Source organism: Haliotis rubra, unplaced genomic scaffold (assembly GCF_003918875.1).
Source record: "Haliotis rubra isolate DU_JTF1 unplaced genomic scaffold, ASM391887v1 Scf915, whole genome shotgun sequence".
Lineage (NCBI taxonomy): Eukaryota > Metazoa > Mollusca > Gastropoda > Lepetellida > Haliotidae > Haliotis > Haliotis rubra.
Window position 1 is genome coordinate 214,039 of NW_025767652.1, and position 109,686 is coordinate 323,724.

Genomic DNA, 109,686 nt, shown 5'->3' on the forward strand with positions numbered 1-109,686 from the left:
CACCAGCACACAGTCAGACGCCTGGACCGCTCAGCCACCGTGGCTTCCACAAAAATGGAAGTCGGACAACTGGTAGTTTAGACTGCGTGACTTTGTGTACCCCTCTGATAAGTGTTAATTGGCATTCTAATAACGAAATACACAATGCCATTTCAGAAAGTGGTCAAATGTAACATATGTTTTATCTGGGATTACACTTTCTCAGTAAAGTACAGATTCTAGTACTTTTTTGAGGCTGATGAGGTTAACTACCCCATTGTTTTTCACAGATGAGGAGAAGCTAGTCACCATTAAGGTGGGTCATGTTCACAGATGAGGAGAAGCTAGTCACTATTATAAGGTGAATCATGTTCACAGATGAGGAGAAGCTAGTCACTATTAAGGTGAGTCATGTTCACAGATGAGGAGAAGCTAGTCACTATTAAGGTGAGTCATTAAGGTGAGTCAGGTGAGTCATGTTCACAGATGAGGAGAAGCTAGTCACTATTATAAGGTGAATCATGTTCACAGATGAGGAGAAGCTAGTCACTATTAAGGTGGGTCATGTTCACAGATGAGGAGAAGCTAGTCACCATTAAGGTGGGTCATGTTCACAGATGAGAAGCCAGTCACTATTAAGGTAAGTATTGTTCACAGATGAGGAGAAGCTAGTCACTATTAAGGTGAGTATTGTTCACAGATGAGGAGAAGCTAGTCACCATTAAGGTGGGTCATGTTCACAGATGAGGAGAAGCTAGTCACCATTAAGGTGGGTCATGTTCACAGATGAGGAGAAGCCAGTCACTATTAAGGTGAGTATTGTTCACAGATGAGGAGAAGCTAGTCACCATTAAGGTGGGTCATGTTCACAGATGAGGAGAAGCTAGTCACCATTAAGGTGGGTCATGTTCACAGATGTGGAGAAATGGGCAACAGAGCACAGTGCTAGACAGTAGTAAGTTGATACACGTAAGTTCTTCAGCTCAGCTGGAAGTGTTGATGTTCCAGGCTATTCAGACGCTGGCCACAATGTGTGAGTGCTGCGGAGACTTCCTCAGACAACGAACCATGAAGGATGTCGTGCCCAAACTGGTTTCTTTCCTCACCACCCAGGAGAAGATCAGGTATATTGACAGTATGTTGGCAATATAATGACAATCTGTTGACAATATATTGTCAATATACAGAGATGCCAACCTCTACGATTTTATCGTAGTAGCTACAAATTTTAGCCTCAAACTACACCAATACGATTGCACTAGAAGTTCTACAAAATTTGAAGAAAATTCATTAAAATTTGGATATATTGGCAAAAAACATATATTTTCGACGATTAAAAAGAGACAACAAGATGAAACGTAATGCTGATAATTTGGAATTCTGCTGTTAGAGGTATGTGAAATTAAAGCTTCACTCTTGATTAGTGTCATATTATCTTTCTCAGAATCCATCATGATTTTAAGCATTTACTTGACTACTAATTGTATGGTCAAACTACTAAGTTTGATCCTTGAAAGTACTACATGTATTTGCAACACTTTGGGGCTGGCATCCCTGAGTATGTGGATGGAATGTTGACTGTAGATGGACTGTATATAGATCTTGATACTGTATTGACAGTATGTTGACAATGTATTAACAATAATTGTACAGTATGCTGGTATTAAGTGAACAGTGGGCTCACAATTTGTGGACAATGCAACATTTGGACACTAAACAGTGATGATGATCACTAATACAATGTCAGTGTGTTGACAATATTAAGTCAACAAGTCAAGTCAAAGTCAAGAAAAGGTCTGACTATAACTAGGTGCTGGGTTGATGGCTAGCATATGCTGGCAACATGAAACAGTAGTTTCAACCTGAACTGGATGTTTCTGCATGCTTTCTTCTGTTTGTGTGTGTGTGTCTGCCTGTCTGTCTGTCTGTCTGTCTGTCTGTCCGTCTGTGTCTGTCTGTCTGTCCGTCCGTCCGTCTGTGTCTGTCTGTCCGTCCGTCCATCCGTGTCTGTCTGTCTGTCTGTCTGTGTCTGTATGTCTGTCTGTCCGTCTGTGTCTGTCTGTCTGTCTGTCTGTGTATGTCTGTCTGTCTGTCTGTGTCTGTCTGTCTGTCTGTCTGTCTGCCTGTGTATGTCTGTCTGTCTGTGTCTGTCTGTCTGTCTGTCTGTCTGTGTCTGTCTGTCTGTCTGTCTGTGTATGCCTGTATGTCTGTCTGTCTGTCTGTCTGTATGTCTGTCTGTCCGTCTGTGTATGTCTGTCTGTCTGTCTGTCTGTCTGTCTGTCTGTGTGTGTCTATTAATTATCCACTGTGTATGATGTATGTATCATGTATGTATCGTCTGTGTCCATTAATTATATGCTGTCACTCATCTTTTTGGGCTTATTCCATAAACTGAAATACAAACTAGGAAATTCCCGCTACCAGACTACCGTTTCCTTATTGTCTGGGTGTGACGTGTGTTTTGTCTTTGCACTGAGTTATATCACTGATCATTGTCTGTGGTTTCTTCATGCTCAAAGACGTTATGCTTGTTGACTTATTATTTGTAAGGATTGACTTATTGTTTCGATATTTGTTTGGTTACGCTGAGAGTACAATGTACCCATTTTCACGATTATAGCCTCCATTAACGCATAACATTCAACATCAGTTCTTAAACAATTCTTGTCAAAGATGGAATATTGCCTAATGAAGTTGGTATTGAGTATCACATCTTTACTGTGTTAGCGTTGACTGTGTAATCATACACCATGTTATATAGTGTGACTTCCCACAGAAACACCCTCCTGGTTACACTGAGAACACCGTGACATATAGTGTGACTGCCCACAGAAACACCCTCCTGGTTACACTGAGAACACCATGACATATAGTGTAACTACCCATAGAAACACCCTCCTGGTTACACTGAGAACACCGTCACATATAGTGTGACTGCCCACAGAAACACCCTCCTGGTTACACTGAGAACACCATGACATATAGTGTGACTGCCCACAGAAACACCCTCCTGGTTACACTGAGAACACCGTGACATATAGCGTGACTGCCCACAGAAACACCCCCCTGGTTACAGTGAGAACACCATGACATATAGTGTGACTGCCCACAGAAACACCCTCCTGGTTACACTGAGAACACCATGACATATAGTGTGACTGCCCACAGAAACACCCTCCTGGTTACACTGAGAACACTGTCACATATAGTGTGACTGCCCACAGAAACACCCTCCTGGTTACAGTGAGAACACCATGACATATAGTGTGACTACCCACAGAAACACCCTCCTGGTTACACTGAGAACACCATGACATATAGTGTAACTACCCATAGAAACACCCTCCTGGTTACACTGAGAACACCGTCACATATAGTGTGACTGCCCACAGAAACACCCTCCTGGTTACAGTGAGAACACCGTCACATATTGTGTGACTGCCCACAGAAACACCCTCCTGGTTACAGTGAGAACACCATGACATATAGTGTGACTACCCACAGAAACACCCTCCTGGTTACACTGAGAACACCGTGACATATAGTGTGACTGCCCACAGAAACACCCTCCTGGTTACACTGAGAACACCGTGACATATAGTGTGACTGCCCACAGAAACACCCTCCTGGTTACACTGAGAACACCATGACATATAGTGTGACTGCCCACAGAAACACCCTCCTTGTTACACTGAGAACACCGTGACATATAGTGTGACTGCCCACAGAAACACCCTCCTGGTTACACTGAGAACACCATGACATATAGTGTGACTGCCCACAGAAACACCCTCCTGGTTACACTGAGAACACCGTGACATATAGTGTAACTGCCCACAGAAACACCTTCCTGGTTACAGTGAGAACACCATGACATATAGTGTGACTGCCCACAGAAACACCCTCCTGGTTACGCTGAGATCATTTAGCAACAATAAACTGAGAAATAATGCATTGCATTGATGTATGGATCTTTAAAGTAGTTCCTGCTAGGTGGCCTCATTTGCATATTTATCAGATGATGATGCCAAGTTTATTGGACTGGTTTATTGCCCTGTTTACAAGATCCATTATATGACAGCTAATATACACAATACTGTAGTAGCCACACATGATTTAGGCGCTCAGATTACCGGCTGTCAAAGCTGGACATAAAAGATTCATGTGATGTTCATTTAATACACAGTTTCTCTCAATAACCTCATCATTGGTTCATATAATAATATTTATTATGAAAACGTTTCTCCCATTTTGTAGAAATGAGGACATTAGTGTCTCTTGTATTAATTGTGTTAACATGTTTATCAGGGCTGCCACCTGAGCCCGTGGCTTTAAATCATCAAGTTTTTAATGTACTTAGACTCGGCCTTACTTTCTTAGCTCAGCCAATAGATAAATCAGTCAATAATAATGGCTGATGACAGACTGCTATATTGATAGCGTGTTCCTCAGGGGGGATGTCATGGAGGGATGCAGACTGCCAAAACAGCAGATCTGTCTGTATTCCATATTGTCTGGAGCAGTGGATCTGTCTGTATTCCATATTGTCTGGAGCAGTAGATCTGTCTGTATTCCATATTGTCTGGAGCAGTAGATTTGTCTGTATTCCATATTGTCTGGAGCAGTAGATCTGTCTGTATTCCATATTGTCTGGAACAGTGGATCTGTCTGTATTCCATATTTCTGGAGCAGTAGATCTGTCTGTATTCCATATTGTCTGGAGCAGTAGATCTGTCTGTATTCTATATTGTCTGGAGCAGTAGATTTGTCTGTATTCCATATTGTCTGGAGCAGTGGATCTGTCTGTATTCCATATTGTCTGGAGCAGTGGATCTGTCTGTATTCCATATTGTCTGGAACAGTGGATCTGTCTGTATTCTGTATTGTCTGGAGCAGTAGATCTGTCTGTATTCCATATTGTCTGGAGCAGTGGATCTGTCTGTATTCCATATTGTCTGGAGCAGTGGATCTGTCTGTATTCCATATTGTCTGGAGCAGTAGATCTGTCTGTATTCCATATTGTCTGGAGCAGTAGATTTGTCTGTATTCCATATTGTCTGGAGCAGTAGATCTGTCTGTATTCTGTATTGTCTGGAGCAGTGGATCTGTCTGTGTTCCATATTGTCTGGAGCAGTGGATCTGTCTGTATTCCATATTGTCTGGAGCAGTGGATCTGTCTGTATTCTGTATTGTCTGGAGCAGTAGATCTGTCTGTATTCTGTATTGTCTGGAGCAGTAGATCTGTCTGTATTCCATATTGTCTGGAACAATGGATCTGTCTGTATTCTATATTGTCTGGAGCAGTAGATCTGTCTGTATTCTATATTGTCTGGAGCAGTAGATCTGTCTGTATTCCATATTGTCTGGAACAATGGATCTGTCTGTATTCTATATTGTCTGGAGCAGTGGATCTGTCTGTATTCCATATTGTCTGGAGCAATAGATCTGTCTGTATTCCATATTGTCTGGAGCAGTAGATCTGTCTGTATTCTGTATTGTCTGGAACAGTAGATCTGTCTGTATTCTATATTGTCTGGAGCAGTGGATCTGTCTGTATTCCATATTGTCTGGAACAGTGGATCTGTCTGTATTCTGTATTGTCTGGAGCAGTGGATCTGTCTGTATTCCATATTGTCTGGAACAGTGGATCTGTCTGTATTCTGTATTGTCTGGAGCAGTAGATTTGTCTGCATTCCATATTGTCTGGAGCAGTAGATCTGTCTGTATTCCATATTGTCTGGAACAGTGGATCTGTCTGTATTCTGTATTGTCTCGAGCAGTAGATTTGTCTGTATTCCATATTGTCTGGAGCAGTGGATCTGTCTGTAGCAGTGGATCTGTCTGTAGAGTCTGTCTGAACATTCTGTATTCTGTATTGTCTGGAACAGTGGATCTGTCTGTATTCTGTATTGTCTGGAGCAGTGGATCTGTCTGTATTCTGTATTGTCTGGAACAGTGGATCTGTCTGTATTCTGTATTGTCTGGAACAGTGGATCTGTCTGTATTCTGTATTGTCTGGAACAGTGGATCTGTCTGTATTCTGTATTGTCTGGAACAGTGGATCTGTCTGTATTCTGTATTGTCTGGAACAGTGGATCTGTCTGTATTCTGTATTGTCTGGAGCAGTGGATCTGTCTGTATTCTGTATTGTCTGGAGCAGTGGATCTGTATTGTCTGGAGCAGTCTATCTGTCTGTATTCTGTATTGTCTGGAACAGTGGATCTGTCTGTATTCTGTATTGTCTGGAGCAGTGGATCTGTCTGTATTCTGTATTGTCTGGAGCAGTGGATCTGTCTGTATTCTATATTGTCTGGAGCAGTGGATCTGTCTGTATTCTGTATTGTCTGGAGCAGTGGATCTGTCTGTATTCTGTATTGTCTGGAGCAGTATATCTGTCTGTATTCTGTATTGTCTGGAGCAGTATATCTGTCTGTATTCTGTATTGTCTGGAGCAGTGGATCTGTCTGTATTCCATATTGTCTGGAACAGTGGATCTGTCTGTATTCTATATTGTCTGGAGCAGTGGATCTGTCTGTATTCTGTATTGTCTGGAGCAGTGGATCTGTCTGTATTCTGTAGTTGTCTGTCTGTATTGTCTGGAGCAGTATATTTGTCTGTATTCTGTATTGTCTGGAGCAGTATATCTGTCTGTATTCTGTATTGTCTGGAGCAGTAGATCTGTCTGTATTCCATATTGTCTGGAGCAGTAGATCTGTCTGTATTCCATATTGTCTGGAACAGTAGATCTGTCTGTATTCCATATTGTCTGGAGCAGTATATCTGTCTGTATTCCATATTATCTGGAACAGTGGATCTGTCTGTATTCCATATTGTCTGGAGCAGTGGATCCATCTGTATTCTACATTGTCTGGAACAATGGATCTGTCTGTATTCCATATTGTCTTGAGCAGTAGATCTGTCTGTATTCCATATTGTCTGGAACAGTGGATCTGTCTGTATTCCATATTGTCTGGAGCAGTAGATCTGTCTGTATTCTATATTGTCTGGAACAGTATATCTGTCTGTATTCTATATTGTCTGGAGCAGTAGATCTGTCTGTATTCTACATTGTCTGGAACAGTGGATCTGTCTGTATTCCATATTGTCTGGAGCAGTAGATCTGTCTGTATTCTATATTGTCTGGAGCAGTGGATCTGTCTGTATTCCATATTGTCTGGAGCAGTAGGTCTTTCTGTATTCTACATTGTCTGGAGCAGTAGATCTGTCTGTATTCTATATTGTCTGGAGCAGTATATCTGTCTGTATTATATTTTGTCTGGAGCAGTGGATCTGTCTGTATTATATTTTGTCTGGAGCAGTGGATCTGTCTGTATTTTATATTGTCTGGAGCAGTAGGTCTTTCTGTATTCTATATTGTCTGGAGCAGTGGATCTGTTTGTATTCTATATTGTCTGGAGCAGTAGATCTGTCTGTATTCTATATTGTCTGGAGCAGTGGATCTATCTGTATTTTATTTTGTCTGGAGCAGTAGATCTGTCTGTATTCTATATTGTCTGGAGCAGTAGATCTGTCTGTATTCTATATTGTCTGGAGCAGTGGACCTGTCTGTATTCCATATTGTTTGGAGCAGTAGGTCTTTCTGTATTCTACATTGTCTCGAGCAGTAGATCTGTCTGTATTCTATATTGTCTGGAGCAGTAGGTCTTTTTGTATTCTATATTGTCTGGAACAGTGGATCTGTCTGTATTCTATATTGTCTGGATAGTAGATCTGTCTGTATTCTATGTTCTCTGTATGGCATCACAACACAGTTATTATATGTAGCTCTGTTCTCTTAATGACATCACAATACAGTTATTATATGTAGCTCTGTTGTCTGTATGGCATCACAATACAGTTATTATATGTAGCTCTGTTGTCTGTATGGCATCTCGATACAGTTATATTATGTAGCTCTGTTGTCTGTATGGTATCACAATACAGTTATTATATGTAGCTCTGTTCTCTTAATGACATCACAATACAGTTATTATATGAGGCTCTGTTGTCTGTATGGCATCACAATACAGTTATATTATGTAGCTCTGTTGTCTGTATGGCATCTCAATACAGTTATTATATGTAGCTCTGTTGTCTGTATGGCATCTCAATACAGTTGTTATATGTAGCTCTGTTGTCTGTATGGCATCACAATACAGTTATTATATGTAGCTCTGTTGTCTGTATGGCATCACATACAGTTATTATATGTAGCTCTGTTGTCTGTATGGCATCACAATACAGTTATTATATGTAGCTCTGTTGTCTGTATGGCATCACAATACAGTTATATTATGTAGCTCTGTTGTCTGTATGGCATCACAATACAGTTATTATATGTAGCTCTGTTGTCTGTATGGCATCACAATACAGTTATTATATGTAGCTCTGTTGTCTGTATGGCATCACAATACAGTTATTATATGTAGCTCTGTTGTCTGTATGGCATCACAATACAGTTATTATATGTAGCTCTGTTGTCTGTATGGCATCTCAATACAGTTATTATATGTAGCTCTGTTGTCTGTATGGCATCACAATACAGTTATTATATGTAGCTCTGTTGTCTGTATGGCATCACAATACAGTTATATTATGTAGCTCTGTTGTCTGTATGGCATCACAATACAGTTATTATATGTAGCTCTGTTGTCTGTATGGCATCACAATACAGTTATTATATGTAGCTCTGTTGTCTGTATGGCATCACAATACAGTTATTATATGTAGCTCTGTTGTCTGTATGGCATCACAATACAGTTATTATATGTAGCTCTGTTGTCTGTATGGCATCTCAATACAGTTATTATATGAAGCTCTGTTGTCTGTGTGGCATCACAATACAGTTATTATATGTAGCTCTGTTGTCTGTATGGCATCACAATACAGTTATTATATGTAGCTCTGTTGTCTGTATGGCATCTCAATACAGTTATTATATGTAGCTCTGTTGTCTGTATGGCATCACAATACAGTTATTATATGTAGCTCTGTTGTCTGTATGGCATCACAATACAGTTATTATATGTAGCTCTGTTGTCTGTATGGCATCACAATACAGTTAATGTCCCCCGCCGCAACGCGGAACGGGGGACTATGTATTCAGCGGCGTCTCCGTCCGTCCGTCCGTACGTACGTACGTCCCGATTCTTGTTAACGCGATATCTCATGAACTGTTACACCCAATGTCTTCAAATTTGGTGACAGCCTACATTGGGGGATTATGCAGACACCAGTCGATTTGGGTGACCTTGACATTATTATCAAGGTCACCACGACTCTGACCACTTTTCAAACTGTTGTTAACGTGATATCTCATGCACTGTTGTACCCAGTGTCTTCAAATTTGGTGACAGCCTACATTGGGGGATTACGCAGACACCAGTTGATTTTGGGTGTCCTTGACCTTTTTTTCAAGGTCACCACGACACTTTTCACACTTTATAAACTCTTCTTAACACGGCATCTCATCGACTGTTGTACCCAATGACTTCAAATTTGGTGACAGCCTACATTGGGGGATTACGCAGACACCAGTTGATTTTGGGTGTCCTTGACCTTATTTTCAAGGTCACCACGACACTTTTCACGCTTTCAACTTTTGTTTACGCGATATCTCATGCACTGTTGTACCCATTGTCATCAAATTTGGTGACAGTTTACATTGGGGTATTACACAGACACCAGTTTATTTGGGTGACCTTGACCTTATCTTCAAGGTCACCATGATACTTTGACCGCTTTTTAAAGGCGATATCTCATAAAACATTGCACCCAATGTTTTCAAGTATGTTGACAGCCTACATGGGGTGATTATGCAGACACCAGTCATTTCAGGCATCTTGTATGTGACCCAAAAATAAAAAGGAGTAAATATAGATATTCCATTCTTTAGCGGCGGGGGACATTGCCACATCAGTGGCAAACACTTGTTATATGTAGCTCTGTTGTCTGTATGGCATCACAATACAGTTATTATATGTAGCTCTGTTGTCTGTATGGCATCTCAATACAGTTATTATATGTAGCTCTGTTGTCTGTATGGCATCTCAATACAGTTATTATATGTAGCTCTGTTGTCTGTATGGCATCACAATACAGTTATTATATGTAGCTCTGTTGTCTGTATGGCATCACAATACAGTTATTATATGTAGCTCTGTTGTCTGTATGGCATCTCAATACAGTTATTATATGTAGCTCTGTTGTCTGTATGGCATCACAATACAGTTATTATATGTAGCTCTGTTGTCTGTATGGCATCACAATACAGTTATTATATGTAGCTCTGTTGTCTGTATGGCATCACAATACAGTTATTATATGTAGCTCTGTTGTCTGTATGGCATCACAATACAGTTATTATATGTAGCTCTGTTGTCTGTATGGCATCACAATACAGTTATTATATTTAGTTCTGTTGTCTGTATGGCATCACAATACAGTTATTATATGTAGTTCTGTTGTCTGTATGGCATCACAATACAGTTATTATATGTAGCTCTGTTGTCTGTGTGGCATCACAATACAGTTATTATGTAGCTCTGTTGTCTGTATGGCATCACAATACAGTTATTATATGTAGCTCTGTTGTCTGTATGGCATCACAATACAGTTATTATATGTAGCTCTGTTGTCTGTATGGCATCACAATACAGTTATTATGTAGCTCTGTTCTCTTAATGACATCACAATACAGTTATTATATGTAGCTCTGTTGTCTGTATGGCATCACAATGCAGTTATATGTAGCTCTGTTCTCTTAATGACATCACAATACAGTTATTATATGTAGCTCTGTTCTCTTAATGACATCACAGTACTGTTGCTTCCTCAGTTAACAATAAGATGGTTGTATATAGTTGCAGTTCAGCCCAGGCATACCAGTACACAGTGTCTTACAAGCTGCAGCTGGCCTGCCTGACACACCTGGGACCCATCTGTCAGGAGGTAGGTGATCATGTCTGACACACCTGGGACCCATCCCATCTGTCAGGAGGTAGGTGATCCTGTCTGACACACCTTGGACCTACCTGCCAGGAGGTAGGTGATCCTGTCTGACACATCTGGACTTATCTGTCAGGAGGTAGGTGATCATGTCTGACACACCTGGACCTATCCGTCAGGAGGTAGGTGATCCTGTCTGACACACCTGGGACCCATCAGTCAGGAGGTAGGTGATTGTGTCTGACACACCTGGGACATATCTGTCAGGAGGTAGGTGATCCTGTCTGGCACACCTGGGACTCATCTGTCAGGAGGTAGGTGATCCTGTCTGACACACCTGGGACCCATCTGTCAGGAGGTAGGTGATCCTGTCTGACGCACCTGGGACCCATCTGTCAGGAGGTAGGTGATCCTGTCTAACACACCTGGGGCCCATCTGTCAGGAGGTGGAGGTGGTAGGTGTTCCTCTGACTGTTCTTGGTCTTACAGTATGACATATACTTTAATACTTTAATAGTGTTTGAAATATGGTTTATAATGTGGAATAGATGGACTCATATTTTGCAGAATATGGTTTAATAATGTGTGATATTATTTTTTGCAGGTGGAGTCCCATGGTCTGGATCCTGTTGTAAGAGGTTGTCTTCCCTACCTGAGTTTACACCAGCCCAAACCTCTACAGCAGGTGAGTCAGTCAGATCCCAGAGTGAGTTTGTTATATCTCTAGGTGAGGTGATTAGATCCAGTGGTGAGTCTGTGGTATCTCTAGGTGAGGTGATTAGATCCAGTGGTGAGTCTGTTGTACCTCTAGGTGAGGTGATTAGGTCCAGTGGTGAGTCTGTTGTACCTCTAGGTGAGGTGATTAGATCCAGTGGTGAGTCTGTTGTACCTCTAGGTGAGGTGATTAGATCCAGTGGTGAGTCTGTTGTACCTCTAGGTGAGGTGATTAGATCCAATGGTGAGCATTTCTGGTGTCCCCGCCGCGATATTGCTGGAATATTGCTAAAAGCAGCGTCAAACCAAAATCACTCTCTCACTCCAGTGTTGAGTCTGTTCTGTCACCAGGTGAGGTGATTAGATCCAATGGTGAGTCTGTTGTACCTTTAGGGGAGGTGATTAGAGCCAATGGTGAGTTTGTTGTACCTCTATGTGAGGTGATTAGATGCAGTGGTGAGTCTGTGGTATCTCCAAGTGAGATGATTAGATCCAATGGTGAGTCTGTGGTATCTCTAGGTGAGGTGATTAGATCCAATGGTGAGCATTTCTGGTGTCCCCTCGCCGTGATATTGCTGAAATATTGCTAAAAGCAGCGTAAAACTAGAATCGATAACTAGCTCCAATGTGAGTCTGTTGTATCTCCAGGTGAGGTGATTAGATCCAATGGTGTGTTTGTTGTACCTCTAGGTGAGGTGATTAGACACAGCGGTGAGTCTGTGGTATCTCCAAGTGAGGTGATTAGGTCCAATGGTGTGTTTGTTGTACCTCTAGGTGAGGTGATTAGACACAGCGGTGAGTCTGTGGTATCTCTTGGTGAGGTGATTAGATCCAGTGGTGAGTCTGTTGTATCTCCAGGTAAGGTGATTAGATCCAATGGTGAGCATTTCTGGTGTCCCCCGCTGTAACATTGCTTGAATATGGCTAAAAGCGGCATAAAACTAAAATCACTCACTCCAGTGTTGAGTCTGTTGTACCTCTAGGTGAGGTGATTAGATCCAATGGTGAGTGTGTGGTATCTCCAGGTGAGGTGATACGATGCAGTGGTGAGTCTGTTGTACCTCTAGGTGAGGTGATTAGATCAAGTGGTGAATCTGTTGTACCTCAAGGTGAGGTGACTAGATCCAATGGTGAGTGTGTGGTATCTCCAGGTGAGGTGATTAGATCAAGTGGTGAGTCTGTTGTATCTCCAGGTGAGGTCATTCGATCCAGTGGTGAGTGTGTGGTATCTCCAGGTGAGGTGATTAGGTCCAATGGTGAGTGTGTGGTACCTCCAGGTGAGGTGATTAGATAAAGTGGTGAGTCTGTTGTATCTCCAGGTGAGGTGATTAAATCAAGTATTGAGTGTGTGGTATCTCCAGGTGAGGTGATTAGATCAAGTGGTGAGTCTGTTGTATCTCCAGGTGAGGTGATTAAATCAAGTGGTGAGTCTGTTATATCTCCTGGTGAGGTGATTAAATCAAGTGGTGAGTGTGTGGTATCTCCAGGTGAGGTGATTGGATCAAGTGGTGAGTCTGTTGTATCTCCAGGTGAGGTGATTAAATCAAGTATTGAGTGTGTGGTATCTCCAGGTGAGGTGATTAGATCAAGTGGTGAGTCTGTTGTATCTCCAGGTGAGGTGATTAAATCAAGTGGTGAGTCTGTTATATCTCCAGGTGAGGTGATTAAATCAAGTGGTGAGTGTGTGGTATCTCCAGGTGAGGTGATTAAATCAAGTATTGAGTGTGTGGTATCTCCAGGTGAGGTGATTAGATCAAGTGGTGAGTCTGTTGTATCTCCAGGTGAGGTGATTAAATCAAGTGATGAGTGTGTGGTATCTCCAGGTGAGGTGATTAGATCAAGTGGTGAGTCTGTTGTATCTCCAGGTGAGGTGATCCAATACAATGGTGAGTGTGTGGTATCTCCAGGTGAGGTGATTAGGTCTGATGGTGAGTGTATGGTATCTCCAGGTGAAGTGATTAGATCAAGTGGTGAGTCTGTTGTACCTCAAGGTGAGGTGATTAGATCCGATGGTGAGTGTATGGTATCTCCAGGTGAGGTGATTAGATCAAGTGGTGAGTCTGTTGTATCTCCAGGTGAGGTGATCCAATACAATGGTGAGTGTGTGGTATCTCCAGGTGAGGTGATTAGATCCGATGGTGAGTGTATGGTATCTCCAGGTGAGGTGATTAAATCGAGTGGTGAGTCTGTTGTATCTCCAGGTGAGGGGATTAGATCAAGTGGTGAGTGTGTGGTATCTCCAGGTGAGGTGATTAAATCAAGTGGTGAGTCTGTTGTATCTCCAGGTGAGGTGATTAGATCAAGTGGTGAGTCTGTTGTATCTCCAGGTGAAGTGATTAAATCAAGTGGTGAGTGGACATGAAACACCTGAGATATCCTGACAATGATACTTTGTCGCTTCCTGAATTTGTTTCATCTGAAAAGCACTGGACACAAATTCTCAGAACTGGAACTGAACATGATGGCTATTTTTGTGTGCATAGAAATAATTTATTAGAGCATACATGATGAGACTGAGTCCAGTTTCCACCTAGGTGTGAAGTGAGTATACAAACTAGACTCACTCACTCACTCACTCACTGGTTTGCCATAGTGTTTCTAGGTTTGTCAGGACCATACCCACTCACTCACTCACTCTCACGTTCTTGTGGGCTTCAACAAGGTCGACCTGCATCACTGCCAGCTTTTCTCCCACGTTAAGCTGACAAGTCATGACATTACTGGGCTACTGTTCCAAGTGGCAGATACCCTTAAACATGTCCTTGCCTTATCAATATCCTGGTATGTTTGCATCACCATATAAGATAAATGAGAAGTGAGTGCTTCTATTTCAGGCAAGCTTAACATGTTTTAAACATCTCATATCCCTGGAGCCAGATGTCATATGGCTACGACTCAGTGACCTTTACACACCAGATGACCTTTCACCTCCGGGGTCAGAATTTAGGCACATCAAGGTCAGTTCCCAAAAGTGTTGTCCTCGTGTTATGTGTTTTCGCACACTTAAGAACATCCCTCATCTTGATTATCACATGAACAATTGTAATTCTTGTCACTAACTTATAAAAGTGACCTTGTACTAAACACATGCCATCATTTAGGAGTTTACAATGTCTGTGGGAAGCAACAGCCCTCATTACAACCAGAGGGAGAACTAATATCTGAAAACCTATAATGTTCGAAAACCTATGATGTACGAAAACCTATGATGTCCGAAAACCTATGTCAAGCATGAATGACAATGGTACAAGAATCTGTATCGAAACGTCGCACTCACGAATAAAAAGAAGTTGTTATCCATAAAGTTTGTTCTATATTGTACTTCCCAACTTCCAAAATGCCACTCAAAGAAGTGTTATGTGTAGTTTGTAGTGCAGGTAGCAGTCCTTAGCAGTACTTTGTCATATAGAGTCCTTGAGGCATTTAGAATTGATACACATAAAGAATTTATGGATGTCAACTTATTTATTTTCAGGGACATTTTCATCAGGTGACAGAGGAGTATGAATATACATCCATAAACTTCTCGCCTTTAAGTCGTTTGTCAGTCAAGTAATGCCAACCTACGCTTGTGATAGCCTCAGTGTATTTCCCGTTACTTCACATGTTGTATTAACACATGTTTCAGTTCCTGGCCCGGTCTGGGGAGCGGAATGAGTACTCGGACAACGTCATCTTGCTGCTTCCTCTCACGTCCTGTGTACAAACTGCAATAAAGTCTTGACATTTGTAAACTACTCTATTATTTCCTCTTCCAACAAACTGCCAGGAGATGTGTGGTCTCTGATGTTCATACAAGTGATATAATGATATGAGGCTCATGGTACAATACTGTGTTGCCATGTCTCATAACTCTTAATAACTGTCCAAGTTCATGCAGATTCTCTAGTATTTCCTTGTTGTCCCTAAATAGCAGAATCTGCACAGTGACCCTAGCTTATATGTTCCTCCACTACAATAACCTATCTTTGTTCTCTGAAATTATAAAACAGGTGATTAAGGGCTGATTCACTATACATGTATAATGTAGAATATGGACTTATGAAATATCAGGATACAAATAGCATTGCTCTCTTATTATTATTATTGGGCTACGTCTCGTATGACCTCCTGTCCTTACACCGCTCTTCCATACATCAGTACACAACTCCAAAAGTGTTCAGTGTTTCTATATACAACTGTGTATACACACTAAGCAAGAGATCACGTGGAACCTTTTGCAATTCATGAATTTTTAAAAGTTTTGCCTAACCATACAATGTACAAGGTGACAGACTTTCACTGGAAATTTTATTGAGACTTGGCTAAATAATGCTCTCAGAATTCCGTTCAAATGAGTTTTTGACATTCAGCATTCTTTACACCTCCATGCAACATGTATTTTGTTTGTGTGACATTTCTAACAACTTTGGAATTACAAGGCTGACAGAAATATGATCTTATCTGGGAGGGGCGGTTGGTTTGGCTGGTGGTTAACATAAAGGAAGCAAAAACTTCATGTCAGTTGACACACATCACCACATCACCACATCATCAGAACTGGCGTCTTACCAGGGTCACTTCATGGACTATATCTGTTTGTCAGTATACGACATTGCGACATCTCAAACGCTAACAATAATACCGTTAGACTGTTTGCTGATGACGGGTACGGGGAGTTACAGGGATTGCATCTGATTGTGTGACCTCCTTGATGCTAGTCTGAGTGAAGATGTCACTAACTGATTTGGGCACACACATGCCTATCGAAATAAACTTGTTCAAAACAAAATTCATTTTCTTCAGTCACAAACATTGAACAGAGATGTTTCAACAGCATAGGCATCTTGGTTTATACCATTAACATGGTACTACATGGACTCAACAATTTTACGAAAACAGCCCCCTTCTGCAATGAGGTTGTGGTATGATATACCATTTCAGGTCAGAACACAACATTATAAAACGATTATGTATCCAAACCAACCAAAAGCCCCAACGAACTTCTCCCTTTGCCACATATAGTATGACCAGAAATTATTGAGAATTTTAGGAATATGTTTAATTGGATTTCTAGTATAAACAACCTTGACCAGCTATCAAGTGCTTGGTTTCATTCAAGAGAGACAACTCCGTTAATCCTTTTTCATTAGTTTGTGGAAGGTTATCCCCCTTTGTTTACTTGCTAGCAGACGACATTTTCAGTGAACCTCAGTATGGATGATTTAGGGAAGAGGAAGTTGATTTTAGAGTATTATAACAAGGACATCAGATCAGCTAAAGTGATTTCAAGTAGAACAGGCATCCCTTTGTCCACTGTTTATCGTGTTTTGAAAAATATTGCAAATGGATATGGCATTGACTGTCGGTGACAGGAGGAGGCTTGGTATTCTTGTTTCTAAAAACAAACGAAGGAGTTTAGAAAACTTAAGGCATATCTGTGTTAGGGGCAACGCCCTCTGTGTATTTGAAGGGAGTATGAACAGTGAGCGGTACACAGATATTCTCGAGGGACAATTACTTCCATCTGCTCACGTGTTCTATGGAAATGTTTGGATTTTCCAGCAGGACAACGACCCAAAACATCGTTCAAAGCATTCACAGGCCTGGTTACGGCCAAAATATGACATTATTAGATTAGCCAAGCTATAGCCCTGACCTAAATCCAATAGAAAATGTTTGGGGACTTATGAAGGAAAGTGTCAATAAGAAAAATCTGACAAATATTGCTGAAATGAAAGAAGAGGTGGTCCGATATTGGGACAACATGGACCACGACTTTCTAACTTCTTTGATCAGTAGTATGCCCGCCGCATTGAAACCTGCATTGCTGCCCATGGTGACTTGACAAAATACTAACTGTTCACCTGTCTTTGAATCTGGAGTTATGTTCTGCTAATATTCACATTTATTACTTGAGTAATGAGTGAAATTTAAAAAAAAATACAATCTTTAAATTCTCAATAATTTCTGGTTGTACTGTATATATTATCATATTGCACGTACTAAGCTGAGACAAAATGGGAGTCAGTTAAATAGTGATTTATGTAGACCATGAATTAAAGCCAATGTTTGCATGTTTGTGTAGAGGTAAATGAAAATGTGTAATACTAGTATGTGTTTCTTTGTGACGAAAAGTTTCTCCATATCTGTTCTGGAGGCAGAGTACTAATGTCCCAATGTCGTTAACCAGCGTATATATACATTAGCGTTAGTCACGCACCACCCACATTCTGTGACAAGTACGACAGGCTAGCTTCATGTTGGCGTATATTCGTTGAAAACCACACTCCGCGTATTAAAATGATAACCGTAACATAGCTTACTCTGATCAAAACAATAACAACACTGAAATTGAAATTTGATAACGATGCACATGCAGTCGTCGAGAAATACAAAAACGTGAATATGAACAATACCGGAAAATATGGTCACCATGACTTCGCCAACAATTCGTCACACAGTCTCGGATGATGATTGTTGTGATTGTATGAGCCACCACTGCCGACCACACCAGTACCTGGTGCAGCCACCCCTCGCTGTGGGCAGCGCCCAGTCTCTCATATTGGCAATCAAGCGTGGAATCTCAGCACCGGAATCCTGTACTAGTCCTCATGCAGTGACTGCGTCCTTGCAGATTGTCAACAGGAGGCTACGTGCTTCCTCACACTCCGACTAGTAACAGGTTAATGTTTAGTGAGCACCGATGTAGTTACCCATGTATATATATTACAGGAAATATGTATAATCAGTAAATATGCATAATTAAATAACGGAAATTTCAGTAATTATGTTTAATGTCTGATTCACTCAGGAATTATGTATATTTACTGAAATTTTCAGTAATAATACATAATTCCTGATATTTAAGAAACAAAATTATACATATTTACTGAAATAATTTGAATTACTGAAATACTGATATTACTTTTAAAGTTAGTCAGTAGCAAGTGCCACAAGGCAAAGACTCAGTGTAGTTCTAGGTGTCACTCAATACTCCCATGTTCAAATAAAAATTCTTGAAAATCAATGTCTGTACCTTGTTCCTAAAAATGAAGACATATCTATGAAAACTAGACTGACTTTAAGAGCCATAACCGGTTTGTCAAACATCTCTGTATAAGGCGATCGGAGTGAGTCTGTCTGACTCCTCTTGCTGTTCATCCAACGTGGTCGGCAGCCTCTGACGTCGATGCTCCCTGTCATGTCCCATCACTTCGTTATGTCTATAGTCACTGCTCTTGCATTATATTACCTTTGAATGTGCATTGCCACTCTATTCTTACATTCATAAGACACGTTTCTATTGATTTGTGATCTTAGTTCACTTCAGACTGCAGTTGTTTATTCCATAGCATGTCTTGTTTGTTGGCTTCACGTCTTAGTTTCTCTATGCTCTGCTTTCAGCTGGTTCACCCTTTAGTTTCAACATGGGGATCAACATGGAACAACCCGCATCAACGATACGTGCACGGTGAGCACGGGTGTTGTCGAGAAAGACAGTGTCGACCCCCGCAAACCGGACTGCAAAGGGTGTCAGTGTGTCATCTGGCTAGTGCTGTTCAGCCATTCCCCATGCATCGTCAAATCTGTTCTCAGATCTGTAGTATTCTCAGTGCTGATGTCAGCAATGTATATTATTTTCCTTGTCACAGCTGATACACATCAATATTTCACTAAAGGTTGCATGATATCGCAATATCCAATGAATGAATTCTTCCAAATTCAGGAATTATTTTTGGTTGAAAAGGAATCCTCATATGAAACCACCATTTCGATTTTATTTGTGTTAAAAATACAACCAACCGATGCCAATAATCGTATGTAATACCGTCTGTATACATTGTAACTTCATTGTTTCTGTTTCGTCTCATGTGAATATTAACAACTCTATACAGTTAGCAGGCAAATGTGTCGTGCAGATTTTGCAACTTTACCGACAGTTCTATCTAAATTATGTCCAAAAAAATACAAGCCCTGGCTTATGTCCCTTGCAATATGACGTCACTAATGCCCAGCAATAAACGAATGACGTCATTAGACCTTTTAGACGCATTTCACGTGGTACAGGTATTGGTGTGTGGTTCATGTGTCTCGATGTTTTAACCCTCGTGGTGCGTGGCCGTCAGCTGGCTTAAATCTAATGTGCTGCTCATATATACTGAAAGGCAAAAGAAATGTAATATTGGAAATGACATTTAAGTATCAACGGAAAATTTAAACCTACTTTTTTAAAATAATACGCCACTGAAATGCAGTACCGACTTTCATCAGAGAAGATAACCCCTCTCAATTGTCCCCCACGACAGTTTTGCCGCTGATGTGTCCACTTGGATACGTTCCCGGCGGTGACGTTGGGTGAATATGGGTCTCCTGGCAGGACATCGACAAAACAGGTTCCTGGCTTGGAGACGTCGCCGAATGGTAGGTCACTGACTGGTCGCTGGTGGTTTCCTATGGTCACCCAAGCTGTTTCTCTGGCCCTTGCGAATAGGTCTTGCACGTGTTGATGGACGATGTGACGGTCGTGGCGACGTGTTGTTACACGGGGTTGACCACTACGTGGACGCTCATCAGTGCTGCTGGTGGCGTTGTATCGCACTCTAACACGTTCTATCATTCGTACGCTGCAACTGAAGTCATTAGCAATGACTCGAGCATGTTGACCAGCGTGCAGACGTCCAATAGCTTGTTGTGGTTGATCTCTCGTTAACCTAGTCATAGCTGCTGTGTTCAGAAAACAAGTGAACGATTGCCATTCAAGCCGGCAATTTATGCCTGAATGCATTTATGATGCACGTGCATCTCGATTTCAATGTTGTGTTTGTGGGAACTTTTCCCTCTCCAAAAAACAAAACATTTCTAACTTCAATCTCAAACAATACTTTATTGGGCAATGCAGGCTATACGACCACGATTCATGTTTCCTCAAACTTGACTTCTGGTGTATATTTAAAAAAATAGGTTCAAATACTCCATTGATACTCAAATGTCATTTCTAATATTACGACGTTTCTTTTGCCTGTCAGTATATATATCTACCTAGCCATCGTTGAATCGTAAAATATATGTCCCTCTTCTTCAGTCCTCACTTTGATATATCAAAAAATATCCAAATAAATCACGAATATATATGCACTTCACAGTTTTGAATGCTGTGTTAAATTCCCTCTTCTGTGAAAACTACATGCATCGTAAATCTTGCTATTTTGAACATAATACAAACTCCCTATTCACGGCATTTGTTAGTGTATGGTTTGAAATCTAAATGTCGAATATTTACTCCGAGAACTGAATTTCAAAAAGCACCTGTGACCGGGTGTAAAAACCTTGGAGCTCTTTGTGTGCAGACTCTTTCAGTGTTGTCACAACCCCCAGTGTACAGTTCCAGTGTATGAAATAAGGCCCCCGTCCGACCGCCCGAGACGGGCTAGATTTCTGCCACGGCCTAATTTTACAGCTAGCCAGTCCGACTGCCTACCTACTCTTTAAGAAGGACTGGATAAATCTCTTCTGGGCTGGTAAGTTTTTGAAGTTACCAGCCCAGATGTCTGGCTGGAGTTTTGGCTTATTTCATACACTGACAGTACACAACCCTGTGTACTTGAAAGAACCCACGAATCCGTTGGTATATGACCAGATGGTGGCCATATGAATACATGCAAACACCTAGTTGCGGGTACAGCAACGTGCAGTAAACTTGGACAAAGTACTGTGACTATGTGTCCCAGTCCACCCAACTGGGAATGGGTACTTCGTAAGGATGGGAAAGCCACGCTAACTCGGTGCGCCTAGTGGCTGCAAGAGTTGTATGATCCCCAGGGAGTTGAGATTGGTAATACGACCTGCCGTTGAGATTGACATCCAGTGATCGAGGGAAAACCAAAGCGCCATTGAGCTTTGTATGTATGTAAATGTATGTATGTATGTATGTATGTATGTATGTATGTATGTATGTATGTATGTATGTATGTATGTATGTATGTATGTATGTATGTATGTATGTATGTATGTATGTATGTATGTATGTAAATGTATGTATGTATGTATGTATGTATGTATGTATGTATGTATGTATGTATGTATGTATGTATGTATGTATGTATGGATGGATGGATGGATGGATGGATGGATGGATGGATGGATGGATGGATGTATGTATGTATGTATGTATGTATGCATACATGTATGTTAATGATCACAGGTATTGCTTTTCATCAAATCACGAAGGATTATTCTGAAACGCTCTCAGTGACCCTAGAATCGCTAAGGATGTTTTGGAAAATGCAAAAGCACGAACGCCGAGGCCAACTTTCCGCCATATCGGTGTGTTTATAAGCTCACGCTACACGTACGTGTACCGGTCATGTCACGTCCATGACATCAGGTATAATTCAAACTCAGCTTCCATTACATGAGGCCCTGAATTCCTCATACATTTTACAATAAACTGACAATGGTCTTTGTCATCAATACCAAGCGCTTCGGTGAAATCAACGAAATACATCATTTATGAGATCGAACACCGTTCTCGGTAGAACTGCACTTGTGTGAAATGTAAACAGAACAAAGCACACACAGACCTGGCACTGATTATCATTTTCTCATATTGAACAAGGCTCACACTTCTTGTGGCCATTTCTAAATTTTAGAATGAAGAACTAAAAGATATAACAATCAGATTGTCCTAGAGAGGTATAACAATTAGATTGTCATATGGAGGTTGTATAACAATTAGATTGTCATATAGAGGTATAACAATTAGATTGTCAGAGGTATATAGATTGTCATGTATAACAATTAGATTGTCATGCAGAGGTATAACAATTAGATTGTCATATAGATGTATAACAATTAGATTGTCATGCAGAGGTATAACAATTAGATTGTCATACAGAGGTATAACAATTAGATTGTCATACAGAGGTATAACAATTAGATTGTCATATAACAATAAGAGAGGTATAACAATTAGATTGATTGTCATACAGAGGTATAATAACAATAGATTGTCATTGTAACAATAGATTGTCATACAGAGGTATAACAATTAGATTGTCATACAAAGGTATAACAATTAGATTGTCATATAGAGGTATAACAATTAGATTGTCATATAGAGGTATAACAATTAGATTGTCATATGGAGGTATAACAATTAGATTGTCATATGGAGGTATAACAATTAGATTGTCATATAGAGGTATAACAATTAGATTGTCATATAGAGGTTTATTGGCGAAAATACACATGGTCAGTCTATCCTGCTGCTTACGTTATCATTAATAATGCAGCTTTCGTATTTCCCCACACGATTAATTTCACTATTAGTATCTTCTCCTTTGGGACTAGACGAGAGACCAGACTAAATTATGATTACACAATGCCATTTAGAAAGTGGTCAAATATAACATATGTTATATTTGGGATTACACTTTCTTAGTAAAGTACAGATTCTAGTACTTTTGTTGGGTGGAGTCCCATCCGGGATTCGAACCCACACCCTCAGTGTCAGTCCAGTGGAAGTCGCGGTAGCTGACCTTTACTAAGAAAGCGTAATGATGATAAAACATATAATTAGTTGGCACACCATAATCCAATGGAGGTAACTCACACCTGTTGCGTTCGGAAAAATACTCTTCATAATGGCGTAACACTTCAACACATACATAGAGCGTTCTATTTTCAATGTGAGAAAGATGAGTGCATATTTTCAAACACTACTATTAACCATTTCTTAAATTCCGTTTTGTTTCAGTGACGTGGAACCTCCCCAGATAATGTATTTACATATACATGCAACATGTATTAGACGTCACTCACTCATGCAAAAGAGGTGGGACACTCAAGTAGGAAGTAATAAACTGTATGAATTGAAGCCAACAATTGGTTATACCTACTTGGGTTGTCAGTCAAGACGTGATGAGGTAATTTTACGACGATGTCGTATTGGCCACAGTCGGTTTACACACACGACTATCTGGTGAAAACGGATGGGGATGGACCCCCCAACCCCCTACCGTTCGGCACTGTATGGAGGGCTGGTTGATGGTGTATATTGCTTCATTAGGATTCATATGGTAAATGTATATAGAGAATACTACACGAGGTCTCATTACATACGAATTATACGAAACGAGTGTCCTTCCTATGGTATCTGACCGAGCGAAACGCTCGGTCAGATATCATAGGAAGGTCACGAGTTTCGTATAATTCGTATGTAATGAGACCGAGTGTGGTATTTTATTTATTACCCACGTCTTACATGCATTAAATTGACAAAATAGCGTATTTTTGTTAATATTTTTGTTTCAAACCGAAACCGGTTTCATAAAGAGTTGCGGAAGTGTTTTGTACTGTAGTACAATATTTGCATGACGTCACTGTAATGACGTCACTGCCTTGGTAACCGACGTCACGATGCATGTCAGTTGTCATCGCCTCGTACAGCCTCCTACAGTAAACTACTCCGTAGCACCTCGTTTCTTGGTTTCCAGTTGCTTCATTCGGCTAACATCACTGGTGGAAACATTGCGTTTACGTTTTTCGACGGGTATAATGTCTCAGTTCGACTCACAATTAAACAGCGACACGGCAACGTTCGCGATGTTTACATTCCCACAATGCATTTAAGTTGTAGAATGAATGAATTCACGTGTATGTTATGAATGAACAAGTAGTTCCGTCACAACGTGACCTAACTGAGAGGTCATCGGTTATCCAATCAAATCGTTAGAATCTCAGGTCAAGTCGTTACGACACAGGTCAACGCGATACGACACACGTGTGACGTACGAGATTAGTGTGCAACTACCCATACGTTGACCACGTGGGTAATAAAGCTTAGTACAGAACATGTATCAAAACACATAATCCACTTTATTGCTACGAATCGTCATTCTTCCCAAGCAAACCTGGATCAGACAAGGGAAACATCTCTCGCCATTTCTTGTTTACAGTAAAACAAGGAAGTATAAAGGTATTAATTTCGATTACTAAAGCAAAATCGATTTGATACTTTGCCTGCAGTTTATTGTATTTGTTGTATGCAAATGGCGGTGTCATATTCAGTAAAGACCCCGTAGACGGACGACAATCACTTGACAGTTTTCATGGATATTGTTCACGATGGAAATTAAATGTAAACTTGTCCAAAATTAAAATAATACTCTCTGAAAGCCGGCCTGCTAAAAGCATCAATCTATTATACACGCTGATATCCTGCAAACAAACTATGGCCATTGTTGATAATTTCTTCTGCTGTGGGAAATAGTTGCATAGAAAGGAAATATTTGTAGAACCCATCCAAATTTACACAGAAAATGCAGCAAAAGCTTTGTTCTCATTATTAATGAATCACGCAATATTTATTTGCCTTTGGATATTTTAATATCCGCATTATATGACACTCCGATTGATTGATTGCTCCGATGCTGATGTACTGTTCTGAAATCTGGGCATTTGAAAGCATTAAACTAATTGAAAAAGTTCACTGAAAACTTCTGAACGGCAGCATGTCTTTGAATGCAGCTTCAAACTACCTATATGATTAATGGAGAACTCTGAATTGAACACATCTGTATGAGAATGTACAAATATGCTATTCTGTTCATCTGCCATCCTAGAAAAACTATCATGGACAACATTTGTTGTTAAATAATTATTAGTTGTGCACTCGGTGGAATATTTAACAACACGTTCATGTGTTCTTCATGATGGGTAGCTATAAAAGAAATATTGGAGACCATTTATTCATTTACTGAGTTTTTATTTGTCAGTTGGTTGTTCAATACCGCAGTACTTGGCAATATTCCAGCAAAATGGTGGCGGTCTGTTAATAATCGAGTCTGGACCAGACAATCCAGTGCTCAACAGCATGAGCATCGATCTACCAATTTGGAATACAATAACATGTGTCAACCAAGTCAGCGAGCCTGACCACCCGATGCCGTTAGTCGCCTCTTACGACAAGCATGGGTTACTGAAGGTCAATTCTAACCCTGATTATCATGGGTCTTAAAAGACCTGACAAACTAAAGTGAAAATTCATCAATACCATCTTTAGAACTGTTGAAGCCGATATGTAACGTATGTTAGATTCCTGTTACTTCAATTCCGTCACATCTCCATATCTATGTACAATATTCATTTGATCTTGACCTTATTACTATATAATTATATTGATAGAATACTGCTATGTTAATATAATACTGTTTTTCCAATCTGCTACCACTGGTAGTATTTGTTTGAGAATATACTGAAGGTATGAAGCTACTAAATACCTTCTTATATCAGGGTTGATATTAATGAACGCCGAAATGTGTGATTACGATGTACATCGCATGTTATGCTAAACAGTGTACGTACATATGACTTGAATGTGTTCAAACTAGTCCAATACCAACTGTATATTTGTATATTTGTATATTTGTATGCATATTTGTATGTATATTTGTATGCGTTTGCATTTGTATATTTGTATACTTGCCCCTGCCGGGCATTTCATGTTACACCATTCTCACTTTCTGTTGAATGCTTGGTTCCGACACGGTCTGTGTTACACCATTCTCACTTTCTGTTGAATGCTTGGTTCCGACACGGTCTATGTTACACCGTTCTCACTTTCTGTTGAATGCTTGGTTCCGACACGGTCTATGTTACACCGTTCTCACTTTCTGTTGAATGTTTGGTTCCGACACGGTCTATGTTACACCGTTCTCACTTTCTGTTGAATGTTTGGTTCCGACACGGTCTGTGTTACACCGTTCTCACTTTCTGTTGAATGTTTGGTTCCGACACGGTCTGTGTTACACCGTTATCAGTTTCTGTTGAATGCTTGGTTCCGACATGGTCTGTGTTACACCATTCTCACTTTCTGTTGAATGCTTGGTTCCGACACGGTCTATGTTACACCGTTATCAGTTTCTGTTGAATACTTGGTTCCGACATGGTCTGTGTTACACCGTTCTCACTTTCTGTTGAATGCTTGGTTCCGACACGGTCTATGTTACACCGTTATCAGTTTCTGTTGAATACTTGGTTCCGACACGGTCTGTGTTACACCATTCTCACTTTCTGTTGAATGCTTGGTTCGACACGGTCTATGTTACACCGTTATCAGTTTCTGTTGAATGTTTGGTTCCGACACGGTCTGTGTTACACCGTTCTCACTTTCTGTTGAATGTTTGGTTCCGACACGGTCTATGTTACACCGTTATCAGTTTCTGTTGAATGCTTGGTTCCGACACGGTCTATGTTACACCGTTCTCACTTTCTGTTGAATGCTTGGTTCCGACACGGTCTGTGTTACACCGTTCTCACTTTCTGTTGAATGCTTGGTTCCGACACGGTCTATGTTACACCGTTATCAGTTTCTGTTGAATGCTTGGTTCCGACACGGTCTGTGTTACACCGTTCTCACTTTCTGTTGAATGCTTGGTTCCGACACGGTCTATGTTACACCGTTATCAGTTTCTGTTGAATGCTTGGTTCCGACACGGTCTGTGTTACACTGTTCTCACTTTCTGTTGAATGCTTGGTTCCGACACGGTCTATGTTACACCGTTATCAGTTTCTGTTGAATGCTTGGTTCCGACACGGTCTGTGTTACACCGTTCTCACTTTCTGTTGAATGTTTGGTTCCGACACGGTCTGTGTTACACCGTTCTCACTTTCTGTTGAATGTTTGGTTCCGACACGGTCTGTGTTACACCGTTATCACTTTCTGTTGAATGCTTGGTTCCGACACGGTCTATGTTACACCGTTATCAGTTTCTGTTGAATGTTTGGTTCCGACACGGTCTATGTTACACCGTTCTCACTTTCTGTTGAATGTTTGGTTCCGACACGGTCTATGTTACACCGTTCTCACTTTCTGTTGAATGTTTGGTTCCGACACGGTCTATGTTACACCGTTATCAGTTTCTGTTGAATGTTTGGTTCCGACACGGTCTGTGTTACACCATTCTCACTTTCTGTTGAATGCTTGGTTCCGACACGGTCTATGTTACACCGTTATCAGTTTCTGTTGAATGCTTGGTTCCGACACGGTCTGTGTTACACTGTTCTCACTTTCTGTTGAATGCTTGGTTCCGACACGGTCTATGTTACACCGTTATCAGTTTCTGTTGAATGCTTGGTTCCGACACGGTCTGTGTTACACCATTCTCACTTTCTGTTGAATGCTTGGTTCCGACACGGTCTATGTTACACCGTTATCAGTTTCTGTTGAATGCTTGGTTCCGACACGGTCTGTGTTACACCATTCTCACTTTCTGTTGAATGCTTGGTTCCGACACGGTCTGTGTTACACCGTTCTCACTTTCTGTTGAATGCAAGGTTCCGACACGGTCTATGTTACACCGTTCTCACTTTCTGTTGAATGCTTGGTTCCGACACGGTCTGTGTTACACCGTTCTCACTTTCTGTTGAATGTTTGGTTCCGACACGGTCTATGTTACACCGTTCTCACTTTCTGTTGAATGTTTGGTTCCGACACGGTCTGTGTTAAGCCTTTATAAATGAATGATGTGTTTAGTGACAATGCTGATGGCCCCTGGACTATAACTACACAGGGTATCATCATGGATGTACATACAGGTACTCGGGGTGTACATACAGGTATTCGGGGTGTACATACAGGTACTCGGGGTGTACATACAGGTAACATACAGGTACTCGGGGTGTACATACAGGTACTCGGGGTGTACATACAGGTACTCGGAATGTACATACAGGTACTCGGTAACATTTTAGGAACTTCTCAGGTTCATAGCATGCTCTATGCCCATCGACATTGTTGTCGTTACTTCCTTGCTACTTGACATCAGCAAAATAAATTCATGTAAACTTTGATATAACCTGTATCAATGAACTGCTTTCTGAGATCAGCATACAGCGAAAGTCTTGGTAAAAATGATGTTCATTTACTTCAGCGTTTTAAGCACAAAACTGACAAATGTTCTCTTAAGATCTCCATATACCTTCCTGTCTCGATAAACAGTTCGGTGAGCCACATAAGAATCTGTCAAGTGCACTTTGAAAAGATTTGAAAGCTACATGAAGTACGTATTGATCTCATCCGAAACTGTATTTAATACGGGACTATGGTGGCAGTTTACTAGGCAGTAATAGAGCAATGCCGAGTTTGAATGTGGATATATCTCAAGGCCTGAGTTAAAGCATGTGAGAATCGATCTGATTTCCCCATGCCCTGTCCGTACATTACTACATCCACATGAATATACCTGACGATCTGCTGCCTACTCCCCGTATGTCCGCCCTTTAGGACCACAAAGTCATTTAATCCTGTATTTCATCGCTTTCATCTTGGCAAACATAGTTGATGGGTATCATCCATATTCTCCGTAGACCATTCAATTCTCTATGAAGGTTATACTATAAGAGAAAAACCCAATATTGGTTGCGATGGTTGAGCCAGAGCTCAAATATTATTCTGAAGCATGCGTATCACTTCGACTTCAGGAAGGTCGAAATGGGAAAACAATGCTTAGCTTATGATGTTAAGAACTTGCGATATAGGTATGGTTTTAGAGAGCGTGGCTCCTTCAAAGGATGGGCTCTGTCAATATATTTTTATGACCGATTTGTAAAATGCTGTGAAGATATTGATTAAAAGATATGGAAGGATAACATCAGCTTTATATTTAGGCTTTTGTGGACAAGTTAAAATAGAGTTTAATGTGGAAGATAACATGTCTGTATAACATGGGATGTATTTCCAAGCACATCTATCACATTCTGTTCCAAAGTTGGAAACTTTGCACCTTTGTATAATACACAGAGAAAATATATGGAGACCCAAGATACTACGTTCCAGACCAAATTCGAGAGTATATTACTTTCAGCTGACCGTTGATGGCCTGTGTCGGCCACTGTGACCCTTGATGGCGGCTAAGACAAGGTCTTCATACTACTCATACTACAGTGAATACAACAGGGAGACAAACACAGTACATGTTCTTCAAAAGTCCCAAGGAATGACAAGTCTTGATGGATGATCAACTTCTTTATTGTGCAACAGCGACGTTTCGGTATCGATACTGATATAGATATTCGGTATAGATACTGATATACTAGTAGATATTCGGTATAGATACTTATATACTAGTAGATATTCGGTATAGATACAGATATACTAGTAGATACTCGGTATAGATACTGATATACTAGTAGATACTCGGTATAGATTCTTATATACTAGTAGATATTCGGTATAGATATTTATATACTAGTAGATATTCGGTATAGATACTTATATACTAGTAGATATTCGGTATCGATACTTATATACTAGTAGATATTCGGTATAAATACTTATATACTAGTAGATATTCGGTATCGATACTTATATACTAGTAGATATTCGGTATAGATACTTATATACTAGTAGATATTCGGTATAAATACTTATGTACTAGTAGATATTCGGTATAGATACCGACATAGATATTCGGTATAGATACTTATATACTAGTATATATTCGGTATAGATACTTATATATTAGTAGATATTCGGTATAGATACTGATATAGATATTCGGTATAGATACTTATATACTAGTAGATATTCGGTATAGATACTTATATACTAGTTTAGATATTCGGTATAGATACTTATATACTAGTAGATATTCGGTATAGATACTTATATACAAGTAGATATTCGGTATAGATACTGATATAGATATTCGAGATAGAAACTTATATACTAATAGATATTAGGTATAGATACTTATATGCTAGTAGATATTCGGTATAGATGCTTTTATACTAGTAGATATTCGGTATAGATACTTATATAGATATTCGGTATAGATACTTATATACTAGTAGATATTCGGTATAGATACTTATATACTAGTAGATTATCGGTATAGATACGGTATATACTAGATATTCTATAGATACTCGGTAGATAGATACTGATAGATACTGATATATTAGTAGATACTCGATATAGATTCTTATATACTAGTAGATATTCGGTATAGATATTTATATACTAGTAGATATTCGGTATAGATACTTATATACTAGTAGATATTCGGTATCGATACTTATATACTAGTAGATATTCGGTATAAATACTTATATACTAGTAGATATTCGGTATAGATACTTATATACTAGTAGATATTCGGTATAGATACTTATATACTAGTAGATATTCGGTATAAATACTTATGTACTAGTAGATATTCGATATAGATACTGACATAGATATTCGGTATAGATACTTATATACTAGTAGATATTCGGTATAGATACTTATATACTAGTAGATATTCGGTATAGATACTGATATAGATATTCGGTATAGATACTGATATACTAGTAGATATTCGGTATAGATATTTATATACTAGTTTAGATATTCGGTATAGATACTTATATACTAGTAGATATTCGGTATAGATACAGTAGATATTTATATTATGATATTCTAGTAGATAGATACTGATATAGATATTCGATATAGAAACTTATATACTAATAGATATTAGGTATAGATACTTATATGCTAGTAGATATTCGGTATAGATGCTTTTATACTAGTAGATATTCGGTATAGATACTTATATAGATATTCGGTATAGATACTTATATACTAGTAGATATTCGGTATAGATACTTATATACTAGTAGATTATCGGTATAGATACAGATATACTAGTAAATACTCGGTATAGATACTGATATATTAGTAGATACTCGATATAGATTCTTATATACTAGTAGATATTCGGTATAGATACTTATATACTAGTAGATATTCGGAATAGATACTTATATACTAGTAGCTATTCGGTATCGATACTTATATACTAGTAGATATTCGGTATAAATACTTATATACTAGTAGCTATTCGGTATCGATACTTATATACTAGTAGATATTCGGTATAGATACTTACATAGATATTCGGTATAGATACTTATATACTAGTAGATATTCGGTATAAATACTTATGTACTAGTAGATATTCGGTATAGATACCGACATAGATATTCGGTATAGATACTTATATACTAGTATATATTCGGTATAGATACTTATATACTAGTAGATATTAGGTATAGATACTGACATAGATATTCGGTATAGATACTGACATAGATATTCGGTATAGATACTGATATAGATATTCGGTATAGATACTTATATACTAGTAGATATTCGGTATAGATACTTATATACTAGTATAGATATTCGGTATAGATACTTATATACTAGTAGATATTCGGTATAGATACTTATATACTAGTAGATATTCGGTATAGATACTGATATAGATATTCGATATAGAAACTTATATACTAGTAGATATTAGGTATAGATACTTATATGCTAGTAGATATTCGGTATAGATGCTTTTATACTAGTAGATATTCGGTATAGATACTTATATAGATATTCGGTATAGATACTTATATACTAGTAGATATTCGGTATAGATACTTATATAGATATTCGGTACAGATACTGATATCAGGCATCAACTTCTAGAATGCCTCTAAAACAGTACATATCGTCCACAATCTTTTGCTCTACACAGTAACCCTTGTCCTACACAGTAAGCACTTGTCCTACACAGTAACCCTTGTCCTACTCAATAACCCTTGTCCTACACAATAACCCTTGTCCTACACAGTAACCCTTGTCCTACGCAATAACCCTTGTCCTACACAGTCACCCTTGTCCTACACAATAACCCTTGTCCTACACAGTAACCCTTGTCCTACACAATAACCCTTGTCCTACACAGTAGCCCTTTTCCTACACAGTAACCCTTGTCCTACACAGTAACCCTTGTCCTACATAATTGCCATTGTCATACTCTACCCTATGGCAGTGCGGTGCAGTTTACAACAGTTTAGTGGAATAAATATGCATTATTAAAGAACCCGTTACTCTGGCGGAAAGGAGAACAAATTTATATGAATTTCATTGGCCAAATTGCTATATGAGTGTAAGAGAGTCTCCGAGTTGCCATGGCAATTTAGACAACACGATATCACCCTAATCAATCTGTCAGCTTGAGTCCACTGTCACGCGTGGAACAGTTTACCTGACAGTGTGAGCAGGGACGAGCACCGCTGACAGTGTCTTCACTGACAACAGCGGCAACATCTGACGGCCGGCACATGCACACACTGGCTGCCAGGAACTGACTAAGCTGTCATTGACGTTAGATCACAGAAAACTCCTTGAGTGCAGGTGCTTGTGCATCCAAATATTGGTACCACTTTACACCGTTCCTCGGATATACATGTGCTTCTGGACTTGAAGACGTCGTTGGACACGTCTTTCCACCATGAGAGTACATGTTGGATTTCCTACCTCCATATAAATCTCGTAGGCTGGTAAGTAGCCAACTTTTCACTAAGTTGTTACTGATGTAAGTGATGCTGTAGACGTCTCACAGACATCGGAACACCTGTCAACGTCTGTCACTCCGGGGATTACACAACTGGAGGCAGTATCACCTGGATGTTGTTTGACTATAACTCACTTTTTGATACGTGATAACGTGGAGATTACACATAATATGTTACGTCATAGGGATGATATCACAGAGAATAAAACTCTATCATATTCCGCTATAACGTTTACATCATTGAGAACATAACACGTTCTATGTTACACAACAGTGTAAATATCTGTCTGTATGACTGACGTCAAAGTATATCTAAGTATCCATACTACAGAAAATTTATTATCTTTCACCCGGATTTTTTCAACTTGTTTCTTCATCCCCGAAGGCGATGATATATATTTTCCCCAGTATTGTTCGAAAGGTTCCTGTGTCTGTAAACAAAGAATTCTTAGCTCAAGGCCCACTTGCACAAATATGTTTCAGCACTTTCCCCATGTTGCACCAACACCTGGCGTCATACTACATTGTTCGCTGTAAGGGACAAATTCATCGTTTCTCCCCATTTAGTGTACAGTGACGATTGGGAGAGGTCGCTGAATTGTTTTCGAAATCAACTGTAGATTAACCTTCTGTTTTTTCAGACAGACAGACATACTGACAGAGAGATGAATAATGATTTATTTTAATCTCAAATTCTCAAATCTGCCGCCGACACATCTCGGTACCGCCCGTATCTCCTCATATTGGGTTTCTCGTGCTAAGTGGTTTGGACAATCATATTAACGCATGGGTCCCCCACCCCAACCCCCTCCGGCGACTAACACTCGTTATGGGTATTAATGCCAGCAACAGTGTCTGGGCGCGGGGGACACACGGGGTTGATGGAGGTGGAGAACTGTAGTACACAAATTTACGGGGAGATGTAATGGATATTGTTGTTTAACCCCCACGAGAACTGCTGGGCTACAGTATACATGCAGTGGACACCACGCGGTATAGTCGTAAAGCAAGGGTAAACAATGCGGTATTGTCGTAAAGCAAGGGTAAACAATGCGGTATTGTCGTAATACAAGGGTAAACAATGCGGTATTGTCGTAATACAAGGGTAAACAATGCGGTATTGTCGTAATGCAAGGGTAAACAATGTGTTATTGTCGTTAAACAAGGGTAAACAATGTGGTATTGTCGTAATGCAAGCGTAAACAATGCGGTATTGTCGTAATGCAAGCGTAAACAATGCGGTATTGTCGTAATGCAAGGGTAAACAATGTGTTATTGTCGTAATGCAAGCGTAAACAATGCGGTATTGTCGTAATGCAAGCGTAAACAATGCGGTATTGTCGTAATGCAAGGGTAAACAATGTGTTATTGTCGTTAAACAAGGGTAAACAATGTGGTATTGTCGTAATGCAAGGGTAAACAATTCGGTATTAAGCAGGGGGTTGTTTTACGGGGAATATTCTGCCTTGAGCAGGGGGTTGTTTTACGGGGAATATTCTGCCTTGAGCAGGGAGTTGTTTTACGGAGAATATTCTGCCTTGAGCAGGGAGTTGTTTTACGGGGAATATTTTGCCTTGAGCAAGGGGATGTTTTACGGGAATTTTCTGCCTTGAGCAGGTGGTTGTTTTACGGGGAATAGTTTATTTCAACGATGTTTGATGGTGGCAGTGAATCGTCAGTCATATAGCATTCGAATTCATTTGGCATTCCTTTCCCCCATGTCATCGCAACGTTAGCAATATTGGTGACACAAAGTGGCCAGGACACCACTACTGATTCTGTCACCTATATTGATGCTGACACCCTCGTTGTCTAGGTTACATAATCCAAAACACCCCCGCCACTGATTCTGTCACCTATATTGATGCTGACACCCTCGTTGTCTTGGTGACATAATCCAAAACACCCCCACCACTGATTCTGTCGCCTATATTGATGCTGACACCCTCGTTGTCTAGTTGTCAGCATCCAAGGACGCCACTGGACTTTACTTTCTGGCTGTCAGCTACCAATAATATTGTCCAAACTATAGACAAAGCTACCGTGGGTAGATAGTTGGTTAAGACAACGTCTGTTATGATATGATGTTGGCTGGTTGTTATTTAATTCCAGTTTATTTCTGTTTTATAACTTAGATTAGCTCCTTTCCTTTGGGAATTCCTGAGCAATTTCAGTTTACTGATTTTCAATACACCAATTTATTCATCCTCAGTTGACACCTTTGTGAAAATAATCAAACCAGCGGTAATGTCTCCTTTATTTATTGACTCTGTGCAGTGATCAATAAGAAACTGCTATTTTCAAACGCAAATTAAATGAATATGTAAATAGTGTCATACATTTCAAATGAAATATATATCAATCTTTTCAATCACATATATAACATCTGAAATGGCTTTTCGGTGAAATATAGCATGTGGCAATAAGTTGTATTCTATGTCGTGAAAACAATGCATGAAAAGAAATGATAGAGCAGTAGCTTGAGCACGATATGACTTGGAGTCCACGTAAGACTTGCCCAACACAGGTTAACGGATGTAACCTGAAACCCAAGACAATGAGACATCTGACAATCCTTCCTGCTTCACACAATGCCGGGGTAAACACGGACCAAAGACAGGGAGACAACTCTTATCTAACTCTCCATGGTAGTACAGGAACACGATGGTAAAGGGTGGTATAACAAGACGATGGTGAAGGGTGGTATAACAAGACGATGGTAAAGGGTGGTATAACAAGACGATGGTAAAGGGTGGTATAACAAGACGATGGTAAAGGGTGGTATAACAAGACGATGGTAAAGGGTGGTATAACAAGATGATGGTAAAGGGTGGTATAAAAGATGATGGTAAAGGGTGGTATAACAAGATGATGGTAAAGGGTGGTATAACAAGATTATGGTAAAAGGTGGTATAACAAGATGATGGTAAAGGGTGGTATAACAAGACGATGGTAAAGGGTGGTATAGCAAGATGATGGTAAAGGGTGGTATAACAAGACGATGGTAAAGGGTGGTATAACAAGATGATGGTAAAGGGTGGTATAAAAAGATGATGGTAAAGGGTGGTATAACAAGATGATGGTAAAGGGTGGTATAGCAAGATTATGGTAAAAGGTGGTATAACAAGATGATGGTAAAGGGTGGTATAACAAGACGATGGTAACAAATGATGGTGGTATAACAAGATGATGGTAAAGGGTGGTAGATGGTAAAGGGGTATAACAAATGATGATGGTAAAGGGTGGTAAAGGGTGGTATAACAAGACGATGGTAAAGGGTGGTATAACAAGATGATGGTAAAAGGGTGGTATAACAAGACGATAACAAGTAAAGGGTGGTATAACAAGATGATGGTAAAGGGTGGTATAACAAGATGATGGTAAAGGGTGGTATAACAAGATGATGGTGGTAAAGGTGGTATAACTTGTATATAAGATGATGGTGAGTTAAGGGTGGTATAACAACAAGGTGGGTATAACAAGATGATGGTAAAGGGTGGTATAAAGGGTGGTATAACAAGATGATGGTGGTAAAAGGGTGGTATAACAAGATGATGGTATAAAAGGGTGGTATAACAAGATGATGGTAAAGGGTGGTATAACAAGATGATGGTAAAAGGGTGGTATAACAAGATGATGGTAAAGGGTGGTATAACAAGATGATGGTAAAAAAGGTGGTATAACAAGACAAGACGATGGTAAAGGGTGGTATAACAAGACGATGGTAAAGGGTGGTATAACAAGATGATGGTAAAGGGTGGTATAACAAGATGATGGTAAAGGGTGGTATAACAAGATGATGGTAAAGGGTGGTATAGCAAGATGATGGTAAAAGGTGGTATAACAAGACGATGGTAAAGGGTGGTATAACAAAACGATGGTAAAGGGTGGTATAACAAGATGATGGTAAAGGGTGGTATAACAAGATGATGGTAAAGGGTGGTATAGCAAGATGATGGTAAAAGGTGGTATAACAAGATGATGGTAAAGGGTGGTATAGCAAGATGATGGTAAAGGGTGGTATAACAAGATGATGGTAAAGGGTGGTATAACAAGACGATGGTAAAGGGTGGTATAACAAGACGATGGTAAAGGGTTGTATAACATGACGATGGTAAAGGAAGGTATAATAAGACGATGGTAAAGGTGGTATAACAAGACGATGGTAAAGGGTGGTATAACAAGATGATGGTAAAGGGTGGTATAACAAGATTATGGTAAAGGGTGGTATAGCAAGATGATGGTAAAAGGTGGTATAACAAGATGATGGTAAAGGGTGGTATAACAAACCGATGGTAAAGGGTGGTATAACAAGATGATGGTAAAGGGTGGTATAACAAGATGATGGTAAAGGGTGGTATAGCAAGATGATGGTAAAAGGTGGTATAACAAGATGATGGTAAAGGGTGGTATAACAAGATGATGGTAAAGGGTGGTATAACAAGATGATGGTAAAGGGTGGTATAACAAGACGATGGTAAAGGGTGGTATAACAAGATGATGGTAAAGGGTGGTATAACAAGATGATGGTAAAGGGTGGTATAACAAGACGATGGTAAAGGGTGGTATAACAAGATGATGGTAAAGGGTGGTATAACAAGACGATGGTAAAGGGTGGTATAACAAGACGATGGTAAAGGGTTGTATAACATGACGATGGTAAAGGAAGGTATAATAAGACGATGGTAAAGGTGGTATACACAAGATGATGGTAAAGGGTGGCATAACAAGATGATGGTAAAGGTTGGTATAACAAGATGATGGTAAAGGGTGGTATAACAAGACGATGGTAAAGGGTGGTATAACAAAATGATGGTAAAGGGTGGTATAACAAGACGATGGTAAAGGGTGGTATAACAAGACGATGGTAAAGGGTTGTATAACATGACGATGGTAAAGGAAGGTATAATAAGACGATGGTAAAGGTGGTATACACAAGACGATGGTAAAGGGTGGTATAACATGACGATGGTAAAGGGTGGTATAACAAGACGACGGTAAAGGGTGGTATAACAAAGTGATGGTAAAGGGTGGTATAGCAGGATGATGGTAAAGGGTGGTATAACAAGATGTTGGTAAAGGGTGGTATAGCAAGATGATGGTAAAGGGTGGTATAACAAGATGATGGTGATGGGTGGTATAGCAAGACGATGGTGAAGGGTGGTATAGCGATTATAGGCCAGGAATAAATGTGTCATCATACTTATGAAAGATGAAACTTTGTCTGATAATTATCATTAATGTACGTTGTGATAAGAAACACAATTTTGTATCAAATTACCTTTTCGTTAATAAGATAAAAACATTTTAGTAACTAGTTTTTGTTACATTAATCACCATGACAGCAATTGAAGTTTTAGAGCTGTGTATAGTGGCCTGAGTTGCGAGACGAGACATCCCGATACCAGTTAAATGAGGCGAGACGATATTTCATGAAAGCATTGGCAAGGAACCTGCGAAACGATTATCATCACGCCACAATGGTGGCGATACGCGACCTATCCCGATACAATTTCTAAAAACACAACAGATATAGATAAAATAACTGAAACATAATTTGTTACACGGCAGAACATTTGTCCCATTCACACACACTTAAAAAGTTGTTGATCTGATACATGTTCAGCATTTAATGCTTAAGAAAGTGCAGTCAAACATTCAGTATACCTTTATCTAATATGGATATATTTGAAACTGAAGCTTCCCTTAGGAAGGTGTGGGTTTTTGTCTACACCAATGCTTTCACAAACAATTCAGTGTAATTTATATCAGAATTCAGAATCACTGAAAAACTCTTAAGTCTGCTTTCTAGCTTTTATCTTATCTTTGTTCTCTTTCTTAACAAAGCTAAGACATCGTTCATAGTTGTTAATATATGGTGTTATTTGTCATAAAACTAAAACATATTTCAATTACTAGAAGACAAGTATTCTACAGTTCACAGAGTTTGAAAACTTTTTCACTCTTTCACGTATTTACCAATTCCTATCAGGTTCAAGTTGCTTTTAAAATTCAGAAGAATTTCAAAGAGACTCCCTTCCTATTCCTAATGCAATGTTCCTTACAACTTTCAACTGAGCACAATTTGAAAGAATAAACCCTTAAACAGTGCGAACCTACAAATACTGGATACAGAAATATAACGCTTTCTTCAAAGATGTCAGAATAATTGTCATAGAAATACAATTGAATGGATATCACAAAATCAGAATAAGATCATAGGAAAACAGTCAAATCTTCTTTGAGTATTGAATGTGAATTAATACATATTTACAAAGAGGACATTGTTTGCTTGGTCAAATCTAAAAAAATCACATGGAATTTCTCTAAAAAGTTCAGATCAAAAACAATCAAATTAAACCTTAACTTTGTTGGCTAATTATGTTCACACTGTTTTAAGTATTATCTCAAAATAAAAGAACGTCAACATGACATCTGAGAGTCACCTAACTTAAGACTTTCTTCACAAAGACAAGTTTGTCAACATGAGCAGCTTTCAGAGCTCTTTGTGCAGTCACAATGTCCCCAGATGTGGAGAAGACTTTCTGATGGAACCGAGGTCCCTGGGATGCACAAGTATTTCCTGGGAATATTTGACACATTTGGACAGTAGATATTATTTTCCCTCCACCAACGCATTCAGGAGAATTTCAAAGATTGGATCTGTTAAGCTTTTTAATGTTCTTTTCAGGTTTCTTTGTAAATTATGTAAGTAGTATCAGGGGCGCGTTGAGCGGGGTGCGAAAAGCCAGATGCACGTGCGTTTACGGGTTCTCAACAAATTTTTGAACTGGCGAGATGACACGTACCCCAGCTGCACAGGTATAAGTACAAAGAAGTCATTCATATAAGTTTTTCGTGCGCAAAAATCGTAACGAGTGCGCGAAAGTGCGACAAAGGATTTCCACCATTGCGGCCTATGGAGGTGCTGCATAGCGTTCATGTCGGTGAACGCTATGTATCTTAGCTAGTATACGACCAGATGGTGGCCACATAAATACATGCAAACACCTAGTTGCGGGTACAGCAACGTGCAGTAAACTTGGACAAAGTTCTGTGACTATGTGTCCCAGTCCATCCAGCTGTGAATGGGGTACCTCGTAAGGATGGGAAAGCCAGATAAACTTGGTGCGGCTAAATAGCTGCAAGAGTTGTATGATCCACAGGGAGTTGAGATTGAAAAAAACCCGATGTGCTGTTGAGATTGACATCCTATGATTGAGGGAAAAAGAAATCGCGTTTGAGCAGCTGAGCTGAGCTAGTTATTGTTTGAGATACAAATATCATATAATAATATATCGTCTCTTGTCGCGATACATCGATGCATCATGGACCCTCTCGATAAAAATATCCTGATATATTGGCTAAATGTGATTTGTATCGATGCACCCGTACCGATCACTGCTGGCACAATTTAACCATCAGATTTCGGGAACAGTATTTGAACCGGTCATCCAACATGGCCGTCCCCGTTCGACAATGTGTTTGTGTCGTTTTACATTTTGATGAGAATTTGTGAATGTCTGGCCATGTGGATCCGGATGATGTAGAGAGGCAAATAGCAAGTGAATTCGAAAACAATATAGTTCTGAATATTATTGGCGACATCATCAGTTCACTGATACAATCTCAATACCAGACCTAAGATGAAATGATGGTGATTCCCTGCCAACTGATTACTTATTTCCAGTTTCCATCTCACAGTCTCCTGAAACCAAAAGCTAACTTTTAGGTCCGAAACAAGTGCACTTCTACCCTTGAAGAGTTCGGTACGTTTTGGATTAACACAAACTGTTCCAGATAAAAGTACTCGCAAGTAGGCTACTGACAAACTGCCAGGAACAGCTAGAGAAGATAACGGACATTAATTTGTAGGAAATAGTTCAGCTATAGCCATATTGGTTATAGCAGGGAGAACAGAAGACGTAGATGACCCCTGGTTATAGTGAGCCCTGGTTCCGTCAGTCTACCACATGTCTGTATTAGGCTGAGGAAGCACATGCTGACCCTGTTATATGACATAGTAAGAGGTTTACTGGGTTGACGTCATCGCCTATCTTAAGTTCCAGTTTGAAGGGAACTTGATCTTAATTGAAGAGATATCCAAAGGTGTATTTTTGTTCGTCACTCTGTGAATGTCACTGCTTTATGGGACAGTGTTTAACTGTACAAATTAACACATACTGAGGTCTGAAGCAAAACCACCGCAACGGTTCGGGGAAACTTGGCCTCCAGCAATACATGCTCGTCATATGAGGCGGCTGTTAGGATCCGGTGGTCGGTTCACTTGGTTGCTATACGTCCTTGTATCTCATTTCTGATATCATTGCTCTTGGTGTATATTCACTGGATTGTCTGACCCAGCACTGGTCGGCTAGGAGCTATATAAGTGCCTGGTTGGGACAACTTAGGCACTCAGGCACACACACCCTGGCTTATATAAACCATGTTTTGGATGTTAAGAATCACACGCTGCCAGATGCTGACGACATGGTCCCTGATGGTGCGTGTTGATGGTTACCTAGGGCAAAGGACTGGATATAAACTTCCCCTTTACGTCACAAGGCATGTTGATTTATTCAGGTAAAGGGTTTATGATGAAACCCTTCATATGTCATGTCACTGGTGACAATTGGACATGCTCGGTATTTTGGTTGAGGCCTATCCGGGATTCGAAAGACCGTGTTTAATCTGCATTGAGGGAAACTAAGCTCAACTGATTACACGTAGGGTATTTACGACCACACGCACTGGGAAGGAAGTTCTCCCATGACGTCATAGGCACATATAAATTCGACCATAAACGCCAATCTTTAGTAGAACAATGAGGGTACCCCAGTGATTATTCTGGCATATAGTTCTTGTGCGGCATGTTGAAGCACTTTGCAACCTTTTAAGATTCAATCAGCCTCCTTACCTGTAACAAATTATGAGGCAAACACACAAGTGCAAGGAGACGGTTAGTGTCTATTTACAATAGCATCCCTACACACTGGTGTAGGCAGATCGATCACAGCCGGAGGGCTAGAGCACAATGACTGCAAGTCGTATGTATCACGACACTTAGTGTACTCCAGAGGAACCTTCGGGAGTCTGCTTGAGAATTGTGCAAATGTCTCTCGGAGAGGTTTCGAGGTCCCCGTTTCATCAAATCCCTCCGTACTTATTCAGAACTTCGAACATAAACATTTAACTGAACACTCTGTGTGTGTGTGTGTGTGTGTGTGACCTCACCACCTGATGAAGGAGCAAGCATACACACCGAAACGTCGTGTTATTCACAATAGAGAAGTTGACATCCATAACTCTTGCTTTTCTTATGCATTCCTTTCCTAAATGCCCTTCAAAGATCTAACACATTACAATAGCAAATACAAGGATTTATATCATTCGCGTCAATGTTGTGATTGTTTCATACACGATACACAGGAATAAATCACTACCCAGATGATATACTGTCATCCTCCTTTATAAACATGCATTCTTAATCAATCATGAGTCCTTTCCCGATTTTCTATATTGTTACACAACGTCCATTCCCACATGGTTCTGTAATCAGCCTGGAATCAACAGATGTACCTGTATTAGTAGACTAAGGCTTAGTCTCTGAATATATATAATTTTTATAGTAACAAACAAGCCCATTTATATTGTAAAGGAGCCCTAGGGAGACCAGAGATTCAGACCTGAGGAAATCTAGACTTGCTTTATTTAGGGCTTTAGCACTGCAGAAAGGGCTTGGCAGTAGGGAAATTAATGTGATTCAGGGACTGTGAGACAGACTACTGTATTAGCTGTACAACTCAGCGCTCAACCCACAAGACACCATGATCCATCACGCAGACATCAAATTATTCATAACATGTCGGCCTGTGCATATTTGATTCCGATTCACGTTTCTCAGTCTTTCACAAAACACAGCCATTAATCAATGTTTCATTTCCTCAGTATCAGCAGCTATCTGAACGGAGGTGGGAGTGCTTTCAATCATATGCAAATGACGTAATCCTTCATTGCACGATTGGCTAGGGTAATCCTGAGTAACAGAAGGTACACCTTCCGATGTGATATAACGTCTATTGTGAAGTGTTCTCTCTCTCTCTCTCTCTCTCTCTCTCTCACATGTCTCTCTCTACACACAAATGTACCATCATTAGATGTACACTCTCTCACATAATAATGTGTACCATCATTAGGTGTACACTCTGTCACACACAAATGTGTACCATCATTAGGTGTACACTCTCTCAAACACAAATGTGTACCATCATTAGGTGTACACTCTCTCACACACAAATGTGTACCATCATTAGGTGTATCATTAGGTGTACCATCATTAGGTGTACACTCTCTCAAACACAAATGTGTACCATCAACACACACAAATGTGTACCATCATTAGGTGTACACTCTCTCACACACAAATGTGTACCATCATTAGGTGTACACTCTCTCAAACACAAATGTGTACCATCATTAGGTGTACACTCTCTCACACTCTCGTACCATCATTAGGTGTACACTCTCACACACAAATGTGTACCATCATTAGGTGTACACTCTCTCACACACAAATGTGTACCATCATTAGGTGTACACTCTCTCACACACAAATGTGTACCATCATTAGGTGTACACTCTCTCACACACAAATGTGTACCATCATTAGGTGTACACTCTCTCACACACAAATGTGTACCATCATTAGGTGTACTCTCTCACACAAATGTGTACCATCATTAGGTGTACACTCTCTCAAACACACAAATGTGTACCATCATTAGGTGTACACTCTCTCTCACACACAAATGTGTACCATCATTAGGTGTACACTCTCTCACACACAAATGTGTACCATCATTAGGTGTACACAAATGTGTCTCTCACACACAAATGTGTACCATCATTAGGTGTACACTCTCTCACACACAAATGTGTACCATCATTAGGTGTACACTCTCTCACACAAATGTGTACCATCATTAGGTGTACACTCTCTCACACACAAATGTGTACCATCATTAGGTGTACACTCTCTCACACACAAATGTGTACCATCATTAGGTGTACACTCTCTCACACACAAATGTGTACCATCATTAGGTGTACACTCTCTCTCACACACAAATGTGTAATGTGTACCATCATTAGGTGTACACTCTCACACACAAATGTGTACCATCATTAGGTGTACACTCTCTCACACACAAATGTGTACCATCATTAGGTGTACACTCTCTCACACACACAATGTGTGTACCATCATTAGGTGTACTCTCTCACCATCAATGTGTACCATCATTAGGTGTACACTCTCTCACACACAAATGTGTACCATCATTAGGTGTACACTCTCTCACACACAAATGTGTACCATCATTAGGTGTACACTCTCTCACACACAAATGTGTACCATCATTAGGTGTACACTCTCACACACAAATGTGTACCATCATTAGGTGTACACTCTCTCACACACAAATGTGTACCATCATTAGGTGTACACTCTCTCACACACAAATGTGTACCATCATTAGGTGTACACTCTCTCACACACAAATGTGTACCATCATTAGGTGTACACTCTCTCACACACAAATGTGTACATTAGGTCATTAGGTGTACCATCATTAGGTGTACACTCTCTCACACACAAATGTGTACCATCATTAGGTGTACACTCTCTCACACACAAATGTGTTCCATGATTAGGTGTACACTCTCTCACACACAAATGTGTACCATGATTAGGTGTAAACTCTCTCTATGGAGAGGTCTATGGACCTCCAATCTTGTTTTTCTCCACTGTCGCTCAGCTATTCGGCGTTGCTGTTTAGCTTTGAGAACATTTTCACAATACCAGGGAGACGATTTATGTTGGTTCCGTTTCTTCACAACAACAGGAGCGTGTTTGTTGAAAAGATTAGAAAGGGTTTCGTTATATGATTGAGTAAGATCCTCTAGCTCATCGGGAGGCGTTTGGACAAGTGAAGAGTTCATCAAGTCTTCTCTAAATAGTTCTGAATTTATATTTTTCAGATTCCGACATTTCACCTCAACTCGTTGAGGCGGTTGGCTAGTCAGAGACATTCTGAAGACAATAAAGAAATGGTCAGACATTTGTCTGTCTTCTACCATCACTTCAGTTACGACATCACAAGGACTTCTTGACGCTACCCAGTCAATAGTATGTCCATTTCTATGAGTAGGGACATTCACATGTTGAACTAGATTATGGCTATCAAGCAGCTTGAGATACCTCTTCACCTCAGGATTGTCACTGTTCTCATGATGAACATTAAAATCACCTAGAATGAGAAGATTCTTCTGTAAGTTTTTATCCAGAAGTAGGGCTAAGTCCTGATGATATGCCTCAAAAGCACCTTGTATTAAATACGAAACATATGTATATCTGTTTAATCTAGCAAGACTAATTTGGGCTACGTCTTACAGACACTAAAATGTATTTGTCAGAAAACCTGCCATACGATGTATCTTCTTTAGGTTTGTCATAAATACTCTCCAAAATATCTAAAGTCCGCGTCAAAGTATAACTAGTCTCGATTATCGGAGGAAACATATTCCATTTGGGGTAAAAGGAAGAAAATATATTATATGAACTGAGATGAGACCAGCTGTTTGGGAAAAGGTCATTCTCGTACGGGTAGTACCGGACACTCGATGTAAAGGATGAAACACGACTCCGAGGTTTGGGTAGCAAATGTAAACCAGCGGAGGAGGGGTTTTCCCAACTCCAAGGGTTTACATTTGCTACCTAAACCGAGGAGGAGTGTTTTATCCAACTTATGCAAGTGCTCTAGGAATCCGTGGGAACATGTCTGTATCTGTACGTAAGAAACAGTCTAGTCTCACAGAATCCTACAATGAGAAAGACCGTTGTAGTTGACAGCCGTCCTTCCTTTTATACTCATTACACTCTATAATTATGGCCTAACGGAAGAGCTATGACTCGTGTATAATCTGATAAACATGATGATCATTTCAAATTGCAATACATAATAATTCCATTAAAATAAATGAAAAACGAAACAAAATGAATGTCAATTCATTAATTTATATATGTTATTGTCTGTACAAGAGAACACAGCTTACAATAACATTAAATGTCATGGTACGATAACTATTACCAAAACGCAATAAGCAAGAGTATGAGTGAGTGAGCGAGCTGGCACGATGTAAACCTCTCTCAGAATTATCAAGCCCTATAACGTCGAGGGGTATTTTTCTAATTATACTCCCCTCCTAGAACGGCCAAGGTATGATTTAAAATTCTAACTTCAACCCTTTTATGACGGATATTCTATAAAATTGAATTCCATTCCAATCGCGGCGGGGGACCCACTTATATCAGGATGTGTCAGTATAATGCAGGTGTGTTCCAGTTATGTCAGGATGCGTCAGTTTAATGCAGGTGTGTTCCAGTTATGTCAGGATGTGTCAGTATAATTTAGGAGTGATGCAGACCTAGACAATATTCAAGCTTCGTCTCAACACAGACCAGCGGGTGGTAGATGCCAGACTGCTACCCGCCATGTTATCGTCGTATGAGAGTCCCACTGGGCCATCATTATCCACCATAATGAATAATAATAATCGCCTAATGAGACACACCGCTTGAGCACCGACGTACACCAGTCATAGAGAGATGGAAATAAGCCTTATGCCGAATGAGGAAGGTCTTGTTCCACGCATATCAACAGGAATATCATTATGAATATTGATTCTCATCTCAATTATTTACAAATGGCAATCGGTCTGATAGAGACAGGCTCTTCTTTCCTCCTGATGTCCTTCTGAAGTTATTAATATAATCAGTTACACGTGATTAACACAATATAATCAGTTACACGTGATTAACACAATATAAAGACAACCTGGTTCCCGGGGTCTGCTGCGCTACGCTTCGACACTGGTCCCGGCAATGAAAAAAGTCTAACCACCCGTTCTCCGATTTTTCTAAAGTAATTACATGGTGTGTCGCTAAGTAGTGACGAACGCTATTGGCTGCCATTCGGTAGTCATTGCCGGGGTCAGTGTTGAACATTCCAGTATGCTAAAGTATGGTTGCCTGTTTGGACCAATTTAAACCAATACATGTATTCAGCTTAATAATGCTCGTGTATACACAATCTACTCATTTACAACAGTCAGTTTAATGTTATCCTATCCTTGGGATACAGACGTATTGTTTTGTGGAATGCATGAAAATTGAATACCAGGCAATGTACCACAGTCAGTTTGGTATAATCCAACCAATCGAAAGCAGTCGTACTTGTTCTAGGAGCATACACCAGTGTTTAATACAAGGGAATACACAACACGTATTTGTATGGACAATGTTAGTCATGTGACCTAAGATGAACCACAACGTTGTAATGGGTGTCAAGATGTCGTGACGATGACGTTCAAAGCAAGAACACGATCGACAGACAGAAAGACAGACAGACAATTTATTTAAGTTCTAAACACCTGTAGTGTATGAACAAATTAAGAATTAAATCATATTTATACTTGAATACAAAGGTGAACAAGATTACACAGTGCCTTTCAGAAAGTGTCCAAAACTCAACACTTTGGGATTCGAACCTTCACTGACAGAGTGAGGCAGGTAATCCACCCAAACAGGGTTGACTTTGTACTGTGAGTGTAATATGTTCCAATGTTTAGCTTACTTCGTTTTAATAGTGGGCTTGTTATGGTAATGCAGATATTTACATTAAACAAAATCTGTGGAGGTCAATATACCAACCACGTTCAAGACTGAACACGTCGGTCGACAGCTCCACGTTTCCACTGATATACACCATTCACGTATGAGACAAGCAGTACACAACACAATACAATAGAGATGTATGTCAGACGTATTTGAGATTTGTGTAATATGTGTGTGAGATGTATGTGAGATGTGTGTGAGATGTATGTGAGATGTGTGTGAGATGTATGTGAGATGTGTGTAATATGTGTGTGAGATGTGTGTGAGATGTGTGTGATATGTATGTGAGATGTGTGTGAGATGTATGTGAGAGGTGTGTGAGATGTATGTGAAATGTATGTGAGATGTATGTCAGATGTATGTGAGGTATGTGAGATGTGTGTGAGATGTGTGTGAGATATGTGTGAGTGTGTGTCAGACGTATTTGAGATGTGTGCGAGGTGTATGTGAGATTATGTTTGTTGTATGTGAGATGTGTGTGAGGTGTATGTGAGATGTGTGTGAGATGTGTGTCAGACATATTTGAGACATATATGTTAGATTTATGTGATATGTATGTGAGATGTGTGTGAGATGTGTGTAAGTTGTATGTGAGATGTATGTGAGATGTGTGTAAGATGTATGTGAGATGTATGTGAGATATGTGTGAGATATGTGTGAGATGTGTGACAGGTGTATGTGAGATGTGTGTGAGATATGTGTCAGGTGTATTTGAGATGTATGTGATATGTGTGTCAGACGTATTTGAGACGTGAGAGAGATGTATGTGAGATGTGTGTAAGTTGTATGTGAGATGTATGCGAGATGTGTGTAAGAAGTATGTGAGATGTGTCAGAGATCTAGATGTATGTGAGATGTGTGTAAGATGTGTGACAGGTGTATGTGAGATGTATGTGAGATGTGTGACAGGTGTATGTGAGATGTATGTGAGAGTGTGACAGGTGTATGTGAGATGTGTGTCAGATGTGTGACAGGTGTATGTGAGATGTATGTGAGATGTGTGACAGGTGTATGTGAGATGTATGTGAGAGTGTGACAGGTGTATGTGAGATGTGTGTGAGATGTGTGACAGGTGTATGTGAGATGTGTGACAGGTGTATGTGAGATGTATGTGAGATGTGAGACAGGTGTATGTGAGATGTGTGTGAGATGTATGTGGGATGTATGTGAGATGTGTGTGAGATATATGTGAAATGTGTTAGAGATCTAGATGTATGTGAGATGTGTGTAAGATGTATGTGAGATGTGTGTGAGATGTGTGTCAGGTGTATGTGAGATGTGTGTGAGATGTGTGACAGGTGTATGTGAGATGTGTGTGAGATGTGTGACAGGTGTATGTGAGATGTATGTGAGATGTGTGACAGGTGTATGTGAGATGTGTGTGAGATGTGTGACAGGTGTATGTGAGATGTATGTGAGATGTGTGACAGGTGTATGTGAGATGTATGTGAGATGAGTGACAGGTGTATGTGAGATGTGTGACAGGTGTATGTGAGATGTATGTGAGATGTGTGACAGGTGTATGTGAGATGTGTGACAGATGTGTGACAGGTGTATGTGAGATGTGTGTGAGATGTGTGACAGGTGTATGTGAGATGTGTGTGAGATGTGTGACAGGTGTATGTGAGATGTTTGACAGGTGTATGCGCAATGTGTGTAATAGGTGTGACAGGTGTTTATGAGAGGTATCACTAACATCTTAAATCAATGCCTGTCGTACATGCGACTGTTCCAGGTGCTGGGAGAAGTAGTAAGATCATCATGGACTGTGAAGCGATACACAAGGCGAGTTTGAACCAGACCCGCACCATGGGTATCCAGCCCACCATCCAGATGTGGCAGGCACTCCTGGCTATACTCGGTACCGGCTTCTTCGCTGCCCTCATGGCGAGTCTGTTCGGCCTCATCAGGAAACACATTTACAACGACGTGGTAAGACTTTAAGTCTGTCATCTCATCAAACCAATGTTAACTCACATTTACTTAGCAGAATTCTGTTTGTATTCAGGTTCTGAAATGGACCCTTTGTTTGTTGTGAGCACGGGGACTTGCAGCGGAAATATTGCATCAAGGTATAAACTGGCGGGACAACACACCAAGCTCGTTCCGTGACGAATTCAGGAGTGAGTGGGTGAGTGGGTGAGTGGGTGAGTGGGTGAGTGGGTGAGTGGGTGAGTGGGTGAGTGGGTGAGTGAGTGAGTGAGTGAGTGAGTGAGTGAGTGAGTGAGTGAGTGAGTGAGTGAGTGAGTGAGTGAGTGAGTGAGTGAGTGAGTGAGTGAGTGAGTGAGCGAGCTTAGTTATATCCGACCAGTATCACGGCGGGGGACTCTGAAAATGGACTTTACTCATGTGGGGAATCGAACCCGGATTTTCAGCGTGCTTTAACCACTCGGCTATCCCACCGCCCCTACTCTGTGTAAATACCCCTATAACACTACACACACATATGAATCAAGTACATAGATAACAAAGCCAATAGATACCAGAATAACATAGATCACAAAACCGAAGTCGTACTTGGAGAGCTTTGTCTTCACAAGCAGTAAAATTCGTGATTTGTCGCGTCCGAGCCAAAATGTCCGCTCAGAATTTATATCGCTGACTTACCGAATTTCTTGATTATTGCATGTGTACACTAAAGACACCAATCAAAGCACGGTGATCGATGGCACCTGTCAGAGCTCTAATCGCCATTCTTTGGTTGTCTGAGATTTAATGACTCAGATGGTCAGGTTCGTGTTTCGGTTGATAGTCCGGATGGAGTGTTTTATAGACCTATTTACAGACAGCCGTAACACAGCATTTATATGCTGTGTAGCATTCAACATTTAACACAAGAAAAACATATCTTATTTAACATATTTAGTAGCTCTCAGGGCAACAGGAAGGCTCCCAGAGTCCTTCATGGTTAATGTTTCCGGTTCCGGTATGGTGGGTCCAATCCGTCACATCCGGCGGTGTCATGGAAATACTATGTATTGTTCAGGATGATGGCCTCCGCACGCACATGCCGTGAATCTGTTTAGAAAAAACCAGCTCACACCCATGTTGGCTGAAAGGGTACTGGGAGACTCGGACAACTCTATGCTGTACGATGTTGGGCGAAGTAAGACAACTCCATATAATGCGATCGCAGCCCTGTTACTGAGTGGTAAAATGTTAGTATTAATAAGGCACCACCTAATTCAAAATCCAATTCCGAAATATATGGCAATTATGGAACCCTAACCTGTCAGAAGTTGAAATTCAGGTATCTGATCGGTGGCCCGAGGAGGCAGTAGTGATTCCTGACTTGACAACAGCTGTTTGTCAGAGTATACTGGGAAAATCCCATTCATGGACTCGGCTGGGTGTTGAAACGCCATTACCTTTGTTGAAATGAACGTTTTGAGACTTGTTCGGATAGCTCCAATATATGGGTGACAACGTGGTAGCGATGGAGGTGTCAGCATCATTTCTTGTTTAGTAGTAGTGCCTATCATGCAGGTGTCAGCTTCATTTCTTGTTTAGTAGTAGTGCCTCTCATGCAGGTGTCAGCTTCATTTCTTGTTTAGTGGTAGTGCCTCTCATGCAGGTGTCAGCTTCATTTCTTGTTTAGTGGTAGTGCCTCTCATACAGGTGTCAGCTTCATTTCTTGTTTAGTGGTAGTACCTCTCATGCAGGTGTCAGCTTCACGTCTTGTTTAGTGGTAGTGCCTCTCATGCAGGTGTCAGCTTCATTTCTTGTTTAGTGGTAGTGCCTCTCATGTAGGTGTCAGCTTCACGTCTTGTTTAGTGGTAGTGCCTCTCATGCAGGTGTCAGCTTCATTTCTTGTTTAGTGGTAGTGCCTCTCATACAGGTGTCAGCTTCATTTTTTGTTTAGTGGTAGTGCCTCTCATGTAGGTGTCAGCTTCATTTCTTGTTTAGTGGTAGTGCCTCTCATGTAGGTGTCAGCTTCATTTTTTGTTTAGTGGTAGTGCCTCTCATATAGGTGTCAGCTTCATTTCTTGTTTAGTGGTAGTGCCTCTCATGCAGGTGTCAGCATCACGTCTTGTTTAGTGGTAGTGCCTCTCATGCAGGTGTCAGCTTCACGTCTTGTTTAGTGGTAGTGCCTCTCATGCAGGTGTCAGCTTCATTTCTTGTTTAGTGGTAGTGCCTCTCATGCAGGTGTCAGCTTCATTTCTTGTTTAGTGGTAGTGCCTCTCATGCAGGTGTCAGCTTCATTTCTTGTTTAGTGGTAGTGCCTCTCATGCAGGTGTCAGCTTCAGGTCTTGTTTAGTGGTAGTGCCTCTCATACAGGTGTCAGCTTCACGTCTTGTTTAGTGGTAGTGCCTCTCATGCAGGTGTCAGCTTCACGTCTTGTTTAGTGGTAGTGCCTCTCATACAGGTGTCAGCTTCATTTCTGCAGGTGCTTAGTCAGCTTCATTTCTTGTTTAGTGGTAGTGCCTCTCATGTAGGTGTCAGCTTCACGTCTTGTTTAGTGGTAGTTGTTTAGTGGTAGTGCCTCTCATGCAGGTGTCAGCTTCATTTCTTGTTTAGTGGTAGTGCCTCTCATGTAGGTGTCAGCTTCATTTCTTGTTTAGTGGTAGTGCCTCTCATGCAGGTGTCAGCTTCATTTCTTGTTTAGTGGTAGTGCCTCTCATGTACTTTGCGCCGCCACCGCGAAGTACTAGAATTTGTGCTTTAAGGAAATGTAATCCCAAATATAACATATGTTACATTTGACCACTTTCTAAACGGCATTGTGTAATCATGCTTTGGAACTATTCATAAAAATAAACTACTCTTAATTAAGCTTTGTCAGCAAGTTGTATTTTTCATGAATTCTTTACCCACAGAAGGAAACATGAGGTAACTAGTATGTAGGTTGTGGCAGTAGCCCCTGGAGCGATTTACTAGGAATACTTTCCATGATCAATCGCGGGATGTGTTATCAATACTGGCAGTAAAAGGTTCCGTTCATCCGTACCATCTTGGTAAAAAACAAATAACCGCAAACAAAGAACGATTTTGAAACAGATGGAGTGTTTGATGAGCTGTCTGCCATCTATCTGTGACGCCTGTGATGCCCTGCTGTGACGGGTCTGCAGGGACAGTACATGTGTTAAACTGCCAGCGATCGATGATCACCTCAGGGTTCAGAATTGAGAACGTGGAGGAATATACTTTTGAGGGTAACGTTCACACCAACGTCATGTCATCCGTCAGCGGCAGGATGAAGCCAGGGCCTACCTGGAAAGAGAGTTGATCTCATTTTCTGTGACCAGAGTGTCAGATATTGTCTTCACCCTGCCAGGCATGCAGACAGCAAATTTGCTTTTCCCAGTTGAAACACTTCAACGGTTTACTCTGTGTTTGTATTTCCTAGGTCCCAGGTGTTCGTAACTCGGGGATGCATGCAGTGACTGCGACGCACTTGTTAGGGCTAACAAAGGCAAAGATGTTTGTGCATGTGATCATCATGCGTGACCCTGAAAACCCTTGACAATCAAAATAGTTCATATGTTCCATAGTACCAATATCTTACTATATACCATAGCATGAAACTTATCCAAACCTTCAGTTAACTTACTATCTAGACATAATTATGATATGAATACAAATGGCTATATACATTTTTAAAAATCCAAGGTGGTGGGATACTTTTTTCATGTGTATATACCAGGTCAGCTCATACACTTCCCTTCCTGGAACGATGTGGGAATATATACAGAGCTACTCTTGGAAGTACAGCTAGTAGACCTGACGATAGTCGACATCTAATTAGTCAGATCTGAACAAACACGTTGACGTAGTCAAAACATTTTGATAAACACCTAAAATTGCAAGTTCGGAAATATGACAAAGTAGCTGAATCGATACACGTTTTGTAGCTGTCCATCTTTTCTTGCCATGATTATAGATTCAGGCGAGACAGGATCTGACACGGTCTGCCATATCGGGCTGAAGAAGACAGCTAACTGTAATTCTGTAACTACTTTGTTTGTTTTCATATGTGATCAATGTGTGTCATTAAGACATTGGAAATGCAGGTGTGTGATTTTGCCTTACACGAGAACAATGACTCATCCATTGTGCCCTAATGATGCTACTTACCAACCGTCTCAATACATTATTCCAAAACACGTCTTTTCACAATTATCTTTCGTTGGAACTATGACAGTTTGGTTTCCACCGTAACCACTAAACTGGCGCAGCAGCAGCTGAGTAAAACGTATCACGAAATAAACAGAATATTGAGTATACTAGACAGGTACATAGCACACATAAATATACAAGACAGGTGTATAGCACACATGAATGCACTAGACAGGTGTATAGCACACGTAGATATACTAAACACGTGTAGGACACACATGAGTATACTAGACAGGTACATAGCACACATGAATGCACTAGACAGGTGTATAGCACACGTAGATATACTAAACACGTGTAGGACACACATGAGTATACTAGACAGGTACATAGCACACATGAATATACTAGACAGGTGTATAGCACACATGAGTATACTAGACAGGTGTATAGCACACATGAGTATACTAGACAGGTACATAGCACACATGAATATACTAAACAGGTGTATAGCACACATGGATATACTAGACAGGTGTATAGCACACATGAATATATTAGACAGGTACATAGCACACATGAGTATACTAGATAGGTGTATAGCACACATGAGTATACTAGACAGGTGTATAGCACACATGAATATACTAGACAGGTGTATAGCACACATGAATATACTAGACAGGTACATAACACACATGAATATACTAAACTGGTGTATAGCACACATGAATATACTAGACAAGTCTATGACGCATATGAGTTTACCAGACAGTTTTATAGCACAGATGAATATACTAGACAAGTTAGTGACAAAGATGAATATACTAGCCAAGTTAGTGGCAAACATGAATATACTAGACATGCAAATGGCACCCAAGGTGGTAGTAGACGGCAATACTGCTCCAACAACCGACATGCCCCACAGCTATTTGTTTGCACTGAATCAACAGCAAACATGACAAACAGCCCTTTTGACTGCACTGAATCAAAAACCAACTTGACCGAATACCATTTTGATTGTATTACGTTGAAACCAACTTGACTCCCAAATCAATTCCACTACACTGCATCAAGAAACAGCTAGATCCACGATCATGTTGAATCTTTATAATGTTAATGTTTCCGTGAATAGATACTTGTAACAATACACAGTTGTATAAATTTCGTTTATTACCGAATCCTCTTAGGGAAATATTATATCTTAACCATGTTTAACTTTACAAGGAAGTGATTATTATTCAAACATCAAACAATTTTAGCTATTGATCAGATTGGTGGGGACATCGATGTCTACCTCATCCGACATAACTCACTGCACATGCTACACAACATGATCATTTTCATTACGGTTCATGAACACTCGGTTAATCCTCTGCTACAGAACCCGGGACTCAGACAACAGGTGCCGTGGAGGAGTGCCTAATACACGTCGATTGATACTTACTAAACCATAACACTTGGTCTACTTTATTGCTTTGTATGATTCATTGACAAGAAGGCTCTTTGTATTGGATTTGATTTAATGCTCTGGCCGTCATAATCTAGAACGCCAACTGCGCTATTCATTATCGTGAGAATGCGCAGCTGCCTGCTGATTTGATATCATGTAAGCTTATATTTTGTAGCAAGAACGGTATGTGATATAAGAGCGTATTATCCTACCTATGTGACTACATCTCATGCTGGTCACATCAACGGTATATGATATAAGAGCGTATTATCCTACCTATGTGACTACATCTCATGGTGGTCACATCAACGATATGTGATATAAGAGTGTATTATCCTACCTATGTGACTACATCACATGCTGGTCTCATCAACGGTATGTGATATAAGAGTGTATTATCCTACCTATGTGACTACATCACATGCTGTCACATCAACGGTATGTGATATAAGAGTGTATTATCCTACCTATGTGACTACATCACATGCTGGTCACATCAACGGTATGTGATATAAGAGTGTATTATCCTACCTGTGTGACTACATCTCATGCTGGTCACACCAACGGTATGTGATATAAGAGTGTATTATCCTACCTATGTGACTACATCTCATGCTGGTCACATCAAGAACGGTATGTGATATAAGAGTGTATTATCCTACCTATGTGACTACATCACATCCTACCTGCGTGGACTATCATCTCATGCTGGTCACATCAAGAACGGTATGTGATATAAGAGTGTATTATCCTACCTATGTGACTACATCTCATGCTGGTCACATCAACGGTATGTGATATAAGAGTGTATTATCCTACCTATGTGACTACATCACATGCTGGTCACATTAACGGTATGTGATGTAAGAGTGTATTATCCTACCTATGTGACTACATCACATGCTGGTCACATCAACGTTATGTGATATAAGAGTGTATTATCCTATGTGATATAAGTGTGACTATCCTATGTGACTACATCCATGCTGGTCACATCAACGGTATGTGATATAAGAGTGTATTATCCTACCTATGTGACTACATCACATGCTGGTCACATTAACGGTATGTGATGTAGGAGTGTATTATCCTACCTATGTGACTACATCACATGCTGGTCACATCAACGGTATGTGATATAAGAGTGTATTATCCTACCTGTGTGACTACATCACATCACATGCTGGTCACATCAACGGTATGTGATATAGAGTGTATTATCCTACCTATGTGACTACATCACATGCTGGTCACATTAACGGTATGTGATGTAAGAGTGTATTATCCTACCTATGTGACTACATCACATGCTGGTCACATCAACGGTATGTGATATAAGAGTGTATTATCCTACCTATGTGACTACATCACATGCTGGTCACATCAACGTTATGTGATATAAGAGTGTATTATCCTACCTGTGTGACTACATCCCATGCTGGTCACATCAACGGTATGTGATATAAGAGTGTATTATCCTACCTATGTGACTACATCCCATGCTGGTCACATCAACGGTATGTGATATAAGAGTGTATTATCCTACCTGTGTGACTACATCCGATGCTGGTCACATCAACGGTATGTGATATAAGAGTGTATTATCCTACCTGTGTGATCATGCTGGTCACACCAACGGTATGTGATATAAGAGTGTCCTATCCTACCTATGTGACTACATCTCATGCTGGTCACATCAAGAACGGTATGTGATATAAGAGTGTATTATCCTACCTATGTGACTACATCACATGCTGGTCACATCAAGAACGGTATGTGATATAAGACGGTATGTGTATTATCCTACCTATGTGACTACATCTCATGCTGGTCACATCAACGGTATGTGATATAAGAGTGTATTATCCTACCTACATGTGACTACATTAACATGCTGGTCCATGTGACTACAACGGTCACATCAATGTGATGTGATATAAGTGTATTATCCTACCTATGTGACTACATCTCATGCTGGTCACATCAACGGTAAGATGTATTATCCGGTACCTGTGTATTATCCTACATATGTGACTACATCACATGCTGGTCACATCAACGGTATGTGATATAAGAGTGTATTATCCTACCTATGTGACTACATCTCATGCTGGTCACATCAACGGTATGTGATATAAGAGTGTATTATCCTACCCATGTGCATGGTGCTGGTCACATCAACGGTATGTGATATAAGAGTGTATTATCCTACCTACCTACATGTGACTACATCACATGCTGGTCACATCATGCGGTATCAACGGATGTGAAGAGAGTGTATTATCCTACCTATGTGACTACATCACATGCTGGTCACATCAACGGTATGTGATATAAGGGTGTATTATCCTACCTGTGTGACTACATCACATGCTGTTCATCGTTATCTCCCGCTTGTGACATTTGACTGTTTATATAAATGTTTATATACATAAGCAATTAAATATCAGGATTATCTATGGTGAATTCGAGACAAATATTGAGTTTCAATCGACCAACTCCCGACTGCATTTCCGTGACTTGAAAACCGTGGCAACGTACAATTCCCAGTAAGGATTGCGTGTTCTGAAGGTAGTCGTGTAAAAAGAATATTTATGAAGTATATTTCCTAGCCCGAATTGTACATGCATGTCAGACCGCCTCCGTGGTGTAGTGGTTAGAGCGTCCGCCAGGAGCGCGGGAGGTCGCGGGTTCGATCCCCGACCTCGTCATACCAAAAGACGTTAAAATATGGTACTTGTTGGTCCCTGCCTGGCGCTCGGCATTAATGGGTACAACAAGGACTGGTCTGCTCGGAGTCAGTATAATGTGTCTGAGTGGGGTATTCATGCTTCACTGCGGCATGGTACCTCTGTGGGCTAGCACTATAAAACCAGCTTCAGCAGCCGCACCTACACATACACACGCATGCACGTCGTCATATGAGCGAAATATTCTCAAGCACGACGTTAAAGCCAATTTCACCTCACATGCTGGTCATATTTGGCCCATTAGTCTCTTTCCTACTAATGTAGCACTAGCATTAAGATCGTCTGAGATTGGCTTGTGGAGCAGTTGACGTAAGGCCGCCATTACTGTAGGCAGCTCGTATCTTCTGACAGCTCAAGTTGAGCATGTTTGGTGATTAACGTCACTCACAGCAATGTTCCAACCACATAACGCCTGAAAGTTGAAATATTGATTGTCATGAATGTCATGAAACTTCAAATGTTGACACGGGCAACATGAATGTCATGAAACCTATTGTTGATTACAAAGGTGACATGAATTGTATTGCATTTTCACTTCGTGATTTTAAAACTATCACTTGTTTTGTCTTGTAAACTGAAGGGAAGGTGTAGACAGAGTTCCATCTGCCCACCCTGACATCACTTGTTTTGTCTTGTACACTGGAGGTGTAGGGACAGTTCAATGTGCTCACCTTGACATTGTATTACCTTCGTGTGCTATCCAGCTGCAGGCCCGCTGTGGCCACAACTTAGATTACCCCGTAATATCTGTATGACCCCACTACGATATAAAGGCGATCGATCGCCAGGTGGTTTGTTTAAACACATAAGATGTAATGCTCGTAATTGTGAAATATTGGATTGATTGATAATTTCAATATTATATTGAATTATTGTATTCGAGTTCGCAGACTAATATACACTTGTTCGAGCTATCTTTGTATCTATATGTATCGAATGCCTTGTTATAGCTGTATGTGACCAACGTTTGCCTAGATGAATATAAAAAACTACTGTCTACTTTAGCGATCTGTGACAACTGTCCACCTTCGTGTAACGATCTGTGACAACTGTCCGCCATCGTGTAACGATCCGTGACTACTGTCTACCTTCGTGTAACGATCCGTGACTACTGTCTACCTTCGTGTAACGATCTGTGACAACTGTTCAACTTCATGTAACGATCTGTGACAACTGTCTACCTTCGTGTAACGATCCGTGACTACTGTCTACCGTGATACTATCTCCTAATTAGAACTTACTATATCCTAATTATGACTTAGCTATCTCCTAATTAGGACATAGCTATTTCCTAATTAGGTGATACTATCTCCCTAATTAGGACTTAAGGATCTTATAAATATATATGAAAAAGTCAACCAGTAGTCATTCACTTCTTCTGTTTGGGTTTAGCATCTTGGATGAAGTCATTGATGAAAGCATATACATTTGTTTCATGTTGGGCATGAAGTATTCAGAAATTGTGTCTTGTTTGGCCCATGTAAATGACATCATTATCAGCATGAAGACTTTGAAAAGGAAATCAAAACGACTGAAACAGTGTAGGCGAAGACATACTAGTGAAAGAGGTTGAAGAGGTAGAAGAACCAGTGATTACACAGTGCCATTTAGAAAGTGATCAGATGTAACCTATGTTATATTTGGGATTACACTTTCTTAGTAAAGTACAAATTCTAGTTCTTTTTGTTGGGTTTCGAACCCACACCCTCAGACTCAGGCACCTAATCGCCAGCGGTGGCTGAGCCGGCTGACTTTGTGCGCTGGCGATTGGATGCCTGACTCTGGGTTCGAATCCCTGATGGGAGTCAACCCAACAAAAGTACTAGAATTTGTACTTTACTAAGAAAGTGTAATCCCAAATATAACATATGTTATAGAAGAATCAGGACAAATATGTTGTTACAAGCTTATGCATTTGAAATGCCTACAAGAGGGATTCGCTGTCAGTCAAGACACGGTGCGTCTTTGCTGCATTTAGTAGTGGTAGAAATAAGAGTATCAGAATACCCAACGCCAATGACGTCACCTGCTCATTATTATTTATCCACAGTGTCGCATAATCCATATAATCTATGAGATCAACAGTCACATTTGTTCACATCGTCATGTAAGCATGCCCTGTCATACAAACACAGTCCTTACTGTCCTACGAATCTGTGACAGAGTGCATACATAAGTCTTCCCAACTGAACAGAAGGCTGTCCCAGGTTTATACACAGTTTTACATATCGTGTAATATCTGTCCACTTGTATCCAATAATATATTTCAAGTCTTAGCCTGTGCATACACGCCTGGCTATGTACAACAGACGTGACCTGTATAACTAGGTCAGTCGGTTAGTAGGCCTACCTTTTAATTGGTCTTGTACAACTATATTGTAAATCATGTTTATAAAAACAAACAAAACGTAATCACTAAGTTATACAGTCATTTTTACACGTGCAATCACAACAATTAATTCAATAGTAGTTCCATTAGCATTTCCCATATTACCCCATTTTATGCACTGATATTTGGTCGTCTCCCTTCAATGACAAGCGATATCTTCCCGAAGATGGTGTAACCAGTCTGGCCTATGGCCATTGGAGAATCAGAGAAGAGCCAATGAATGGAGGTGTGAATAGCCCAGAACCTTGTTGTTCTCTCACTGACCTTTGGAGGAGAAACATCAAGATGAATATCTGTTCTTTGTGTGGAAATACTTATAAATGGTCTTATGATTTGAAGACTGACTGACTGAGTTTGGTTTTACGCCGCTTTTAGCAATATTCCAGCAACATCATGGCGGGGGACACCAGAAATGGGCTTCACACATTGTACCCATGTGGGGATTCGAACCCGGGTCTTTGGAGTGACGAGCCAACGCTTTAACCACTAGGCTACCCCACCGCCCCTATGATTTGAAGAGACACATGAGAGTCAAACATTCTGATGAATGCCAAAATGTGGTTCCACTGACGCTGACGACGACGCAGACGCAGCCGCAGCAGCAGCAGACACAGCACCACCGCCACCACTACCACCACACACACAAACACATACCACCACACACCAACCACACACCGCCACACACCACCACACAACCACCCACCACCATCACCCACCACCAGCCACCACCACATACCACAACACACCACCATCACCAACACACACCACCAGACACCACCACATGGTAGAGAGATGTGTAAAGTGTATTTGTATATTTCAAGAGATATCTGTATATAGATTGTAAGGATGGATTGGGGAGGCTCTCCGACCCAGCACGGGGATATTAAATAGTGTGTATAGAAGTTGTATGTTGTCATTGTTTATTTCGCTCTATACATTTGCATTTTTGCAGGCATGTGTCATTACACAAACGGACGACTTGAGTTTTTCAACATGGCGTCGGCCATGCTATAGAGGAAACAAGGGGGATTCCCCCTCGTGACGTCATTAGTGTGGTAGCCTCTCACATTCAGGGAGGCTACCCGATCTCTATGGAAGTACATGCAGTTGGGTGTTCTTGTACTCTCATTTCTACCAGTACTAAATGCAGCAAATGAAGCACCATGTCTTGACTGATAATGAATCCCCCTTGTATGCATTTCAGATGCATAAGCTTGTAAGCACACATTTGTCCTGATTCTTCCACCTCTTTCACTACGAACATAGCAACTTCTGCAATATCACTATCTTCGCCTAAACAGATTCAGTCGTTTTGATTTCCTTTTCAAAGTCTTCATGCTGATAATGATGCCATTTACATGGGCCAAACAAGACACAATTTCTGAATACTTCATGCCCAACATGAAACAAATGTATATGCTTTCATCAATGACTTCATCCAAGATGCTAAACCCAAACAGAAGAAGTGAATGACTACTGGTTGACTTTTTCAAACATATTTATAAGATCCTTAAGTCTTAATTAGGAGATATTAAGTCTAATTAGGATATATTTAGTCCTAATTAGGAGATAGTATCTCCTAATTAGGAGATAGCTATGTCCTAATTGGGAGATAGTATCACCTAATTAGGAGATAGCTAAGTCCTAATTAGGAGATAAAAAAAATTCTGACTGTGGCACTAGGACGCTTCCTTAGTTTTCGAATATATGATTCGACAGTGTATTTATTTTAAAGGAAAGGCATGGCGACATTCAAAATGATCAAAACCGTAAACCGTAAAAAAATATTTGGTGAGTAATGAGTTGATTACACGTTGTCACTCAGACGATGCCTTTCCTGAGTAATACTATGAACGTGTACGTGCACGTGGGTATTATCTTTATGGTGATCACTCAGTCACTTACTTACTCACTCACGCGGATTGATCGAAGAATTTGAAAAGATGAAACTTTTGATGTACATTTGCTTTACAGAACAATCTGGACACGGCGTTCGATGCTGGAGGGACCGTGAACGCCGGACTGACTGCTACAACGATCGTCTCCCAGTGGACGTGGGCCGCTACACTGCTGCAGTCGTCCACAGTCGCCAGTAAAGTAAGACGCCGACAGCTCTTCATATGCACTGTGTAAAACGCGATGGTGATCGTAATCACGCCATGACTTGTCCCTGTGTTATTCAATAACAACATTTAATGATTTCTTTTTAGTGACGGAGCCGGACTGCTATTACCGAAGCAATTTGTAGAAGTAAAATCAATAACGAAATCCTACTTAAACAGAGGTCCGTGTTAATATATCCCTTCTGGTAGTGTTTGAAACTGTGTTCGTTAGTCTGTTTACATGCATTACTTTCAGTACAACATCAGTGGACCCTTCTGGTGGTGTTTGACACTGTGTTCGTTAGTCTGTTTACATGCATTACTTTCAGTACAACATCAGTGGACCCTTCTGGTGGTGTTTGACACTGTGTTCGTTAGTCTGTGTTTCAGTACAACATCAGTGACCCTTCTGGTTGTGTTTGACACTGTGTTCGTTAGTCTGTTTACATGCATTACTTTCAGTACAACATCAGTGAACCCTTCTGGTAGTGTTTGACACTGTGTTCGTTAGTCTGTTTACATGCATTACTTTCAGTACAACATCAGTGAACCCTTCTGGTAGTGTTTGACACTGTGTTCGTTAGTCTGTTTACATGCATTACTTCTTACAACATCAGTACAACATCAGTGAACCTTTCTTCTGAACCCTTCTGGTAGTGTTTGACACTGTGTTCGTTAGTCTGTTTACTTTCATTACTTTCAGTACAACATCAGTGGACCCTTCTGGTAGTGTTTGACGCTGTGTTCGTTAGTCTGTTTACATGCATTACTTCCAGTACGACATCAGTGGACCCTTCTGGTAGTGTTTGACACTGTGTTCGTTAGTCTGTTTACATGCATTACTTTCAGTACAACATCAGTGAACCCTTCTGGTAGTGTTTGACACTGTGTTCGTTAGTCTGTTTACATGCATTACTTTCAGTACAACATCAGTGGACCCTTCTGGTAGTGTTTGACGCTGTGTTCGTTAGTCTGTTTACATGCATTACTTCCAGTACAACATCAGTGAACCCTTCTGGTAATGTTTGACACTGTGTTCGTTAGTCTGTATACATGCATTACTTTCAGTACAACATCAGTGGACCCTTCTGGTAGTGTTTGACACTGTGTTCGTTAGTCTGTTTACTTTCATTACTTTCAGTACAACATCAGTGGACCCTTCTGGTAGTGTTTGACACTGTGTTCGTTAGTCTGTTTACTTTCATTACTTTCAGTACAACATCAGTGGACCCTTCTGGTAGTGTTTGACACTGTGTTCGTTAGTCTGTTTACATGCATTACTTCCAGTACAACATCATTGGACCCTTCTGGTAGTGTTTGACACTGTGTTCGTTAGTCTGTATACATGCATTACTTTCAGTACAACATCAGTGAACCCTTCTGGTAGTGTTTGACACTGTGTTCGTTAGTCTGTTTACTTGCAATGCTTTCAGTACTTTCATATTATGATTTTTAAATCCTTTCGAAAATCGTTTAAGAAGACTTTCTCTAGCAAACGAAGAGCATACTTTGACGTATAAAAAGAGAAACTTACTGCAGCAAGAGACAACCCAAAGAAACTTTGGAAAACATTAAAGCAATCAGGTTTAACCTCAGATTGTGACACTACGAATGATATAAGCAGTGAAGACTGGTTCAATCACTTCTCAGGGCTTGCAACTGAGAACTCTGATAATGTGTATGACTGTGATATCAATTCAGCAATTATCAAGGATGAAGAGCTAAAAACATTAAATTACTGAAAACGAAGTCGAATTTAACAGTGTTGTTTAACAAGATTGTTCAAGATGGTACTTTTCCTGTGTTTTGGGGTAAGGGCATCATTTGTGCCTTTTAAAAATCTGGTGTAAAAAGTAACCCCAATAATTATGGAGGTATCTCTCCTATTGATTCTGTGTGTAAAATATTCACTTCCATTCTCAATAGTAGGTGAAAGGTTTGGTGTGAGAATAATAATATTATTCATTAATCTCAGGCAGGCTTCAGGACTATTTACTCTACTACTGATAATATTTTCTCACTTCAAGCTATGGTACAGAAATATTCATGAAAAAGACCAGGAAGGTGTTATTGTCTGTTTATAGATTTTTCAAATGCCTTTGATACAGTCAATCATAAAATGTACACTCCCAAAAAAGAAACGCATCATGAAAATAGCAATTTCATGTAGCAATGAATTAAAACGTGATTCATTTTACAAAGGTTTTGCTCTGTTTATGAGTCCTATGGTGTTTATGTTTTGAAACATCACAACAAAACGCACCATCCGTAAACACCCGTATTTAACAGCATGATTTTCAATGTCGGCGTGTAGTGTCACAGAATACACAATTCACATGCAATGCAATGGGTATAAAAGGTTGATCGCTGTCTGTCGATTATTCACTGTATTTGGAATATTGTTGACGAACGCAAAATGCCACGTCTAAGTGAAGCCAACCATCATATCGCCATTGGTTTGCTTGAAGCTGGCCAGTCTCAACGTGCAGTTGCCCGACGCATGACTGTTCACCAAAGCACCATTTCACGGCTCTAGGAGAGATATCGCCGGCAGAATGCGGTAGCAGATCCCCCTCGTAGTGGGCGACCTCGAGCGACCACTGCGGCGCAGGCTCGCTACATCCGGGTACATCACCTGCGTCATCGAACAGTACCGCTCGGCAAATACACGGATTGAGGAGGCTTTCTGCACAGACCGTCAGGAACAGGTTGAGAGAGGCTGGTTTACGTGCCAGAAGACCTTGTTTTGGCCCTGTGCTTCGACAACAACATCATCGACATCGAGTTCAATGGTGCACCAACGTTCAGGCCTGGAACCTACCGAATTGGCGTAGAATCTGGTTCAGTGATGAATCACGATTTCGATTGGAACGACGCGATGGAAGAATGCGGGTGTACAGACGTCGACGTGAACGTTTCGCCCACGCTTGTGTTCCCCAGGTTGACAGATTCGGACGGGAAAGTGTTATGATGTGGGGAGCGATCACCTGCCGTAGGAGAAGTGATTTGGTGATGATCCAGTGCAACCTGACAGCTCAACGGTACTGTGACGAAATCTTACGCCCACACCTCCTTCCAATCATTGATCGCCAGAGGGAGTTGTTTCAACAGGACAGTGCCAGGCCCCACACACCGCGTCACACTAGAGGCTTCCTCCAGAACCACAACATCAATGTGCTCCCCTGGCCCTCAAGATCACCGGACTTAAACCCGATCGAACATCTGTGGGATGCCCTGGACAGACGGGTGCGACGCCGTAACCCTCACCCCCAGACACTTCAGCAACTCGCACAGGCACTACAGGCAGAGTGGGCTGCGATTGGGCAACACGAGATTCTGAGACTTATTCGTTCAATGCCGAGGCGATGCCGTGCAGTTCTGGATGCCCACGGTGGTCACACGAGGTATTGACTTCAGCGCCCCCACACGTCTCCATGTGACACTCAAACTGACTTTCCTCGAGTTGGTGCCAAAGACGGATACGTCTGCATTCCCAGTATGCAATTTCGCTATATTTCATTGACTCATAAAGCCTACAAGATGTTTCAAAATAAACATAAAAATACAGTTGAAATTCCTATATGCGTTTCTTTTTTTGGAGAGTATACTTCTGTCAAGTCTGAAAAAAGGTGGAGCTGGTGGTAAATTCTATAACATTCTTGTATCAATGTATGGTAGGTTGTCGGCTTGTGTCAGGACATCTCATGGTCTTTCAAGTTATTTTGATTGTAGTATAGGTACTAGGCAGGGTTGCATGTTTATTATCGTTATTAATCAGCTTATGGAAAGTGTGGAGCAATTTGATGGTCGTGGTATATTTATTACACCTGATGTTAATAATCTATATGCTCTAATGTTTGCGGATGATGTTTCCTCAGTCTCGGATACTACTTTCCAGTTTCAGAAGATTCATGGTCTTGGGAATTTTTGTCAACTTACTGGTATGAAGGTCAATGTTGATAAGACTAAAGTTATTGTTTTCAGGAATAGTGGGCTCCTTAGACAGTATGAAAATGGTTTCTTAATGGTCAAAGGCTGGAAGTTGTTTCATACTACAGGTATTTGGGCATTGTGTTCACTCCAAGGCTAGTATAGACTAAAGCTTAGACTACTCTTGCTTCTCAAGCCAATTAAACCCTTATGGCTATCTATAGATACCTAAAAAGAGTAGGTTATTTGTCATCTGCGGATCTTTTCAAAATATATGATGCAATGCTTAAACGTTTTCTTTGTTACGGTTCAGAAATTTGGGGTGTCACGCATTGTAAAATCATTGAACAAATCTAGCTAAAAACATGTAAATGTTTCTTAAATGCTGGCAAAAATGCTTGTAACAATATGGTCCTTGGTGAATGTGGCAGATTTTCCCTCTTCAACTTACTTATGGGTCAAGGGCAGTTACATATTGGTGTAGACTTTTAACTCTTCCAAGTTGTAGATTACCCCATCAGTTTTATATAATGTTAAGTTTTTAGATGAATCTGGTCGCACGACATCGGCATCGAGATTGTCTGATAATCTTTCACAAGATTGGTACTCATCCCTACATAATACAACCAAGTGTTCTACTTGTATACTTTTTAAGTCCCTCCTAAATGTTTAAAAGTTTCTCAGTTTAGATATTGCTCTGTTTAGATATTGTTTGACAAAATTTAGATGTGGTAATTTTAAACTTAGTTTTGAGGCCGGTAGATATAACAATGTCCATTATGATTCAAGATTTTGTCCTTTTTGCCTAAAAACTGATCTTAATTTAATTGAAGATGAAATACATGTTTTACTTTGTTGTAAAGCCTACCTAGATATAAGGAATAAAAGTCTGGATAAACATTTTAAACATCATAGGAACACAGTTTTGCCAACAAAACGCCTTCAACAAACATAAATGTTATAAAAAAATTATGCCCATTTTTTATATAATGTTGGGAAATAATATTCTGATGTTTTTCTGTAAAATGCATGCAACTTCATGCAAAATATATATCTACGAATGTATTTTGGGCCTGTGGCCTATTACTGAATAAGATGTCTGTCTGTCTTGCAGTACGGCATCAGTGGACCCTTCTGGTACGCGGCAGGCGCCACAATCCAGATCCTGTTGTTCGCAACCCTGTCTGTGCAGCTGAAGATTCGGGCGCCTGGAGCCAAGACCTTCCTTCAGTTGATCAGGGCGCGCTTTGGAGTGAGGACTCACAAGGTGTTCTGTGCCTTCGCTCTCACCACAAACATCATCGTCACAGCCATGCTTATGCTAGGTAATACTTCCTTGTTGTACGATATCTCTCCTATAATGATATAGATGTAATATGGTACTCTTTGTTCGCGTAGTTCCAAAGCCACGGTCCGACTGGAGATCATTACTGACACATACACTCCAAACACAGGTGGCGCTGCCGTCATCACGAGCCTTGTCAAGGACATCAGTATGGAGTACGCAACAACCCTGGTGGCCATCACTATCGGCAGCTACACCTTTATCGGAGGGCTTGGGGCGACGTTCTACGTCAGTTACTTCAACACCGCCATCATCTACATCGTTATGATCGTCTTCCTTCTTAAGGTGTACGGGGATGACTCTCCCGACAACCCACTCGGTAAAAACAGTGGCCGCGAGGCTGTTAGCACTTATCATACCTGTAAATATATACAAGCTTGGACTGGTCTGATGGCAAACTGTCCTGTAGTAGTGAGGATGTTTGGTTGCAGGGTCAGCCCAGACGGTGTACACCCTGTTGTCGTGTAGTAGTGAGGATGTTTGGTTGCAGGGTGAGCCCAGAAGGTGTACACCCTGTTGTCGTGTAGTAGTGAGGATGTTTGGTTGCAGAGTGAGCCCAGAAGGTGTACACCCTGTTGTCGTGTAGTAGTGAGGATGTTTGGTTGCAGGGTCAGCCCAGAAGGTGTACACCTTGTTGTCGTGTAGTAGTGAGGATGTTTGGTTGCAGGGTCAGCCCAGAAGGTGTACACCCTGTTGTTCTGTAGTAGTGAGGATGTTTGGCTGCAGGGTCAGCCCAGAAGGTGTACGCCCTGTTGTCGTGTAGTAGTGAGGATGTTTGGTTGCAGGGTCAGCCCAGAAGGTGTACACCCTGTTGTCGTGTAGTAGTGAGGATGTTGGTTGCAGGGTCAGCCCAGAAGGTGTACACCCTGTTGTCCTGTAGTAGTGGGGATGTTTGGTTGCAGGGTCAGCCCAGAAGGTGTACGCCCTGTTGTCGTGTAGTAGTGAGAATGTTTGGTTGCAGGGTCAGCCCAGAAGGTGTACGCCCTGTTGTCGTGTAGTAGTGAGGATGTTTGGTTGCAGGGTCAGCCCAGAAGGTGTATACCCTGTTGTCGTGTAGTAGTGGGGATGTTGGTTGCAGGGTCAGCCCAGAAGGTGTGCACCCTGTTGTCCTGTAGTAGTGGGGATGTTTGGTTGCAGGGTCAGCCCAGAAGGTGTACACCCTGTTGTCGTGTAGAAGTGAGGATGTCTGATTGCAGGGTCAGCCCAGAAGGTGTGCACCCTGTTGTCGTTTAGTAGTGAGGATGTCTCATTGCAGGGTCAACCCAGAAGGTGTAAGCCCTGTTGTCGTGTAGTAGTGGGGATGTTTGGTTGCAGGGTCAGCCCAGAAGGTGTACACCCTGTTGTCGTGTAGTAGTGAGGATGGTTGGTTGCAGGGTCAGCCCAGAAGGTGTACACCCTGTTGTCGTGTAGTAGTGGGGATGTTTGGTTGAAGGGTCAGCCCAGAAGGTGTACACCCTGTTGTCGTGTAGTAGTGAGGATGTTTGGTTGCAGGGTCAGCCCAGAAGGTGTACACCCTGTTGTCGTGTAGAAGTGAGGATGTCTGATTGCAGGGTCAGCCCAGAAGGTGTACACCCTGTTGTCGTGTAGTAGTGAGGATGTTTGGTTGCAGGGTCAGCCCAGAAGGTGTACACCCTGTTGTCGTGTAGTAGTGAGGATGTTTGGTTGCAGGGTGAGCCCAGAAGGTGTACACCCTGTTGTTACGTAGTAGTGAGGATGTTTGGTTGCAGGGTCAGCCCAGAAGGTGTACACCCTGTTGTCGTGTAGTAGTGAGGATGTTTGGTTGCAGGGTCAGCCCAGAAGGTGTACACCCTGTTGTCCTGTTGTAGTGAGGATGTTTGATTGCAGGGTCATCCCAGAAGGTGTACATCCTATTGTCCTGTAGTAGTGAGGATGTTTGATTGCAGGGTCATCCCAGAAGGTGTACACCCTGTTGTCGTGTAGTAGTGGGGATGTTTGATTGCAGGGTCATCCCAGAAGGTGTACATCCTGTTGTCCTGTTGTAGTGAGGATGTCTGATTGCAGGGTCATCCTAGAAGGTGTACACCCTGTTGTCGTGTAGTAGTGAGGATGTTTGGTTGCAGGGTCAGCCCAGACGGTGTACACCCTGTTGTCGTGTAGTAGTGAGGATGTTTGGTTGCAGGGTCAGCCCAGAAGGTGTTCACCCTGTTGTCGTGTAGTAGTGAGGATGTTTGGTTGCAGGGTCAGCCCAGAAGGTGTACACCCTGTTGTCGTGTAGTAGTGAGGACGTTTTGTTGCAGGGTCAGCCCAGAAGGTGTACACCTTGTTGTCGTGTAGTAGTGAGGATGTTTGGTTGCAGGGTCAGCCCAGAAGGTGTACACCCTGTTGTTCTGTAGTAGTAGTGAGGATGTTTGGCTGCAGGGTCAGCCCAGAAGGTGTACACCCTGTTGTCGTGTAGTAGTGAGGATGTTTGGTTGCAGGGTCAGCCCAGAAGGTGTACACCCTGTTGTCGTGTAGTAGTGGGATGTTTGGTTGCAGGGTCAGCCCAGAAGGTGTGCACCCTGTTGTCCTGTAGTAGTGGGGATGTTTGGTTGCAGGGTCAGCCCAGAAGGTGTACACCCTGTTGTCGTGTAGTAGTGAGGATGTTTGGTTGCAGGGTCAGCCCAGAAGGTGTACACCCTGTTGTCGTGTAGTAGTGAGGATGTTTGGTTGCAGGGTCAGCCCAGAAGGTGTACACCCTGTTGTCGTGTAGTAGTGGGGATGTTGGTTGCAGGGTCAGCCCAGAAGGTGTACACCCTGTTGTCCTGTAGTAGTGGGGATGTTTGGTTGCAGGGTCAGCCCAGAAGGTGTACACCCTGTTGTCGTGTAGTAGTGAGGGATGTTTGGTTGCAGGGTCAGCCCTGAAGGTGTACACCCTGTTGTCGTGTAGTAGTGAGGATGTTTGGTTGCAGGGTCAGCCCAGAAGGCGTACACCCTGTTGTCGTGTAGAAGTGAGGATGTCTGATTGCAGGGTCAGCCCAGAAGGTGTACACCCTGTTGTCGTGTAGTAGTGAGGATGTCTCATTGCAGGGTCAACCCAGAAGGTGTACACCCTGTTGTCGTGTAGTAGTGGGGATGTTTGGTTGCAGGGTCAGCCCAGAAGGTGTACACACTGTTGTCCTGTAGTAGTGAGGATGTTTGGTTGCAGGGTCAGCCTAGAAGTTGTACACCCTGTTGTCGTGTAGTAGTGAGGATGGTTGGTTGCAGGGGTCAGCCCAGAAGGTGTACACCCTGTTGTCGTGTAGTAGTGGGGATGTTTGGTTGAAGGGTCAGCCGAGAAGGTGTACACCCTGTTGTCGTGTAGTAGTGAGGATGTTTGGTTGCAGGGTCAGCCCAGAAGGTGTACACCCTGTTGTCGTGTAGAAGTGAGGATGTCTGATTGCAGGGTCAGCCCAGAAGGTGTACACCCTGTTGTCGTGTAGTAGTGAGGATGTTTGGTTGCAGGGTCAGCCCAGAAGGTGTACACCCTGTTGTCGTGTAGTAGTGAGGATGTTTGGTTGCAGGATGAGCCCAGAAGGTGTACACCCTGTTGTCGTGTAGTAGTGAGGATGTTTGGTTGCAGGGTCAGCCCAGAAGGTGTACACCCTGTTGTCGTGTAGTAGTCAGGATGTTTGGTTGCAGGGTCAGCCCAGAAGGTGTACATCCTGTTGTCCTGTAGTAGTGAGGATGTTTGGTTGCAGGGTCAGCCCAGAAGGTGTACACCCTGTTGTCGTGTAGTAGTGAGGATGTTTGGTTGCAGGGTCAGCCCAGAAGGTGTACACCCTGTTGTCGTGTAGTAGTGGGGATGTTTGGTTGCAGGGTCAGCCCAGAAGGTGTACACCCTGTTGTCGTGTAGTAGTGGGGATGTTGGTTGCAGGGTCAGCCCAGAAGGTGTGCACCCTGTTGTCCTGTAGTAGTGGGGATGTTTGGTTGCAGGGTCAGCCCAGAAGGTGTACGCCCTGTTGTCGTGTAGTAGTGAGGGTGTTTGGTTGCAGGGTCAGCCCTGAAGGTGTACACCCTGTTGTCGTGTAGTAGTGAGGATGTTTGGTTGCAGGGTCAGCCCAGAAGGCGTACACCCTGTTGTCGTGTAGAAGTGAGGATGTCTCATTGCAGGGTCAACCCAGAAGGCGTACACCCTGTTGTCGTGTAGTAGTGAGGATGTTTGGTTGCAGGGTCAGCCCAGAAGGTGTGCACCCTGTTGTCGTGTAATAGTGAGGATGTCTCATTGCAGGGTCAACCCAGAAGGTGTAAGCCCTGTTGTCGTGTAGTAGTGGGGATGTTTGGTTGCAGGGTCAGCCCAGAAGGTGTACACCCTGTTGTCCTGTAGGAGTGAGGATGTTTGGTTGCAGGGTCAGCCCAGAAGGTGTACACCCTGTTGTCGTGTAGTAGTGAGGATGTTTGGTTGCAGGGTCAGCCCAGAAGGTGTACACCCTGTTGTGGTGTAGTAGTGAGGATGTTTGGTTGAAGGGTCAGCCCAGAAGGTGTACACCCTGTTGTCGTGTAGTAGTGAGGATGTTTGGTTGCAGGGTCAGCCCAGAAGGTGTACACCCTGTTGTCGTGTAGTAGTGAGGATGTCTGATTGCAGGGTCAGCCCAGAAGGTGTACACCCTGTTGTCGTGTAGTAGTGAGGATGTTTGGTTGCAGGGTCAGCCCAGAAGGTGTACACCCTGTTGTCGTGTAGTAGTGAGGATGTTTGGTTGCAGGGTCAGCCCAGAAGGTGTACATCCTGTTGTCCTGTTGTAGTGAGGATGTTTGATTGCAGGGTCAGCCCAGAAGGTGTACATCCTATTGTCCTGTAGTAGTGAGGGATGTTTGATTGCAGGGTCATCCCAGGTGTACACCCTGTTGTCGTGTAGTAGTGAGGATGTTTGATTGCAGGGTCATGCCAGAAGGTGTACATCCTGTTGTCCTGTTGTAGTGAGGATGTCTGATTGCAGGGTCATCCTAGAAGGTGTACACCCTGTTGTCGTGTAGTAGTGAGGATGTTTGATTGCAGGGTCAGCCCAGAAGGTGTACACCCTGTTGTCGTGTAGTAGTGAGGATGTTTGGTTGCAGGGTCAGCCCAGAAGGTGTACACCCTGTTGTCGTGTTAGTGAGGATGTTTGGTTGCAGGGTCAGCCCAGAAGGTGTACACCCTGTTGTCGTGTAGTAGTGAGGATGTCTGATTGCAGGGTCAGCCCAGAAGGTGTACACCCTGTTGTCGTGTAGTAGTGAGGATGTCTGATTGCAGGGTCAGCCCAGAAGGTGTACACCCTGTTGTCGTGTAGTAGTGAGGATGTCTGATTGCAGGGTCAGCCCAGAAGTTGTACACCCTGTTGTCGTGTAGTAGTGAGGGGATGTTTGGTTGCAGGGTCAGCCCAGAAGGTGTACACCCTGTTGTCGTGTAGTAGTGGGGATGTTTGGTTGCAGGGTCAGCCCAGAAGGTGTACACCCTGTTGTCCTGTTGTAGTGAGGATGTTTGGTTGCAGGGTCAGCCCAGAAGGTGTACACCCTGTTGTCGTGTAGTACTGGCGGTCCCGAGGGGAACACGGACAGGAGCTACCTGACCCTCATCTCCAACTCTGGACTCATGTTCGGCCTCATCAACATCGTGGGTACGTCAGTCTCTCATACATGTTAAACATATAATTAAGTATGCCAGCGAGTTACCCTACCCATGTTAAAATTATACCTTCTGTAACCTTCCCATTTTATAATATCACCCTGCTGTTGTTATTCAACCTTCCCATGTTATAATATCACCCTTCTGTTGTTATTCAACCTTCCCATATTATAATATCACCCTTCTGTTGTTATTCAACCTTCCCATGTTATGATATCACCCTTCCGTTGTACCCTTCTGTTGTTATGTAACCTTCCCATGTTACAATATTCCTCTCCTGTTGTAACTTAGCGTGTCAGACAATGATGTGCCAATGTTTTAGGTAACTTCGGCACAGTGTTCGTGGACCAGTCCTACTGGCAGAGCAGTGTGGCTGCTAAACCCAAGCAAGGCGTGGTTGGATTTCTATGCGGTGGTCTGGCCTGGTTTGCCGTGCCCTTCTCCCTAGCTACAACCATGGGCCTCGCCTACATCGCCCTCAGCACTCACCAAGGGGCACCACTGCTCAGCTCGGATGAAGTGAACGCTGGTGGGTAGAGGTGTCCATACACACATACAGAGTGTTCCACCATACACACATACACAAATATGCATGATGAGACACACATATGCAGTGTTTTACCAAACACACATGTATATTGTTTTACCATACAGACATATGCAGTGTTTTACCATATACACATATACAGTGTTTTACCACGTGTACACGCGTACAGTGTCACACCAGTTTGGAGTAATATGTCTTGATGTCGGGTGTGTGTTGCAGGTCTCGTGCCTCCAGTTGTTGCCCAGAAGCTGTTCGGACGCAAAGGGGAGATCTTGATGTTGCTGATGGTGCTGATGGCCATCACGTCCACAAGGGTCGTCTGTATGTCGAGGTCATGGCGGTCACTTCAATCATGGTGTACGACATATACGGACTGTATCTCAAGGTGAGACTGTATCTCAAGGTGAGACTGTATGTCAAGGTGAGACTGTATGTCAAGGTGAGACTGTATGTCAAGGTGAGACTGTATCTCAAGGTGAGACTGTATGTCAAGGTGAGACTGTATGTCAAGGTGAGACTGTATGTCAAGGTGAGACTGTATGTCAAGGTGAGACTGTATGTCAAGGTGAGACTGTAAGTCAAGGTGAGACTGTATGTCAAGGTGAGACTGTATCTCAAGGTGAGACTGTATGTCAAGGTGAGACTGTATGTCAAGGTGAGACTGTATGTCAAGGTGAGACTGTATGTCAAGGTGAGACTGTACTGTGTCAAGGTGAGACTGTATGTCAAGGTCAATCTCAAAGGTGAGACTGTCTTGGTGTATGTCAAGGTGAGACTGTATCACAATGAGACTGTATGTCAAGGTGAGACTGCCTGGCTGAATCAGGATGGACTGTGTTCAGGTGTCAACGGTATCTGTCAAGACATTTATATGTGAAGGACAGCCTATATGTCAAAGGTGTGAGGTGACTTTAGTTTTGACGCCGCTTTTAGCAATATTCCAGTAATATCACGGCGGATGACACCAGAAATGGGCTTCACACATTGTACCCATGAGTGAAGGATTCAAACCCGGGTCTTCGGCGTGACGAGCGATGAAGGACAGCTTTAACCACAAAGGTTTACCCGCACCTCGGCACATATGTCAAAGGAGGGATTATGTCACGACAATTACACCTCGTGTGTCATGATGAGACAATTATGTATGCTGACCGTATGCTACTGTTGGAATGTAAGTCAAGGCGATTATGTTGATGCCAATGTGAAGGATGTATTTCAAGGTGTTTGACAAATGTCTATGCTTTAGTGAATATCCCTCGACGTTGAGTTCACAAACCAAAGCATGTGTGTACCTCAGGTGATTATGTAAGTATTTTAGGAGCGCTTCTGGTTAGGCTGATGTTTGGAAGCTTGTCCTGCACTGTGGTGTTGTTTCCAGTTGTACAGGGTTATGGTTTGTGTTCGTTATGTAGGATAGATGTGATGATATAGTAGGAGCGCTTCTGATTAAGCTGATGTTTGGAAGCTTGTCCTGCACCGTTAAGTTAGATGTGATGTCATTTTAGGAGCACTTCTGCTTAAGCTGATGTTTGGAAGCTTGTACTGCACCGTTAAGTTAGATGTGATGTTATAGTAGGAGCGCTTCTGCTTAAGCTGATGTTTGGAAGCTTGTACTGCACCGTTGAGTTAGATGTGATGTTATTTTAGGAGCGCTTCTGCTTAAGCTGATGTTTGGAAGCTTGTCCTGCACCGTTGAGTTAGATGTGATGTTATTTTAGGAGCGCTTCTGCTTAAGCTGATGTTTGGAAGCTTGTCCTGCACCGTTAAGTTAGATGTGATGTTATAGTAGGAGCGCTTCTGCTTAAGCTGATGTTTGGAAGCTTGTACTGCACCGTTGAGTTAGATGTGATGTTATTTTAGGAGCGCTTCTGCTTAAGCTGATGTTTGGAAGCTTGTACTGCACCGTTGAGTTAGATGTGATGTTATTTTAGGAGCGCTTCTGCTTAAGCTGATGTTTGGAAGCTTGTACTGCACCGTTAAGTTAGATGTGATGTTATAGTAGGAGCGCTTCTGCTTAAGCTGATGTTTGGAAGCTTGTACTGCACCGTTGAGTTAGATGTGATGTTATTTTAGGAGCGCTTCTGCTTAAGCTGATGTTTGGAAGCTTGTACTGCACCGTTAAGTTAGATGTGATGTTATTTTAGGAGCGCTTCTGCTTAAGCTGATGTTTGGAAGCTTGTACTGCACCGTTAAGTTAGATGTGATGTTATTTTAGGAGCGCTTCTGCTTAAGCTGATGTTTGGAAGCTTGTACTGCACCGTTAAGTTAGATGTGATGTTATTTTAGGAGCGCTTCTGCTTAAGCTGATGTTTGGAAGCTTGTACTGCACCGTTAAGTTAGATGTGATGTTATTTTAGGAGCGCTTCTGCTTAAGCTGATGTTTGGAAGCTTGTACTGCGCCGTTAAGTTAGATGTGATGTTATTTTAGGAGCGCTTCTGCTTAAGCTGATGTTTGGAAGCTTGTACTGCACCGTTAAGTTAGATGTGATGTTATTTTAGGAGCGCTTCTGCTTAAGCTGATGTTTGGAAGCTTGTACTGCACCGTTAAGTTAGATGTGATGTTATTTTAGGAGCGCTTCTGGTGAGGCTGATGTTTGGAAGCTTGTACTGCACCGTTGAGTTAGATGTGATGTTATTTTAGGAGCGCTTCTGCTTAAGCTGATGTTTGGAAGCTTGTCCTGCACCGTTGAGTTAGATGTGATGTTATAGTAGGAGCGCTTCTGCTTAAGCTGATGTTTGGAAGCTTGTACTGCACCGTTAAGTTAGATGTGATGTTATTTTAGGAGCGCTTCTGCTTAAGCTGATGTTTGGAAGCTTGTACTGCGCCGTTAAGTTAGATGTGATGTTATTTTAGGAGCGCTTCTGCTTAAGCTGATGTTTGGAAGCTTGTACTGCACCGTTAAGTTAGATGTGATGTTATTTTAGGAGCGCTTCTGCTTAAGCTGATGTTTGGAAGCTTGTACTGCACCGTTAAGTTAGATGTGATGTTATTTCAGGAGCCCTTCTGCTTAAGCTGATGTTTGGAAGCTTGTACTGCACCGTTAAGTTAGATGTGATGTTATTTTAGGAGCGCTTCTGCTTAAGCTGATGTTTGGAAGCTTGTACTGCACCGTTAAGTTAGATGTGATGTTATTTTAGGAGCGCTTCTGCTTAAGCTGATGTTTGGAAGCTTGTACTGCACCGTTAAGTTATATGTGATGATATTTTAGGAGCGCTTCTGCTTAAGCTGATGTTTGGAAGCTTGTACTGCACCGTTAAGTTAGATCTGATGTTATTTTAGGAGCGCTTCTGCTTAAGCTGATGTTTGGAAGCTTGTACTGCACCGTTGAGTTAGATCTGATGTTATTTTAGGAGCGCTTCTGCTTAAGCTGATGTTTGGAAGCTTGTACTGCACCGTTAAGTTAGATCTGATGTTATTTTAGGAGCGCTTCTGCTTAAGCTGATGTTTGGAAGCTTGTACTGCACCGTTGAGTTAGATGTGATGTTATAGTAGGAGCGCTTCTGCTTAAGCTGATGTTTGGAAGCTTGTACTGCACCGTTAAGTTAGATCTGATGATATTTTAGGAGCGCTTCTGCTTAAGCTGATGTTTGGAAGCTTGTACTGCACCGTTAAGTTAGATCTGATGATATTTTAGGAGCGCTTCTGCTTAAGCTGATGTTTGGAAGCTTGTACTGCACCGTTAAGTTAGATGTGATGATATTTTAGGAGCGCTTCTGCTTAAGCTGATGTTTGGAAGCTTGTACTGCACCGTTAAGTTAGATGTGATGTTATTTTAGGAGCGCTTCTGCTTAAGCTGATGTTTGGAAGCTTGTACTGCACCGTTGAGTTAGATGTGATGTTATTTTAGGAGCGCTTCTGCTTAAGCTGATGTTTGGAAGCTTGTACTGCACCGTTAAGTTAGATCTGATGATATTTTAGGAGCGCTTCTGCTTAAGCTGATGTTTGGAAGCTTGTACTGCACCGTTGAGTTAGATGTGATGTTATTTTAGGAGCGCTTCTGCTTAAGCTGATGTTTGGAAGCTTGTACTGCACCGTTAAGTTAGATCTGATGATATTTTAGGAGCGCTTCTGCTTAAGCTGATGTTTGGAAGCTTGTACTGCACCGTTAAGTTAGATCTGATGATATTTTAGGAGCGCTTCTGCTTAAGCTGATGTTTGGAAGCTTGTACTGCACCGTTAAGTTAGATGTGATGTTATTTTAGGAGCGCTTCTGCTTAAGCTGATGTTTGGAAGCTTGTACTGCACCGTTAAGTTAGATGTGATGTTATTTTAGGAGCGCTTCTGCTTAAGCTGATGTTTGGAAGCTTGTACTGCACCGTTAAGTTAGATGTGATGTTATTTTAGGAGCGCTTCAGATTAAGCTGATGTTTGGAAGCTTGTACTGCACCGTTAAGTTAGATGTGATGTTATTTTAGCAGCGCTTCTGCTTAAGCTGATGTTTGGAAGCTTGTACTGCACCGTTGAGTTAGATCTGATGATATTTTAGGAGCGCTTCTGCTTAAGCTGATGTTTGGAAGCTTGTACTGCACCGTTAAGTTAGATGTGATGTTATTTTAGGAGCGCTTCTGCTTAAGCTGATGTTTGGAAGCTTGTACTGCACCGTTAAGTTAGATGTGATGTTATTTTAGGAGCGCTTCTGCTTAAGCTGATGTTTGGAAGCTTGTACTGCACCGTTAAGTTAGATGTGATGTTATTTTAGGAGCGCTTCAGATTAAGCTGATGTTTGGAAGCTTGTACTGCACCGTTAAGTTAGATGTGATGTTATTTTAGCAGCGCTTCTGCTTAAGCTGATGTTTGGAAGCTTGTACTGCACCGTTGAGTTAGATCTGATGATATTTTAGAGCGCTTCTGCTTAAGCTGATGTTTGGAAGCTTGTGCTGCACCGTTAAGTTAGATGTGATGTTATTTTAGCAGCGCTTCTGCTTAAGCTGATGTTTGGAAGCTTGTACTGCACCGTTAAGTTAGATGTGATGTTATTTTAGGAGCGCTTCTGCTTAAGCTGATGTTTGGAAGCTTGTACTGCACCGTTGAGTTAGATGTGATGTTATTTTAGCAGCGCTTCTGCTTAAGCTGATGTTTGGAAGCTTGTACTGCACCGTTGAGTTAGATCTGTTGATATTTTAGGAGCGCTTCTGCTTAAGCTGATGTTTGGAAGCTTGTACTGCACCGTTGAGTTAGATGTGATGTTATTTTAGGAGCGCTTCTGCTTAAGCTGATGTTTGGAAGCTTGTACTGCACCGTTAAGTTAGATCTGATGATATTTTAGGAGCGCTTCTGCTTAAGCTGATGTTTGGAAGCTTGTACTGCACCGTTAAGTTAGATGTGATGTTATTTTAGGAGCGCTTCTGCTTAAGCTGATGTTTGGAAGCTTGTACTGCACCGTTGAGTTACATGTGATGTTATTTTAGGAGCTTTTCTGCTTAAGCTGATGTTTGGAAGCTTGTACTGCACCGTTAAGTTAGATGTGATGTTATTTTAGGAGCGCTTCTGCTTAAGCTGATGGTTGGAAGCTTGTACTGCACCGTTGAGTTACATGTGATGTTATTTTAGGAGCGCTTCTGCTTAAGCTGATGTTTGGAAGCTTGTACTGCACCGTTAAGTTAGATGTGATGATATAGTAGGAGCGCTTCTGCTTAAGCTGATGTTTGGAAGCTTGTACTGCACCGTTAAGTTAGATCTGATGATATTTTAGGAGCGCTTCTGCTTAAGCTGATGTTTGGAAGCTTGTACTGCACCGTTAAGTTAGATGTGATGTTATTTTAGGAGCGCTTCTGCTTAAGCTGATGTTTGGAAGCTTGTACTGCACCGTTAAGTTAGATCTGATGATATTTTAGGAGCGCTTCTGCTTAAGCTGATGTTTGGAAGCTTGTACTGCACCGTTAAGTTAGATGTGATGTTATTTTAGGAGCGCTTCTGCTTAAGCTGATGTTTGGAAGCTTGTACTGCACCGTTAAGTTAGATCTGATGATATTTTAGGAGCGCTTCTGCTTAAGCTGATGTTTGGAAGCTTGTACTGCACCGTTAAGTTAGATCTGATGATATTTTAGGAGCGCTTCTGCTTAAGCTGATGTTTGGAAGCTTGTACTGCACCGTTGAGTTACATGTGATGTTATTTTAGGAGCGCTTCTGCTTAAGCTGATGTTTGGAAGCTTGTACTGCACCGTTAAGTTAGATCTAATGTTATTTTAGGAGCGCTTCTGCTTAAGCTGATGTTTGGAAGCTTGTACTGCACCGTTGAGTTACATGTGATGTTATTTTAGGAGCGCTTCAGATTAAGCTGATGTTTGGAAGCTTGTACTGCACCGTTAAGTTAGATGTGATGTTATTTTAGGAGTGCTTCAGATTAAGCTGATGTTTGGAAGCTTGTACTGCACCGTTAAGTTAGATGTGATGTTATTTTAGGAGCGCTTCTGCTTAAGCTGATGTTTGGAAGCTTGTACTGCACCGTTGAGTTACATGTGATGTTATTTTAGGAGCGCTTCAGATTAAGCTGATGTTTGGAAGCTTGTACTGCACCGTTGAGTTAGATGTGATGTTATTTTAGGAGCGCTTCTGCTTAAGCTGATGTTTGGAAGCTCGTACTGCACCGTTAAGTTAGATGTGATGTTATTTTAGGAGCGCTTCAGATTAAGCTGATGTTTGGAAGCTTGTACTGCACCGTTAAGTTAGATGTGATGTTATTTTAGGAGCGCTTCAGATTAAGCTGATGTTTGGAAGCTTGTCCTGCACTGTTAAGTTAGATTTTAGGAGCTTTTCTCGCCAAACTGATGTTTGTCCTGTACCGTGGTGTTGCTTTCAGCCCTACAGACTGATGACAGACACCAACAGCTGCATCTTGTGCGGGAAGGGGCGTGGTCGGATGGCGAACCCCAGGGACAAGTGCGTGTGTGAGAGCATGACGTACTGCTCAGCATGTCACAGTGACGACAAGTAAGTGGGACCATACGATAAGGTATCTGTGTTCAAAGGGAGGGGCACCTGTGTCAGTAGAGAGGTGGGTACATCGGTGTGTAGAGGTGTGTACTTTTGTGTATAGGGCGATGTGTACTTCTGTGTGTAGAGAGATGGGTACTTCTGGGTATAGAGATACTTCTGTGTGTAGAGATGTGGGTACTTCTGTGTTTTGAGATACTTCTGTGTGTAGAGATGTGGGTACTTCTGTGTTTTGAGATACTTCTGTGTGTAGAGAGGTGGGTACTTCTGTGTTTTGAGGTACTTCTGTGTGTAGAGATTTGGGTACTTCTGTGTTTTGAGATACTTCTCTTTGTAGAGATTTAGGTACTTCTGTGTGTAGAGAGGTGGGTACTTCTGTGTGTAGAGATGTGGGTACTTCTGTGTGTAGAGAAATGAATACTTCTGTGTGTAGAGAGGTGGGTACTTCTGTGTGTAGAGATGTGGGTACTTCTGTGTGTAGAGAAATGAGTACTTATGTGTGTAGAGATGTGGGTACTTCTGTGTGTAGAGAGGTGGGTACTTCTGTGTGTAGAGATGTGGGTACTTCTGTGTGTAGAGAAATGAGTGCTTCTGTGTATAGAGAGGTGGGTACTTCTGTTTATAAAGAGGTGGGTACTTCTGTGTATAGAAATACTTCTGTGTATAATGGGTAGGTACGTCCATTTGTCGAGAGGTGGGTACATCTGTCTGTAGTGAGGTGGGTACATCTGTATGTAGAGAGGTGGGTACTTCTTTTTATAGAGGGTTGGGTGCTTGTGTGTGTAGAAAAAGGCCACAGCACATGGGAGATGCATTTCACTGTTTGATGCTCTCTGACATATTACCAGTCAAAGCGTTATGTACTATGACTGGTAACACTACTATGGGGTGGTTCATATATATTTGTATTTTCAGAGCCCGGTAGGTGGGGTAGTTCATATCTATTTGTATTTTCAGAGCCCGGGAGCTGTGTCGGCGCGCCATCAAACCGGAGTACAAGTGCACTGTGCACGGATCCTATCGGGTGTACAACGACCTGCTGCTCCGTCTCAAGAGTTGGTGTCTCGTGTGGACAACGTTCAGCATCCTGCCTCTAACAGTCATCCTGTCACTCATGCAGGTCAGTGCTTCCAGCAGTCATCCTGTCACTCATGCAGGTCAGTGCTTCCCTTATCCTTCCAGCAGTCATCCTGTCACTCATGCGTCAGTGCCTTCCCTGTCCTTCCAGCAGTCATCCTGTCACTCATGCAGGTCAGTGCGTCCGCTTATCCTTCCAGCAGTCATCCTGTCACTCATGCAGGTCAGTGCGTCCCCTGTCCTTCCAGCAGTCATCCTGTCACTCATGCAGGTCAGTGCCTTCCCTGTCCTTCCAGCAGTCATCCTGTCACTCATGCAGGTCAGTGCCTTCCCTGTCCTTCCAGCAGTCATCCTGTCACTCATGCAGGTCAGTGCTTCCAGCAGTCATCCTGTCACTCATGCAGGTCAGTGCGTCCCTTATCCTTCCAGCAGTCATCCTGTCACTCATGCAGGTCAGTGCGTCCCCTGTCCTTCCAGCAGTCATCCTGTCACTCATGCAGGTCAGTGCGTCCCTTATCCTTCCAGCAGTCATCCTGTCACTCATGCAGGTCAGTGCCTTCCCTGTCCTTCCAGCAGTCATCCTGTCACTCATGCAGGTCAGTGCGTCCCTTATCCTTCCAGCAGTCATCCTGTCACTCATGCAGGTCAGTGCCTTCCCTGTCCTTCCAGCAGTCATCCTGTCACTCATGCAGGTCAGTGCCTTCCCTGTCCTTCCAGCAGTCATCCTATCACTCATGCAGGTCAGTGCTTCTCTTATCCTTCCAGCAGTCATCCTGTCACTCATGCAGGTCAGTGCTTCCAGCAGTCATCCTATCACTCATGCAGGTCAGTGCGTCCCTTATCCTTCCAGCAGTCATCCTGTCACTCATGCAGGTCAGTGCCTTCCCCTGTCCTTCCAGCAGTCATCCTGTCACTCATGCAGGTCAGTGCGTCCCTTATCCTTCCAGCAGTCATCCTGTCACTCATGCAGGTCAGTGTCTTCCCTGTCCTTCCAGCAGTCATCCTGTCACTCATACACGTCAGTGGGTCCCTTATCTTTCCAGCAGTCATCCTGTCACTCATGCAGGTCAGTGCTTCCAGCAGTCATCCTATCACTCATGCAGGTCAGTGCGTCTCTTATCCTTCCAGCAGTCATCCTGTCACTCATGCAGGTCAGTGCCTTCCCTGTCCTTCCAGCAGTCATCCTGTCACTCATACACGTCAGTGGGTCCCTTATCTTTCCAGCAGTCATCCTGTCACTCATGCAGGTCAGTGCCTCCCCTGTCCTTCCAGCAGTCATCCTGTCACTCATGCAGGTCAGTGCGTCTCTTATCCTTCCAGCAGTCATCCTGTCACTCATGCAGGTCAGTGCCTTCCCTGTCCTTCCAGCAGTCATCCTATCACTCATACACGTCAGTGGGTCCCTTATCTTTCCAGCAGTCATCCTGTCACTCATGCAGGTCAGTGCCTTCCCTGTCCTTCCAGCAGTCATCCTGTCACTCATACACGTCAGTGGGTCCCTTATCTTTCCAGCAGTCATCCTGTCACTCATGCAGGTCAGTCAGTCCTTCCAGCAGTCATCCTGTCACTCATGCAGGTCAGTGCGTCCCTTATCCTTCCAGCAGTCATCCTGTCACTCATGCAGGTCAGTGCCTTCCCTGTCCTTCCAGCAGTCATCCTGTCACTCATGCAGGTCAGTGGGTCCTTATCCTTTCCAGCAGTCATCCTGTCACTCATGCAGGTCAGTGCCTTCCCCTGTCCTTCCAGCAGTCATCCTGTCACTCATGCAGGTCAGTGCTTCCCTTATCCTTCCAGCAGTCATCCTGTCACTCATGCAGGTCAGTGCTTCCCCTGTCCTTCCAGCAGTCATCCTGTCACTCATGCAGGTCAGTGCGTCCCTTATCCTTCCAGCAGTCATCCTGTCACTCATGCAGGTCAGTGCTTCCCTTATCCAGCAGCATCATCCTATCACTCATGCAGGTCAGTGCGTCCCTTATCCTTCCAGCAGTCATCCTGTCACTCATGCAGGTCAGTGCCTTCCCTGTCCTTCCAGCAGTCATCCTGTCACTCATGCAGGTCAGTGCGTCCCTTATCCTTCCAGCAGTCATCCTGTCACTCATGCAGGTCAGTGCTTCCCCTGTCCTTCCAGCAGTCATCCTGTCACTCATGCAGGTCAGTGTCTTCCCTGTCCTTCCAGCAGTCATCCTGTCACTCATGAAGGTCAGTGCTTCCCCTGTCCTTCCAGCAGTCATCCTGTCACTCATGCAGGTCAGTGCTTCCCTTATCCTTCCAGCAGTCATCCTGTCACTCATGCAGGTCAGTGCTTCCCTGTCCTTCCAGCAGTCATCCTGTCACTCATACACGTCAGTGGGTCCCTTATCTTTCCAGCAGTCATCCTGTCACTCATGCAGGTCAGTGCTCCCCCTGTCCTTCCAGCAGTCAGTGCGTCCCCTTATCCTGTCACTCATACACGTCAGTGGGTCCTTATCCTTCCAGCAGTCATCCTGTCACTCATGCAGGTCAGTGCTTCCCCTGTCCTTCCAGCAGTCATCCTGTCACTCATGCAGGTCAGTGCTTCCCTGTCCTTCCAGCAGTCATCCTGTCACTCATGCAGGTCAGTGCGTTCCCTGTCCTTCCAGCAGTCATCCTGTCACTCATGCAGGTCAGTGCCTCCCCTGTCCTTCCAGCAGTCATCCTGTCACTCATGCAGGTCAGTGGGTCCCTTGTGCTTCCAGCAGTCATCCTGTCACTCATGCAGGTCAGTGCTTCCCCTGTCCTTCCAGCAGTCATCCTGTCACTCATGCAGGTCAGTGCTTCCCTGTCCTTCCAGCAGTCATCCTGTCACTCATGCAGGTCAGTGCGTCCCCTGTCCTTCCAGCAGTCATCCTGTCACTCATGCAGGTCAGTGCTTCCCCTGTCCTTCCAGCAGTCATCCTGTCACTCATGCAGGTCAGTGCTTCCCTTGTGCTTCCAGCATGTGACCCAACCTTCCGTTTCTAACGTTTCAGCTTGTCCTCAACATCTACCTCTGTTTCAGCTTAGCCTGGGCTGGGTCTACCTGTTGCCTATCCTCAACATCTACCTCTGTTTCAGCTTAGCCTGGGCTGGGTCTACCTGTTGCCTATCCTCAACATCTACCTCTGTTTCAGCTTAGCCTGGGCTGGGTCTACCTGTTGCCTACCCTCAACATCTACCTCTGTTTCAGCTTAGCCTGGGCTGGGTCTACCTGTTCATGGGGATTCTGATAGGTTCTGCCGTAATTCCAATCACGTTATCCATGTTCTGGGAGCGCCTGACTCCAGTCGCTATGATGGCTGGGAGCATTGGAGGGGCAGTAATCGCTATCATTGTCTGGTTAAGCGTTGCCTCAACCTACCCTGGCGGCCTCGGGGAATTCTTTCTTGCTCAATACAGGTACAAACAATACAGGTTAAACCGCTGTCGACTCACACATACTTGCATGTAACTCTCATACTTGTATAAAACAGTCACACCAACGCCACCGCCCACAAAAAATATCTTGTAATTCTGAGACATATTGAATACTGTCACGCCAGTATATTGCTGTGACACCTTTACAACACTGCTACACCTGTACTAAACTGAGACACGTGTAAAACACTGAGACACGCGTATAACACTGAGACACGTGTATAACACTGAGACACGTGTATAACACTGAGACGCGTATAACACTGAGACACGCGTATAACACTGAGACACGCATTATAACACTGAGACACCTGTACTAAACTGAGACACCAGTACTAAACTGAGAACATGTATAACGTATAAACTGAGACACGCGTATAACACTGAGACACCTGTACTAAACTGAGACACGTGTAAAACACTGAGACACGCGTATAACACTGAGACACGTGTATAACACTGAGACACGTGTATAACACTGAGACGCGTATAACACTGAGACACGCGTATAACACTGAGACACCTGTACTAAACTGAGACACCAGTACTAAACTGAGACACGCGTATAACACTGAGACACGCGTATAACACTGAGACACGTGTATAACACCGAGACACGTGTATAACACTGAGACACATGTATAACACTGAGACACGTGTATAACACTGAGACACATGTATAACACTGAGACACGTGTATAACACTGAGACACGCGTATAACACTGTGACACCTGTACTAAACTGAGACACCTGTACTAAACTGAGAGGTGTTTAACACTGAGACACGCGTATAACACTGAGACACATGTATAACACTGAGACACGTGTATAACACTGAGACACATGTATAACACTGAGACACGCGTATAACACTGAGACACGTGGATAACACTGAGACACCTGTACTAAACTGAGACACGTGTATAACACTGAGACACGTGTATAACACTGAGACACGCGTGTAACACTGAGACACGTGTATAACACTGAGACACCTGTACTAAACTGAGACACGCGTATAGCACTGAGACACGTGTATAACACTGAGACACGTGTATAACACTGAGACACGAGTATAACACTGAGACACGCGTATAACACCGAGACACGTGTATAACACTGAGACACATGTAAAACACTGAGACACGCGTATAACACTGAAACACATGTATAACACTGAGACACGTGTATAACACTGAGACACGTGTATAACACTGACTGAGACACGTATATAACACTGAGACACGAGTATAACACTGAGACACGCGTATAACACTGAGACACGTGTATAACACTGAGACACATGTATAACACTGAGACACGTGTATAACACTGAGACACGTGTACTAAACTGAGACACGTGTATAACACTGAGACACGTGTATAACACTGAGACACGCGTGTAACACTGAGACACGTGTATAACACTGAGACACCTGTACTAAACTGAGACACGCGTATAGCACTGAGACACGTGTATAACACTGAGACACGTGTATAACACTGAGACACGTATATAACACTGAGACACGAGTATAACACTGAGACACGCGTATAACACTGAGACACGTGTATAACACTGAGATACATGTAAAACACTGAGACACGCGTATAACACTGAAACACATGTATAACACTGAGACACGCGTATAACACTGAGACACATGTATAACACCGAGACACGCGTATAACACTGAGACACGTGTATAACACTGAGACACCTGTACTAAACTGAGACACGCGGATAACACTGAGACACGTGTTTAACACTGAGACACATGCATAACACTGAGACACGTGTATAACACTGAGACACGCGTGTAACACTGAGACAAGTGTATAACACTGAGACACGTGGATAACACTGAGACACGCGTATAACACTGAGACACGCGTATAACACTGAGACACGTGGATAACACTGAGACACGCGTATAACACTGAGACACGCGTATAACACTGAGACACGTGTATAACACTGAGACACGTGTATAACACTGAGACACGTGTATAACACTGAGACACATGTATAACACTGAGACACGTGTATAACACTGGAGACACGTGTATAACACTGAGACACATGTATAACACTGAGACACGTGTAAAACACTGAGGCAGAGACACGTGTATAACACTGAGGCAGAGACACGTGTATAACACTGAGACACGTGTATAACACTGAGACACGTGTATAACACTGAGACACGCGTATAACACTGAGACACATGTATAACACTGAGACGCGCGTATAACACTGAGACACGCGTATAACACTGAGACACGTGTATAACACTGAGACAGATGTAAAACACTGAGGCAGAGACACGTGTATAACACTGAGGCAGAGACACGTGTATAACATTGAGACACGCGTATAACACTGAAACACATGTATAACACTGAGACACGTGTATAACACTGAGACACGTGTATAACACTGAGACACATGTATAACACTGAGACACGTGTATAACACTAAGACACGTGTATAACACTGAGACACGTGTATAACACTGAGACACGTGTATAACACTGAGACACAGCAGATTCCTGTGACCAACCACTACACCTATACAAACACTGTATGCTTCAGGGAAGGAGTTGTCGATGTTGTGTGGCAACCTGACCGCCATCTTGTCAGGGGGCATAATCACAGTAGTGGTCAGCCTCGTCACCAATCGCAGCCAAGATCCCAGTACAGCGCGCGAGATCTGGGAGCAGACACGAGACGTTGACAACCCTCTAAGCCCTTGGACGGAGAAATACTCAACGTAAGTTGTCGATATTACAACGATATGACAAGTCGTAGACTAGATCACGTACTTTGTGTGTCCTCTGACAAATGTAGTGTGGCACGGCAGTCGCGACCGAAAGCTGCCTATCCGGATTCGACTCAATTTTTGTGAAATCTGCGCTGGCTGACTTGGCTAGATTGCCGAATTTGTGTGCCTGCGATTATGGGTCTCACTCTGAAAGTGCGAGTTCGAATCCCGGATGAGACTCAACCAACAGTACCAGAATATGCACTTTATTGAGAAAGTGTAATCCCCAATATAACATATGTTACACTGGATCTCTTTTTAAATGCATGGTTTATTCTATTTCCACAGTACATTTATATGTACCAGGTGTTTTTTCTGGAAGATAACTTGAAACTTCATATTGTCAGCATTTCTTTAGTTTCCCATCATTACATGTTATCTGTATGAATCTGCATAGGTCTGAAGTTGGGTGTCACCTGTCTTAATCCACATTGATGGAGCAGTTGGACATCAGTTGTCTGGGATATACGTGAACTGGAAACAAACCACTATTGTTGCAGCACAATATCAGCAGCACAAACAAATGTCAACATAATTGCCTTATCAGTTCACAAGTCGAGAACAGTTGTTTGATAATAATCACCATTATTCCCGAACCCTCACCCGACGTGACAAAGCGATTTGCCACCTGATGCCCTCAGCACTGAGCTGAATATTCTGAAGGAATCCAATCTGCTTCCTAGTTTATTTTCACAGTAATATACTCCGACACGTCGGGTCCCCCCAAATAAAGTTGACATCCACAAATTATCGTATTTATGTGCATCACTTCCAAATGCCGCTCAAAGACAAGACCCCTGTCAGATATTATAGAAACTATGGTGACGTTTTCTGATCCTCCTTAACAGTGACCTCAACCTGACCGGCGCTCACCAACTTGACAACCGCCCATCGCTGCAGGAGGTGGAGAAGACGTTCAAGATGGCGAAGTACTTCGCCAACATTGGCTCCGCGGTGTTCGCACTTCTCTTGGTGGTTGTGTGGCCATGTATCATGATAGCTGTCGACATCATGTCATATGACCAGTTCTTCGGCTGGGTGAGACTGTAATCTGCTAATAATTCACCATGTTGTGTTAGTTCACCCTGTGGATGGGTGAGTCTGTACACAGGTGCTAATACAACATTAGGATGGGTGAGACTGTACTAAAGTCTTAATTCACCATGTGGGTGGGTGAGTGAGACTGTACTCTGGTGTTAATTCACCATGCGGATGGGTGAGACTGTATTCTGGTGTTAAATTCACCATGCGGATGGGTGAGACTGTACTCTGGTGTTAATTCACTATGCGGATGGGTGAGACTGTATTTTGCTATTAATTCACCGGCGAATGGGTGAAACTGTACTCTGGTGTTAATTCACCATGCGGATGGGTGAGACTGTATTCTGGTGTTAAATTCACCATGTGGATGGGTGAGACTGTATTTTGGTATTAATTCACCATGCGAATGGGTGAGACTGTATTATGGTATTAATTCACCATGCGAATGGGTGAGACTGTACTCTGGTGTTAATTCACTATGCGGATGGGTGAGACTGTATTTTGGTATTAATTCACCGGCGAATGGGTGAAACTAGTGTATCACTATCGGATGGGTGGTGTTAATTCACCATGCGGATGGGTGAGACTGTCACTCTGAGATCTGTACTCTGGCGTTAATTCACCATGCGGATGGGTGAGACTGTATTCTGGTGTTAAATTCACCATGCGGATGGGTGAAACTGTACTCTGGTATTAATTCACCATGTGGATGGGTGAGACTGTACTCTGGTATTGATTCACCAGTGGATGGGTGAGACTGTATTTTGGTATTAATTCACCATGCGAATGGGTGAGACTGTACTCTGGTGTTAATGCTGTTAATTCACTATGTGGATGGGTGAGACTGTACTCTGGTGTTAATTCACTATGCGGATGGGTGAGACTGTATTTTGGTATTAATTCACCGGCGAATGGGTGAAACTGTATTCTGGTGTTAATTCACTATGCGGATGGGTGAGACTGTATTTTGGTATTAATTCACCATGCGAATGGGTGAGACTGTACTAAAGTCTTAATTCACCATGTGGGTGGGTGAGTGAGACTGTACTCTGGTGTTAATTCACCATGCGGATGGGTGAGACTGTATTCTGGTGTTAAATTCACCATGCGGATGGGTGAAACTGTACTCTGGTATTAATTCACCATGTGGATGGGTGAGACTGTACTCTGGTATTGATTCACCAGTGGATGGGTGAGACTGTATTTTGGTATTAATTCACCATGCGAATGGGTGAGACTGTACTCTGGTGTTAATTCACTGTGCGGATGGGTGAGACTGTATTTTGGTATTAATTCACCGGCGAATGGGTGAAACTGTACTCTGGTGTTAATTCACTATGCGGATGGGTGAGACTGTACTCTGGTATTAATTCACCAGTGGATGGGTGAGACTGTACTCTGGTATTAATTCACCATGTGGATGGGTGAGACTGTATTCTGGTATTAATTCACCATGTGGATGGGTGAGACTGTATTCTGGTATTAATTCACCATTTGAATGGGTGAGACTGTACTCTGGTATTAATTCACCATGTGGATGGGTGAGACTGTACTCTGGTATTAATTCACCATGTGGATGGGTGAGAGACTGTATTCATGTGGATATTAATGGTGCTAACCATGTGGATGGTGAGACTGTATTCTTGTTAATGAACCATGTGGATGGTTGAGACTGTATTCTTATATTAATTCACCATGTGGATGGTTGAGACTGTATTCTGGTGCTAATTCACCATTTGAATAGGTGAGACTGTATTCTGGTGTTAATGAACCATGTGGATGGGTGAGAGAATACTGTGGTGTTAACTGAGATACCACTGACATATATACCCCTGTGTTGCCTCAAAGGGGATACATCACGTCCAGATAGAGATTTTACATTACAATCGATCGTTGTTGCAGGCCATGTTGTCGGAGGTGTGGGCGTTTGCCGCCATGATCCTTATCATCGTTTTCCCCGCCGTCAACGAAGCCTACGACATCTACAACGCTTTCCACAAGAAACAGAAGGTTGTCCCCGTCTCCAACTACGGGAAAACATCAACAAGCCTCCAACATGCCATCGTCAAACCAGAAAGACGACACTCGCCCAAACTCAGCACGATATCTAACGGAAAGGGCCATGGCGATGTTATGGCAGATGCACCAGCCACAGAAACTAATGGTCACGTGGGGGCTGAGGATGGACCAATGGAACACGCGGTGGATGGAGACATGGACTCATCCAATCCTCGCTATCCAATGTTTTGATTTTCTGAAAGCTTCATTCGTAAAATATTTTGTACAAAGTCATGCCCCCAAAGTTTATCGTGACCATATAATCCATCTGGAGGCAGATAAAAGGCTGGCTATGTGTGTTTGTAAACAAGTCGATCGCCTCCGCATGGAGACGGAATTATTTTTGTGTGTGTATATATGTGAGTGCGTTTAGTTTTACGCCGCACTCAGTTGTGTGTATATAGAGGAGAATAAGGTAGAATGGTGTACCTGATTCGTCTCTCACAATTGTTAAAAGGGCATATCAAAGGCATGCCTGAACCTTCTCCCACAAGATAATACAAGGGCATGCCTGGACCTTCTCTCACAAGATAATACAAGGGCATGCCTGGACCTTCTCTCACAAGATAATACAAGGGCATGCCTGGACCTTCTCTCACAAGATAATACAAGGGCATGCCTGGACCTTCTCTCACAAGATAATACAAGGGCATGCCTGGACCTTCTCTCACAAGATAATACAAGGGCATGCCTGGACCTTTCTCTCACAAGATAATACAAGGGCATGCCTGGACCTTTCTCTCACAAGATAATACAAAGGCAAGCCTGGACCTTCTCTCACAAGATAATACCAAGGCATGCCTGGACCTTCTCTCACAAGATAATACAAAGGCATGCCTGGACCTTCTCTCACAAGATAATACAAAGGCATGCCTGGACCTTCTCTCACAAGATAATACAAGGGCATGCCTGGACCTTCTCTCACAAGATAATACAAAGGCATGCCTGGACCTTCTCTCACAAGATAATACAAAGGCATGCCTGGACCTTCTCTCACAAAACTGTGTCCCGCAAAGGAACATCACTTGTGAAAAATGTTCTACAAATGAATGACACCCGTTTCCATGGCAGCGCGTTAAGATCCAAGTATCTACCCATCTGACGTAATATGCTGCAGTTATGAAGTCAAGGCTTGCCCTGTAATCGTCTATCAACAGTACGTCAACCATGTCGGTTATCTCCCCTTGCATATCACTTCTCCCCTAATGTTCATTGTTGACAAGGGTTCAGGAGATACTATGAAAAAGACATGTACATTCTTACACAGTAGTATATGTCATACATCAACTACTAACCAACTACTGAATACCAGTCATCGAATAGTTGGCTTTGCGTTGTCGTTGTGGTTTGTACAATTCAGAGTACGTAAATAATGCTATTGACGCCCGCCACAGCTGAGGAGGGAGACAACCGCCGCAGTGCAGTGGCTGACATGGACAGGTCTCAACATCTGATTAATGCAGAGACGAGTCTTAGTTTATTCTTTGACTGAAGTTAGTCACTTTACAGTTTGGAAATTTATTTCCTTTGGTGGCTGTTTCATCTAGATGTGTTTGTCATGGCTGTGGGCCAGTCGAGTCAAATGGATTTGAGTTTTATTAAGATTATACATTGTTTGACCAGTTAAGTACATAAAGTTTTTCCTATACAAAATGTTCACCATTCACCAAACATGGTAACCTGTTTATCTTTTATGTCATTCATAAATTCTGTTCATGAAATATATCTCTGACCAACATTCCCCCAACTTGTTTTTACTTGTGTGTACGTCTCCAGGCAGGATTCCGCCAGACAGCAACAACAAGATACAGACTGTCAGCTGTATTACTGCCACTGCCACAACAGGATATAGACTGTCAAATGTTTTAATGACACTTCCACAACAAGATATAGACTGTCAACTGTTTTAATGACACCGCCACAACAGGATATAGACTGTCAAATGTTTTAATGACACTTCCACAACAGGATATAGACTGTCAACTGTTTTAATGACACTGCCACAACAGGATATAGACTGTCAAATGTTTTAATGACGCTCCACAAGAGGATATAGACTGTCCAATTTTTTAAATGACACCGCCACAACAGGATATAGACTGTCAAATGTTTTAATGACACTTCCACAACAGGATATAGACTGTCAACTGTTTTAATGACACTGCCACAACAGGATATAGACTGACAAATGTTTTAATGACACTTCCACAACAGGATATAGACTGTCAAATGTTTTAATGACACTTCCACAACAGGATATAGACTGTCAACTGTTTTAATGACACTGCCACAACAGGATATAGACTGTCAAATGTTTTAATGACACTGCCACAACAGGATATAGACTGTCAAATGTTTTAATGACACTCCACAACAGGATATAGACTGTCAACTGTTTTAATGACACTTCCACAACAAGATATAGACTGTCAAATGTTTTAATGACACCGCCACAACAGGATATAGACTGTCAACTGTTTTAATGACACTGCCACAACAGGATATAGACTGTCAACTGTTTTAATGACACTGCCACAATAGGATATAGACTGTCAACTGTTTTAATGACACTTCCACAACAGGATATAGACTGTCAACTGTTTTAATGACACTGCCACAACAGGATATAGACTGTCAAATGTTTTAATGACACTTCCACAACAGGATATAGACTGTCAACTGTTTTAATGACACTTCCACAACAGGATATAGACTGTCAACTGTTTTAATGACACTTCCACAACAAGATATAGACTGTCAACTGTTTTAATGACGCTTCCACAACAAGATATAGACTGTCAAATGTTTTAATGACACTTCCAACAGGATATAGGACTGTATAGACTCCACAACAGGATAAATGTTTTAATGACACTTCCACAACAGGATATAGACTGTCAACTGTTTTAATGACACTTCCACAACAAGATATAGACTGTCAACTGTTTTAATGACGCTTCCACAACAAGATATAGACTGTCAAATGTTTTAATGACACTTCCACAACAAGATATAGACTGTCAACTGTTTTAATGACACTGCCACAACAGGATATAGACTGTCAACTGTTTTAATGACACTGCCACAACAGGATATAGACTGTCAAATGTTTTAATGACACTTCCACAACAGGATATAGACTGTCAAATGTTTTAATGACACCGCCACAACAGGATATAGACTGTCAAATGTTTTAATGACACTTCCACAACAGGATATAGACTGTCAACTGTTTTAATGACACTGCCACAACAGGATATAGACTGTCAAATGTTTTAATGACACTTCCACAACAGGATATAGACTGTCAAATGTTTTAATGACACTTCCACAACAGGATATAGACTGTCAACTGTTTTAATGACACTGCCACAACAGGATATAGACTGTCAACTGTTTTAATGACACTGCCACAACAGGATATAGACTGTCAAATGTTTTAATGACGCTCCACAACAGGATATAGACTGTCAAATGTTTTAATGACACTGCCACAACAGGATATAGACTGTCAACTGTTTTAATGACACTTCCACAACAAGATAGAGACTGTCAACTGTTTTAATGACACCGCCACAACAGGATATAGACTGTCAAATGTTTTAATGACACTGCCACAACAGGATATAGACTGTCAACTGTTTTAATGACACTTCCACAACAAGATATAGACTGTCAAATGTTTTAATGACACCGCCACAACAGGACAAACATGGGATGGGGCCCGTTCCTCAAAGCGATCGTAGTGCTACGAGAGTCGTAAGTGTATGTTAAAGCATGGCGGTTACGATCACCTCAGCGCTACGCTCGCTTTGTGGAACGGGACCCAGGAATTGTCAGAGCCTACACATACATAATGAATATACCGTTACCAATCATACACCAGGTTACAGCAATATGTCCCTCTATAACACCTGGGGATATTGTACTCAGTCTATAATGTCTGCTACATCACGTGGTGTGCAAGCTATTGCCGGTGTATATGACACGGATCACTCGATAACTGGCGTCACAAGATGTCACTTCTTCCCACACGTTGACCTCAGCCAGGTCACGGCCTTGACCCTTGGATAGCCTGACATGACCGCCCGATAGTACTTCGACAGTCGGTAGTATCTGAAATGTAAGGATCGAGAGTGAGTGAGTGAGTTGGTTTTACGTCGTTTGTGATCTTATGTTTCTAGCAACTCTTTGAACGACTTGGCTACACGTGATCCCAAAATGGGCTCACTGTATATTTACAGGCCGCCCTTGCATGAAACCCGTTAAGCAGCGTCAGTAACAAAATACTTCATATGACGGTGTCCTGCTACGGGTCGGTCCGGACATGCTTACTCTTTCCGAGAACACCTGGTGTCATTTTCAGTGACTCATTCATGTAATTGTCACAGCTATTTTAACCAAAAAGAAATAGTTTCTGGGGATATTCAAGACTGGGTATATTTTGCACTGGCGTTTTATATTTCCCTTCACTAACCCGCTTGGTGCGCTGATTTGGAAGGTCCAACCTTAAACTGATAGGCATGTCATATGCGCGATGATAGCTTATGTGTTACCATTACACTTGAAACTGACTGACTGAGTTTGGTTTTACGCCGCTTTTAGCAATATTCCAGCAACATCACGGCGGGGAACACCACAAATGGGCTTCACACATTGTACCCACGTGGGGATTCGAACCCGGGTCTTCGGCGTGACGAGCCAACCTTTCACCACTAGACTACCCCACCGCCCCTCTACACTTTGAAACAGTAAACCAGTACAGCCTTCGCCTATATCGGCAACGTTCACGCTGGTACATGGACAGTATATCTTTTCAGTTAGGTTTAAACATATATACTATCCCAAAAAAGAAACGCAAAGGCGATTAGTATTTTTACAAATCCATTAATTACCTATTGTGGTCAAACAATTGTCAAAATATATAACAAAAGTGTTGATAACATGATTTCACACAATTGCACAAGTAAACAAATCGACTTTACCTAAAAATGTTGATTTTGATGAGATTTCTTAAAAGGATTAAAAAGGCATCGCCATAACGCAACAGAAATCACCTTCCATATGAAATTGTGCAGCAAATAGCATGCACTGTCTGGCTATAAAAAAACAGACTACTTTCGGAAATCGGCATTCGTTTCAATGTCAAATCACCACGCCACGTCTTGACGCTGCGACACGGAACATCGGCATTGAAAGAATACACGCTGGAGATTGCGTATCTTCTGTTGCCAGGCGTCTGAATGTTAGTCTGAGCACGATATAACAGCTTACAGCATGTTACAACCAAACATGTATAACAAATGACCGTCCCCGTACAGGCAGACCCACTGCAGCCCAAGATCGGTACATCCTGGTACTACATTTGCGTGATCCTACTGCCACGGGTGAGAGCACAGCAGCAAGGGTGCCTGGACTTCGGGGGATGTCCGGTCAAACTGTACGGGACAGGTTGAAAGAGATTGGACTGAGAGCCATGAGACCCGACGTCGGGACCATCGCGCTCAACGTCTCCGTTATCTAAAATTATCCACTTGGTTGTATAGACATTTCCTTCTTCTAAACTGATGTAAAACTTTACGTACTAAATTCTATTTGTGGACGAGTTATACATGTTTGAAAATACAACATTTTCGCAACAGATTTCTGGTCTCACCGTTTCTTTTTTTTGGATAGTATACATTCAGTCGGGGAACCAGACCCAAAGCGGGACGCTGGGCCGTCGCTTAAATCAATTCAAAATGAGAGTTATCGCCCTTTGTAACAAAACGCTTGCCCAATTGTCTGAGAGGGCTGTGGTCGTTCAGGTGGTAGACCAAGAGACTGTCAGGATATCCCTGTTTCCGGGACAATGAGTAGGATGTTGAAACTGAATGGCTCACAAGATAAATGCATGTTTTGAGAAATAAGGCTAAAAATTGTGATCATCTGCTTCAGTAGTTGAATGCTTAAAGGGGCATATTCTATATAGTTTTTAACCTGAGTATGTCTTTACTAAAGATGTTAGAAACACATTTACAAACATTATTCACACATTCATGTTGCGTTACAGATCTGCTTTAAAGTAGCGGCTAAGTTCATACTTCATTATGTCAAATGAAGACTACACCCACACGTAGCGCTTCTACAGAGAAACATCGGATACAGAGTTAACATACACCCACACGTAGCGCTTCTACAGAGAAACACGAGAACCCAATGAGGCCAGTATTGTCCGCTGACATGCACAGACCGCCTGTCCTACAACTGAGGTAGATCAGCGAGTTCACAGCAAGCAGTCCACTCAGATACCTTTGAATATATACAGCCTCTTCTTCTCCGCCACATACACGGCCGCGGATATGTGTATCGGTGCTCCCCTCAGCACGCGGCGGAGACGGTAGGGTCCTCGGTCCAGCCTTGCCCCCTCCTGGCCCCGACCCCTCAGACTGTACAGGTGGCGGCCACTGAACACATACCCTGACCCCCCAGGCCCTGCAAAGGAAAGGCTCAGTCGGTCACCGAACACACACCCTCTCATCCGCCCACCCCTTACTACCATTGTAAACATACAACACAGACCGCCCCCATGTGTATGCTTACCGGCTGCAACATAAACATATATGCATTATTATAGAACTATGTGTTTTAAGTTAATGTCCCTGTATGGAACACAGCGTAAACAGTCCGATTTTTCAGGTGCATGATGAGTTTTAAGGTATTACTAAAATGAAAAACGAAAAGAACGTATATACATGTATACATAAAAGGTGGCATGTGAACGATCGTGTATCTGTAGCGGTAGTACCATAAATTACGTCATCGAATGGCATGTTGCACGTGGTTGGTAGAGGCGTAGTTGTAGGTACTCCTGCAGGTGTTGACGCTGATACTGATGCTGTTGGTGGAACTGGCCGGGCACCTGCACAGACAGAACAATACATTGACAGTGTCAGCTGATTCAACAGTAAAGCAGGTGCAGTGTCTCCGCCTGCTGTTCTGCAGTTTGTGTTTATAACAAGTCATAAAAAGACAAACTCTTACCGTAAAATGTCTGAATTTTCCTGACGTCATCATAGGCTAAATTTAGGAAGGGGTCATAACCCTTGTAATGCGCGTACATCACAGCTTTCTTGTCACGTGAGTGCGGCATCCCCAGCGCGTGCCCGGCCTCGTGCAGGGCAACGACAAACAAATCTTTGTTGGCGGTGTCGTTGTTATCAAGCGTCCATCTCTCGTCGTCGTCGAAGTGGATGTCTCCCGCCACAGCAGCGTCCCCAGGACCAAATGCGTGAGCCAACTGTGGACCTAAAGCACTGACCAGAATCAAGGGAATCGTCGCTTACTGAGAACAACTCTCTATTACCATACACCAGTAGAGAGAAACATTTAGACACACACACGTTCTTTCTCTCTCCCTCCACACAAACACGGACACTCTCTAATCCTACCCCATCTTGTACGAGTGTAGATTCACGTTTGTTGTTACTCAATGTTACTCATACATTGCTACTTATTCCAGCGGTACACGTGCACCCTGCGGTACACTGGTACTGTCGCTAAAACCCGACACAAGCTCTTAACCACAACAACGCACCTGTCACAAATATACCCAACACAATAAAGATATCAAACTTGTAGAAGATATTTACCCCACTGATCACTGACCATCCTGTACACAGACAGTTATACCCTGTACACAGACATTACTACCATTATCTAAACCCACGTGAAGGTGGAAACACGGGGTCCCTTCCTCACCAGAACCGTCGAAAGCGTACTGAGTGCCATCCCCGTGACTACCCCGGCCGAAGACGACGTCTATGTCGGCATCACTGCTGCTGTGCACTATCGTCAGGTTTGCGGGCCACGCCCAGATGTCAAACACACGCTTCAGTGTTGCCCTGGTAATGGGATGAAATATTGTTATTACTTTCATGGAGTCATAATAACTTAGACAGACACTTCAAGAGGAGCCCGAGGGTTATACCTAAGACTAACCCAGTGTGAATCTTGTGTGCATGTACATCTAGTGTGAATCCAGTGTGTATGTGCGTCCTGCGTTAAACTAGTGTGTATGTCCGTCCAGTGAAAATCTAGTGTGTATGTACGTCCTGTGTGAATCTAGTGTGTTTATACGTCAAGTGTGAATCCAGTGTGAATGTACGTCGAGTGTGAATCCAGTGTGTATATACGTCCAGTGTGAATCTAGTGTGTATGTACGTCCTGTGTGAATCTAGTGTGTATATACGTCAAGTGTGAATCCAGTGTGAATGTACGTCGAGTGTGAATCCAGTGTGTATGTACGTCCAGTGTGAATCCAGTGTGTATATACGTCCAGTGTGAATCCAGTGTGTATATACGTCGAGTGTGAATCCAGTGTGTATATACGTCCAGTGTGAATCCAGTGTGTATATACGTCCAGTGTGAATCCAGTGTGTATGTACGTCCAGTGTGAATCCAGTGTGTATATACGTCCAGTGTGAATCCAGTGTGTATGTACGTCCGTCCTGTGTGAATCCAGTGTGTATAGTGCGTACGTCCAGTGTGAATCCAGTGTGTATGTACGTCCAGTGTGAATCAGTGTGTATATACGTCCAGTGTGAATCCAGTGTGTATATACGTCCAGTGTGAATCTAGTGTGTATGTACGTCTAGTGTGTGAATCCAGTGTGAATAGTGTGTACGTCCAGTGTGAATCCAGTGTGTATATACGTCCAGTGTGAATCCAGTGTGTATGTACGTCCAGTGAATCCAGTGTGTGTATGTACGTCCAGTGTGTAGTGCATATAATACAGTGTATTCCAGTGTGTATGTACGTCCAGTGAATCCAGTGTGTATATACGTCCGAAGTGTGAATCCAGTGTGTATGTACGTCCAGTGTGAATCCAGTGTGTATATACGTCCAGTGTGAATCCAGTGTGTATGTACAGTGTGTATGTACGTCCAGTGTGAATCCAGTGTGTATATACGTCCAGTGTGAATATGTACGTCCAGTGTGAATCCAGTGTGTATATACGTCCAGTGTGAATCCAGTGTGTATGTACGTCCAGTGTGAATCCAGTGTGTACGTCCGAAATCAGTGTGCGTATGCGTCCAGAATCCAGTGTCGTCCAGTGTGAATCCAGTGTGTATATACGTCCAGTGTGAATCCAGTGTGTATGTACGTCCAGTGTGAATCCAGTGTGTATATACGTCCAGTGTGAATCCAGTGTGTATGTACGTCCAGTGTGAATCCAGTATGTATGTACGTCCAGTGTGAATCCAGTATGTATGTACGTCCAGTGTGAATCCAGTGTGTATGTGCGTCGTTTACGTGTATGTGTCTGTGCCAGAGGTGTTTTTTTTTCTCACAGTTACAAATCAGTGATGCTGAGACAGGCCTTTCATGAAAACACGGACAGGGACATCCACAACAATGTCGGACAGAATTATCTTCAACAGAAGCCACCCAACCTCACTAACCCTTAAAACAGATTTCTTCAAAATGAATCAGTCACCCATAGCACACCACAGTCATATCAGAATAAACCTGGTAAATGATGTTTAAGTGTCCGTCATTTAAAACTGCTACACAGATGTAAGATATCAGGACGATGCAATGTCGGCAACCTTCACACGCCATTTAACAACGCGACCGTGGGACATCACAACCGTCAAACCTCAACCGTACACTTTATGTTAATGTTTACAACAAAATAATACTGAGATGCAATTTATATTTGCTATTTAAAACACGAGTGAATACAATACGGGGAATGCTTCTTGTCACCTGATTCAGCGTTTATCTGCACGTGATGCAAAAATACGTCACCGACTCACCACTGCTGCTCTGACGTCAGGCGGCCGGTGTAGCGTGTCATTCTCCAGCTCAGCTGGTTCGACCTCCACTTCAGTCCTGGAATCAGAATGGAGCGCCGCGTGAACCTGAGGGTCGTGTGCTTTAAGTAAGAAAATGTTAGTGACGTCCAGCGACCTAGTATATAGGGGCATGACTACTAACACAGAATAGAGATCACGTCATGACATCTAACACAGAATGGAGATCACGTCATGACATCTGACACAGAATGGAGATCGCGTCATGACATCTAACACAGAATGGAGATCATGTCATGACATCTGACACAGAATAGAGATCACGTCATGACATCTAACACAGAATGGAGATCACGTCATGACATCTGACACAGAATAGAGATCACGTCATGACATCTAACACAGAATGGAGATCGCGTCATGACATCTAACACAGAATGGAGATCGCGTCATGACATCTAACACAGAATGGAGATCGCGTCATGACATCTGACACAGAATAGAGATCGCGTCATGACATCTAACACAGAATGGAGATCGCGTCATGACATCTAACACAGAATGGAGATCACGTCATGACATCTAACACAGAATGGAGATCGCGTCATGACATCTAACACAGAATGGAGATCACGTCATGACATCTAACACAGAATGGAGATCGCGTCATGACATCTGACACAGAATGGAGATCGCGTCATGACAACTAACACGACCAGGGGGTCGCGTCATAAAAGCTAACACCAACATAACAGCTAACAGTACATTTCAATCTTACCATGAACAGTGTCCACAGCTTTCTTGAAGCCCGATAGCAGGGCTCGCTTGTGTCGATGTTTTCTGATGGACGAGAAAGTATCTATATCAGGTACACCACACCGAGGCTTCCTCATGATGTTAACGGCTCGTCTATTGAGTCGTCCGGTGACTTTCAAGTGATTGAACTTCTGGAACGACCTTGAACAAGCGAGGAGAAGGCCATAACAGAACATTATATAGGAGTTGTTCTATGTTTCAACTAAAGGTAAATAGACATTATTCGGGTATACGTTAGCAAGACATGGGTATACCTGAAAAACACTCGGGTATACGTGAACAACAGTCCGGTATACGTAAACAACACTCGGGTATATGTGAACAACACTCGGGTATACGTGAACAACACGGGTATACTTGAAATAAAGTCGGATGCACGTGAACAACACCTGGGTATACGTGAACAACACTCGGGTATACGTGAACAACACTCTGGTATACGTGAACAACATTCGGGTACACGTGGACAACCCTCGGGTACACGTGAAGAACACTCGGGTATACGTGAAGAACACTCGGGTATACGTGAACAACACTCGGGTATACGTGAAGAACGCTCGGGTACACGTGAAGAACACTGGGGTATACTTGAACAACACTCGGGTATACGTGAACAACACTCTGGTATACGTGAACAACATTCGGGTACACGTGAACAACCCTCGGGTACACGTGAAGAACACTCGGGAAGAACATCTGGGTACGTGAACAACACTCGGGTATACGTGAACAACACTCGGGTACACGTGAACAACACTCGGGTATACGTGAAGAACACTCGGGTATACGTGAAGAACACTCGGGTATACGTGAACAACACTCGGGTATACGTGAACAACCCTCGGGTACACGTGAAGAACCCTCGGGTATACGTGAACAACACTCGGGTATACGTGAACAACACTCGGGTACACGTGAACAACACTCGGGTACACGTGAACAACACTCGGGTATACGTGAACAACACTCGGGTATACGTGAACAACACTCGGGTATACGTGAACAACACTCGGGTATACGTGAACAACACTCGGGTATACGTGAACAACACTCGGGTATACGTGAACAACACTCTGGTACACGTGAACAACTCTCGGGTATACGTGAACAACACTCGGGTATACGTGAACAAGACGGGTATACTTGAAATAAAGTCGGATGCACGTGAACAACACCTGGGTATACGTGAACAACACGGGTATGCTTGAAGTAAAGTCGGATGTACGTGAACAACACCTGGGCATACGTGAGCAACACTCGGGTATACGTGAAACAACACTCGGGTATATTTGAAGTAAACTCGGGTCAACGTGAACAACCCTCGGGTATAAGTGAACAACACTCGGTTACACGTGAACAACGCTCAGGTATACGTGAACAACGCTCGGGTGTAATCCACATATATCCATTTTCCTTTCATTACGACTAAGTAGTACTGTGTTGCGGGGATGCCAACCCTAATCCGGGACCACCCTAAACTCGGGTACACGTGAACAGCACTCGGGTACACGTGAACAACGCTCGAGGTATACGTGAACAGCACTCGGGTATAATCCACATACATGTATATTCATTTTCCTTTCATTACGACTACTATGTTGCGGGGATGCCACCCTAATCAGGGAATACAATGCCCTACAACTTTAGAGATTGTACACCTAAACGTCCGTGGCCTTAAAGATAAACATGGCATCTTAAATGCGGATTTCAGATCTTATGATGCAATTTGTATCACAGAAATGCGCATACGAATACCAATGACATAGGTATTATTGTTTTTAAACCACTTTTCAGAACCGATAGGCAAACTCATGGCGGCGGTTTGGGCATCTATGGAAAAAAAACTCTCTGTAAAGGAATGACTGATTTAGATATTGTCGACCTTGAGGCTATATGGATACAGGTTAAATACAAATCTCGAAATAACGTAATTGGAACATCTTATCGGCTGATAAAAACACATTATTGGAATTTGATAGATCAGTCAATAGGCAAGGCAGCTGATCTCAATGAGTTCGTTATTGTTACTGGCGACTTTAACATTGCTATAATCAGAAGATTGAACATTGGCAATCTGTCTACTGTCTCAAACAAATAATGACATAGACTACCAGCTAACTCTAAAACTGTGATAGATTTACTGTTTGTATCAAGCCTTAGACGTACTGGAGATCTTGATCCTATACACGCATGTAGCGATCACTGCCCTATCTTTCTCGAAATCAGGGAAATGATTGGTAATAATTCTACTTTTAAATGGACAAATATAAGTTGATATATAAAGTAGACCTCAATGAGGGTATAAATGTAATTACCTTAGACGTTCTCTTTTCTTCGGGAGACGTAAACAAGATCTCTGAGGATCTGACGAGTATAATAATAGATCTTTTTAATAGAGATACCAAACAAGACTATAACTTTAGGAACTAAGGACCCTTTAAGGATAAATAATGAAATACGATCGTTGATTCGAAAACGAAACCGAATTAATAAAAGTGTGAAACTTCGAAACCGATCTTCAGAATGGAGTAATTTTATACACATTAGAAACATGTTGATATCCTCTGTAAGCAAATCCCAAAGAACTTATGAAGCCAAATTTAATAAAGAAATGGATTCTACGCGAGGAGGGAAGCTATAGGGGCGTTCGGTTTATAATTATAAAGTAACAGCGATTAGTCTGGTTTCGATATTGACAAAACTGTCTTGCATGCCCTCTCAAAACAGAACGTTTCCTTTACTGTGAAAATCAACACCAATTATCTATAAAACGGCGATGTACATGACTGTTCAAACTATAGACCAATAGCACCTACAAGTTTTTCAGTAATTCTTGAAAATTTGTCTGTAAACATGCGTTTAATTTGCTTAGAGACAACTATATTTTGGCACTGGTGTAATTCGATGCTGAGAATTCAGCATTGTTGATATTGACGTTTTTCGGTATTCCTCTCAGATTGCAAGTAAATTGTTACCAAATTTCAGTTTCGGTCTTGTTTTGTTTTAATGAGAGTAAACTATGTTAAATTTACCATTTAAATAGGCAGAATTTGATTTCAACGCATATACAAGAACATATAGTGTTTTCATAATGGATGAACAACACTCGGGTATACTAGTATGTCATGGATATTCATAGACAAATTATGGTATCAGGGCCAAGAGTTTTACATGAAGCACACACGGATATTCATAGACAACTTTGGGTATCAGGGCCAAGAGTTATACATGAAGCACACACGGATATTCATAGACAAAGTTGGGTATCAGGGCCAAGAGTTATACATGAAGCACACACGGATATTCATAGACAAAGTTGGGTATCAGGGCCAAGAGTTATACATGAAGCACACACGGATATTCATAGACAAAGTTGGGTATCAGGGCCAAGAGTTATACATGAAGCACACACAGATACAATAATATAGTAGGTGTTTGAACGGTAGCGAGCATACACTTCTGGTTTAAAATCACTTCTAAAACAGCATGACAGCATGGTCGTTTTGATTTGACAACGACAATTTACTCTGTGTCAGACAGGCCTACTAATCACCACCAATACCCTGCTGATCAATCATTAATCCGGATTAGCAGACCTTGTCTCGTGTCAAAACACGTGGGACTCTCGCGCTTCCCTTCACACGGTCAGCGGTAGATCAAAGCTTCGTGCGGATAAGTGAGTCAATTTTGTGTTGCTTCAACCGGTTGGTTTGTAAAATTACCGTCCGGGAACGGAAACTGCATATCCGTTATAGACAGTCACTTTTATAACGTAAGAGATTGGTTTTTTTAATGAAAATTGACCGGAAGGCGAGGTTTCCGGATATTTGGGGTCCGGGTATCTGGGGTCTCACTGTATTCATAACACAGCACCGCACAGCGGACGGAGGAGCGAGTGAGTGAGTGAATTACCTGATGGCATGTTTCCAGGTCTGTCTGGGGTTCCACGTGTGTTGATGCTGGTCGACCTCAAGGTAGCCGTACTTGGTCAGGTATTCCTATGTCAGGAAACACAGGCAGTAATACAGTTGTACTCCCCAACAGACATAGAGACTTCGCGCACAAACACACACACGTGTCAACTTGTACTATTTGTAACTTTTTGTCTTGATGAAATTTAGGTTGTTTCACGTGACGATTGTAGCATAACACTTTGTTGTGATCACTAAATGACAATATGTCGCATGACTGCTTGTTGTGGTCAAATTTCATTTTGGTTTATTATCATATGATATTTGTATAGCGCCAATATCAAGCTCAGCTCAGCTGCTCAAAGGCTTTTTTCCCTTGATAATAGGATGTTAATCTCAACGGCACATCGTATTTTTCAATCTCAACTCCCTAGGGATCATACAACTCTTGTAGCCATTTAGGCACACCAAGTTAATGTGGCTTTCCTATCCTTACGAGGTACCCATTCACAGCTGGATGGACTGAGACACATAGTCACAGTACTTTGTCCAAGTTTACCGCACGTTGCATTTCTGTACCCGCAACTAGGTGTTTGCTCGTATCCATGTGGCCACCATCTGGTCATTTACCAACGGATTCGTGGGTTCTTTTAAGTGCACAGGGTTGTGTACTGTACACTAGGGGCTGTGACAACACTGAAAGAGTCTGTACACAAAGTTGACTCCAAGGTTTTATAGCCGGACATAGGTGGGCTCGATCCCGGCACTTCAAACTCCCTGGATTACTAGCATGGCACCTTAGACACCTCGCCCACCGCAGCATATGTTATCGATGTGTCCTCTTCTGCAATCTTATTTCTATGCAATGCCATTTACGTAAACTATTTAAAACAATGGACCCAAGACAGACCCCTGAGGGACGCCGGCTATTAAACACCCAGACTTGGATGTAGCTCCGTGTACAAACGCCCTCTGACTTAACAACCATTGTTACAGAAGTCCCTTGAAACAATACGTTTTCAATCTAAGCATAAAGCCCCTTGTGCCATACACGACAGAATGGTTTAGATACATCACAAAATACCATGCAATGATTTCCCCTCGTGTCTTATGACACATATATGAGGATAAACTTCTTTCAATTGATATTAGTTGAGTCCTGAAATTCTGCTTGGTATCGATTCATATGGACATAATTAAACAGGAGTTTAAAATAACCTTCCAAAATAACTTGCCGACACAACTAATACGAGGAAGAACAAGAGAGCAATCGCCTTTAATAACCGGGAAAGTGCATATTTGAAGTCAGCAGGAAATTCACGTGATTGTAAAGATATGTTTGATAATGGACACGTAGCTTTAATTATTTTATCTACAGGTTTCATCAACCACTGGTGACAACCATATATGTGGAAACCACCGATCATGACATTGAATCATTACCTTTACTCTACAATATACATGGAAATCCCCGATCATGACATTGAATCATTACCTGTACTCTACCATATACATGGAAATCCCCGATCATGACAATGAATCATTATCTTTACTCCACCATATACACGGAAATCCCCGATCATGACATTGAATCATTACCTATACTCTACCATATACATGGAAACCACCGACCATGACATTGAATCATTACCTTTACTCCACCACATGCATGGAAACCACCGATCATGACATTGAATCATTACCTGTACTCTACCATATACATGGAAACCACCGATCATGACATTGAATCATTACCTATACTCTACCATATACGTGGAAATCACCGATCATGACACTCAATCGTTACCTATACTCTACCATATACGTGGAAACCACCCATCATGACATTGAATCATTACCTTTACTTTACCATACACATGGAAACCACCGATCATGACATTGAATCATTACCTATACTCTACCACGTACATGGAAACCACCGATCATGACATTGAATCATTATCTTTACTCCACCATATACATGGAAACCACCGACCATGACATTGAATCATTATCTTTACTCCACCACATGCATGGAAACCACCGATCATGACATTGAATCATTACCTTTACTCTACCATATACATGGAAACCACCGATCATGACATTGAATCATTACCTGTACTCTACCATATACATGGAAACCACCGACCATGACATTGAATCATTACCTTTACTCCACCACATGCATGGAAACCACCGATCATGACATTGAATCATTACCTGTACTCTACCATAAACATGGAAACCACCGACCATGACATTGAATCATTACCTTTACTCTACCACGTACATGGAAACCACCGATCATGACATTGAATCATTACCTGTTCTCTACCATATACATGGAAACCACCGATCATGACACTGAATCATTACCTATATATATACGTGGAAATCACGTGGATTACCTAACCATATACGATCATGACACTGAATCATTACCTATACTCTACCATATACGTGGAAACCACCGATCATGACATTGAATCATTACCTTTACTTTACCATATACATGGAAACCACCGATCATGACATTGAATCATTACCTATACTCTACCAGATACGTGGAAATCCCCGATCATGACATTGAATCATTATCTTTACTCTACCATATACATGGAAATTACCGATCGTGACATTGAATCATTACCTATACTCTACCAGATACATGGAAACCACCGACCATGACATTGAATCATTACCTTTACTCCACCACATGCATGGAAACCACCGATCATGACATTGAATCATTACCTGTACTCTACCATATACATGGAAACCACCGACCATGACATTGAATCATTACCTATACTCTACCACGTACATGGAAACCACCGATCATGACATTGAATCATTATCTTTACTCCACCATATACATGGAAATCCCCGACCATGACATTGAATCATTATCTTTACTCCACCATATACATGGAAACCACCGATCATGACGTTGAAGCATTACCTATTCTCTACCATATACATGGAAACCACCGATCATGACATTGAATCATTACCTTTACTCTACCACATGCATGGAAACCACCGATCATGACATTGAATCATTACCTGTACTCTACCATATACGTCGAAACCACCGACCATGACATTGAATCATTACCTATACTCTATCATATAAATGGAAACCACCGATCATGACACTGAATCATTATCTTTACTCCACCATATATGTGGAAATCCCCGATCATGACATTGAATCATTACCTATACTCTACCATATACGTGGAAACCACCGATCATGACATTGAATCATTACCTGTACTCTACTATACACATGGAAACCACCGATCATGACATTGAATCATTACCTATACTCTACCATATACGTGGAAATCCCCGATCATGACACTGAATCATTACCTGTACTCTACCATATACGTGGAAATCCCCGATCATGACATTGAATCAAATACTCTACCGATCATGACACTGAATCATTACCTGTACTCTACCGTATACGTGGAAATCCCCGATCATGACACTGAATCATTACCTGTACTCTACTATATACGTGGAAATCCCCGATCATGACATTGAATCATTACCTATACTCTACTATACACATATAAACGGGTGTGGAATGATGAAGGTACGGTGATGTTACGGATGATGTAAGGCTTCTCACTGTAGACAGAAAGTAGTCGGATTTAATAACAAATGCCTTTCATATAGATGCAGTAACAATGATAGAAAAGACATAGATGGAAAGTAGTGAGTTAAAAGATGGAAGTACCTGAAGTTTCAAGGGCGAGAGTGAAGTGTAGAAGGTTGGGATATTTTGCAACAATACATGAGACGAACGCTAAAAGTTTAAACACGGGCTGACGTGTAGATATATACTTAAGAGAGTACTAGTCCTATACAATACTTACAAAATACATTTAATGCG

General features: G+C 42.0%; 2 protein-coding genes and 1 long non-coding RNA gene across 3 annotated transcripts; all 3 read left to right on the top strand.

Annotated features, from left to right (window-relative positions):
* Window positions 1-820: 820 nt before the first annotated feature.
* LOC124264230 (TELO2-interacting protein 1 homolog) lies at window positions 821-15,374 on the top strand. The gene is made up of 6 exons (XM_046698966.1): window positions 821-877; window positions 988-1,103; window positions 10,842-10,929; window positions 11,531-11,611; window positions 14,475-14,597; window positions 15,269-15,374. The coding sequence occupies exons 1-6, from the start codon at window positions 842-844 to the stop codon at window positions 15,362-15,364; spliced, it is 540 nt and encodes a 179-aa protein (XP_046554922.1). The 5' UTR covers window positions 821-841; the 3' UTR covers window positions 15,365-15,374.
* On the top strand, window positions 12,278-12,674 carry LOC124264232. The gene is made up of 2 exons (XR_006895080.1): window positions 12,278-12,498; window positions 12,624-12,674. It is a non-coding gene; the product is annotated as an uncharacterized LOC124264232 (long non-coding RNA).
* A 17,511-nt stretch (window positions 15,375-32,885) lies between the features above and the next one.
* LOC124264229 (urea-proton symporter DUR3-like) lies at window positions 32,886-91,444 on the top strand. Its single transcript, XM_046698965.1, is given in 16 exon segments — window positions 32,886-33,006; window positions 49,490-49,686; window positions 62,378-62,500; window positions 67,550-67,760; window positions 67,890-68,099; window positions 73,225-73,350; window positions 73,681-73,887; window positions 74,125-74,219; window positions 74,222-74,290; window positions 80,706-80,836; window positions 81,797-81,959; window positions 85,101-85,285; window positions 85,287-85,309; window positions 87,925-88,102; window positions 89,002-89,191; window positions 91,097-91,444. Coding segments are annotated over 15 exon segments (2,430 nt in total). The 5' UTR covers window positions 32,886-33,006; window positions 49,490-49,515.
* Window positions 91,445-109,686: the final 18,242 nt, after the last annotated feature.

Excerpts from the sequence above, each read along its gene's own strand:
- LOC124264230 (XM_046698966.1), top strand. The coding sequence starts at position 842 with ATGTTCACAGATGAGGAGAAGCTAGTCACCATTAAG. Across the intron at positions 878-987 it reads AGAAGCTAGTCACCATTAAG|GCTATTCAGACGCTGGCCAC; the intron begins GTGGGTCATGTT and ends TTGATGTTCCAG. Across the intron at positions 1,104-10,841 it reads ACCACCCAGGAGAAGATCAG|TTGCAGTTCAGCCCAGGCAT; the intron begins GTATATTGACAG and ends GGTTGTATATAG.